The 144,179-nt window shown below is 41.2% G+C and overlaps 2 protein-coding genes across 3 annotated transcripts; one reads left to right on the forward strand and one right to left on the reverse strand.

Annotated features, from left to right (window-relative positions):
* Window positions 1-2,177: 2,177 nt before the first annotated feature.
* PANK2 (pantothenate kinase 2) lies at window positions 2,178-32,211 on the forward strand. Its single transcript, XM_033095419.1, is given in 10 exon segments — window positions 2,178-5,725; window positions 5,727-5,933; window positions 5,935-6,250; window positions 17,770-18,122; window positions 21,339-21,592; window positions 23,222-23,398; window positions 26,016-26,139; window positions 27,811-27,936; window positions 29,550-29,780; window positions 32,020-32,211. Coding segments are annotated over 9 exon segments (1,902 nt in total). The 5' UTR covers window positions 2,178-5,431; the 3' UTR covers window positions 29,601-29,780; window positions 32,020-32,211.
* Window positions 32,212-32,218: 7 nt separating this feature from the next.
* Window positions 32,219-104,318, reverse strand: RNF24 (ring finger protein 24). Of its 2 annotated transcripts, none has more exons than XM_033095420.1 (6): window positions 104,198-104,318; window positions 67,665-67,814; window positions 53,600-53,642; window positions 51,688-51,729; window positions 39,914-39,993; window positions 32,219-39,176 (listed from the first exon to the last, which is right to left on the reverse strand). In XM_033095420.1, exons 2-6 carry the CDS (start codon window positions 67,805-67,807, stop codon window positions 39,038-39,040), a joined length of 447 nt encoding a protein of 148 aa, XP_032951311.1. In that variant the 5' UTR covers window positions 67,808-67,814; window positions 104,198-104,318; the 3' UTR covers window positions 32,219-39,037. The 2 variants fall into 2 exon arrangements, with proteins under 2 accessions (XP_032951311.1, XP_032951313.1); XM_033095422.1 differs by lacking the exon at window positions 104,198-104,318 and adding an exon at window positions 103,926-104,150.
* Between the last annotated feature and the right edge of the window lie 39,861 nt (window positions 104,319-144,179).

Genomic DNA, 144,179 nt, shown 5'->3' on the forward strand with positions numbered 1-144,179 from the left:
TAATACAAACAGTACTTCATTAAAATGACAAATTTCACACTTTCGTTAATGTAGATTGGTGTTCTTTCAGTGACTATGACCCTTGATAGGAATTCTAAGAGGAGCATGATAAAGTTCTGCAGAGGCCTGCATCTGCCCAAATAGGAAGCGATTTCTCCTTTGTACATTTTAGCCTCTTTGTGCATTTCTGCCTGAAATTTGAGGACCCTTAAGAAATGGACTCTGAGCCCTTATAAGAGTGAAGTTATAATTCAGGATATTGGATAATGGGACAGGGCAGAATAAATGGCCTTCATAATGAGGGCTTGGTCTCCATCATTATTGCTTTAAGAATCTAGTTCCAAGAAACAGAAGACAATGTAAGCTAGACTGAGAAACAAAGAAGGGGGTTGGGAAACTTATGAAATGTCTTTTAATGTTACAAGAAGGACCCAAAGACGGGAATGCATTTAGCCCAGGAAAGGATGGAAAACAGGCAGCAGTGGGTGAGCTGAAAAGTACTGTTTTTCTGTTTTTCTGTGTGCATCTGTTCATTCTTGGGTCTCTCTGCAGACCAGCTTCCTCTGCTCCTTTGCCTGTGTGGGGGACGTGGCATCCCACGTTGAGGAGTGAGTCCCTATTCCAAGGTGGTGAAGTTATGAAGTACAAACATGGCTGTTGGGGCCTAATCTACAGATGGGAAGGGGGATTTCTTGGAGAAGAGGGAATGGTCGTGAGCTAGGCAGATACCAAACATTGTCTATGACAAAGATGCTAGTATTTTAAAGGATCCCAAAGTTGCTATTGCCACTGTAATCATTTATTTATTAACACATTTTGTGTGCATGTGTTACTCTGTGAAATGCACTGTGGGGGATATGAAGATGCAAACGCTTATTCTAATAGCTCTTACAACCTAGGTGAGCTTATAAAACATGTACACCAAGAATTTTAAGACAAGGACGTATGTGATAAATACCATTAAATGACATATTATAAAAGATCAAAAGGGTCATCGCTGTTGTAATCAATGAGACTTTAAGGAGGAGACGTCATTTGGGCTAAGCCATGAAAGTTGGGTTGGATTTTGATAAGCAGACATGTGGTGGGAAGAAATGTCATGTAGAGACAAAGGATGAGCCAACGCTTAGAGTTGGGTAAAAGCAAAGTCTATCTGGAGAACTGTGAGATTTTATTTTGCTAGAACATATTGTGTAAGCATATGGGAGGTAATGAGGAAAAGTGAAAAGATGCCAAATGGTGGGGCTCTTTGGATGTTATGTTATTCTGCAGGCAAAGAAGCCACCAAAAACTTTTAAGCAGAGGAGAGTATGAACAGAACAATGGTTTAGTAAGATTAACCTGGGAGCAGTGGGCTGGGAGAGTAGAGAAACTAGAGGCAGAACAAACATTTAGGAGGTGATTGAAATAAATTACTGATTATAGCTTCTTTGTCTAATATAACTTGTGACTATTGACCACTTTTAATGTGACTAATGATACATGTTGAAATGATATGTGGGATGTAAATAAAATATATTAAAATTAATTTAACCTTTTTCTTTTTAAAAAAACTTTTATTTAGTTTAAGTGTGTTTTTCCAGGATCCATCAGCTCCAAGTCAAGTAGCTGTTTCAATCTAGTTGTGGAGGGCGCAGCCCACAGTGGCCCATGCGGGGATCTAACCGGCAAGCTTGGTGCTATGAGCTCTGCGCTCTAACCAACTGAGCTAACCGGCTGCCCCGTTTCTTTTTACTTTTTAAAATTTAAATTAAACATGAGGTTTGCACTATATTTCTGTTGAACAGTGCTGGATTCAAGGAGAGGGGCAAATGAGAGGGAAGAATCAAGTTACTCAGGGCAACAGAAATGGCAGTACCATTAAGAGAACTATGGGAAATAAAACTGTTTAAGAGAAAAGAGGAGGGTGGCCGGTTAGCTTAGTTGGTTAGAGCATGGCGCTAAAAACACCAAGTGTTGCCAGTTCCAGCCCTGCATGGGCCACTGTGAGCTGTGTTTTCCTTAAAAAAGAAAAAAAGGAAAGAGGACACACTTGTTTTCAGAAAACAGACGCTTTTACAAATAGATTTATTTGGGAATGGAAATAATACTAGCTATCAAACTTTCAAAGTGGAAAGAATTAGATCTTCATTGACTTTAACAGAGATGCAAGTGTTTTTATTAATATAACCAGAGATAAATTTTTGTCTGAGGAACAAATTCTGTGAAAAAAGGGTTCCACGGTCAATCACATTTGGAAGATAGCTATATATTCCAGCCTCCTCTTGGAGATTCATCGTGCTCTTCAGCATATGAAAAGCTTTAAGAAGTTGCACTAAACTTTACTTTTTGTTTTCCAAACTTATTTGAGCATAGCATGCTTTTTTTAAACAACTATTAAAGTGCTAAACGATTAGTGGTTATCTAGTAATGGCATCCAAATCAGGGATATTTAGTTAAAGATAAGATAGGCCTTGAGTTGGAAAACTAAGAGAAATTTTCAATCCTTTCAGTACTTGAGAAGGGATGGAATTTTCCATGCCTAGGAAACTCTGGAGTTGTTCTAAACTCATTGTTATTTCATCTTGAATTTTCTTTATTATTATAAGAAAAGTTGAGCCTTATCTGTGAAAGTAGGCTAGTACTTTCATATTGCCTATGAGCTCTGATGAGGACACCAGAATGCCACATACTAGCTATATTGTGTGTGTGTGTGTGTGTTGCACACACATGAAACACATCTCTTCAGTAGTGGGCTCTGGGCCAGGGGCCAGGTATTGGAACATGTCTAGGGGATTGAGAACTTCATGCTCTTTATATCTTTTTCCTTTGGAAGACACAGTAGGCAAGGTTTCCCCAAATTCTCCACACCATTACACTGGAAAAAAGGTCTTGTGCTTGAAAGGGGCCTGATCTAAACCCTTCATTTTCCTGGCACCAGTGGAACCCAATGAAAGGAGAAAGTACTTGGTCTGTAAACCTCTGTGGCCTGGCACTCTTGCAGTCATGAGTATATTAATTTTTACTTCTCAGCTCTGGGAGTAGCTAGCGCCCATGCTGTGAGGACATGCAAGCAACCCTTTGGAGATGCCCATGTTGCAGGACCTGAGGCCTCCTGCCAACAGCCAGTACCAACGTGCCAGCCATGAGAATAAGCCATCTTGGGGAGTGGATCCTCCAGCTCATTATACTTTTCAATGATTGTAATTCGTGAAAGACCTTGAACCAGAACCACCCAGTTGTCACTCCCAATTTCTTGACCCATAAAAACTGAGATAACACAAAATATTTATTACTATTTTAAGTCACTAAGTTTTGGGGTTGTTTTTTTACCTAGCAAAAGACAACTAATATGGTAGATGTGCGTTTTGTATGGTGTTTTGTTACTGAAATGACTCTAGATTTGCAAGTCATTAATTTGGTTAGCTCCTTTAAAGCACAATGCTTACCACGACCCCAGTGCCTCTTATTCTGGTACACCAGAAAACTGGCTTCTCTCCAAGGATAAATAACTGAGAGAAGTGATAGAAAACTTAACAATGCTCTCCTTATAAAATAAACTACTATAATAACCACAGAGAAAGAAAACCTTTTAATTGCTACTTTCATTTCACTTTTTGAAAAAAAAAAATTCTAAGCTTAATCATGGATTTACTTTAGTCCAAGGCAAATCTTCCAAGTTCTTTAAAAAAAATTGTTATTTAAGTATAATACACATACATAAAAGTGCACAAATCAAGTGAACATCTGGATGCAATATTACAAAGTGAACACATCATGTAACCACCACCTAGACCAAAGAAACCAAACATCAGTAGCTTTCCACAAGCCTACTTGGTACTCTCTCATCACTACTAGTCTCCCTGTTCCCCAAGAGTAACCATCATCCTGACTTCTAACATCATTCATTAATGTTGAACTTCATAGAAATGGAGTCACATAGTATACATTCTTTTGCTCAATTAATTTGCATTTTTGATTTAGGATTATAAACATCTTCCCTGCCAGTAGAATATGCTTCACTTGTTATTTTGGATAAACGTTGATAGCCACAGATTGTCAGCAAGTTCACAAATACACTAGAGAGTGAAGATACACGTCTTTAAGAGGAGAAAAGCCTTCCAGTTATGTATTGGAATTTCACTGAATCCATGCCTTCTTTTGATTATCATCAGGCAGAGTAGCTAAATTCTCAGAAGTCCAAGTGCTGCCATTTTTTAAGCTGTGTGCCTCTGGGTAAGTTGCCTTATCATCCAAATGTTGCTGGGAGGATGAAGTGAGATGTAAATGCACTCTGTAAACTGTAAAACATGCTACACATATTTCAGGTGTTACTTTGATATTGAGTTTCGTTTTGGCAGCCTCAGATGATGATGATTCTTTGATTCTTCAGGATGATCCATGGGAGCTCACAGACTTGGATAGAAGCTTCCTCAGGTCAAGGACAACGTGTACATGTATTTTTTGGTGTTGGTGGGTGGGAGGGAGGAGGCAGAAAGGTAGGCCATGGCGGGAACTGACATTTAGGACTAGTTATAGCTGTTCTTCGTTGTAGGACCCACTGAGGTAGCTCTCTGCAAGAGCTGGAATTTCCAGGGTTAGGAAACAGGGTTTCCAGAGTTATTCCTATAGTGAGGGGGGCTAGTTTGGAGTGAGCATGGTACTTCTATTCAACAAGGAAGAAAGGAGCTCATCTTTCTTGTTCACTCTGCCAATAGTAGTCATTACAGGAAAGGTGAAGAAAATAAGGGCTATCACCCAAGAGGCATTCCAATCTCCCAGGTACTTACGAAAAAATTAGTGAGCAAAATAAACCCACATCCCTGTTAAACTTGACGGAGTGAGGGAGTGCCCTGAAGGTACAGCAGGGCGGGATCATTCTCGGATGACCTCTGGGAGAGGGGTGCTTGGAAGGGCCTTTGGTAAGTGTGTGAGGTCAGGATGTCAGGGCCAGATATGACCATGTTCTCGCCTCAAAAGAGATGGGAATAAGATGATTTGAGAAAAAAAAAACAACAAACCCCATCCACCTCCCGGCTCCAAGGTGGGCACCAAATCCTTCATGTCCTCCAGTGCACCACACAGAAAAGGGGGCCAGACTCTCCTTCAAAAAGCCAACCCTACTTCCCGGCTCACACCCCCTCCTTAATCACAGGAGGGTGGCGATGGATTTATAACCCACCTCTTTCTTCCAGTTGCCATGGAGACCAACCCCAGTCCTTTCATTCCTTCTGGTACCGGGAACATTTCTCCAACGCAGGCGGAATGGAGGGGGCTTAGCCCAAACACGCCAGTGGCAATGTTGGGGGAGGGGGTGGTAGTAAAAAAAAAGAGCGCGGGGCGGGGTGGGGGGCTTGGCGGCCTCGACCGCAGCAGCAGAACCAGGCCGAAGGACAAAGACTAAGGTCGGCCGCAGATCCAGCCCTTCCGTCTGCCAAAGACTGGCGGCCAGATGCTGCGCGGGCACCGCTGGGCGGGAGGAGAGCGCGAACCCAGAGAGGAAGGGACTGAGCAGTGGGGCGGGACTCGGGGGCGCGCGGCGGCGTCCCGGGAGAGCTCTGGGGACCTGGGGCGCCGACCTGTCCACCGGTGCGGGCGGGCGCGCAGGGGGAGGAGGAGGCGCGGGTCTCTCCACCCACGCGTCCATTGGGCAGCGCCGCCATCACCCGCCCCTCAGCCACACCACCTTCTCCTCCTCAGCCGACCTCGGATCCCTTCCCCCGCCATCCTCCACCCCGTTCTGTCCTGGGAGTGTCTCATTGGACGGAGGCGCGGTCAGTCTGCCTCGAGTCAGGGAGCCGATTGGACACAAGGATTTCAGGCCGCCCCCAGCCTGTTGGGATTGGCTTGCTGCGCGTTGGCGCAACGGAAGAGGCGGCTGGCCGAGGGTGCGCCTCTGCTCCGGCTGGACTGCCGCGGAGGAGGCAAAGAGGGGGTGCCGCGCTGGGGGCCTGGCTCGGGCGGCAGCGGTGGCTGCAGCGGATGGGAGCAGGCCGGTTCGGCGCACCTATGGAGCGCCACGGCAGCGCCGCTGCTACTTCCCCCTCGTCGACCCGTGAGTCGGCGCCCGGAGGGCTCGATGGGCGGCGGCAGGAGCCGCTGCGGCGCCGGGCGAACAGCGCGTCGGCACCCGCGGTCGGGGCCTCGGCTTCGGCCTCGGCCTCGGTCTCGGCTTCGGCGGAGGGCGTAAGGCGGGACCGACCCGGCTCCTACAGCGGCACTACCTCGGTCTCCCGCCAACGCGTGGAAAGCCTTAGGAAGAAGCGGCCGCGTAAGTGCCGGGCGGGGCGCCCTCGCGGTTAGCTCTGCCCTCTTCCGGTCCGGCCGCCGTTTTTCCCGCTCGCGGGCGCGGAGACAGTGCCTCCTCATGGTGGTTCCAGAGTGGTGCGTGGGCAGGAACCCGGCTGGAGGCCTGGGGTCCTCAAACGCGGGGGCTTCGGGGTTCGATCCCCGCCCGGCCCTCGAGTGCATTGTCCGCGCTCCCTGGTTGTCGGAGTGGAGGGCCCTCTTCAGGGACCCCAACTCCCTCTTAGCTCCTTGGGAGTTCTTTGCCAGAAAGTCACATGATTTTATCTTGGAGGAGGCTTTTTTTTGACTTGTTTCCACCGCTTCCCTTCCCCCCAAATCCTTTGAATCCCCAATGTCTCTCTTCCGTGGGTTTTCAAGAGCCGCTCTTTGAGATGTTAAATCCTGTTTATCTGGAGATTTCGAGCTTACTGGAAAATGGTTAACTGCCCCCTGAGTTGCTGCAGGCCTAAAACTGGATTCCGTGTTCTATGCACTAAGCTTTGGCTGCTTTTCTTCCCGTGAGAATTCGGGTCATTTCTCACCCAGATACCTCCTTTATTTTCTTTACATCTATTTGCTGATACTCACGATTTTAGGTTGTAGCATTCTGGGCATCAAGGCTTTTTTTCTTTTTTGAGGGAAAACGGTATTTTTCTGAATCTCGCCTTGGGAGTTGCACACGCTCTTCCTAGAGAATCGATTTCTCCGTTTTATTATTAGGATTTTTTTTTTCTGTGTTCAAATTTAGTCCAAATATTTTCTCCCCACTATAGGTCTTCATTTCAGGTCGTCTGTTTAGTAGGCATTGCTATTGTTGGAAGTATCCATTGTCCTAATATTTATATGAGCCCTACAATATAGTGACATTTTACATATGGTTGAATTTTTTTTCCTAGCTGTTGTACCCAGATTCCTGTTTCAGGAAATAAACTTGTTTTAAATGAAGATCATGAGAGTGAGAAGACGTGGCAAGATGAGTGTCTTTATTGGATAGTCTTGTACCTTAGTCCAACCACCCAGTTGCTTTGCTTTTAACTTACACGGTTTGGATGATTAAATGTAGTAGCCCTATTTTGCGATGAAAAGTTTGGGAGTTTTCAATTCTGTTGTCTTTTCCTATCCTCTTGAAAGAAATTTGGAAACCAGATTATCCACTTTCGACCTATACCATTTTTAGAGCCAATTATCTGGTTTGTATTTTATTTGAGAAACACTTGATTTTTAAGCAATACAAAACATTAGTTCATAAATCGTTTTCTACAGTATCTTTGGATATGGAGGCACGTGCCAGAGATTCATTCAGCAAATGAGAATCTAGCCAGCCATATAGCCAGCTGTTTGTGGCCATTAGCCACAGGATTCTAAATAAGTATTGTATTTTGGGTATTTGCACGGGTCAGGCACTCTAAAATTTTTCTTTTTTAATTAAATTTTTTCCCCAGGCACTATTCTGAGAGCTTTAGTAACTCATTAGCCTTCACAACTCTGAGGTAGGTGGTAGTATTTCATTTTACAGATGAGCAAACTGGGGCACATTTGCCCAGTGTTAAATAGCTAGTGAGTGGTGGAATAGAACTATAAACTCAGGAATTTTAGCTTCATAGCATCTGCTCTTAACCACTGTGCTTTGTATTTATAAATGGTTATGTTCTAGTAGCTATTTCTTCATTGTTCTAAGACCAAGCATAATCATTATCTTTTGTGTTCAAGGTTCTCTTATTTGAGGTGAACATTTCTAGCTACTTCCAAATTTTGAGCATAAAAATGACCTGGGGAGTTAAAAATGTGGATTCCCTGCCTGGGTCCAGTTCTGTCTTTTGAATCAGAATCTGGAGAGGGTTAAGAAGCTCATATCATTCAGATACAGGTACTCAAAGACCACTCTGAAACACACTGGTTTAGACTGTATTGGGGGAGTACATAAGGTGGTTTTGAAACTTCTTTTATATAAGATGAATATTCATGTAGGATTTTTTTGTTGTCTGCTGTTTGGTGTCTCTCAGATAATGAGACCCGCTAAAAAAATAAACAAGGTCTTGTTCTTCCTCCCATTTCCTCTTTCTGTACTGTGCCAGGGTGCATCTATTAGATGGAGAGGCAGCGTGTTGGCTGCTGAACCCTTCACGAATATACAGTTGACCCTGGAATGACATGGGTTTGATCTGCACGGGTCCATTTACACAAGGAATTTTTCAATAAGTACCCGCAGAAATTTTCACCCACAGATGGGGAGGGCTGCCTGCATTAGTTTGTGCCATTTTATATAGGGGACCTGAGCATCCTCTTATTTTGGTATCTATAGGGAGTCCTGGAACAAATCCCCCTTAAATAATGAGGGACAACTAAGTTTTTGGGGAGTCAGAAGTTATACAGATTTTCGATTTTGTGGTTGTCGTCGCCTCTACCCCTCCCTTGTTTAAGGGACAATTCTTCTTTAGTCTTAACTGAGAAAATTCAACAAAGACTAAATATTTCTGTATTTCTTGTTGGGAGATTGGGTATGGGGTGGAGTCACCTTTTGAGATTAGAAAACGTTGTTCCAGTGTCATTACACTATTTATCTAAAGGTAGGAAACTAGTTGTCATTTGAAACTAGAAGGAGCTATATTCAGTTTATCATAGGAATTCTTGTGGGCTCTGGTTATAGTCATGTTTTGCCTAGAGCAGTGTGATTCCCAAACCTGTCCCTATCCCAGACTTAATGCATCACTGTCATTAGGGATGAGACGAGCGAGGCATGTGTGTGACTAAGTTCTTTAAAAGTTTAGATTAGATGGAGTATGTCTCATAGGATTAAGAGAAATACCAAATAAAGATTGATTTAAAATAATAGAAACAAATATGCTAAAGATGGTAATAGAGTGCTTACTTGTTTGTGTTTAGACACTATGCCAAATATTTTATAAAAGTCTCATTTAAAAGTATCACAATTACTTTGTGAGGTGGTGTGTTTTATTCCCAGTTTCCAGATAAGGAAACGGACTCAGTGAAATTGTCCCTTTGTCCAAGCACATATAGTGAGTTAGTAATGGAGCTATGTTTTGATTCTGGGTGTCTGAGTTCAGACCCAGTGTTCTTGACTTTCTTCATCTTGGAATAGGGGAAGGTACACGTAATGTAATCCAGAGCAATGGTCTCACGTGGAATCACTCAGAAGCTTAAGAAAAGCCTTCACATCTACAAGACGGTCTAAGAACATGCATCTTTTAATTTAAGAAATTTTAATGAGGCATAATTACATACAGTAAAATGTACAGTTTTGACAAATGTATACACTCATGTAACAAGAGAACATGCATTTTAATCAAGGGTGCCAGATGTGTAGCAGATGTGTAGCAGATGTGCAGGAGGTGTCGAAACGAATCAGAATGCTCCATGGCAGTGTGGCGATGAGCAGGATCTTGCAAGGTGACTCCTTGCAACCCGTCTTGCAAACGTGTTGTAGCTGCCTAGAGCATCTTTGGGACTTACTGATTTGGGGCTCATCCCAATCGTGGAATATCCTTAATCTCCATTAGTTTAGAAAATAAAGCTTTTATTTGTAGCTTGAAAAATACTAAACTAGAAAACGGATTGTTTTTCCTTGGCTTTTGGAAGAGTATAAGTGTTGGCAGAGTGGAACTGGTGCTGGGGCCCCAGAAGAAGGGCTGCCCACTGGGAGCTTAGGGAGAAAGTTAGATTTCTGTTGCTGTATAACTCATTTTTGAGAGACAAAATGGAAGAAGATACTTTTTGACCTATTGTTTTACCAACTTTAGATGCAATCAAAGTAAACATGGCCCCTCTTTTGGGTGTATAACAAATACAAAACATTAATAAGCAGGGTCTAAAAATAGTCCAATTATGTACTGTATAAAATGGTACGGTATGTTATTTTAGGGACCTAACGTATGAATCATGCATTTAGATAATATGATTGTTCAGGGTTGGCGTCCCTGCCGTCTTTATCTAGAGGGACTGTAAGCAAGAAGAGATGTGTGCTGTTAAAAATATTTGCTTAAACATATGTTGAAAGGAGAGGGAAGGAACAAGATAATAGACTATAGGCGGTTGGAGAGCACTTTTTCAGGCAGTGGAAAGAATGGCTAGTTTAACACGTCATTTAAAAGATCAGTGATATTCCTTGGGCTTAAGTTTATAACTTAGTGAGCATTTTTTAGGTTCATAACTTGGTATCTTTATCTTCAGGCACTTTCCTTTGTCAATTTATGACTAGGAAAATGCGAGAATGACTAGGATGTGAAAACCCCTTTTTAAAATAATGGCTTAAATTTTGCTGTCTAAAAGTGAAAGCCATCGTGGGTTTTTTTAGTAGTCTTTTAGGTTTGGTGTGTTTATATTTCCCGAATGTAAAGTTTATTATTTAGCCTACTGATTTTATAACATAGTATTTTATAAGTATCTAGTCCCGGAGTTAAAACTCTTGTTACTAAGAATAATTGTTGTTGAGGTATATCTTTTTAATGTGAAGACAAGGATTGCTGCCTCCAGCATAGGGTTTGGGTTTGCAGTATTCTAACCACGTGTGGTCTGGTAAAGATACACTTCATAATGTTGGAAAATTGAGCACATTTTTATAAACCATGTATTTCCCATTGGAAAGTATTTCAGTTGGGACCTGTTATGAGACGTGCTAAAGATGGTTTTATAGAAGTAATCTGAGGGAGAGTTTAAATTCTTTATAGAAATGTGTCTGAAGTCAAGTGTGGATTGTCTAGACTGAGTACTTTGGAGGTTTTAATATCAGGAAATATGCTAAGCGCTGCAAAACAGACTAAAATATTTGTGACAGTTAATGGAAGAACTCACTCACTCTATTGGTGAGATATGAGGAATGTGATGGTATTGCAAGTGTTCCTTTTTCTTTGACTTCTCCATTCAGAAACACATAGTGTTTTGAATAGGTATTCTTTATATATATAGTATATGCGGTAGTCTCACAGTCAGTGATTGGAATCTAAGGCCCTTTGGACAGGCTGAATGTTTATAAATAACAGACTTGCATGGCCTGAGATGGTTCCCTCAGCCTCTTGGATATGTAAACAGTCTGATCAGTAGTGCAGAGAAGAAACCAGAAACCATTAAATGTCTAACAAGGATATGAACTGAATTACTTTTCCTTACATGTTCTTAATCTATTTATCTAAAGTATGTGAATTTTATTAAACTGCTTTTTAATTTTGTTTTCTTACTAAAGAATATGTATTCTGTGTTTTTAGGTTTGTGTAGTTACTTGTGAAAAGATACTTGTTAAAAGACTTAGGAAATCTTGGTTCTGAGTCCCACCCCTACCTTTCCTTGACTGTGAACTTGGGCTCTTTTGTACTTATTTCTTAACCTATAAAGTGGGGTCATTATAGTACCCACCTTGATGGCCATTGTAAACATTTAAATCAGTAAGTTATGCAATCAAGTCCTCTTATAGTGTTTGGCACTTAATAGATGATCATTTAAAACAATCGCCATATATTACTAATTTTTCAGTTTTTTAATCTAAGGAAACAGGATTAAGGCTTGATTTGCTTTAAGTATTACAAAATCTTCCATTGGTTTTAGGTATGTCCATATCTAAAGATTCCAATCCTGTTGATGTGATGTGTTTGTTGGTGGAGTGGTATGTCCATTCTTTACTATCCACAAGGGTGGCATCATCCTAAAGTTGATGGTCAAAGAATGGGACTGCTAGTAGGAAAATAGGAGTTGAATCTCCTTGCTTCAATTATATCCAGCACTGTTGCTTTTTTAAGAGTGAAGAAACTTTTTTTTCTCTTCTTATAGGTGCATGACTCATGCCAGGTTGGTTAGGCCTGTCATGGAATGGAATTTCTATTGGTGTAAAAAAATCAGTACTTCCTTGGGACTGAGGTGGAATGGCTGCTGGGGTCAAACACAGTGTTCTCTTTAGAATTGTATTGACATTGTTAGGTTAATTTGGGGAGAATAGACATTTTAATAAATAATTTTCCTTCTTGGAGCAGGGTACATCTTCCCATTGCTATGTCTTTCAACATGCCATTTTAATAGCTATCATACATATTTAGTATTAAGTTTATTTCTAAATATTTTATGGCTTTTGTTATGCATGACATTTTTTGTCATTTTCTTGTGGTTTTGCTTATTATAGGGGAAAAGCTATTGGTATTTGTATTTTTTTTGTACCCAAATACTTAAAATTTTTTTTTATTCTGTTGGTTTAATTGATTTTTCTTAACTTTTAGGAATCTTGAGATAATCATGGTTTTTTTCTAATGTACTAATGTAAGCAAGCCTCATTAATTGGAACTTCTAATGTGAAAACCATCCTTGCATTCCTGAGAAGTATCCCTTTTGGCCACAGTGTCTTACTCCTACTGCAGAGCTCTATTCTATTGTTTAATAATTTAATGTTTTTGCATTTGTGTTGTGGGATTCTTTCCTAGTTTGATATGAGATTAGAATGACTTGAGAATCATTCTAGATTTTTCTGTGCCTTAGAAGCTTTTATAGGTTTGCCTGGAAACCATTGGGGGCCTGGTGCTTTTTTGTTGTTGTTCATGTGGTAGATGTTTGACTACTTTTTCAAAATGTTCAGTGCTTTTGATTTCTGTGTTTTCTACCTCATCTTGGGCCACTTTTTGTACTCTTTTATTTTTTCTAGCTAATCCTCTGTTTAGTTTCCATTTTAAACTTATTATTTTAAAATTGTATATTGGTTTATTTCTATAATCTCTGTTACGTACTCTTTCATCTTCTTTGATCTTTTTTTAAATAAAGAAAAGCTATATCCTTTTTTTCTTGGATATACTTACCAGAAATTTATGTTTTGATAGCTTTTTCAAAGCTTGATTTTATTGATCAGCCTTACTGTGGCTTTGTTCACAACAGTGATGTTTTTCTAATTTCATTTACATCTTGCTTTTATCTTTAATGACTTCCTGCTGCTTATTTTGGGTCTATTTGGTCTGTTTTATTTTTCTAGCATTTCAAATTGTATGTGACATTCCCTTTTGTTCAGGCTTTCTTCTTTTTGAATACATCTGATAAACATTTAAGGCTAGAAGTTTCTCTTTGAGTTGTCACCTTGGGTGTATCATACTGTTTTTGATATATAGTGTTCTTATTGTCGTCCATTTTAAAATAAATTATGTTTTGATTTCCTCTTTGATGTCAGAGTTAATAATAGTGGGTTTAAAATTTTCCAGATGGATAGATTTATTTCTTTGTGTCTGTTGGATTAATTTCTAATTTTGAAGTATTGTGGAAAGTGAATGTGGTTTGTTTTTGTTCTTTGGAATTTGAGGTTTTTATAAAGCTAGTGCACTTAATTTTTGTGCATGGTTTATGGGTATTTGAAAGGAAAGTGTATTTGGTTTTTTGATACAGTTACTTTTGTGTTTAATAGATCACCTTGTTAGCTGATAGTCAAATCCTCTGTACACCTTTATTTTGTGTGTGTGTGCAAATTTGAGGCCTATGTCATTCTTACACTGATTTGTCAACTTCTTATTTTTAATATTTTTTGAAGCATGTGTTAGGATCATATCAGTTACACTTTTTTATGCATGTAACATAATTCTTTTTTGTCCACTTTTAATGCTTTTTGTTTGCTTGAATTCTGTTTAGTCTCTTAGTATTGTATTTGCTTTCTGTTAATATTTGCTTGATAACAGTGAAGTAGCATTGTCCAGGCATGTATTTTGCTTACCCAAATTCAACTATGTAAATGTGGCAAATCTGTTTAAGTAAATGGTGCCAGTGATTTCTACCCACTGATTCAGTGAATACGTATATAATTGGCAGTAAGTGTAGGGATAAGAGTTGTGTATCTTCCTTCCTTGGTAGATGACTCTTTGGAGGGGCATCTCTCATTTTGTGAGCATAATCCCTGTTAAGTGCAGTGCTGATCTTGAAACATGAGTTTGCCTTTTACAGTACCATGGTTCCTAAATGTAAGTCAGCTGCTCTGTCAGTCTTCAGTGAAGTGCTGAAGATTCTGATGTGAAAGCAGTACTTTTGACTGAAAGCTTTTTTTATCTTAAAGAATCCAACTCTTACGATGGGACTCTGTTGTGGTATTTTACCATTTATTTACCTTCAATTTACTTGAATAATCTTTTTTTAGATGTACTTTTTAACGTAACCATATACTTGAATTTCCTCTTCAATCTGGAACGAAATTTGACCTATTTGTGATTACTGATATGTTTGCATTCATTCTTGTCACTTTTAATTTTGTATTTACCATACCATGCTTTTTTCCTTCATTTTTGTATATGTGCTGCCAAAGCGAGCACCTTTCTTCTTCTTCTTCTTCTTTTTTTTTTTTTAAACTTTATTGGGGAAGGGGAACAGGACTTTATTGGGGAACAGTGTGTACTTCCAGGCCTTTTTTCCAAGTCAAGTGGTCCTTTCAATCTTAGTTGTGGAGGGTGCTGTTCAGCTTCAAGTTGTTGTCCTTTCAGTCTTAGTTGTGGAGGGCGCAGCTCAGCTCCAGGTCCAGTTGCTAGTTGCAGGGGGCACAGCCCACCATCCCTTACGGGAGTCTAACCGGCAACCTTGTGGTTGAGAGGGTGCGCTCCAACCAACTGAGCCATCTGGGAGCTCAGCGGCAGCTCAGCCCAAGGTGCCGTGTTCAATCTTAGTTGCAGGGGGTGCTGCCCACCATCCCTTGCAGGACTCGAGGAATTGAACTGGCAACCTTGTGGTTGAGAGCCCACTGGCCCATGTGGGAATCGAACCTGTGGCCTTCGGAGTTAGGAGCACAGAGCTCTAACTGCCTGAGCCACCAGGTCGGCCCTTTTTTTCTTTATTTTTGAACTGATTTTTTTTCCCCCTGACTTGTTTGAGGGTCATATGTTCATTTTCTTCTTCTGGAGTTTACCTTTGTATTTTTAATGCCTGTATTGTCACTTCTGTATTCTTGTTTAGAATTAATGAGGATCTGTATTTTCTCCCACAAGACAGACCTGTTGCTTGCTTTCACTTCCCTCTCCTTTCTCTTCCCTCTTCTACTTCCTGTGTTGAAATCATGTAAGTATTTTAGTTGCAGATTATTTATTTTTCTAAAAGTCAGCATCTATGGCTTCTTTTGCTTATTATTGTTTCTTATAGGTCGTATCTTGTATGCTTTTTAAATTGGTATTGGAGTGTATCTACTAATTATATCAAAGAAGGTTTTTACGTAGTAAATGTTGAGCCTCTTTCATGTGTGAAAATTTCTTTTGCATTGCCTCTGGAAACTTGATTTGTCTGGAGATGAGTTTCAAAATCTTTTTCCTTATAACTTTGAAGTTATTGCTCCATTGTCTTCTAGCACCTGTGTCCCTGATGAAGTCTAATTTTACCTTTATGTGATTTATTTATCCTTATAGGAATTCATTTTTTCCTTTGGAAATTTTTAGGATTTCCTGAAATTGCAATACCATGTGTCCACGTCTCCCCTTTCTCCACTAATTGATTCTGTTTAACACTTAACAGTGGATCTTTTAACTGATGATTAATGCCCTCCCTCCCCTATCTGCCCCAGAAAATTCCTAGAACTCATAAGATAGATATTAGACTCTCTGGTTCTGTAGTCTTTCTATATATCTATGTTTCCTTCATACTCAAGAGGCATTATTTTGGGAGAATTTCTTAGTTTTCTGTTTGTTTTTTTTGGTGTGTGTGTGCCTATTTTGTTGTTAAATGTATTTGCTAAGCTTTATTTTGGAAATTAATTTTTCTTATTTTTTTCTTTTGTACGAGTGTCTTTATTGAGGTATAATTTTCATACAATAAACTACATCCATTTAAAATATACAATTCCATGCATTTTGACAGATACATACTCGTATACCCATGGAGCTCCCCCCTCACCCCAACCATCAAGGTTTGTGTTACCACGGAAAGTTTTCTCTGCCCCTGTGCGGTCCTTCCTCCCTCTCTTCCCCAGCCTGTGGTCTGCAGATGCAGAAATGATTAGCTTGCATTTTCTAGAGTTTCATATAAATGGATTCCCCTGTGGAGATTCATCTATAGTAGTCTGTCCCCTTTTCTTTTGGTTTTGAAAGCTCTCCTCCCCAAACTAGGAAATTAGCATTGATATAGTTCACAGATCTTCTTTATATCTTAACCTGTTTTACATAAACTCTTTTGTGTATGTGATTTAGTTCTATGTAGTTTTATCATATGTGTAGATTCTTGCAGCCACAACTACAGCTGGTAATCATTTCTTAATTTCTCATTTTTTTAATGATAGCTTATTCATTTTTTGTGGATGAGATCTTATTTTACCTCTGAGGATATTTATGATTGTTAAGTCTCCTGTTTGTTCCTGTCTTTCTTCAGATGTTTAGCTTCTTGTTTTTGTGGTGTTGGTTTTCCTTTTGGTGATTCTAGTTTGTAAAGTGATCGTCTCTGGTTTGAGGATTGCTGTTTTCCTGTCAGTGGATGCAGTGTCTGTTTACCAGTCTGTCAGGATGCCTTGTAGAGAAGAGATGCGATACATGGCCAGAAATGGACACTCATTTCTTCTGGGTAATAGCAGCTACCTGGGTGCCGTTCTGAATCTTGGGTGCAAGTGCCTGTGCTCAGTGAAGACTTTGCCTCTGGGGCCGGAGTGGAGTTGGGGAGTGGTTCTCAGTAGAGGGAAGTGGTTGGTCTGTCCAGTTGCAACAAATGCATTTCCACAGCAGCTCACCCATGACTGCACCCCAGCTCCTGTTTCCCCGTTGCTGCTACCCCATCTATAGTCTGGATGGAGCACCCCTATGTTCCCCTCACCTTCTAAGCTGCTGTCAGTTTTTATAGCATTCCTCTTTGTGGACTGCCTTTATCAACCTAGTTCTGCTGGTAATATCACTGTTTCCCAGAAACGTTTTAGAAAATAATATATCAATCTGTATCTTTAGTCATTTCTAGGATTTAAGGTGGGAGGGGAAGTCACGTATAATCTGTTCAGTTATCTTGATCCAGTCTCCTGAAGCCAGTTTTTGGGAAGGGTTTTTTGGTAACGTAGTAACTTCGAAATGTCTGTTCCAGTGAAGTCCACTGAAAGAAACATTTTTTCTTTTTTTAGGAAATCAGGTTTTGAGAGAAATTGAACACTGAAGCTTATGTTGCGTAGGGTTGGGAATTTCCTTTACTCCTAGTTTGAGTGCTAAACCAGAGTTCTGAAAAGTCTCAGCATTTTTCTGTGAGCCAAAGGGAAGGATGAAAGTTTTCACTCTCAATCCCCCCCCCCCAGAGTTGAAGTTCCTGGGTAGTCGTTTTGTTGTTTTTTAGTGTTTCATAGTGTACTTTGGGTTGTGTGTATAAGAGGGTTGGATTGGTTCAATATTCTGATATTTTTCTTACTGATCTTTGTAATGTTTTTTAGGTGTGCTTCCAAATCAGACAGAATCATATTTCTTCTTCCCAAAACCTTTTTGTTTATATTAGTCTTTGGAAACCTCAGGGTATGAAATACATTACTAATCTAGTTAGTGTAAATTTAGTTTTCATGAAAAAGGTGTTCTGACTGACTTTTTTTTCTTTCCCGTTTAGTTTTTCCATGGTTTGGCTTGGATATTGGAGGAACCCTGGTCAAGCTGGTTTATTTTGAACCCAAAGATATCACTGCTGAAGAAGAGGAGGAAGAAGTGGAAAGTCTTAAAAGCATTCGGAAGTACCTGACGTCCAACGTGGCTTATGGGTCCACGGGTATTCGGGACGTGCACCTGGAGCTGAAGGACCTGACTCTGTGTGGACGCAAAGGCAATCTGCACTTTATACGCTTTCCCACTCATGACATGCCTGCTTTTATTCAAATGGGCAGAGATAAAAACTTCTCGAGTCTCCACACTGTCTTTTGTGCCACTGGAGGTGGAGCGTACAAATTTGAGCAGGATTTTCTCACAGTATGCATTTTTTAGCTTATATACAATTTATGGTAATCTGATTGTTAAAAGTAATACCAGTAATAAGAGGTGGATTCATTTCCATCTCTAATGGAACTTGAATTTTCTTGAGTGGAAATAAGGTTAAATGTAAATTAGTGATAGTCAGAAGTTAGCCATCTAAAGATTGTTGTCTAGTTTACTTTTAGCCCCGTTCAGATGAGTCGATGAGAATCAGAACCACTAAAGGCATGGCATTTTGTTGTTCTTCAGCATGGAAAAATAGTGAAGTTGTGATAAGTAGAGCAAGGACTCACCTATAAGTAACAATATCATTAAATCTTGAACAATGATTGAAAAATAATTAAAAAAAATAAATGTCATTTTATGTCATAAAATTGTTTCCAATCTCCTCTACTGTATAGTTTCTCTTCTCTCCTTCAGTTGTTTCTTGGCAGGCTTACTGTTTAAAAACCAAGGAACTCTGGTCAGAAGCAGTGGTTTTCAGGTCTCAGGACTAGTGGGGAGATGGTTGACAGCAGGTTCCTCTCCCCAAATGCCTCCTGATGTGTTGTGTGCTGCACACTTGTTAACAGGCATCTCTGGGTCATGTCTGGACACTAAGGGGAGTGCCAGTGGTCACTGGCTTTTCTTTTTATTCAGTGAATGCTGTGTGTAAGACCTTGAGGTTAGGTCCTTGGAAGGTGGATAGTGGGGGTAGGTGGGAGAATTGACAAGTGAATTGGACAAGACTCTGGCCTTCCGGGTGATAATAGATTTAAAATATCTTGACCATGTTTTTAATGCCACCAGTGAGAATATTATTCCAGAGATTCTGCCTTTGCCTATGTTGTTCTAAATTTCTTACCCCCATGTGTCACTGTATGATTTGTGACCGTGTCCTTTCATTGTCCTGTATCTCCTGACTTTCTCTCAAAACTGACCATAATCATAATATAGAATTGAGTTTTAAAAATGAATTAAAAAAAATTTATTAGGGAATATTGAGGAACAGTGTGTTTCTCCAGGGCCCATCAGCTCCAAGTCGTTGTACTTCAATTTAGTTGTAGAAGGAGCAGCTCAGCTCCAAGTCAAGTTGACGTTTTCAATCTTTAGTTGCAGGGGCCGCAGTCTACCATCCCATGCGGGAATTGAACCAGCAACCTTGTTGTTCAGAGCTCACGCTCTAACCAACTGAGCCATTCCACCACCCCTAAAAATGAATTTTTAAACAAGGTTTTATATTCTTTGCTTGAATTTCTCTTGATTGTTGGTTTTCAGTGTTTTCTTTTCCACCTTTGAGTAAATGGGAAGGAGCAGGAGGGAGAGAGGTTTCCCTTTCTTTATGGAAGCCTCATATGGATGCTGGACTTTAACTGATAAAGGAGAAAACCTCTCCAGATCCAGCACCCTGCCGAGATACCCTGTGGAACATACTTGAAAATCATTCAGGCTGTTACCAGAGGTTCAGCGTTGTGTGGCAAATCCCAAGGAAGGAAGGAATGCAAAGTGGATGTTAGACCTTAGGAATTGCTGTTGGGGTTTCTCATTTGTATGCAGCAGCACTATCCTTGAAAACTATGAAAATGAAATGGCCTATCAAATCCTGTTTATTAGGAGTGACTAATATTTAATAAACCACAGTGAAATAGTTTTAAAAATACTGAATTTATTGTTTCTTTTTCAATGTGAATCAGATTTCCTCACATGTTGAGTTTGCATGTTGGTGTAACACCTACATTGCATAAGTTGTGTGAGTGAAATGACCTATGTATGCATTCAGTTATCTAACTATTGTCATTTAGTTCTGGGATTCATTAGGAATAATAGCACAGCAGGGCACTAAAGGATAACATGAGTTATGGGAAGGACAAAAGGAGATACTGATTTGGCATGCAATGGCAGAAAACTACTTGGATTCCAATAGGCCACCAGTATAGAATGATTTGGCTTAGAAATGAAAATGCTGGCACTTAAGATTCAAGTGTCAGGAAGTTGGTATTTAAATTAGTCTTGGCAGGGAGGTCTCAAGGAGATGAGATAAGGACAGTGATGAACAATTCGAGGCTTGCGTTTGGTCAGAGGAATAACTTCATATTCTTAACGAGGTATGAATTAAAGATTAAGATGAAGTTACCTGTTAACTTCCATTTCCATTGTGGATCAGAACAAATTGCATGTAAATGTAATCAAATGGGAGTTGACTTAAATGGGAGAATGCTCAGGGCTGATCTTGGTTGTAAACAGAAATAGGGGCTTTAGGGGGTTGAGGCATCTTTACATGTCACAGATGTTGAGTATATATGCTTGTAAACATTCAAATGGGTTAGAAGTTCGTAGAGTAAAGTGGTGGAAGTTTTTTTTATACCATCTTTCCAGTGTCACCACTGTTAAAAAGTTTACATATCTAGTTTTTTATGCATGACTATATGACATGTACATGTGCATATTAAACATGGTTTTGAAAATAGGCAAATTAGATTGTATTTTATAAAATGTTTCTCAGCCTGCTTTTTTGACTAACAAGATGTCTTGGAGTTCTGCCCACTTTAATTCTTAATTGAATGAAGATGCTCTTCATTAATTTCTGTATAGTACTCCGTAGGTGAATAATAATTTAATCACTCCTTTATCAATTATTTACATGGAATTAAGCTGAGAAACTGTTCTAAATTCTGATTCTGCTAAAATTCCCGTCTTGCACAGGCTGTAACTTGTTTAGATAGTGGAAAACCTCACCTTCTGATTGGCCACTTGCAGCCTTTTGGCTTCAGGTTATTAATAATAAAGTGTGGCTTACCTTGGTACAGCTCTGTAGCCTGGAAGATGGTCTTTCGGAAGACAGAGGTCAGTGTTTGTGGCTCCTGCTATGTGTCGCCAGGTGCTTGCATCACTTGGATTTCTTGGAGCCTGCTTTCTCATAGGGCTGTCACCTGGGCTGCGCTCCTGCGTCATGCCTGCCAGCCGACGTCTGTTTTTCTGCTTGGGTTTTTGGCACATTTCTGCAGCAAGGTTTGTAGGTAAAGTGTATTTGGGTCTATGGGAGAAGGAGTCTTGTCTTGTCAGGCCATCCCTGTGTGTGTGGTCTCCAGATTGGTTCTGTAAAGCATGCATAAATAATACCCACCCGTGAGCACCTTTATGGTTTGTTTAATGTAGATGGATGCCTTATTAAATGAAGCTTTTATTTCTGCTTGGCATGTTAAAAAGTCTAAAAACATTTTTATTTCATTACAGATAAGTGATCTTCAGCTTTGCAAACTTGATGAACTAGATTGCTTAGTAAAAGGAATTTTATACATTGACTCAGTTGGATTCAATGGACGGTCACAGTGCTATTACTTTGAAAACCCTGCTGATTCTGAAAAATGTCAGAAGTTACCGTTTGATTTGAAAAATCCATACCCTCTGCTTCTGGTGAACATTGGCTCTGGGGTTAGCATCTTAGCAGTATATTCCAAAGATAATTACAAACGGGTCACTGGTACCAGGTAGGTCTTTTATATAAAGGTGTCTACCTACCTACCTACCTACCTACCTACCTTTTCACCTACCTGTCACCTACCTACCTACCTACCTAGCTAGCTAGTTTTGTCAAAAAGGACACTGGGGCTGCCTTGCAGCGCGCCACTCCCTCCAGCTGACCCTCGGCCGGACCCCACGCTCACGCCCAGTGGGCCTTCCTTCCCCCCGCTGCTCCTGGGGCCGTGCCAAGTGCACTGCTCACCGCTCACCTGCTCCCCGGGCAGCGGCTGCAGCGATGATGCCCGCTCCCAGCTCCCAAGTTCGGCCCGGCCCAGCGTGTCGGGTTTTATTGGTTGCACAGCGGAGGGTGGGAGCTGCACCGGTCATTATTTATTCTTGATATATAATGGATTAGTATTGACTTTTCAGGTAATGTGTATAAGTATACCTACAAGAATCTGTTAAAATTATATGAAAGTTCAAATTTTTGTGGACTTATTCAAACAATTCTTTGAAAGTTATGATTTCATGACCTACTCTTTAATCTTTGCTCAAGGTTTCATTACCATAGTTTCATATAGCTCATTAGACTCATAGAGTCCATAGTCCCTACCCTCAGATAGTGTGTGGTGTGCATATACCGTGTTTCCCCGAAAATAAGACCTAGCCGGACCATCAGCTCTAATGCGTCTTTTGGAGCAAACTAATATGAGACCCGGTATTATAGTATAGTATAGTATAGTATAGTATAGTATAGTATAGTATATTATAGTATATTATAGTATATTTATAGTATTATATTATAGACCCAGTCTTATGTAAGACCCAGTCTTATATTAAAAGAAGACCGGATCTTAATTTTTGTTCCAAAAGATGCACTAGAGCTGATGGTCCGGCTAGGTAGTATTTTCGAGGTTACTACAAAGTAACCAAAGTCAGGTAGCATCTATAACAAGAAGGCAAAATCTTTGGTTTGATGAAACTGGCCTAGATTTTATGCATGTGCACACACACACACACTACCCCTTACTCCCTGGGATGCTGTGAAATCTAGAAGTTGAGGTACCTACTGAGCAGTAGTAGGGGGTTGGGGGAGGATAGTCTGAAAAGGGAAGATTAGGTGACAGGTGAGAATGGAATGTTTTTGGAAGAAAGGAGCTGGGGGTTGGGGTAAACACGTTTTTTAACAGGTGTGAGTTAAAAGAATGAGAGGAGTAAATTTTTTGGGGGGCAACACATTTATGGAAGAGTTCTGGTGGCCTGACGAGCCAGGGTGACAAGGTGCTTGGATGGGGATGACTCGGGTCATGCACTTGGAGAGAAAGGAAGGAGATGCCCGCGGGTCATGGGTGTGGGCTGATCTGCACCTCAGGTCCTGGTGCTCAGCAGATGCCCAGATTGAACTGGGGTCATGCGTGGGGAGGTGGGCCCTGAGTTAGTTTTGCCACTTTGCTTGTTGGTGTACATGAGTGTGTATCTTCAAGGTTTCTATTAGGCACCTGGTTTTATCTTTTCACAGACTTGTTTCTTGCTGGTGGCATCTGCATGATTAGGTTGGGGCAAGAGTGGATTGATACATGAATATGGTTTTGGGTTCATAAATATTACCTTCCTATTTTCAAAACATTATAATACTATTTTGTTTTTAATTACAGTCTTGGAGGAGGAACTTTTTTTGGTCTCTGCTGTCTGCTTACTGGCTGTACCACTTTTGAAGAAGCTCTTGAAATGGCATCTCGTGGAGATAGCACCAAAGTCGATAAATTAGTGCGAGACATTTATGGAGGGGACTATGAGCGGTTTGGACTGCCAGGCTGGGCTGTGGCTTCAAGGTAAGGGGGCATGTGTTCTAAGAAATACAGGAATAAAATATTAAATATTGGGTATATCTTTTCCCTTTTAAACAGGTTTACATACTATAAAATCACCTGTTTAAGGTGTTCAATGTAGTGGTTTCTAGTGTATTTATAGAATTGTGCAGCCATCACCATAATCCAATTTCAGAATATTTTCATCATTTCAGAAAGAAACCTTGTCCTTGTATCCATTAGCTGTCACCCCCCATTCCTCCACACCCAGTCCTCGGTAAAAACTAATCTATTTTCTGTTTCTATAGATTTGCCTATTCCGGACACTTCATATAAATGGTGTCATACATATAATAATGTGGTTTTTGTGACTGGCTTATTTAGTATAATGTTTTCAAGGTTCATGTAGCATGAATCAGTACTTTGTTCCTTTTTATTGCTGAATAATATTCTGTTGTAGGCGTATGGATATGTAACATCCATTTCTCAGTTGATAAACATTTGGGTTGTTTTAGCTTTTTGGTGATTGTGAATAAAGCTGCTATGAACATTCATGTACAAGGCTTTGTGTGGATGTCCTGTTTTGTAGTTCTCTTGGATATATTCGTATACCTGGGACTAGAATTGCTGGATTATGTGGTACTGGTAACTCTAATCTTTTGAGGAACTGCCAGACAGTTTTCTAAAGTGGCTGCACTATTTTACCATCCCACCTGCAGTATATGAGGGTTTAAATTTCTTCATATCCTTACGAACACTTGTTATTGTCTGTCTTTTTGGTTTTAACTGCCTTAATCGGTGATCTCTCATTGTGGTTTTGATTTGCATTTCCCTGATTAAGAATGTTGAACATCTTTTCATGTTCATCTTGAAGCTTATTGACTATTTGTCTGTCATCTTTGGAGAAATGTCTGTTCAAGTCTTTTGCTCACTTTTTAGTTGGATTATTTATCTTACTGAGTTGTAAGAATTTTTACGTGTTTTTGAGACAAGTCCCTTATCAAATATATAATTTGCAAATACTTTCTCCCATTCTGTTGGTTGTCTTTTTACTCCCTTGATGGTATCCTTTGCAACATAGACATTTTAAATTTAATTAGATAAGATGAAGTTCATCTATTTATCTTCACTTTCATCACTTGTGCTTTTTGGTGTTACTTATAAGAAATCATTGCCTAACTTAAGATCATGAAGATTTACTTCTGTATTTTCTTTTAAGAGTTAGTTTTATAGTTTTAGCTCTTACATTTCGATCTATGATCCATTTTGAGTTAAATTTTTGTGTGGCTCAAATTCATTCTTTTGCTTATGAATATACAGTTTTCCCAGCACCATTTGTTGAATAGACTATTCTTTCCGCATTGAATTCTCTTGGCCCCTTTGTTGAAAATCAGTTGACCATAAATGTATGGTTTATTTCTGAACTCTTAATTCTGTTCCATTGATATTTATCATTATGCCAGTACCGCACTGCCTTGCTTACTACAGCTTTGTACTAAGTTTTAAAATTAGGAAGTGTGAGTCCTTCAACTTGTTCTTTTTCAAGATTGTTTGGCTAGTCTTGGTCCCTTGACTTTCTATATGAATTTTAGGATCAACTTGTCAATATCTGCAAAAAACGGCAACTGAGCTTTTGATAGGGGTTGTGTTGAATCTGTAGATCAACACAGAGGAGAATATTATGGAGAATATTGCCATCTTTCTTTTTTTTAAATTTTTATCTTTTTAGAATATTGCCATGCTAACACTATCTAGTCTTCTGATCCAAGGTGGAGTGTCTTTTCATTTATTTATACCTTTGCTTTCTTTCACCAGTGTTTTGTAGTTTTCAGTGTACATGTGTTATATTTTTGTTAAATATGTCACTAAGCATTTTATTCTCTTTGATACTCTTGTAAATGGAATTGTTTTCTTAAATTCATTTTTGGATTGTTTGGAAATAAATTTTTTTGTGTAAGTATTGGAGACATGGTTTTTAATAATAGAAAAGGCAATCATATACATGCTTGTTTACTAATTTTAGGCACTTTGTCAGTGCTGTAGGTTTCATTTTCTGTGTTGCAGCATTTGCTTATTGGTAATCACTTTTTCTGATTTGGTTTGTTTTCTGGTCACAGTTACTAATGTAGCAATTCTGTAGGTCAGGTACTTTGAAATATTGTACTTGATCTTACAGGGAAATGTGAAGCTCTTAAGTAGTTTACTGGACCCGGCTGTCTGCATTCTTGCTTTGCTAGGATAATAAAGCAGTTTACCAGATGTGAATGTGACCCTTCAGCTGAGTGGAGCAGCTGGGCAGCTGGGGGAAGTTTCTACTAGAGATGTCTTCCTGGAACTTTCCCTGGTTGCAGAAGGAGCAGTGGTGCCTTATAGTGGATCTGATGAGATTCTGATTGTATGAATATCTGGTATCAAACCTAGAGAGATTTCAGTGGAAACCACGAGAAATGCCCATTTGCTCATTCAGGGTTCTCTTTGAAGCTGCATTTCTCTTTGAGCAGATGCTTCTTTATAATGAAAAGTTTGAAGATTTGAACAACGTTGCTCTAAAAGTCATTTTTATCTTAGTAAAGTAACAGTCAAGTTCTGTTGGGCTGTGTTGCCTTTGGTTTATTAAAGGGATTTTTTTTTTCCATCACAGCTTTGGAAACATGATGAGCAAGGAGAAGCGAGAGGCTGTCAGTAAAGAGGACCTCGCCAGAGCGACTTTGATCACCATCACCAACAACATTGGCTCCATAGCGAGAATGTGTGCCCTTAATGAAGTAAGGGGACATGGGTTTCTTAAGTCGCTCTGAGTAAAATACAGAACTTCCTGAGTGGGCCCCACCTTGTGCACAACATCCATCTTCTCCGAACAGCGCCTACATGTAGTCATATGTGGTGGAGTTGGTTTCACTGGCAAAGTTAAAACTCTTCACATGTAGATTAACCTTACTTTTTTTTTCTTACGGAAAATAAACACTGCTACTATGTAGAGGTAGAGGAGGAAGTAGAGTAAGGTAGGAAAGTGGGCATTGTTCCAGATTATGGAGGCTGTTGGGTGGTGTGAGGGATAAGGATGCTGACTCTGGAGTCCATGCTCATTGTGGAGCTCTGGAATCCCTGGGAAGGAGGGACTCCAGAGGAAGTCGTTGAAGCTGGGAGAAGACTGAGCGGGCTGAAGAATGAGCACCCCGCTGCCTCTCACCGCAGCAGAGCTGTCTTTGTGCTTTCAGCTTCTTTACAGTGCTGCCTTGTAGCATTCAGGTCAAGCAGCATTGTACAGGGCTATGAAAGAACCAAGAATGGCCTTCCCTTGGGAATCCAGTGGGTGCAGCTTTAATAGCTTGTCCCTATTTATTCATTTTTGTTTAAAATTATTTTTTAAACAGATAAAATAGGCATGTGGCTTATGAAGGAAACCATAAAAGGTATAAAAGTATTGTCTCATTTTTAATTAAAAAGATACTGTATCAGATCAGCATCAAGTAATTAAAAAAATTCATTTGAACATGTTAACACTATTTTCTTTATTGCATGTTCCCTTTACTGTGCTTATGTATTTAAGATTTTAGTTTGGTGTGTGTGTGTATATATATATATATATATATATATATACACCATTATATATGTATTTTTTCATAAATATATTTTATATTTTTTTCATAATTTCAATATGTATTTTCCATAAATATTATAAATTTCATGTCTGTACATATGATTTCTTTCATAAGTCATTCACATAGAGCTGGGCATATGGTTGCTTGCCAGTGATAGCTTTGCAGTAAAGCATTTTTAAGCATGAGGCTATTCCTTGGTTGATAAGGGACTTAACTCAGGACTGAGTTTTCTCATCTAAAGAATGTGACCATGCTCATGACTCTTGATATGGTTTTGCCAAGATGCTGTCTTTGCAGAAGGGCTGCACCCGTGTGGGTCATCTTTAGTAATACACAAGTGGGTCAGTTTTACCACAACTTGACTAACACGGGGTGGAATTTCAGTTAATTGTTTTGGTAACACTTAATAGGTCTGCATTTTTATTTTTTTGGATCAGTAGTGAGGTTGAATTCTTTTCTGTGATATTTCTTGTATAATTTGCCTATTTGTCCCTTTCCTTCTTTGAATGGGTTCTTAGTATTTTATTTTTTTACTTATCTGTATAAAACTTTTAATTTAATAGTAGTTATTGTTTGTCATATTGAATACACATGTCTTTCCTAATCTGTTTTCTCCTGTGACATTTTCTGATATGCTTTGAAATGGGTCCAGAGTTGTCTGGGGATCAAATTTAAGTAGCCCTGGATCAATTAGATAAAGTGTAAATACTTTTTCTTGATCAGATGCCAACTTGCTGCTAAAAGCCATGCACATGGTCTCTGTTTGGGGTAGCTTTTATGTGAGAACAGAAATTAAAGATTAAAATTAATTGCCTTTGTTTTTGATGTGCTTAGAACATTAACCAGGTGGTATTTGTTGGAAATTTCTTGAGAATTAATACGATCGCAATGCGGCTTTTGGCATATGCTATGGATTATTGGTCCAAGGGACAGTTGAAAGCACTGTTTTCGGAACATGAGGTAAGCAGACTTATTTCCTGCGATAATGTTACCTATAAAGGTCATACAGCTCACACTGCATTGCATTTTGAAGTAGAGATGAAATGGGCAGCAGGACTTCTTAATATTTTTGTGATTGTATGATATGAGGTTTAACTTTGATTGTAATTTTTGAAAGCTGTTTCTTACACGATTTAATGCAAGGATTTTTGGTTAATTGTGAGCTTCAGCAATTAAAAAAAAAAGCCTCAGTGAACATTCAGCTGTATTTCTGATGCCTTTATTTCTAAACTGTTCATTATATTTTTCCCATTGCACGCACTTTATAAATGCACTTACTCTGGGTTCTTTTTTCATTTTTTTGATGTCAGTTTTTATGTATTTGATATAGTTCATTGTGACATTTAAGATGTGTGTTCTAAAAACAAATAGATCAGTGAAAAACATTACAGGACTAGAACCACAATATCATAAAAACTTAATTTGTAGATAGGCTAGAAATGACAACATGGAAAAGAATTACTGAATTGCTCAACCTGATATCCTATTTTGGAAAGTGCCTTTCTGTTTTTCCAGTTTGGGGAAAAAATAGAACCTGAGCTACAGAAGGGACTCTCTCTCTCCCCGTTGATTGTGGGGCGATTGAACTATTTCAAGTGTTGTTGTGATTTTTAGATACCGTTGTCATAAACATTTTTCAGAATTATATGTGTATATTTACTTTTTAACTGTTTATATGAATTGACAGAAATCAAAGTAGAAATTGCTTTTTTCTTCTAAGTAGCTTTAAGTTTTTCCTTTTAAGTTGCTTAAGTTCGTAGCTAAAATGCAAAGACACAAATTCCCTGTATCAAAAAGCTTAGTTTGTCATCTTTTTAACTTCTAACGTTATTATATTAGTAAATCGGTACTGAGTTATCATTTCTTATACCTTTTATATATATAATCTTTCATCTGTTTTATTTTGCTTTATATTAGAATAAAAAGAAATCCTGCTTAATGTTATATTTAGTATGACTTCCTGCTGAATTTCTACCTCTCTGTGAATGTTTTTTCTTAGGTAGAACATGGAGATTAATTTCTTAGGTTAACTTTTTTTTTTTATATCTTCATATCAATTATATGAACCATTTATGAAACTGTTTTTATATTTTTTTGTCATTTCTCTTGCCTGCTGACTTAATTTTCCTCTCTGGTTAGCATTTCTGGTCCGTTTGTCTCTGTTTTCCATTTCCATTCAGGCCTCTGACTCTAGTGTTGATTCCTGCACAGTTGGAACTTTGATTATTTTAGGCTCTCTGAGGCTTGAAATATAGTTGACTCTTGAACAGCATGGTTTGTTTGTCCAAGTGTATGTGTTTTGTTTTTTTTTTAGTAAATGCAGTTGGCCCTTTGTATTGCGGGTTTCACATCCATGGATTCAACCAACTGCTGATCAGAAATAGTATTTGAGTTCCCAGCAGTGGACTCAAAAACATGAATTGAAAATGCTGGGCTCAGCAAAATGGGTGCATAGGAAATGGGTGTCAGGAATTAAGGACAGTGTTGGCTATAACACAAGTAATGATATTTATGGTAATTTAAATAATTCTAAGGAAAATTGCTCTTATTTTTCGTGTACTTTTTTCCCCCAGGGTTATTTTGGAGCCGTTGGAGCACTCCTTGAGCTGTTGAAGATCCCCTGACTGTTATGTGGGGAGTGGCTTCCTGGAAACTTCCACAATGGGATCTGTGAAATTTTGTTTTTTAAGAGACTCACTTAATTTTATGATTGTGTACTACCTGAATCAGAGCAAGAAAGGACAAGTGTATTTTTCTAAGTCATCAAGATAAATCCTTAAAAATTCAGTTTAAACTAGTAACCGGTAAGGAAAGATATATATATATGAAAAGTGGACCATGTCCATGGCAGAAGGATTTATTATGTTTAAGTTGCTCTTCAGTTTAGCTTTGTTAAACCTGCCATGTATTTTTGAAATTCAGCATTACTCACTGGAGCCACATCAGGGGAGAGCTGTTGGGTGTTCAGCTGGCTGGTTTTGTGTCTTGTTGAACTTGCTAATGTGTGTTGTAATCTAATCACAATTTTGTCATCCTGGCCTTGGCTATCATCTGTGCGTTAACTCTGGTAGACATTTAGCCTTTGTGTGAATGTATTGAAAAACATGTTTTATTTCAAAGTTCTGCAGACTTAGTTGGGCAGGTTAATTCTGTTAATTCAGGTTAATTCTCTTAATTCTGATGGAAGTAAACTAGTACAAAAAGCGTAATCTGGAAGACTAAAAACCAGACAAAAAGGGCTGTTAGAATTGACATGTTTTTAGAGAACTGTGGAGAATCTGGTTATACTTTCAGGTTAGTAGAAAGCGAGGAATTGAGGTGTCCATTGATTACCTCATGGGAACAGGGAGGGGTTCGCCCTGCCTTTCTCTCCCATTCCTGGTCTGGGTCCTTGCCAGCCCCCAGGTGTCAGCTGGCTCACAAGGCCGCGTGAGGAGAGACAGGTTTCGAGATGTTGAGATTGACTCGGTATAGATTGACTTTGGACCTTTTCTTTCTGCTGTGCAGAGTAATTTTAAAAACCTTCTGCTTGAGATAGAGCAACGTTTGTGTCTTATTTTGTGTATTATTTGGTGCGTGCATCGCTGTTGAAGGCAATGAAGCATCTGTATAAAGCATCTTTTGAACTAGAAGGAAACCCCAAGCCGCTGCGGCCTCCTTGTGCCCTTAGGTTTTTCAGGCGAGAAGATTAGCCTGGGAGAGTCTTGGGAGGGAAGGTTCCTTGGGCTGGGAGGGCGCAGGTGGGCGTGGCTGGTCCCTGTGGGAGGAGGGAGGAAGGAAGAGGGAGAAGGGCTCTGGCGTCACTCCCCTCCCTGGTCGGCTGGGATCCCTCCCGCTTCCCATGTTGGCCGCGTGGGGGCAGCACAGGCACGTGCCGGTGGCCCTGTGAGACTAGGGCTGCTGCCTGCCGGGGAGGGCACGGCCGTTTACCAAGGATGGCTGCCTTTGCACGTGGTCCCTGGCACATGTGGTTATGTGTGTTGCTGGCCTGGTGCAGGCCACAGAGCTGGAGGGGTGCTTTGGGGATGGGAATTGGGGCCCCTGGGTAGAGATCAAGTCTCCCCTGCTGCCGCCCCTTGCAGCGCCCCAGGGCCTCAGCCTGAGCCACCTCAAATCCTGTCCTCTGACTGACCTCGGCCACTCGCAGGCATACTCGGTGGCCTCATCTTCCCCCTAAGGCCACCAAAGACAGTGCCACCACCCACTCACTGGTACCATAGTGCCCCAGGCCCTCCTCTGCTTTGGGCTCCCGGAAGGTAGAGAGGGGAAGGAGCTGGAGCCAGCCCACTTCCCGTGGAGTCCACGCCCGTGTCCCACTCGTCCTGATGAGGCTTTGCCAGTGCTTTAGGTGTGTCGTCTCCTGTATGCTTTGTGATCCCCGCGGTTGAACAGAGGAGTGAACCTGTGAGGTCACACAGGAAGAGCCCCCCTTCTGTCTCGCGGACCCACCACTACCAGCTGGCTCTTGAGCTGCCCTCCGGAGCTGCCTCCCTCCGTGACCTCACTTTGCACGTTGTGCTTAGCTTACACTGTCACTCCATGGGAGGGTTCTTCATAGGTCACCAGTGAGTCGTTATTAAATTTTTTTTTGTTTTGTTTTGTTTTGTTTTGTTTTTAATTGGGGAAGGGGAACAGGACTTTATTGGGGAGCAGTGTGTACTTCCAGACCTTTTTTCCAAGTCAAGTTGTTGTCCTTTCAATCCTAGTTGTGGAGGATGCCGTTCAGCTTCAAGTTGTTGTCATTTCAGTCTTAGTTGTGGGCAGGGCGCAGCTCAGCTCCAGGTCCAGTTGCCGTTTTCTAGTTGCAGGGGGCGGAGTCCACCATCCCTTGGGGGGACTCGAGGAGTTGAACTGGCAACCTTGTGGTTGAGAGCTCACTGGCCCATGTGGGAATCGAACCGGCAGCCTTCAGAATTAGGAGCATGGAGCTCTAACCGCCTGAGCCACCGGGCCGCCCTCGTTATTAAATTTAATGGACATTTCATGTCCTCATATTCCTCAGTTCTAATACAGACCTCTCTTGCTTTTCCTTCTGCCTTCCAGGGCCCTTCTGTCTCTGCCAGCTTATTCTCTGAAGACAGTTCAGTATTGCCAGCCCCCAGGCCAGTCGTGATTTCCCTAAGCAGTCATCAGCACGCACCTTGACTCTGGTTTCCCAGGTAGCGTGCCTCACCCAGCACCTGCCTCTGAGGCCCAGCCCCAAGGCCGTGACTGCCTTCCCCTCCCCCTACTTGTCTCCCCTCCCCCTACTTGTCTCTCCAAGGCCAGCCCTGCACAGAAGTCCCCTCTCCTGCATCCTCCTCACCCCCTCCAGCTTGGGAGGTGCACGTAGACTCAGCTTCCAGTCCCCATTGCCAGCACGCTGGTCTAAGCTACTGCCGTCTTATCTCAGCAGTTATCTCGTCCGTTGTGACTGCCATGTGGTGGTCCGAGGGACCCCCCCACACCCCCCACCAGAAGCAGTGGGGGTGGCTGTGGTCGTGGTCTAGGTGAGAAAGGAAGAGGGCTTAAACAAAGGTGGGAACAGTAGATGACCCAGTGGAGAGTATTGGGGTATGGGGATGGAACATGGGGAGGGAGGTTCTGTGGGCACTGAGGCTTATTGGGGAGCATTGGTTTTGGACTGTGATGGATAGCAAATAGGCAGCTGGATATTTGGGTTGGAGGTAATAGGCCTGAGAATGAGGTGCGTGTAGGTGGGGATGTAGGGACTGCAAAGGTGGGGTGAGCATAAGAAGAGGTAGGCAGAGAAGGAAAGGCTGCAAAGGAAAGGGACGAGGTCAGAGACAGGCTGGGTGGGGGTCTGCTCAAGAGACTGGGGAGAACAGCTCTCCAGCCACTCACATTAAGAGGAGAATAAGCGGTGGCCCAGATTGGGCTGCACGGTCTTGGGTGGCCTTGAGGGGAGCCGTTTCCCTCAGGCTACGGGGAAGGAGCTGACCTGCAGAGATCCTAGGGTGGGGTGGTGAGAACAAATGGCAGCTGCTGCACCATAACTTTGGACCAAGAGATGTGGTTCTCCTCCTAACTGAATAGTTATTTCTAGGTTGGCTATAGCTAGAGGGGTGGGGTGTAGGCTGGTCCTGCCGCTTCAGCCCCCTTGAGCACTAGGATCGAATTTGGGAAACTGTTCCTGTCCAGCTGCATCTGCAGAGCCGAGGCCAGGGTCGCGGTGGGGCCTTGGCCTCTGCCTTCCTCTTCCCCGTGGCCTAGTGCTTTGCTCATCACTGTGGACCTGCACCCCACACCACAGGACGGGACAGGCCAGAAGCTCCATCATCATCACCTGTTGCCGGTGACCAGCTCAGTTTGATCAGGACTAACTCACCTGGACTCTCCAACTCTTGCTACACGGCCTTAAGGGGGGTGCGGGTGACCATGAGTAGGTACACGGTTAACATGAAGTATTTTTCAAAATTTGCTTTTTATTTACATTTGTTTTAAGTCAATTACATGCATGTTTTATTTTTTAAACGAGTAATTAGCAAAAAATGCATTAAAATTTTAAAATAGCAATTAAATATACAAAAATATAGCTTACAAAAAACTGCGAATGTTTAAAAATATTCTGCTGCAGAATTCTTAGTGTACAAACACGTCTATGAAACCTGAGGCTCAGCATTTCATAAACCTTTTCTTGAGGGAGTTATATAATACCTAGTGAATGAACCCCAATGGGCTAAACTATAAGAACTAAACTACCCATATTCCTGTCAAGAGACCCAGAGACAGTTATCAGGAAGACGGGGGTCACTAGAAGGGACTTTGTAACACTGGCCCCACCTGCTTACTGGCTCTAATGGAGCTGGAAGGGGCTGGTGTGCAGCTGGCCCAAGGGGCAGATCCTCCGGGCTTATCTTGGCACAGCTGCAAGGAGCTTCATCAAAGTACAAACAAGTCCCTTGACACTGGTGGGGCCCACTTTCTAGGTACATGTCCCTGGAGCAGGCAGGGTGTTCTCTCTGACCTTTGTAACCACAGAAGTGAGCACTGGATTGGTAAGCAGAGTGCTGATGCTTGGTCTACAAGTGGAGTGAAACTGCATCTTGGAACAACTTGGGCTTTAAAACAGCTGGAAAAAGGACAGATGAACAAGCTTTTTCTTCTGTTACTCAAATGGAAGCACATTAATCTTACCTATACTAAAGAACCATGGCCCAGTATTTGCTCGTTACCTGAATTTTATCCATCGTGAATTTAGACCTGTTCATCTCCTTTACTGAAATTTGTAACAGCCAACATGAAAGACACTAACTCAGGGCCAGAGATTTATCAAGTGACAGATGGGAGTTTCACATACAATTCCTTTTCAAGTTTCAGGTCAAGGGCCCAAATTGTAATCCTGGGGAAGCCCTGGGCTGCTGCTCTGGGTGGCAGGACCCTGGGGAGGTGGGTGAGGATGGGGAGGCATGAGTCTGCCACTCAGGGCCACTTGAAGAAAGCAGCTTTAACTTTGGGCAAAAATGAACTCCAAGTATCTTTCAAAGATGGGGTGATTTCAGTCATTGAATGGAGAGTGTTGGGCTATAAGAACATTCTGTGGAAAGCATTTCTTTACGTGTGCATCGAGTGGGAGGGAAAGGAGCCCGATCCGTGAACATCTGTCCTTCATTCTGAGGCCCCCTGCTTGCTTAGTAACATCTGAGCCTTCCGCCCAGGATTGATGTCCCTGCAGTCAGTTGCTGCTGCTGCTCAAACTCCTCCCTCAAAAACATGCGCACTCACCTAAGAGAGTAAGACAGTTGTCGCCAGACATCACTGCTGGACAGGCGTCCCGTGGGACTGGCCAAGGTGGGGGGGGAGGGCAGCTTGTCTGGGCCACTGCAAAGACTGCTGGAGCTGAACAAGAGGCCCGCACTGCTGTTCTGGCTACACAGCAGAGCCTGCTGTGAGTGTCCTGTCAGATCAGGAAGAGTCTGGAAACAGGTTGTGCTGCATTATCTGGACATATGTGGAATGGTGGCGGGGGGCGACGTTAGTTTGTGTAGAAAAACAATTCCAGTGTGCTGCACTCAATAAACATGCCTTATTTAAAAGGAATGTGATTGCAAAATCATCCCCCAGTTCTGGGCTCACCTTTTACAGATAGTCTGACTTCTGGTATTGCTCTTCCCACATGAATAGGAATACTCCTTGAATACAGTTCTCTAGCATCACATGAGTTAAAAAGGAGAAACACACGTGTGTGTATTTACTTGTAGATGCATAGAGGACCTCTGCAAGGACGCACAAGGAACAAAAGTGGGTGCTCAAGGGGCGAGAAGCTGGGCTTGCTGGAGGTCAGGGATGAAAGGAAGACTGATTTGTGAACCATGTGATGGGATTACCTATTCAAAATTTAAAAGGCATGTTCAGCAGTGAACAAATAGGGGAGCACCATGGGCAAAGGCAGGTGGAGGTGACTAGAGAAGATGGAGACGGAACCAGCAGACCTGGGACAACAGAGGAGCCCCACACGACCTGTATGACGTTACCTAGCAGCAGCTCCCACGACCCCCAGGCCTGTCACCTGCCAGGCTCTGGACACGGCGAATCCTCACATGAGCCAATAAGACACCATTACAGTCCCTGGGTGGCAGATAAGGAAACAGACTGAGGCAGGTTCACTGGCAGGAAGGCACATGGCTGATGAATGGCAAAGGGGGGTTCACATCCCTCTGAGCACTTTTCTGTTCAGAGCTCTGGGGATGCTTCCCAGTGTGCATTTCATAATACCAGAAACTCTCAGAAAAGGAATCACAACGCCCATTATGAGGAGCTTAGAGCGGGATCAGGTCATGGAGATGACAGGCTTGGGAGGCTGTGGAAAGGGGCAGGGCCTGAGGTCGTTCCTCTGATGGATCCAAGGAGCTTGGCATTGGGGAAAAGGCTCTTCATTTGTCAAGATGTGAAGAACAGGCTATCTGGCAATGCTGTATCCATCAGCCCAGACTTCCCTATGGGCCACCTGGTCCCATCTGGCTATTTCTGTCTTGTCCTGCTTCCAGGGACAAGTCTAACCAAATCACACTGTGGCAAAGTGGCAGATGACAACCAAGGTTCAAGCCAGGCTGGATTTGTTCCATTTTTAAAGCCAGCTGAATTCAGTTGTGCCCCTGGCAGCAACTAGATAATGATTCAGCCACCAGGGGAATCCAGTTGGGGCTGAGTTCTGCTCCACTAACCCATGCACACAAATAACACTCCATCTTGGAGCTGCTTAAGATGCATTAAGACAAAGGAGCACAATCACCATGTCATAGCCAGTGGCCCAAGGGCAGATCAGAGTCCCCACATGTCTACAGAAGAACAAAAGGTCACTGACAACTCTTGGAGATAGAAGTGGACAGGGCAGCCTCACTGTGAGGCGTGAGCCTGAGCCAAGAGTATTACAAGATCCTTGACTCATTCTTTAAAAAAAAGTCCAGATGGAAATACAACCTTGTCTGTCACACAAAACTGATTTTAATCAGAACGAAAGGAAGACGTAAAGGAAACCCCAGCCATATGCAGTTACAGCAGTGCCCCACAGGAGTCCTGGAGGAGGACGCAGATGTGGGGGGCAAATGCATTCAGGCTGTATTGCTGAGCTGCAGAACTGCTGCCAAGTGCCACTGCCATGCTGCAGAACACCAAACCAGGAAAGGAGGTGACCACGAGCAGAGTGGGCACTCCAGCCTCCAGCCCCACCTAGTGGAAGAGCTGCATTTTAAGCAGCCCTCCACATTCACAAGTGTTGAGGTCATGTTAGTGGCACCTCATGGGGCACAGCAGATCCACTGGTGCCCAGGGGAGAGTGCACAGCTCTCTCGAGCTTTCCTCCACAGGCCGAACTATTTGGGCTCTGAGCCTCTGGTCCAGTGCACCAACCACCTCAACGTGTCTTTAGCTGTCACAGAATGAAATCAATGAATCTACCTCCCTACAAATACAGGGACTCGGTGAGACGGTCTCCTTGAGACAGACACACAGGGACACAAAAAGGCTGTAATCCTACAAAGACTGAGTCAAAGCAATTTGCAAAACAACACAAGCATTCCTCCTTTGTTGGGAAAAATTCTCTCCTATTTGAACACCAAAATGACAAGATGACATTTGTCCCAAGGCCATTCCATGGAAAATGGTGGGTGTTGGCCATCAATGAGGCTAGTCCAGAAGCAAGCCTACTTCTGACATTGGTCACTGAAAACATTTCATTGTAAACTGGGTGCTTTGCAGCATTCAACTCGATTGTGCTACAGACCGCGCGCAGAAACGGGGGTGAGGAGGAACGCACAAACAGCTCTGTCCACGTGTACCAAACGGCTGAGGCTTTCGTATAAAAACATTCCACACTTTCCTTGCCCTGTTTAAGCAGCAGTCCAGTTGGCACACCACGAATAGGTCACACATAGGAAACGGCCAATTCTGACCAACTGGATTTGTAATTTTCCAAACTGGATTCTGCCCAGCACTTTTCTCGGCTAATGGGAATTTTCCTCTTCATCTGACCCCAGCCGCCTGAGCCAAGGACAGGTTCCCTCTCCTATTCTAAGATGGTAGAGGCTGGATTCCAGAAAAAAATTCCTGGAGACATGCCACGAACGGCATAGCAATGCTTCCCCCATCCTCTCTCCATACCACGCGGACTATTTCCAGTGAGAAACGGCCCCACTCACACCTGTGCGACGGAGCAGAGGCAACGCTGTCGACAACCCCTCCCTGTAATGGAAGGAGGTGGAGAACAGGGCTGTGGAAAAGAACTTTCTTCCTGACCCAGTGCTGCTTCACACAGCTAATCTATGCAATCTTCATGAATCCTACCAGACTCGGAGTCATTTCGAAAAAAGTTGAACAGAAAGAGCCAAAGACAAGCATGCATTTCTCTCTTATAAAGACACTTTCAATTAGTTCTCACAAGTCTGAATACTGAGGCACACACCAAGGAGTGAACAGCCCTGCAGGAGCTTCCTGAAACTATTTACAATTTCAAGTGGATCCCTGGCTAAAGAATTACGTAGGGATCTTGTTTCGGATGCTTTAAATTGTTAAAAAGTCAATGACAGGCATTTTCTCTGAAGTAGAAACAGAGATGGGGCAAGAGAGAGAACACCGGGAAGGAAGGAGAGGACAGGCAAGGAGTCAGCATCTTCCTTTGTCCCGGGGCTAGGAGCACTGGCCATTCTCAGCTGCCTGAGGCTCGCAGCGGCTCCTGACTCTGGCAGTGGGCCAAGACCAGCAGCTACCCTGGAGCCACACTATGTGGGGGTGTGGGCAGCAGCCCAGGCCCCCTGGATCACACAGGGACAGCATGGGCTCAGAGCCCCACTTCCTGCTGGGGCTCCTGAGGGCTGGAGGCTTGGCTGTGACTCACTGGTGAGGTGGGGAGAGGGAGTGGGGAGCGTAGGAGGAAATGGCTTCTGACCAGGCCTTTCCAAGCACATCTAATGGTTTTAGGTTAGATGATTTGATAAGCAAGTGTTGTGAGCGGAGAAGCAGTGATGAGGGCCACTGCTGCTCTGTTGTAACCAAAGCCCTTGAGTTCCAAGATGGCTTTATCAAGGGAACGTAACGTGAAAAGCTTTGTTGGCACTGCCTCACCAACCACTGCCAACTGGTCGTGCTTCGGCTGAGGTAACTGCTGGTTTGACTTGGCTCAGGGGCTGCCGGGAGGGTCTGCTGCTGCTAAGGCATGCACAGTCTGCATAGAAGCTCGTGTCCCGGGGGGGAGGGGGGCCGGGAGGGGGGGTCAGGGGTGGCTTTAAAGACCTGCCCTCAGTTCCCATCTCTCACACTTTTGTTTCTCTTCCCTTCTGCTGGAGAAAGATTCACCTTGACAAGGGAGGCAGCGTGTAGTGGAGGCAGCAAGACTCTCATGAAGTTTCTTGAGCCAAACCCGCAGGCTCCTTCACTCCTCTTCTCTTGACATGGGGTAGTGTCAGCGTGCTTTGGTTGTCACAAGACCCAGAAGTCTGGGTCTCAGCTTAGCTGGCCCAAGAGTTCTTCATGACGCAAAGGAAGAGCAGCCAAACACAGAGACCACGTGTGCCTCCTGCCCCCACGCAGACGTGGGATCCTGCAACAGTGTGATCCTTGTGGTGAACTATACAATGTTCTCTGCCCCGGGCAGGGGCCCCTGTGGGGGTCCACGGTCCTGCTTACTGTGCAACTGGGCCAGCTGCAGAACCGGCATGTTGCACAGTGGACACACTTTCCGAACCTCCAGCCACTTAATAAGGCACCTGCAGAATGAGAGCACAGAAGGGAAGATGTCAGCCCCACGCTCAGGGCGCCCCCTGCACACACGCTTCACATGCTGAACACGCATTGCCCAGAGCCGGGTGGGGTGAATAGCCAGGTCCTGAGGCTCCATGACTCAGTGGAGACTGCACTTTACTCTCGGGGGGAACCAGAGCCTCCAGTCTTCCAAAAGGTGACAGTAAGAAGCCACAGTCAGCATGCTATACCCTCGTCATCTGCGGCTTCTTAAAGAAGGAAGTACACTGAGGAGGGTGGTGGGAAGTAGGAGAAATAAAATTTTCTGATAGAAATACAGAACACGTAAAATTGCGAGGGGGGAATATGAATGTCTGCAGGAAAGGGGAGCCACCCCCACACTACCGTTTACATTCAGACTTATTTATAGTGATTTAAAATAACTGTGGTTTTGATTAAAATAAGTTTTTAAGAATGGAAGCTCTCGTTGGAAAGTTCCAGTAAGCAGCTGTTTATAGCCTGGGCTCCAAGGAGGTGTGGGCTCATCTGGCTCTCTGCCCAAAGTCCTGCCATGGTGGTCATGTTCCACCACCGGATCCTGCCCGATGTCACGTACACACACCTGTCCCACCCTGTAGGGTGCTTTGTGCCTTACAGGCCAATCGTGAAGCCATCAAGCTTGTCTGGCACTGTACCAAGCCCATTAGTTGTTCGATGTGCCGCAAACTCAGGTCCCCTTAAATAATTCCACACCAATACTCACTTTCTGTGGAAGGCATGCTTACATGGACAAATCCCCAACTCATCTCTAGGCTTGAAGTCTTCTAGACACACTGCACAGAGCTGAAAGATAAATTCACAGATGAGGCAAAGTGTCTGCCAAGTGCTCTCCCAGGACACAAAGTCAAGTGCAGAGCCCTGAGGCCCAGCCATGGGAAGGGATTTACAATATCCCAAGTTCATTAAGTGAAAGAAACAGGTTTGAATAGGCAAGGTCTTCTGAAGAAGCGTCTCCTGTTCTTTCTGTTGCACGTCTTCAAAGATGGAGGGCAGATGGGAGAAGACAGAAAGCAGGAGGCAGCTTCCCTGACTTCAGTGCGTCAGAAGAGTCTGACTTCGGTTTATTCTCTGGACACAACGTGACTTGCCTGTGGTGCGCCAAGGGGCTGACTTTCTGCAGGGGTGCTCTGGCCGCTCAGCCGCACAGGCCCTGGCGGGGCTGCTCACGCCCCGGGGCAGGTCCTGGGGCTCTGCTTTCTCTGGTAACATGCTTTTCATAGCTCCTGGGGCCCCTCACTTTGGCCTTCCCCTTCTGTCAGTGTCATATAAAAAGTTATTCATGAGTCTCTCAACTTAAACTTATGAAAATGTACAGATGGGGCCGGGATGGCTCTCTGACAGGTGGCTAAGGCCCCGCTGCTTGGAGCGAGGCCTCCTTTACACCCAGAGGCTGGGTTCCAACCACTACCTCCTGGGCACTAATCAGTGCTCAGGGACACCAAGTATCGTCACATTACCCACTTTACAGACGAAGGAACAGAAGCTCAGAGCAATCACCACATTTCCTGAGGCCGTGTAGTTGGTGAGTGCTGGGCCTGGCTGGGGACCTAGGTGTGTTGCCCTGACAAGCTGCTGTACCACTTCTACCTGCTGCCTGAAGCTTGAACTCCTCACTGCTTGCTTCCCTGTCCATCGCCAGGGATCCTGGTTCAACCATCACCACTTCTTGCCCAGACTACTGACATGGCCTCCTTGTCACTTGTTTAATAACCTATAACATGTAACCCAGTCTTCTTAGGTTATGTGACAGGACATATGGCTCTTGTCCCCTGTGGCCAGTGCTGTGAATGTTGGTCTTCCAGCACCCTTCTCTAGGGAGCTTGCAGGGCCTTGTGTACACAGCACACAGGATCTTCACGGGAGGAGGAGAATGGATAAGTGTCCTACCCGACTTGGCATTACTGCAGGAGAGACAGCAGGAGAGCAAGGAGGAGGGCAGGACAGACCGCTGGCCTTGGTTCAGACACCCACCAGCTGTGTGGCCTCTGCCATAATGATGCCTCTCAAGCTCTGTCCCTTCATCCGTAAAGTGAAGACACCACCCACCCCGCCCCCGTCACAGGACTGTCATCCGCTCAGGTTGGGGGTGCAGAGCGGAGGAGGCAGCAAGGCAGTGTAACAGCGCCAGTTGTTTTTATTCATGCTTAAATTTCGCAATGGCAGCACTATTTTTCAAGCTCATTTTGCTTTCTGGAGAAAGGTTGAGAACAATTTGTGGGTAAAGATGAGAAACTAGCAGTTCCAGCCTTGGCGTGATCTTACAGATGGGCCTCAGCTGTCCATGTGTGAAGGGAAAAAGATGTTCCCACCTCCTGGGCTGTGTGAACAGGCTTCTGGCCTGAAACTCCCAGCTGCTGCCCTCCCAGCACAGCCTTCTCCTGAAACATAGGACTGCTGGCTCTGCCCGCTGGAGAGTCAGTGCTGATCCCACCAAAGGGCAAGAAGTTGGACAAGTCACTCATTTTTATTTGCTTATTTTTTCCAGGATCAAAAATCAGATTTGTAGCCTTTTCAAAACGGTGTTATTATTAGTGGTTATAACGTGCTATTATGTTATTTTCAAATAAATTCTAAAATGATAGTCACCTGAAAAAAAATAAGATAAATTCTGACATGTTAAGTGCTAAAGGTGACCAAAAGCCAAGGGCAATCACGAAGAGAAAAGCCTCAGATCTGACTTCTTAGAAGTTCCCTGAAGGGTCAAACTAATTTTACAACTTTACAGATCATATTTTGCAAATGAGCTTTACTTTGCAGTGTGTTGGCAACAGATTGTTTCTCCAGTCTGAGTTCCCATCCCTTTTTTAAATGGAGATATAATTCACATACCATAATATTCACCAGTTACAGTGTACAATTCAGCAGTTTTCAGTATATTCAGAGTTGTGCAACCATCGCTACCGTCTTAATTCCAGAACATTTTCATCACCTGCGCCCAAAAGCCCATACCATGAACAGTCACTCTCTATTCCACCTTCTCCAGTCCTTGGAAACCACTAATCAACTTTCTGTCTTGATGGATTTGTCTATTCAGGTCATTTCCAGAATGGAATAGAATCATAAAATGGCATCATGTAACACGTGGTCTTTTGTGTCTGTCTGCTTTCACTTAGCATGATGCCTTCAAGGTTCCCCCGTATTGTAACAGGAATCAATGCTTCAATTTTATAGCTAAATAATACCCAATATGTGGATATACCACATTTGTTTATCCATTCATCTGATGATGGACACTTGGGCTGTTTCTGCCTTTTGGTTATTGTGAATAATGTTGCTCTACACACTGGTGTACAAGTATCTGTTTGAGTGTTCAGTTCTTGTGGGTATATGTGTCTAGGAGTAGAGTTGCTACTCCAGAGTTGGTAACTCTGTTTAACTTTTTTGTGCAACTACTAAACTGTCTTCCAGCGTGGCTGGCACCATTTCAGATCTCCACAATTGTGTATGAAAGTTCCAGTTTCTCCTGCTCTTCAGCTTATTATTATTGTCTTTTTGACATAGCTATCCTTGATGGTGTGAAGTTGGCATCTCACTGTGGTTTTGATTTGCATTTCCTTAATAACTAATAATGTTGTGCTTATTGGCCATTTGTATATCTTCTTTGGAGAACCGTATATTCAAATCTTTTGCCCATATTTTAGTTGGGTTATTTTGCTTTTTATTATTGAGTAGCAAGAATTCTTTATATATTCTAGACACAAATCCCTTATCAGATAGCCAACTGATTTTGACAAAGATGCAAAAATATTTCAATGGAGAAGGACAGCTTTTTCAACAAATAGTAGTGGAGCAATTGAACATCCATAGGCATCAAAAACATATGATTCTTGCCAGCAGCCATTGTGAGCGGCCGGCATCCTGCAAGGCCTGCCATGAGCTGCTGTGAGCGGCCGGCCGACAACTGGCGACCGCCTGCCTCAGCCAGGGGAGCGCAAGGCTCATAATACCAGCATGGGCCAGGGAGCTGTGTCCTACACAACTACGCTGAGAAACAACAGCTTGAACCAGAGTGTGTGTGTGGGGGGGTGGGAGGCGGAAGAAAGAGGGGCGGGGAAGCATATGATTCCTAAAGCATAAGCAACCAAAGAAAAAAACTCATGAATTGGACTTCATCAGATTTAAAAACTTTTGTTCTACAAAAGACCGTTAAGGGTGAAAAGACTAGGGTAAAATATTTGCTTATATTTTTATTTTATAGGCTTTTTACTGAGTCGTAAGAGTTCTTTACAGATCCTGGATACTAGACTCTTATCAGATACAAGATTTGCAAATATTTTCTCCCTGTGGGTTGTCTTGATAATGTTCTTTGAGGCACAAAAGTTTTTAATTTTGATGAAGTACAATTTATTTTTTTTCTTTGGTTGCTTGTCTGTTAGGTGTCATGGCTAAGAAATTGTCTAATCCAAGCCCATAAAGATTTATATCTATGTTTACTTCTAAGAGTTTCGTAATTTTATTTTTTTATTTGTTTGTTTATGTAAAAAGTGTAAAGATGAAACTGAGACTGAAGTGAGTTCTCCAGATTGTCACAGCTAGAAGGTGGAAGAGCTGGGACTCCAATGTACATTGTTTCCACACCTTATATCTTTCCCTGTGCCACCATGTTCCACACTATTTGATGTACTCTTGGGAGGAGGCTGATTAGCTGTCATGGTGTGGCATTCTCTCTGCAGGATTCCTTTGTGTTTCCACAGAGCTCTGAGGTCAGACCACTCAGCCGCGCCTTCAGGATCTCTTTTTCAGACTCCAGCCCACCTTGGCTCAATATCTGGCAGTCTTTGGATGTTCACCAGGCTTAGGGCTCCTGGGAAAATTGGAATTGCTAAGATACCCAGAAGTGAAGCCCAGTGTGAACATGCTAACCAAGGATGTCCCACAGGCCCCAGATCCAGCTCATACCCTGGCTGCAGGTGAAGGGGCAGGGAGAGGGAGTCTCAGAAGCAGAAATTTTCTCAGAGCAGGACTGAAACAAAGCATTATCCTTTTTCATTGTGAACAGTACATGGCTGATGTGTGCATTGAGACTGTTCTCTATACTGGGAGAAGTTTTGTTTTTGTTTTTAGTTTTTATTACAGAAAATTTCTAACATATACAAAAGTAGAAAAAATAGTATAATAAACTTCTATCTATATGCCTTCATCATGCAGTTTCAATAACCATATTTGCCAGTGTTGTTTCACCTATTCCTTCCCACTTGTTTCAGCCAGAATATTTTAAAATAAATCTTGTATACCATGTTATTTCAATTTCACCCACAAATGCTTCAGAAGGCAAGTCCAACTGATGTGGACAATCTTTTTTCTGTTTGTTTCTTTTTTGCATAACCACCATTCTATTACGCACCTAATAAAAGTTACAGTAATTCCCTGATATCATCTAATAATCTATAGTAAAATTTCCCTGATCATCTAAAAAAAAACTTTTAAAACTTTTTAGTGTGCAAATTTCAAAAATACAAGTCAAGCAAATAGTATAATGAGCCTCCATATAACCATCAATCAACTTCCACAATTATTAGCCACCCAATTGTCATCTATGTCTTCCATTCCCCCACATTTTTGCTCTTCTGCTGAATTATTTTAAGCACATCTCAAACATTGTCTTTTTATCCACAAATATTTCAATACATAAATGTAAAAATAAGTACTTTTAATAAAAATAGCCACAGTGCTATTATCATACTGAAAAGGGTTCCTGAACCCAATTCCAGTGTGTAAGGTAGGGTGGGAGGCTTCCCACACCCACAATACCAAGCAATCCTCAGACATATGCAAGGTATCTAAGAATTCAACTCAATTTTGACACGAGCTGCAGCTGGCATTAGATTCCACAGGCTAAGGGTTTAGTCTCGTAGACTGCTCCCTCCCCTTGGATTTCAGATGCCAGTCACGGCCCAGGTTGTTACTGTGCTTCTGCTCAAGCAGTGGCTACAAATTGGAGGTTCCAACACCCCTCTCCCTGGGTTTGATTAATTTGCTAGAATGGCTCCTAGAACCCAGGAAAACCAATTTACTCACTCCATTACCGATTTATAACAAAGAAGTATTAAGGGATACAAATCAATGGCTGGATGGAGATACATAGGGCAAGTCATGTGGGAAGAAGCACAGAGTGTCCATGTCCTCTCTGGCCTTGACACTCTCCCAGCACCTCCATGTGATAACCAACACAGAAGCTTTCTGAACCCTCGAGTTTTATAATTTTAGTTGTTATATTTAGGTCTTTGATCCATTTTGCATGTGGTGTGAAGCAGGGCTTCAACTTCATTCTTTTGCATGTGGTTATCTAGTTATCCCAGCACCATATGTTGAACAGACTGACTATTTCCCCACGGAATTGTCTTGGCACCCTTGTTGAAAATCAACTGACCAGGGCTGGCCCAATGGCTCCGGTGGTTGGAGTGCCGTGCTGCCATGCGCTGCTGTGAGCAGCTGACTGACTGCCTCAGCCAGGGGTAGCACAAGTCTCATTATACCAGCATGGGCCAGGGAGCTGTGTCCTACACAACAAGACTGAGAAACAACAGCTTGAACTAGAGTGGCGTGGGGGGGAGGCGGAAGAAGAGGGGAAAAAATCAACTGACCATAAATGTCTGGGTTTACTTCTGAACTCTCAATTCTATCCTATTGATCTGTATGTCTATGCATCTGCCAGTCTTAATTAAGACTGTCTTGGGGCGGCCGGTTAACTCAGTTGGTTAGAGTGCAGTGCTCTTAACAAGTTGCGGGTTTGATTCCCACAAGGGCCACTGTGAGCTGCGCCCTCCACAACCAGATTGAAACAATGACTTGACTTGGAGCTGATGGGTCCTGGAAAAACACACTTAAAAAAAAAAAAAAGACTGTCTTAAATATTGTTGCTTTGTGGAAAGTAATGAAATTGGGACATGTGTAGCCTTCAACTCTGTTATTCTTTTTCAAGATTGTTTTTGACTATTCTGGGGTCCTTTGCACTTCCATGTGAATTTAGGATCTGCTCGTCAATTTCTACCAAAAAAAAAAAAAAGGCAGCTGTGATTTTGATAGAGATTGTGTTGATTCTATAAGTATTTTGGGGAATACTGCCATCTTAACAATAGTAAGTCTTCCAAACCATGAACACGGAATGTCTTTACATTTATTTAGCTCTTCTTTAATATCACTCAGTGATCTTTTGTAGTTTTCAGTGTACAAGTCTGAACTTCCTATGGAACACAGGGCAGAGCAAGGCTACAGTGTGCCTGACACATGATTTCTCACCCACTACCTGCCTGACCTGGGAAAATGACCTAAAGATGGCTCTTCCTGGTTCTTGTGCAGCTAGGATCCCAGCTGCTGCTGAGATGCAGAGGGGAGCAGGTTTTCCTTTCCTTTCTATACATACACGCAATGCCACTCTGATGGAAGGAGGGATGGATCCAAACTTGTTCAAATTTAGAAGCTATGTGGATGGCTATATCACTGTACTATGGATGTGGCCTCAGAATTCTGCTATGCACGTTCTGACTGGCACATATGGCAATAGCAGGTGGATGAGGCCTTCTCTGGTTGGGTAACAGGATAGCAAGAATGTAATGCAGGAAAAAGATCTGCAAAAATAATGGCTGAAAACTTTCCAAGCTTGGTGAAAGACAAATCTACATATTTGTGAAGTTGAGTAAAAGCCAAACACGATAAACCCAAAGAAATCCATGCCTAGACATCATAACAAATAGTTAAAAACTTAAAGACAAAGAAAACATCTTGAAAGTAGCCAGAGGAAAATAATGCATTACTGACAGAAGATCAGTTAATTTCTCATCAGAAAACCATGGAAGTCAGAAGGAAGTGGTACAAGATTTTAAAAGTGCTGAAAGAAAAGAACTGTCAACCCAGAGTTCTATACCCAACAAAAATATTCTTCAGAAATGAAGGTGAAATAAAGATATTCTCAGATGAAGGCAAACGAATAGAATTCATAGCCAGCAGATCTGCTCTAAGACAATTGCTAAAGGAAGGTGATCAGATAGAAGGAATATGACATAGGAAGGGAAATTGCACCACTGGGAATGGTAAATATCTGGATAAATATAACAGACTACTCTTCCTCTCCTAAATTCTTTAAAATATGTCTAATGGTAAAAAGTAAAAAATGTAACACTGTCTCATGGGATTTTCAATGTATATAGATGTGATATGACAGCTACTGCATAAATGGGGAAGGTAAAAGGATCTATATGGATATAAGGTTCCTACTTTCCAGTTGAAGTGCTAAAAATTGATTCTAAGTATTTATTTTGTAATCCTTAAGCAACCACTAAAAAATTATACAAAAACATAGTCAAAATCACAATAGATAAAGTGGAATACTAAAAATGTTCAAATAACTGAAAACAAGGCAGGAAAAGGGAAACAAATACATAAAAAAGAGAGGGAAAAGCAGAAGACAATAAAATGGTAGACCTAATTCCAAACATATCAATAATTGCACTGAATGTAAATGGTCTAAACACACCAATTAAGAGACAGATTGGTAGAGTGCATTAAAAAACATGACTCAACTATATGATGTCTATAAGAAAACTCATTTCAAATATAATTATATAGGTAGACTGAAAGTAATAAAAGGATGGAAAAAGACATACCATGCATACATTAATCCGAAGAAGCTAGAGTGTGGGTTAGACGGGTGGCTCAGTTGGTTAGAGCGTGAGTCTGGGCAAAGGGGCTGGTGGTTTGATTCCCACATGGGCCAGCGAGCTGCGCCCTCCGCAACAGAATGAAGTCAATGAACTGCCACTGAGCTCCTGGGTGGCCAGATGGCACAGTTGGTTGAAACAGGGGTTCTCAACCACAAGGTTGCCAGTTCAACTCCCACAAGGGATGATGGGCTGCGCCCCCTGTAACTAGCAACGGCAACGGCAACTGGACCTGGAGCTGAGCTGCGCCCTCCACAACTAAGACTGAAAGGACAACTTGACTTGGAAAAAGTCCTGGAAGTACACAGTGTTCCCCAATAAAGTCCTGCTCCCCTAAAAAAAAAAAAAAAAAAAAAAAAGATGGAAAGGACAACACCTTGACCTGGATGGAGCTGATGAGTCCTGGGAAAAACACACCACTGTCCCCCAATAAAAAGTCCTGGAAATACACACTGTTCCCCAATAAAGTCCTGTTCTCCTTCCCCAATAAAATCTTAAAAAAAAAAAAAGAAGCTAGAATAGCTATATTAGTATCAGACAAAAATTTCAAAGCAAAGAAAAGTTCCAGGGATGAAGAGGGACATTATAAAATTCAATTCACCAAGAAGACATAAAAAGCCTAAATCTGTATGCATCTAACAAAAGAGCTTCAAATAAAACAATAAATGGAAAGACATAACGTGTTTATAAATTAGAAGACTCAACGTGGTAAAGATCCCAATTTTCCCCTAACTGCTTTGTAGATTTAATGCATTACTAATCAAAATCCCAGGACTTTTTTTTTTTGTGTGTGTATATAGACAAGCTGATGCTAACATTTACATGAAGAGCAAAGGCCCTTGACTAGCTAAAACAGTATTGAAAAAGAAGAATAAAGTTGGAGAAATCATACTACTTGATTTTAAGACTTACTATAAAGCTACAGTAATCAAGACTGAAGAAACAGGCACATAAATCAGTGAATCAAAATAGAGAATCCAGAAACAGACTCACAAAAAAAGTATGGTCATTTGACTTTTGACAGAGGTGCAAAAGAAATTTAATGGAGAAAGCAACCACTTATCATAACTAGAGTGGGGACACTATCAGGAACAAATCAAAAACCAAATGCAGATGGAAAGCAGATCATAGCCTAATGCGAAGACTCGCAGGGTTCTTTTGAAAAAACCCCGATCTCACAACAACTTGGCTGTATTCTCCCATGGCAACAATTAGCTAGAACTGAGTGCTGGCAACTTCTTTGCACAGGACCTGCATGCCCCAGTGTGTCATAACTTCCACGGCACCTTTCTGTTTCTCTTGACCCCCGAGACTCCATTAGATGCCATTTATTATCCCACTTGCATGGCTAGAACTAGAAATGTTTCAGAGATCTGCTTCTCTATGCCTCTATTAAAAGATGGAGGAAAAACAGATAAACCGGGAAAACTATGGGTTTTAAGACAGGATGATTTTCATGTATTGAATATCTATATATATCACTCCTTAGCTTCATGTATTATGTGTTGCTTGACTCTTAAACTGGTAGAAAAAAATTTTAAAAATGACATAGTCACAGCTGTAGAGCAAAGTGTCTCGGAAGCTGGGGGTGGTGCTGGTGGTGATGTCTGGGCATCTGAGTCTGCAAGGTGCCAGGAAGAAGCTATGTGATTATGCAACGCTGGACTCAAGAGCCTCGCAGTGTATACTCCAGATAACAGGTAGCACTCTCCTGCACATTCTATGACTTTCTCGTTTACAGTCTCCTCTACAAGACTGCTAACTTCTTGCGAGCAGAAATTAGTATTTTATGCTTCCTTTGTGTCTCCAGGGTTTAGTATACTGTCTGACATGTTTTATATATTCAGTAATTTAAAAATTATTTTAAAATTAATGTTTACTTATTTTCCTCCTTTAAAATTAAGAGCATTGCTTATAAAACTACTACCCTTTTGACCAACGTCCCCTAATCTTTCCCTCTCCTCTCTGTGTGATCAATGTGTCCTCAAACCCAGTAAAACACTCTGGAGTATGCATATGAACCCATGAACAATGTAGTGTTTCTTTCAGTTTACATATGTGATATAAACATTGATATCACTTTGCAACTTTCTTTTCTCAAGATCCCATTAGAGATCTTCCCAGGTTGAGTGATGTACTTATCAGTAGAGGTCCTTCCTAATTTTGCCTGCTGTATAGTAGTAGCTCATAGTATAACTCATTGATCAGGTTACCTTCCTTCCCTCCCTCCCCCTCTTGGTGGATAATCTTCCAGTATATCATGTTTTATTTATTCATTACTGATGGAAATTTAGCTTATCTCGGATTTTTCATTATTATAATTATTCACTAATAATTATACTGAAATTCCATGTACTTACATAGAACTAAATTATGTATCACTGTATAATTAGGCTATAGGAATGCACAAGGATACAAAAGTTTGACAAAAAATAGTTTCATCACCAAGAAATGCAACTGGAAAGGACCAAATGAATTGTGAAAAATCCATGATGGCCTCTAGAAACAAGCTGTAGAGCAAGGTTAGGTTTTCCCAGCTATAGCTTCAAACAACAGCGGGATTAGTAGCTTGGTCAGACTCTGAAAAAAAGCAATTGGTGGGTACAGCTGGGATACTAACTCTGATATATTAATACAATGATGCAACACAATGCACGTATTCAGGATAAAGATTCTAAACTGATGGGTCAAACCAATAAGGAAGACTTCTGCTCCTGACAAACCTGGTTATTCAAAATTGCTAATGTATGTCAGAATTTAATCTTTTCATTTATGGTCATCAAAGAAACCCTAAATAGAAAAGAGATTTCCCTTTATTATTTCATATGAATTTTGGCCACGTGCCAAAGTTAACTTTTGGGAAAATTTAAAAGTCAATCAGTAATCAACGCTTGAGTTTAATCCAAGGTTAGGTCTAAAATGGTGTTTATGAATATCAACTCTTTGATAAGAAACATGCAGAAAGAGCAAAGGAGCAGTAGATGATTCCAAAGTGTTCAACAATAATATAAACAATTTTTGTTATTATTCAAAGAATTTCACAAACTATCTTTAAACAGACTGGCTATGTAGCTTCACGAACGTTAGACTATATGAAAAACAGGTATTACAATGTACAGCTTTCCAAGTCCTTGCTTTAAAACACTAATTCAAAAGCTCAGAAAGGGAGGAAGAAAAAGAGCCCTAAATTTAAAAATAAAAATTATGAACATGCACAGGCAACACAAGGAATAAAATGAGAAAGAATTCTTATAGACTATGTGTCTTAAGGTGGACAACAGGTGTACACACACGTTTGTGTATTTAAGTTACAAGGACGATAACACAGTGAGCACCTATGAACCAACCACACAGCTGCAACACTAGACAAGTCCAAGGAGTCATATGTTCGTCCCAATTTCATCCCTCTGCCTCACCTCCCCAAACTCCCAACCCCAAGAAGTAATCACTGCTTTTTTTGTGATATTGATAAGGCACTCCTGGGAACATTTTCAAGTGAAAATACTGCAAATTCATCTTGAAGAGTAAAACTAACTTGTATCTGTCTTCTCCTCATACAACATGGACAGTAAGCGGCACCCCTGCTGCCATGAAATCTTAAACTGGCACCATCCCTAGTAAAAATATGAGCTATGTTACTTTCAAAGTCTTCACACAGTTGATTTTTATGTGACCTTACCCTTAAATACTCTATTACGTGGATCAAAATAAACCGACTTTTTTTCAACTTCTGAAAATAAAGATGTTTAACCATACCACTGAATACCACTTCTATTAGAAAATAGCTCAAGAAGATTAAAATCCTTATAAGGTAACTTACCTCATGTAAATTCAGTTCTTTTACTTTCTCTTTTAATATAACCTGTAAGACAAAAAAAAGTATATTCTTAAGCCCATTTAAACCTGTAATTAAAAAAATTTTCTCATTATATTCACAAATATTTTTCTTTTGTGTATATAACTCATTTCTCCTTATAGTCAATATTGGAGAGAATTTCTTTTACAATTTGAGACAGAACGGTTTTAGCGACATTCTTTGAACTTGAGCAATGATGCAATATTCTCCTGGAAAGCAATTTAAAAATCTCTTTGACAACAGATTAAATTTTGGGAAAAGACATTAACACGTGCCCATATGGACTAAGTGCTAATATGGGGCGGGGGGAATAAATGAAGTTGATTGCCTTATGATTTAGTAAAACACAGCACTGGGTGATGGGACTGATTGATTAGTAATTTATAAAAGGTGAAAAATACCAATCTTTTAGAAGTTTATTCTACATCAGTATCCTCAGAAAACTTTCGCTGTACCCAGAGTTATAGGTTTAAAATTCATCCAGGTGCTGTCCCTAAACTGACTTTGTAGTGACTGGATATCAGTTAAAAGGAAAACCAAGGATAAAAGGGCAGATCACTATTTAAATAGAAAATTTCTGAGAATAAACTTAGCTTATTAGTTATAGTTCACCTTAAAGTGAAAAAACAAGCAAGTGAAATTTGGGGAAAGTCTCTACATTCTGAGTATCTTATATTCCTGAACCAAAAATAGTTTTGAGGGCAAAGCATATTTTCAGAAATCACAACCAGACGCTACCATTAGCTATGCAGGTATGTATTAAATCTCCAATTCAGTATTTTTTAAAGACAATTTTTACCATATGTCTTGTGACTTTATTAGTTCTATCAGTCATTCTCCCCCTTTAAATGGCCACCAAGGTCAATTTTACTTTCTAGTTAGCTTACATACACATATCTTATAGGTTGTCAACATTATGATAGAATTAAGACAACAAGATTCATTCATTTAGAAAACTAAAACGCTGCACTGTCTGGATGAATCCCACATGAGACTTATGAGGAAGAGTGTGAGGTTACCTACAATACCAGTGTGGACAGCTAAGGAACTCAGTGCGCTCAGATTTCAAAAGGACACGGACAAAGAATGGACAAAAAGATATGTAATCCTAAAATGGTGAGATGGCTCTGTAACATCGTGTCAGCAAAGTTAAAGACCCAAATAAGCTGAAGCTTGACAAAAAAAAAAAAAAGAAAAAGAAAAACAAAGAAAGCAAGCAAGCTAAGAACAACAAAAATAATTTCATGCTTAGGGCCAAAAGAAAATTTAGGCCCACTGTTTGGTATCAGCAGTAAAACGTGAGTGGATGACACATGGAAGGAAAAACAAATTTTACTTGGCCTTCAAGAAAAGCTAATTCTTTAAAGTTATTTACTTTAAAGAACTAATCAGTAAAGGAATAGTACAAAGGGGTAGGAGTTAACAGTACTGATGCAAGTATCTGGACTTCTAGTGGTGTCACATAAGCTAACATTTAAAGTACAAAAGGGGAGGAGATGATATAACAGCTGGTCATTTCTGAGGAACTGGTATGTGTTCTAATGAAGAAATTCATTTAATGGAATCTCTGAACTCCATTAGGTAACGGTAACTTGAAGGATTATAAGCTACAGCATTTCTCTTTAGCAAAATGCTGGCTAAAGTTCCCTTTTAAATTATATTATTATATCAGCTGAACTTTCTATTACTCCAAATAATGCTTAAGAAAGAAGCGTACTTAAAGTGAAGTTGATACATTTTGTACTGCAAACTGGCAAGTGAAATGCTAAAATGAACAGGAGCAAATTGAGTTCTAGCTTTAAATATGAGTGGAAACCTGAGTTCTCTTTTTTTGATAAAAACAATGATCAAAGCCAATCGGAAGTAAATTTCTCACCTGTTTGTAGGCATAAAATTCTTTGTGCGCTTGATGTCTTAGCCTAAAAGACAGAAATGAACAATGCTATATTGATATTTCCAATATAACAATTTGAAAAAAATAAAAATACCTGCTGATTTTTGGTATTAGTTTATATCATCTATGGTTTAAAATCCAGAATCTTTATCCTAGAATATACCCAAATGACACACCTGTGATCATGTTATGAGAAAATTGACCAGCAAACCATAAAATGTTATCCAAATATAAGTTCAAGTGAAATCTCATTAAAACAATATCTCAATATAACAAATACTTTAACGAAGTCTCAATACTGATAATCCACTTGTTTCAATATTTAATATATCATTTTCTTAATTTAAGAATTTAAGTATAACATACATCTAATAATGTACAAAAACTTTAATACAGTTAAATATTACACACACACACACACACACACACACACACACACTCACACACCAGTGTTAACTATCACCCAGATCAAGATTTAGAACAAAGGAGAACTGACTCTGGGTGGTGAACACACAATGTAATTTATAGATGATGTGATACAGAATTGTACACCTGAAATCTATGTAATTTTACTAACAATTATCACCCCAATAAATTTAAAAATAAATAAATAAAAAAAAATTTAGAACATTTCCAGCACCCGTAAATGACTTCTAGTCAATATCCACCCCTAACAGGTACCCACTATTCTGATTTCTATCATTGTAGATTAACTCTGCTTGTTTTTGACTTCACATAAATAGATCATTTGGTATATACTTTTTTGTGTTGGCTTCTTTCAGTCACCGATTGTGAAATTTATCCATGTTGCAGTAATTGTCTTTTTAACTGACATATAGTGTTCCACTCTATGCCTATAAAACAATTTGTCTATTCTATTACTGACAAATATTTAGATTCCTTCCAGTTTGGGGCTATTATGAATAAAGTTGCTTTACCAGTTCTTCTACATGCCTTTTAGTGGACATACAGACTCATTTCTGGTGAGTATATACCAGGAATAGAACTGCTAGTCCAAAGTGCTTGTACCAATTTCTACTCCTATGGGTAAATATGTGAGAGTTCTAGTTCCACATCTTTGCCACTGCTTGGTAGGGATAGTTTAAAATTTCTTAGCTAACCTGGTGTGTGTTCACTGGTACCTTGTTTTGGTTTTAATTTGCACTTCCCAAATGATGTTTAGAACCCTTTCATATACTTACTGTTCATTAGGTATCTCCTTTTAATGAAATGCCTGTTTGAGTCTTTTGCCCATTTTAAAAAATGGGTTGTCTACCTTTTTTGATTTGTAGGAGTTCCTTAAATATTTTAGATGCAAGTCCTCTGTTGAGTCTATATACTGCAATTATCTTCTACTCTATGGCTTGCTTTTTCATTCTCTTAATGGCATCTTCTGATGAACAGAAGCTTTTAAATTAAGGCCAATTTATCCCAATAATGTCAGTTATTCTTCTGTCCAGTTAATCTTTGCTCTTTGCCTACCCCCAGATTATTAAGATATCCTCTTGTGTGTACTGTAAAAATGTTATTTTACCTATTACATTTAGGTATATTATCTATCTAAAATTACTCTTTATGTATGATTTGAGGAAGACGTCAAGATTTTTATCCACATGCAGATTTTCATTTGACTCATTTATGAAAAAGACCCTGCTTTCCCCACTGCACGGCAGTGGCACATCTAAGTCAGACCCAAAACATGAGTTTGTTTACAGAGTTTTTATTCTGTTCCATTGGTCTATTTGCCTATACTTGTGTACTGGGTTAAACAGTGTCCTCTCAAAAATTTATTTCCAATGGGAACCTCAGAATGAAACCTTATTTGGAAATAGTCTTTGCATATTATTAAAATTAGGTCACACTGGGAGTACGGTGGGCCCTAAATCCAATATGGCTGATGTCCTTAGAAAAAGAGGAGAGGAAATACAGAGACATAGGGAAGAAGGCCAGGTGAAGAGAGAGACAGAGAGTGAAGTGATGCAGCTACAAGCCAAAGAATACCAAGGATTGCTGGTAACCACCAGGGACTAGGAAGAGGCAAGGAAGGATCTTCTCCTATAGCAGGGGTGTCAAACTTTTTTCAACGGTTTTCACCAAGGGCCATATGCGGTAAAATACACAAACAGCTGGGCCACTCACTCGAGGTGAAGTACGTATTGCCTCACATGGTCTTTAAGTAAACTAAATATATTTTTGGAATTTGCTGCGGGTCAATTAACAATGAATTGCGGATCACAGTTGGCCCGCCGGCCACAGTTTTGACACCCCTGTCCTAGAGCCTTCAGAGGGAGCATGGCCCAGCTGACACTTTGATTTTGAACTTCTAGCCTCCAGAATTGTGAGATGAAATTTCTGTTGTTTTAAGCCACCCAGTTTGTGGCACTTGGTTATAGCAACCCTAAGAAACCAATGCACCTTGTGTAAATACCATGCTAGTTTCTTTTTTAAAAACATGTATTTTGAAATAATTTTAGACTTACAAAAAAGTTGCAAAAAATAGAGTTCACATACTTTTTCCCCAGATTTTCTAATGTTTGTATCTTACACAATAGTACAATGATCAAGTATAGTAACAGATATATTGATATCAATATTGATATATTAACAAAACAGACTTTATTTGAATTTCCCCCGTTTTTTCCCTCTTCCTCACATCCTTTTCCTATTCTATGATCCAATCCAAGATCTCACCTTGCATCCAGTTACATCTCCTTAGCTTCCTCCACTCTGTGACAGTCCCTTAGTGTTCCCTGTCTTCTGTTTTCGACATATTAACCATGATCACTTGGTTATGGCAGTGTCTACTGAGTCTCTCCACTGTAGTTACTATTTTCCCCTATGTAACTAATCAACATCTTGGGGAAGAGATGTTGAAATTATGCAAATATCCTCAAGCTTTTGCCCACTGATTTTAGCACCCATCTTGCTTGCAACAATTACGGTAGTGTTCGCCTGGTGGTGGTTTTGCAGTTTCCTAATTCCTTGTACATTTATTAAATGGAATTCTTCTGTAAGGAAAAGATGTCCCTTCTCCCTCATTTATTTATATCAGTATGGACTCATGGATGTTTTAGTCAATGGGTTAGAATTCAATATAATGATTATTTATTTTGTTGCTCAAATTGATTTAGGTTTGGCCTTCAGGAGCTCTATCAAGTTGAGTCCTGTGTCTTCAACACGCCTCATCCTTCTCCATGCATTTCCTTGCTTATTGGCACTGAAAGATGTTCTAGGCTCATCTTGTATTTTCCATGCCACAGTTGTGGAATTAACCACTTCTTCCAAAGAACCTTGGTTACTTTTATTGGAGAATAATATTTAGAAACCAAGATCTGGGTGCTGGGTGAGTCACACTCTGTTTTAAGTACTGGAGCTCTGTAACAAGTTTTGGGGACTGGTAGTATAAGTCCTCAAGCTTTGTTCTTAACTGTTGTCTTGGCTATTCTTGGTCCTCTGTATTTCCATATAAATTTCATGAGCCTTTCAATTTCCACAAAAAAAAAATCTGTTGGGAATTTGACTGAAATTGTATGGAATTTATAGATTAACTGGGGAAGAACTGATATCTTTGCAAGATTGAGTTTCCAGCCTATGAATATAGTATATTCCTCTATTAGATCTTTAATTTTTCTCTACACATTTCTAGGTAGAATACTCATACATCTTTCATTAGATTTACTCCTAGGTATTTGGTAATTTTTAATCTACTATAAATGTATCTAATTTTTTTTCCATTTTCTAATTCTTTGTTGCTACTATATAGCAAAAAACAATTTTTGTAAGTTAATCCTGTGTCTAGTGACTTGCTAAGTTCATTTATTAATTTTAAATACTTTATCTGTAGAATCTTTGGGATTTTTAAGTATACACAATCATTTTGTCTACAAATAATGAGTTTAAACTCTGCCTTTACAAACTTTATATATTTTACTTTTTTGTTCTTTATTTCATTTCATTCCTTTTTTTTTTTCCTGCACTGGATGTTAAATAAAAGTGGTGGTAGTGAATGTCCCTGTCAATATGTCGCTATTAAGTATACTGTTTTCTCTACATTTTTTTTGTAGATAACCTTGATTCAAACAAAGTTCCCTTGTATCCTAGTTTGATTTTTAAAAAATCACGAATAGGCATTGGTTTTTATCAAATGCTTTTTTCCCATCACTTGTTTTTCCTTTTTACTGTTAATGTGGTATAAGCGTATTGTATTGATACCTTCATTCCTGGAATAAATCCCACTTGGTCGTAATGTACTATCGTTTTTGCACATCCTTGAATTTGATTTACTTATTTTGTTCATGAGAGAGATAAGACTATAATTTCCTTTCTTGTAATGTCCTTGTGATGCTTTGGAATCAAAATTATGCTGGTCTCACTATATGAATTAAGAAGTATTTCTTCTATTTTCTGGACGAGTCATTTAAGAGTGGCATTTTTTTCTTAAATGTTTAAAGGAATTCACTGGTAAAGTTACCTGGCTTCCAGTTTTTTTGTGGAAATGCTTTAAAAACACATTCAGTTTCTTAATTATTAATATTTTCTATTTCTTCTTGAGTCAGTTTTATTATTCTTTTAATAAAAATTTTTAATATTCCTTTATTTGTATTCACATAACATACAATTAACCACCTTAAAGTGTATAAATTCAGTGGTATTTAGTGGTCACAATGCTGTGCAACCAACTCTCTCTAGTTTCAAAACTTTTTCATCATACCCCCAAAATCCCCTAGTCTCATTAAGTAGTGACTTCCCTTTTCCCCCTCTCCCCAACCCCTGGCAACCTCTAATCTGCTTTCTGTCTCTATGGATTTGGCCATTATGGATATATTAGATAAAAGAAATCATACAATATGTGACCCTTTGTGTCTGGCTTTTCATTTAGCATAATATTTTCGAGGCTCATCCTAACTGTAGCATGTTATCAGTAACTCACTCACTCTTTTATGGCTGAATATATGCCATACTTTACTTATCCATTCATCTGTTGATGGACATTTGGGTTGTATTCACTTTTTGGCTATTATGAAATAATGCTGTTATAAACATTCCCGTTTAAGTTTCTGTACAGACGTATCTCTTTATTTGCCTTGGGTATACACCCAGGAGTGAAATTTCTGGGTCATATGGTAATTCTGTGTTTGACTTTTTGAGGAACAGATGAACTCTTCCACAGCCGCTGCACCATTTTACATTCCCACTGCAACAACGTATGTGGGTTCCTATTTCCCCACATCCTCGCCAACACTTGTAATTTTCCATATTTTTGATTACAGCATCTTAGTAGGTGTGAAGTGGTATCTCACTGTGGTTTTAATTTGCATTTCCTTAATGACCAATAATATTGAACATCTTTTTTTGAGTATCTTTTCATGTGCTTATTGGCTATTTGTTGTATATCTTCTTTGGAGAAATGGCTATTTAAGTCCTTCACCTATTTTTAATTCAGTTGTCTTTTTGTTCTTGAGTTGTAAGAATTTTAAAAATATATTCTGGATATTAAACCCTTATCAGATATATTATTTGCAAATGTTTCTCTCCTATTCTGTAGGTTATCTTTTTACTTTCTTGATAATGTTCTTTGATGTACAAATGTTAATTTTTATAAGTCCAATAGATACTTTCTTTTGTTGCTTGGGCTTTTGGTATTAAATCTAAGAATCCATTGCCAATCCAAGGTCATGGAGATTTACCGACTTTTTTCCAAGAATTTTATAGGTTTATCTCTTATATTAAGGTCACTGATCTATTTTTAAGTTAATTTTTATATAGGATATGAGGCAGGGACTAAACTTCATTCTTTCGCATGTATTATTCAGTCGTCCTGCCATTTGCTGAAGAGACTATTCTTTCACCATTGAATGGTCTTGGCACCTTTGTTGACAATCAATTGGCCGTAGATGTTTGGGTTTATTTCTGGACTCTCAATCCTATCTCATTGGTTTATATGTCTATTCTTATGTAAGTAGCACAATGTTTTGATTACTGTAGTAAATTCTGAAATTGGGAAGTGAGTCTTCCTGTTTCGTTTTTCTTTTTCAATGTGTTGGCTATTCGGAGCTCCCTGCGGTTCCAAATGAATTAAGAATCAGTTTTTCCATTTCTGCATAAAAAGCTATTGGAATTTTGATAGGGATAGCATCAAATCTGTAGATTGCTTTGAGGAGTACTGTCATCTTTATAGTAAATCTTCCAATCCATGAACACAGGATGTCTTTCTATTTATTTAGGTCTTGTTTAATTTACTTCAGCAATGTTTTGTAGTTTTTAGTGTACAATTTTTTACCTCCTTGGCTAAATTTATTCCTAGGAATTTTATTCTCTTGGATGCTATTGTAAATGCAATTGTGTTGTGTCATTTCCTTTTTAGATTGTTCCTTGCTGGTGTATAGAAACACAACTGACTTTTTTTTAAATATCGAAATATATTTTTATATTGTTTTATTGTCACATCTCTTTATTTCCCAGAGTATTTCTTCTATATCAAGCAAATTTTTCTAGGGCTTCCTTGCAATATAAAAATATTCCCTATTTGGAAGACTTCCAAGTAGGTGAACCCTAACTTCTCAATAATACAGGCAGTTTCCATGCAAGGTGCACAGAAACTCATCAGCAAGATGTGTTTCCACTGGAGATGAGTGAGGAGGGGGAAGGATGGAGACAGGATGCTGGAGAGTATGTCTGGGCGTGAGGCTAAAGGGAAAGGGAAATCCAGCAGTTGATGGAGGATTTGGGAGAGAGCAAAGGTAGCTGTGACCTGAAGAAATTTAGGGGAAGAAGAGAGATGTGTAAAAGGTGCTTTATGAAGTTTGTCATGATTTTCTACTTAAATTCATCTCCCTTCACTTTATAGTCTTAAAGTGAGTTTCATTTATAGGTTACAGTCTTTTCCAATACCACTGAAAATAAATATTTATCTATTAAGGTAAAAAAATTTTCAACCATTTACTCTCTGAAATCATCTTCATGTATTTATGTACAAGTGGTACATGGAACTGGATAGCGAAAACAGAGGCCTTAGGACGAAGCCCTGGGAAGCTGCCATCTTGAAGTCAGGTAGCAAAGAGGCAACAAAACGGGAAAAGGCAATGGAGGGAGAGAAGGAACAACAACGTGGTATCCTGAAAAATCAAGAAAAGACAATGTTTGAAGCCAAGAATGGTCATACGGCTGAGGCAGAAAGCAGAAAACTGACTCTTGGGTTTGGCAACACAAGAACATTTTTGCAGGCCTGATATAAGATGGTTGAAGAGAAACTTGGAGGTGAAAAAATGGCAACTATCTGCATAACAAAGCCTTATGAGAAGGTTTTCAGTGAAGGAGAGCAAAGAAAATATGGCTACTGGAAGGCAGCCTATGGGACAAAGAGGAACTCTATCTTAGCTACAAGGGGAGGAAACAGAAGATGGGTGCAGGTGCAGAAGGGGGCACATTTGACATTGGTAACACAACTGATTTTTGTGTGTTGATTTTGTACCCTGAAAGTTTGCTTCATTTGTTTATCAGAATTTTTGTGTGTGGATTCTATGGGATTGTCTATATAGAGCTAGTTTTACTTCTTTATTTCCATATTGGATGCCTTCTATTTCTTTTTCTTGCGTAAATGCTCTGCCTAGAGTTTCTAGTACAATGTTGAATAGCAGTGGTGAAAACTGGCATCTTTGTCTTGTTCCTGATCTTATGGGGAAAACTTTCAGTCTTTTACGGTTGAGTATGATGTCAGTTGTAGATTTTTCATGAATGCCATTTCTTGTGTCAGTTTTGAAAAACTACTTTTTTCTAGGAAAATGTCTAATTCAACTAAAATTTCAAATTTAGTGGCATAAAGTTGTTCAAATTTAGTGGCATAAAGTTGGTCTTTTAATGTGTGTGGGATTTGCAGTAATGTCCCTTTTTCATTTTTGGTATTAGTAATTTGTTTTCTCTCCTCTTTTTCCTGATCAGTCTTTCTACAGATTCATCAATTTTGTAACTATTTCTAAAGAATCAACTCTTAGTTTCAATAATTTTATTATACATTTGCTTCAATTTCATTGCCTAGCTTTTTGATTTTCTTGCAAGTACTTTCTTTTGCGCTTAATATGTTTTTTTTTTTTTAAATAGCTCCATGAAAGAATAACTTACATCACTGGTTTTCAGTCTTTCTTGTCTAATATATTATTTGAAAATATAAATTTCTCTTAGTTAGATCAAATCATCTATATCCTTAGTTTTTGTTTTTGTCTGCTTGTTTTACTGATAAAAGTGTACAGGACTTTTCATGTAAAGGAATAAAATGAACTCCATTTGAGTTCATTAAAATGAGGTTTGATTTGTACATTTATTTTGATTCTTAAATTGGATCTGACTATTTTCCCAAAGCATTGTTACTTGCAGCCACAGCATGGGTCAATTTGTGCTTATCTTTTTCTTCAATCCATGGTTCAAAATACATCCCTTCTAGGAAGTCTCACTTAAATTAACTTCACCCTTCTGGTTACTCCTTTATACTCTAAGACCTGCTAATTACCTAATATTTTAGATTGCACGATTTTATTTTGCATTTGCTATGTATTAAATACAAATGTCACTGTTTTGCTGTTCCTTCCAGGAAACATACTAATAATATATAGACTGTAACTTTTTTGGTGAAAGATAAGAATGGGGAATAACATTTTTAATTTTCTTTTTCTTAAGTAGCTTGTTATCTAATATTTTAAAAAACAGTAAAATAAGTAGTCTTCATTAAAAAATTTCATGCTCAAAATAAGAAGTTTTAGAATAACCTCAATATGTAAATCTGTCTTTTGAGAATGATTATGAAATTCTGAAATGGTTATTTTGGAATGAAGCCTGATAAATACAATTTATTATTATTATTTAGGTGATTACACATGCTTTGGGGTGAGATGTAGCTGGGTTTGGTTCCCAGCTCTAACCAACTTTTGTGTGTGGTTGTAGGAAAATTATTTAACTTCTGCAAAATAAAGATAATAAAATTACCTAGTTTGACTGCAATGCACAACACAGGGTCTGACACATAGTGTTTAATAAATATTCATTCCTAACAAAGTATCTAAGAGGGCATGATTAACAATGCTGAACAGTGCTGGAGAAAATGATAAAACCATGTAACTATGGCCACTACAAATCTGTGGTCTCCATTCTCACGCAGACCGTCCACATTGCTCTCTAATTGTACTTATTCATGTTCAGTATTCTAAACTTCCATGCAGTGTCATTTCAAATCTTTGCCACTCTCTTCAAGCTTTATCCTACCACTTTCTCCATCATCTTCTACTACTTTGCATAGAAACAGACTGTCATATATGCAGTGCTCTCACTCCCAGCGCCACATGTACTTATATACTCGTATGTACTGTTCGCAGTTACTCTCCTCTGTCTTAAGAAGGTATTTTCCTGCTGAGGACTAATAATGTTATGACTTTTAGGTGTGTCTCTTCTCACCATGATTCATTCTTTCTCACAAATCCTCCACAACTAGCTCATTCCCCTTAATATTATATTTATAAATATAACATTTATATTATAAATCTCTATCTTAAAAAAAAATCAAACACCAAAATACTTCTTTGGTTCTATAGCAAAGTGCCCCCAACCTAATCTTTTTTCAGCCATGATTCTTCAAAGAGGAGGTTATATTCCTTGTATTCATTTTCACCTGATGTTCAGGCTTTGCAGCATTATAGTCCACCTTTCATCACTCTTGTAACCTATGCTACTGAAACTTTTCCAAGATTATGGATGCAAACCTAATTGTCAAATGTACAGTTGACCCTTGAACAATGCGGGGGTTAAGGGTGTTGACCCTTGTGCAACTGGAAATCCATGTATAACTTTTGACTCCCCAAAAACTTGACTAATAGCCTACTATTGACCAGAAACCAGTAACAAACGGTTAACACACATCTTGTACACTATATATATAATATAGTGTATTCTTAAAGTAAGCTAGAGAAAGGAAAATGTTATTAAGAAAATCACAAAGGAAGAGAAAATACATTTACGGTATTTATTGAACAACAAATCTGCACCCACGCGTTTCAAACCTATGTTATTCAAGAGTCAACTGTATGGGAACTTTCCAGTTCTTCTCTTAGTGGACCTCCCTGGGAGCAGCTGACACAACTGATTTAATCCATTGAAACCCTACTTGTGGGGCACTTCTCTCAAGATTTCCTCCTATCTCCTGCTATCCCTTCCTAGTCTCTTCTATGGGGTCCTCTTAAATATTAATGTTTCCCTAGGATTGTGTTCTGAATCCATTTTATTTCACTATACACATTCTCTCTAGGGGACATTACTGGCTTCAGCTTCCACCTATATTACATGACCTTCTATTTTCAGATCAGACTTCTCATAAGCTTTAGACTTATATATATATATCCGACTGTATACTAAACATCTTGACTATTACACAGGAAACTCAGTTCCCCCATGTCTGAAACAGAATCTATCATCTTTCCACCCCAACTTGCCCATCCATTTTCTATCTCTGTGAAGGGACTGCTATACACCCAGCCACCTAAGTCAGAAGTTCAGGAAAGAGTCTAAGCCCATCTTTTTCTTGTCCTTAATGTCCAGTCACCCAATTCTGTCCATTTTCACCTCCCAAATATTTCTCATAACCATCCATAACACACTCTCTAGCTTTACAATAATTATCTTGGTTCAAGACCTTATAATATCTATTAGGTAACTCAATATTTGTCCTCTATTTTTAGTTTTTATCAAAATTATACATGCACGTATTTCAAAATCATATATAGTTCTACAGGGCTAGTAACAACGACGAAAAAAATCAGTAGTCCTCTGTCCTCTTCCCCAGAGATAACCATTTTTCCCCTTTAGTTCACTATTTAGAAAAAAAATATTTATTTTTTCAGTTGCAGTTGACATTCAATATTATTTTACATTAGTTTCAGATGTACAGCATAGTGCTTAGACAGTTATATAATTTATGCAGTGATCCCCTGATTAGTCTAGTATACCGCCGGCACTACATACATAGTTGTGACATTATTTACTATATTCTCTATGTTGTACTTTATATCCCCGTGACTACTTTGTAACTACCATTTTGTATTTCTCAATACTCCCACTTTTTCCTCCCAGCTCCCCACAGCTCACTATGTTGATATTTACTTCCACATCTCCAAATACCTTTCTTGTGTTGCTACTTCTTGATTTTTCCATTTTATGCATATCTAATAACTTCCTACTAGGGACACCATAATTTCATTTACCCAACATTTACTGGGTGCCAATACTATGTCAGGAATTGTTGTTCTGTTTTGGGTGTTTGGGATACAGTGAACAGAACAAATATCTATCTGCGGAGAGAGATGAATAACAAACATAAATTAGAATATTCTATGATTCATTATAAAACAGGATCACTCCTAGTAAGTAAGATGTCCTTCTTTTGTCCTCCAGTAGTGATCCATTCATAGCTCTATCATAGGCAACAGGTTCTATACTACAGTATTGTGTAAGACTGTGGGTGGTAGTGGGTGTCTTGTTTAGACCTCAGCGGCGTTCCTCCTATGGTTGTGATGAGTCTGGCTGTGACTGGAGGGATGTACTGCATGAGAACAGAAGACCCCCCTGGGAAGGTGCTGGAGGACTTAAGTTATGTTAAAAAAATGGGCCTGAGTAATTTTAGAGAAGCTGAATCCATGAACCATCTGATCAGTTATAAATGCCTTGTTAAACCCAAACTTAACATTTGAAGGGTTAAAAGTAACAACCTAGGATCATCAGAAAGGGAACACTCCTTAAATCACAATTAAATTTTCAAATGGTACCAGTGACTTGCGAACAGTTTAGAAATGTTTGAACATGACTGGCTTCTCTGATTTTAACAGATAATTTTATTTTAGTGTCGCAGATCCCCACTTACTTGCTTTGCTAGCTGAATAATAAAAAAGGATACAAAGAGGATAAAATGAAGTACTGTACAATGATAATGCATGAAAACAACTGCTATCAGTTTTTCTTTATCTCTTTACATATTTGCTTGACTATTAGAAGAAATACAATAAGGCAAAATGATGTTTCATAACTTCTCAAAAAACTTACCCAGAATCACCATCGGTATATTAGTATTTTTCTTAAAACAAAAAAATTAAAGCCTTAATTCTTTGACAGAGTAATAAAAACTGTATTGTGAGCTATATATTTTAGAATATTTTATATATGATAACCATTTCTTAATGAACCTTTTAAAGTATTTCATTATTTTTGTATTATTTTTGTCTTCTTTTAAAAATAATTTGGTTTCAAATATTAAATTGAAAAATTTCTGAGTTAAACCAGTATTTGTAGAGGAATTACCAAAAAAAATTTAGCAGGTCTGAAAAGAAGGAAAATATTTTAATGCTATGAAGTCTTGTTCGTGCTATGGCTTAATTAAAAAAAAAAAAGCTGAATATTTACATAACATTTATCAAACTATTATTAAAGAAATGTTAGAAAAAGGGCATTTCTGGAAATAAACAGATTTTTAAACAGTGTTTCTTGAATGATATATTAGCTAAGTATTTTATTTCTCTGAGTAAGACCTAAAAATTGTAAGCAGCCAGCGTATCTATGAGATACAAGGAGCAATTACATTTTGGAAGAACTTCAGAAAAGACTCACTGTCTATGAAGAATGTAAATTCACTTGTCAGAAAATCAGAAACTACATACTAAATTCATTAGAATTTGACCATCAGTCAGTGCCCCAAAACACTGGGCGTAACAATGAATTACTGCTGAAAGGTATCTGATGATGGTATTTATCTTACCATAATCATACACTGCACAAACACTAAAAACTGTTAGATGTATAGCTGTATAATAAAATTTAATTTTCTATTATTTCATTCCATAAAGCTCTTTGAACAATACAGTATAAAAATTTTTACAGTCTGAGTTCTGGCTTTGAAAATTAGGCCCTATTTAAATACTTAAAAAGAGAAAAAAACGCTTGCTTAAACAATGATGTCATCAACTGTGAATCTTTACTGGCCAAATCCATTACTCCTTCCAGTGAGGTGTTACCTTTCATACTTGTCGGTACACATGCCGCAGAGCTTCTGGAATACTCAGTGCTGTGTGTGGATAATCAATCACCTGAACACCTGACCAGTTATAACAAATGAGAGCTTAAAATCTTGAGAGACCACAAGAACCTGTATAAAGGCTCGGATCTTGTTTGGCATGTTGCTTTCTGATCCCTAATGACTTTGGCTAACAGTGATGCAACACCTTCCTGAAAAGCAATCTTGAAATCTCTGTGAAAGCAGATTAAATCTTGGGGACAGACAATGACATAAGGATATCTGGTCCAGATGCTAATATGCTGGAAAAATAAATAAGAACAATTTTCTCCTAGAGTAAAATACCTCATCAGCAGATAGGACTGAAGACTGTATAAAGGTGTTTTACTAATTAGTAACTCATAGAAGGTTAAAGTGTTAAACAACTTTAATTTTTACAAATTTGCTAATTATCATTATGAAGGGGTTCACAGGCCTTCCCAAGATGTGGTACTTTGGCATGTGGATTATTTTGAGCTGCAGGCAATGGAGACCCTGCAGGCCCAAGAGAAATTTTTATCTCTCCCTTAAAGAATCTAAATTGGGGGCTTTCCCAATAATAAGTTATTACCATAAATAACTTTTTATGACCTACACGGCAGGGCAAACATGTAATAACTGAACATCTGCTCTTCTTATCGTCCTCCAAATGACCTTCCTTCCCTCTGAAGCCCCAAGGCACTTTACCTCATCCTTAGCTCAAAATGCCATATATATCTCATTTTTAACTTTCTGTCTCTGAGTTCTCATGCATTTAGGGTTCCCATGTGTACATATATAATTAAATTTGGTTATTTATCTTTGGTTTATAATCTGTCTCACGTCAATTTTATTAGACCAGCAGAGAAAGAACCTAGAAGGAAAGAGAAATTTTCTTCCTCCCCTACAATACTTATAAAATTAATCTACAGGCAGAAAGTTATTATTGATTAACGTATTCTAAAGTAACATAGAATGAAAATTGATTACCTAATCAAGTAGCAACAGAAGAGTAAACTAAGGATGAAGACAAATATAGCAGTGCCAAAAACCACAATATATATGTTGAGAGGCAGATTCTGGAATCCAATATTAGGCATCCTGAAGTTGTAATGTGGGAAATCTGAGCTCATGGATGAACTGTGGGGGGAAAAGAGAATGGAAAAAAATTAGGTTATAAAGACTAAAAACCAAGATAGCATTATCTTTATACATGTACAGTAGTTCCTCCTTATCCCCAGAGGCTTCATTCCAAAACCCCCAGTGGATTCCTGAAGCCACAGAGGAGTATAGACCCCTATATACATGCTTTTTTCCTCCTATACACACATATCTTTGATAAAGTTTAATTTATAAATTAGGCACAGTAAGAAATTAACAATAACTAAAGTAAAAGAGAACAATTATAACAATATACTGTAACAGAAGTTATGTGAATGTGGTCTGTCCCTCGCTCTCCAAGTATCTTGTACTATACGTACAGCGCGCACATACTGGACAAAGGGATGATTCATTTCCAGGGCTGGACGGTGAGAGAGTTCACCATGCTACTCAAAATAGCACAAAACTGAAAACTTATGAATTGTTTATTTCTGGAATTTTCCATAAATTCTAATGCCAAGGGTAATATAAAGATATGTGGGAAAAATTAAGATACAAATTATATGTGTGTATGTGTACATATATATGCTTTTTGTCCATAATTTCTGGCTTACAGATCTTGAAACACTTGGAATTTCTTGATTGTTGAGAGGGAAAATAGTGTCTTTTGTTATGTTAATAAGGTGTTTTAGAAACCACCTGAGGATGGGGGCTGGTTGCCAATGGAGCCAACTACAAGATCTTTCAGTCCCACTCCCTGACCTCTGGGGAGGGGAGAGGGCTGGAGATTCAGCTCAATTGCCATTGGCCAGTGACTTAGTCAATCATGACTGTGTAATGAAGCCTCCATAAAAACCTAGGACAGCCAGTCGGTCCTTCTTTGGAGTTTCTGGGTTGGTGAACACATGCAGATGCTGGGAGGGTGACGTGCCTGGAGAAGGCATGGAAGCTCCTTCCCACACACCTTGCCCTATGTATCTCTTCCATCTGGCTGTTCCTGAGTTATATCCTTTTTATAATAAACCAGTGATCTAGTAAGTAAAATGTTTCTCTGAGTTCTGTGAGCCGTTCTAAAATAATCAAATTAATCAAAACCAAGGAAGGGTTGTGGGAAACTGAGTTATAGCCAGTTGGTTAGAACACCTGGACTTGTGATTGGCATTCGGAGTTGGAGGGGGTCATTGGAGCCTGCGATCCACAGCCAGAGGGTCAGAAACACAGGTAAGAGAATGGGCTTGAGGCTAGTGTCTGGTGTATGACCGTGGACAGTCTTGTAGGACTGAACCATTAACCTACGGAATCTGATGCTATCTCTGGGTAGACAGCACCAGAATTCTGCTGAATTCTTGGACACCCTGCTAGTATCTGAGAATTGTTGGTGTAGGGGCAAAACTCCCCAACCCCATTTTGGAATTGGGTCTAGCAACCCATTTTAATCCCTTAGAGATATCCTTCAATACCTTAAAATATCCCTCACCAGACAAACTGGACTTGGTAAAACAACTCTGTTTAAGAAATAAGAGCTTAAACATTCATGCTGAGAGGGCTAATAGAGAAATATGCAAAGAGATACAAAGTGGTGTGGCAGGAAAGGAGCAGGTTTGCAGTTAGCAACTCTGGATGTTGTTCCCAGGATGTCACTAGCTAGACGTCAGTACCTGACCTATCTATCCCTCGATTTTCTCATCTCATTTAAGACTTTTCTGTGTTAGTGTGTGTGTACATGCGCATACATGTGCATTTTAGCAGGGGCGGGGAGAAGGATGCCATTACATCACAGTAGTAAATAACATAAGAGAAGCCCTAATGAAGATCAAGTCTCTGGAGAGGATTCCACTAAACCCAGGGCTTCTTTCTCAGGGAGCCCCTCTGCACACACCGCCAAGCTCTGTGTCAAATGTCCTGCCAACCTGGCTTCCACACACAGGAATTGGACACCTATCCTGGCCAAAAGCAGCCAGCAATATAGGCCGGCTGGGAGTGCGCCAGTGGTAGGAGAATGTTGCCCTGAAGGGGTCCTTGCATTGGGTGGCACCACCAAGGAATTCTTGGGGAATTCTGAAGAGACATAGACACACAGAGTGTTTATTGGAGGTGGCATTGTCATCAGAAGGGACATCTGCTTCAGTGCTCTTGGGAGCTGGGTGCTGAGACTGAGTTGTCCCTTCTTGGCAGGGTGTTACAGGGGGGTGGGGGTTGGAAGAAGACATGTTAATGCAGAATATATTTTAAGAATTTCCCCCCTTTCTTTTGGTAAATGAAATTGCTTAGCTACGACTGATATGTTGGCCCAACAGTCTAAATAGATGGTGTATTATTCCAAAAATGTTAATCCCAGTCTAGTGATACATAGTTTTATAATATTTTCATTATAATATCTTTTCAGCATGAGTATTAATAAGCTTTTAAAATGAAACAATCTTTAAAAAAGAGAGCTACTATTCATCATCCTAGTAAATACGCATTCTTTGCCTTTTAGGTATTACAAATACAAAAGTTATTTAGCAATTGCTCCTTGTGGGAGAGAGGAGAAATAGAATATACAGTGAGTGCACTGTTGGATCTTACTTGGCATATCTGACTTCATCTGCATGAAAACCTTCTTCCCCCGTATGCAATTCATAGTTCCTGAAATCTCTAGTCTCACCCCATATTTCAAACCATCTAATCAGTTTATTTAAAAAAAAAAAAAAGAGAGAGAGAGACAGGAGGATGAGCATTTTATCGGGGATTTCTCACCAAGATACAAAAGGGACAGAGTACATGAGATTTAGATCCACAGAGGAGGTGTGATTTAATAATTTTCATTATATCCTGCCTTCCAGTTGCTTTGGGTTTAGTTTGCCTTTTTTTCTAGCTTCTAATATTGAAGTTTAGGTGATTGATTTGAATTCTTTATTCTTTCCTAACATAGACACTTATAGCTATAAATTTAACTCTAACCTCTGCTAACTATGTCCCATTCATTTTTTGTAATTACCAATTACCTAGTTTTTGAGTGATGGTTTAATAAAAATAATTTATTAAGGGGCGGCTGGTTGACTCAGTTAGAGTGCAATGCTCATAACACCCAGGTCACTGGTTCAATTCCCACATGAGCCAATGAGCTGCGCCCGCCACAACTAGATTGAAAACGACTTGACTTGGAGCTGATGGGTTCTAGAAAAACACACTGTTCCCCAATAAAAAAATTAAAAAGAAATAACTTGTTAAACAAATTTCTGAAGTCAAGTAGCAAATGATTATTACAAAAGTAATACCTTTGAATATAACTTTCAACAGTTTGGCTTATCACAATTTCTTAAGCACATACACCCTGCATATGCATAAAAAACAGGTAAAATTCACATAACATTAAAATTACCATTTTAAAGTGAGCAGTTCAGTGGCATTTAGTGCCTTCACAATGTTGTGCACTCACCACCTCTATCTAGGTCCAAAGAATTTAATCACTCTAAATTTAATAAAACCTGTACCATGAAGCAGTTACTTCCTATGCCTTCCCTTTCCCCAGATCTGGCAATCACCAAACTACTTTGTTTCTATGGATTTACGTATTCTAGGTATTTCATATACATGGAATCATACAATATATGACTTTTTGTATCTGTTCCTTCACTTAGCATGTTTTTGTGGCTCACATGCATGTTGTAGTATGTCAGTACTTCATTTCTTTTTATGGCTGAATAATATTCCAAACATGTATATCCCACAATTTGTTTATCCATTCATCCCTTGAACATCTGTGTACAAGGATTTGCTTGTTTTCAATTCTTTTGGGTATATTCCTAGGAGTGGATTGCTGAGTCTTATGATAATTCTATGCTGAACTATTTGAGGAATCACCAAACTGTTTCCCACAGTGGCTGTATACCATTTTACATTCCTACCAGCAATGTATGAGGATTCAAATTTCTTCATTCCTTACTAATACATGTTTATTTCTGTGCTTTTTATTTTTTAAATACCCATCCTCATGGATGTGAAGTGGTATTTCATTGTGGTTTTGATTTGCATTTCCTATGTGCTTATTTCATTTGTGTATCTTTGAAGAAATGGCTATTTAAGTACTTCACCCATTTTTAAACTGGGCTGTCTTTTTATTAAGTTGTAAGTTCTTTATGTATTCTGGATACTAAACCATTATTAAACATACGATTTACAAACATTTTCTTCCATTTTGTAGTTTATTTTTTTACTTTCTTGATAATGTCCTTTGATGCATAAAAATTTTTTAATTTTTGTGAAGTCTAATTTATCTTTTTTTCTTCTGTGGCTCATGCTTTTGGTGTTATATCTAAGACTCCATTGCCAAATCCAAGGTTATGTAGATATGTACTTCTATGTTTTTTCCTAAGAGTTCTAGCTCTTATATTTTGGTCACTGGTCCATTTTCAGTTAATTTTTGTATAGGATAAGAGGGAGATGTCCAGTTTTATTCTTTTGCATGTGAATATCTAGTTGTCCAACACTGTTTTTTAGACTATTCTTTCCTCATTGAATGGTCTTCACGTTCTTGTCGAAAATCAATTGGTCACAGATGTTTCGGATTTATATCTGGACTCTCAAATCTACTACACTGGTGTATATGTCTATTTTTATGCCAGTACCACAGTTTTGATTACTGTAGCTTTGTAATAAGTTTTGAAATTGGGAAGAGTGAAGTCTTCCAATTCTGTTTTTTTTCGTTTGCTTTTCTTTCCTAAAATTGTTTTGGCTATTTGGGGCCCTTTGCAATTACATAAGAATTTCAGGACTGGCTTTTCATTTTCTGCAAAAAGATGATTGGAATTTTGATAAGGATTGAAATGAATCTGCAGATTGCTTTGGGAAGTCATCTCATTATTTTGGTTTGCTGTGTTTTCCTCTTCATCCAGCTTAAAATGTTTTCCAGTTTTCCTTGTGTTTTCTTCCTTAATCTTTGGGCTACTCCAAAGTGTAATGTTTAATTTCCAAATATTTCTGGGTTTCCCAAATTTCCTTTTGGCAATTTCTAATTTAATTCCATCATGATAGATTTCAATTCTTTTAAATTTATTGAGACTTGTTTTATGACCCAGCATAACGTTTGGCAAACTATGTATAACCGACTTGTTTCTGTAAATAAAATTAGGTGGAACACAGTCACACCCACTTGTTAATGTGTTCTCTATGGCTGCTTTTGAGTTAAAATGGCAGAGTTGAATAGCTGTAACAGAGATCATATAGGCAACAAGCCTAAAATATTTACTATATATCCCTTTAAGAAAATTTTTACCAACCCCTCGCCTAGCAAATGGTCTACTTTGGAAGATGCTCCATATGTGCTTAAGAAGAATGTGTATTCTGCTGTCATTAAGTAGAGTGTTCAATAAGTGCCAGTTACATCAAGTTGGTTGTTAGTGTTTAACTCTTATGTATGTTTGGTGATTCCTGGTATAATTGTTCTACCCATTATTTAGAGTGAGGTATTGAAGTTTTCAACTATTATTGTTGAATTATTTATTTTCCCCTTTAATTTTGTCAGTTTTTGCTTCATGTATTTTCGGGCTCAGCTGTTAGGTTGGTATATGTTTATAATTGTTATATCTTCCTAATGAATCAACTGTTTTATTATAAAATGTCTTTGTTTCTAGTGATTTTTGTTTTGTTTTAGAGTCTATTTTGTCTGATATTGGCATAGCCACTCTACTAGCTCGTTTATGCATATTCTTTGCAAGCTATATCTTTTTCCATCATTTTGTGTCTTTGAAACTAAAGTGTATCTCTTGTAGATGTATATAGTCGGACCTTGTTTTTTGTTAATCCAGTCAGCCAATGGCTGCCTTTCAATTGGAGTAATTTATTCAATATTATTATTGCTATGCTTGGATTTATATGCCATTTTGCTATTTCTTTTCCTATGTCTCATGTCCTTTTTCTGACTTTTTTAGTATCAATTGGACATTTTTTGGTGTACCATTTTAATTTCTGTTTGGATTTTAAAACATTTTGTCTTAACATATTTTACTGAGATAATTGTAGATTCATAGGCATTTGTAAGAAATACCAATAGGAAGGGGCGTCCAGTTAGCTCAGTTGGTTAGAGCACGGTGCTTTTAACAACAAGGTTGCCGGTTCAATTCCCACATGGGCCCCTGTGAGCTGTGCCCTCCTCTACAACTAGATTGAAAACTACTTGACTTGGAGCTGATGGGTCCTTGAAAAACACACTTAAAATAAACAAAAGGTAAAGGAAAAAGAATAAGAAATAATAGGGAGATTCTTTATTTACTTTGCGAAGTTTCCCACAATGGTAACATTTTACCACATAAAATTATAACAATATATTGGTTCTATTTATACCTATAACATCACAAACGGGACAGACACTGACATACCAACCTTACTCAGATTTCCCTGCTCGTTTCTGTATGTGTGCATGTGGGTGTATCTACCATCACAGACAAGATAGTGAACCCTTCAATACCATAAAGATCCCTAGTGTTACCCTTTTATAACCATGCATACTTCTGTCCCTTTGCCCTTAGTACCTAACCTCCAGCAATGACCAATCTGCTCTCCATGTATAAAATGTTGTCAATTTAAAAATACATATATATATATATTATACACACACACACACACACACACACATAAGTGGAATCATAAAGTATGTAACTTTTTGGAGTTAGCTTTTCTCACTCAGCATAATTCCCCGGAGAGACATCCAGGTTCTTGCTTGTATCAACAGTTTGTTCCTTTTTATTGCTGGGTAGTATTCCATGGTTACTTAACCATTAATCTGCTGACGGATATCTGGCTTGTTTCCAGCTTTAGGTTATTACGAAAAAAGCTGCTATGAAATTTGGGTATAGGTTTTTGTGTGAACATGTTTTCATTCCTGAGATAAATGCCTAGGAGAGTCTTGTTGCTTCTTTAACTGTACTTTAGTTATTTTCTTAGTGGTTACCCTAGGGATTATAGTATGTTTCTTATCACAATATAGTTGCCGCTTAACATCCATCTAGGATACAGTCTGAGAAATGCATCATGTGTCCTTAGGTGATTTCATCCCTGTGCAAACATCATAGAGTGCACTTACACAAACCTACATGGTATAGCCTACTGCACACCTAGGCCACATGGGATGGCCTATTGCTCTGTAGGGGAGGAAAAAGAATTTTCCCTCTACTCTTCTGGGTTCTTATAATAAAAGACAGATTAATATGAGAAAAATAAACAAAAGTTTAATAACATGTATACCTCCTGTATACACGGGGGAGATCCAGAAAAACTGAGTAACTTGCCAAAATGGCTCAAGCCACAACCTAAAATACCATCTTCAGCTGAAGGCAAAAGATGTTGGAGGTGAGGAGAGTCAGTTATGGGAGGTTACCAAGAAAAGCAAAATAAACAAGGGTAAGGCTGTTCTGTAGATTTAAGTCTTTCTCTTCCACACTGATAAACAACTTCCTACTCCACCCCAAACTAACTACTTGGAAGTTAAAAAAATAATCTTTGAAATGACTTGGATCCACGAGGTAGTCAAAGCAAATCACAGACCATTTAGAAATTAATCACACTGGAGGGGGAAATGTCCAGCACTGAGAGAAAAATTCATAATGTTCAATATCTGTATTATCAATCTAAAAAGAATTATGAAAATAAATAAATAAAAGAATGCACCACAGAAGCTAGAAAAGAACAAATCAAACAAAATAAAACAGAAGAAGGAATTAACAAAGGTCAAATAAAAATAAAACAAAGAAAAAATCCAGAGGAGAATTGAAATCAACCAACCAACAATATATCAAGAAATGAGAAAGAGATTAAAAACTATTGATATGCTGAGATTAAAATAAGAATCTATAAGAGAATTCACTTAAACCTAGATTAAATGCATGATTTTATAGGAATATAAATAACCAAAACTTGCTCAAGGAGAAAGCCTGAAAATACGAAACTCTGTCTTCATGAAAAGGCCCCGGACGCTTGATGGTAATGGAGGTGGAACTCAATCTAATCGTCTATAGATAATTCCTCTGCTATCCAGAGGAATCAGAGGAATTGTATATCCAGAGTATAGAGGGGAAAAAAGATGGGAAGCATCTCAACTCATTTAAAGAGCTAAGCATAATCTGAAACCAAAACCAAAACTATACAGCAGAATTCACAGACTCTGAGGCCTGTGGGCTGAATCTGGCCTCGTGAATGTTTTATTTTGCCTATACAAAGTTTTTAAAAACTGAGATAACAGTTTAAATTTGGGAGCTTTAACATAAAATTTGCAATTTTCAACTTTCCATGGGAAAAAGTCAGAAGATCTGATAACTCTGGGGCTTCATTCTAGCGTGGCAGCAATTGCTTGGAGGTAAGGGGTTTTAGGGCCTCAAGATGCCATGTTGTTGCACAGTTGGGAGTATGGGGGGCGCGTTCTTACAGACTAGTGTGAGTACAACCCTGGGCCTAAGTCAGCATGCTCTCATTTTTCACAATTTCCACCAACCCCTATTACTCTCTAACTTTGAACCTTTTTGTTGTGCTTATGCTGTCATTTTTCTCAAAGAAGATAATGGCATGATTTTCTTTTTTACCCAGTGGACTTGAATGATTTAATTTCTTGCCAGGCTCTGTTGCCACTGAGTTTGTGCCTCTGCTTTACAGTTTCTATCTTTGATTTCCTCACACCAGAATAGAGAAATACTCACTTATATTCTCTCTTAATACTTAAATGGTTTTGCATCTTAAATTTAAATATTGAATTCATCTTCACTTTATGGCATGAGAAAAAAAAGACCTAAATTGTTTTCTAAATGGTCAGTCATTTGTTCCAATAGCATTTATAAAATTCTTTCTTCACTGTCTTAAAATTCTACCTTTTTCAGGGTCATATGTTTTACACATGCAAGGGACAATTTCTGGATTTTGCAGTGTGTTCCCTTTTGCTGTCTATGATGTCCAGCGCTTAGTGCTTTCTTTTAATGTAACCTTAGCACACTAACCATTCATACACAATAGGGCAACATTTTCACCATTACTCTTCCTTTTTAGTATTTTCAAGGCTATTCTTCACAATTTTTTTAGATAAACAAAAAAAAATACCTGTTGAGAAGTTGACTGAATGTATGTTAAATTTATAGCTTACTTTAGGGACAATGGATCCTTATATCCAGGCACCTGTTATGTCTTTTAATTTATTCTAGTATTATTTTATGTCTCTCAGGAGATTTGTATAGCTTTGTTAATACAGGCTTTACACTTTTCTTTAGTTTATTCCCAGTTATTACATATATTTTTGTTCCTTTTATGAATGGGATCTTTCTTCCCCTTTATATTTTCTAAGCTGGTTATTCCTGGCATAGAGAAAAGCTACTGCTTTTTGTATACAGATGGTCCCCAACTTACGATGGTTAAATTATGATGGTGCAAAAGTGATACACATTCTGGAGAAACCATGCTTTGACTTTTGAACTTTTCCCAGGCTATGGCTATGTGGTATGATACATTCTCACGATGCCGGGCAGTGGCAGTGAGCTGCAGCTTGCAGTCAGTCACGCAAAGCAGTAGCATGAACAACCAATATGCTACTGTGTTGCCAGTAGCATATTTTTTGGATAATGTATTTTGTGTTTTTACATCTCATGTCTGCAAAATGCCCATCAGTGTCTGCTGCTTCTGGTGAGAAGAAGAAGGCAGTGACTCTTGAGATGAAACTCAAGGTAACTGTCCAACTGTGGGCTAATGTAAGTGTTCTGAGCATGTCTGAAGTAGGCTAGGCTAAGCTATGAGGTTCAGTAGGTTAGGTGGATTAAACGCATTTTTGATTTATGATATTTTCAATTTACAACAGATTTATCAGTACGTAACCCCATTGTAAGTCGAGTAGCATCTGTATTTATTTTGGAGCATAACATGGAAAAAGTTTTGGGGTTAGGTACAACTAACTGCCTGCATACAAATCAATCTTAATAAAGTGTCCACAGAATACTCAGCTCTGAGCAGTGAGCACTCCAGAAAAACTAGCTGCAAAGTATACACGAAATAGGCACTGAACATAGTGACTTTTGACATGGGTTTTTCACTTATATAACATGGGTTTTTTATTACTTATATATCACCTAAAATGATCATAAAAAACACGTATCACCAAATACAACTTTTGTTTCCAACTAGCAGAACTCTAGGTCATCTTTCCGACAACAAAACAGCAAACTGGGAAGTTGTCTCACAAGATCCTGCCCAAATGGGACAGTACCTAAACTCTGTGCTTTAGAAGATGCAATTTTTATGTTTTCTAACATAACCAAAGGTGGTCTGAGGAACAAATTACAAATACTAGAAAACCAGGATACATCCCTGATTTATTCACCTAGAATAGTCACCAATTGCAAGAAGAGATTCTCTCATTCTCTCAGACCTGTGACTGAGGTTCAGCTGATGAACCACAGCGTGGCTTACTGGACTGGCTAGTACTTGGCCTGACTGCAATAACCTGAGCCTGAGAGAATTAGACAGCAGGTTCTACATATGTCTGTACTGAAAGTCAGGGGTAGATGTGAAGCCTCTGCAGCTCATCACATAGCTCTGCAGTGTCACTGATTAAACTGCAAACAAATCTATTACTAGTTGGATTTGATAAATGTGACTACTAAAGAATACAGAAATTTGCTAGAATATACATAAACTAACTCTAGAAGGATGTCCAAGAAATTGGTAACGTGAACTGCTTTTGGTGAGAGAACAAGGAACCTAGGGAGGATGGATATGTGTGTGTGCATGTGCATGTGTGTGTGTATACGTGTACACACACACACGCACACACAGAGGTTGCCAAAAAAATGTATAGACGTGGACACTTTGGTCAACGTTGCTCAAGCAGTAGTTTGCCGTAATCAGAAGTATCTGGACGCTGATCGTAACCACTTTGAGCACCTCTTCTAATTGTAGAAGTCAAATGTGACTTGTATTCATCTTTTGTTATTGGTATATATTGAGTATTATAATTTTAATACAGTTTTCCTTTCTTAAAATGCATATACATATTTTTGGCACCCTCTGTGTGTGTATGTGTGTGTATACATATAAATATCATAAATATACATATATAATATATATTTTTGTATCTTTTGAATTTAAAGTAAAAAATCAGTGATGTATTTGATTAATATTTGTCTACATCTGCACATAAAAACTGGTAGAGACAATAGTATTAAAGGATTTAAAGGGAGAAGGTGTTAGTACATCTGTCTGTACAGATTATATGTCAAGGATTAAGCATACATTTCAAGCCATATCCAGAGTACACCAATGAATGTCAAACTTAGGTCCCTTAGAAAACATCCTTATACCAGGGAATAATACTTCAAGTTTCGCATAGGAATACTTCTTAAAAATCACTTATATTCCTTTAGTTAACTCTAAATTCACCAAAGTTATACACTGATTTTAATTCTGTTTTTCCTACGTGACTTGCCTAAGGGAAAGAGTGCAAAAATTTAACCCATGCTTAAAGTTCAAATTCACCTGAAAAGTCTATTTCTTTTGACAAATCTATGCGTTGGCAGTCTTCTGAGCTTTGGTTAGCAAGATTTTCCTAGACCCTGGTTATCCCTGAGTAAAGGTAAGGTTGCATTTCTGTACACGTAGAAGCCGCGACCCGGGAATGCAGTTCCTCGGGTGCAAATTCTGCACGGAAAAGTTCTGTGCCTGAATACCTAAGACGCCACTCCTGGATGATTCCACCACTTCACTTTCTTCCAAGTGCTCCAGTCTCACCACTTGTAGTTCAGAAGTTTCGTCTGCATTTCCAGTCTTTTATAATCTTCTCTGGTATTTGGCTATTGGAAATTCTTCTAAGATATCAGAGTTCAAAATCTTTTATCTTCAAAAGGTAGACAGCTAGGCAAGATAATTTGGCTGGTATGCTTTAACTATTTCCCTAAATGCATCTTCTCTCTATTATCTGAGTGCAAAGTCTGAGGCTGTTCTTATCTTTTATTCTCCAAAAGGACAGTTTTTTCTTCTTTTAAGTTTTATGAAACTGATAAGTAGGTATGTAGGTATACTGTCTTTAAGTGTCAAATCTGGAAAGTAAGTACTCCACAAACTCTCAATCTGTAGGCAAAGGTTTCTTTTTCTCTATAATAACTTCAATTTTTCCTTTTCTGAGGCCTCCTATTTGCACCTCCTCTTGTGTAGAGGGGAATTGCATGGGCAAAAAAACTAGGTCTACAGGATCTGTTATAACCTATTTGTCTATTTTATCTGTACTTTTAATCTGGATCTTTCCATTTAGCCTCAATTTTACTAACCACCCCATTAATTTGATGCCATTTTTTCCTTAAGGGATGCTGTAAATTTCTTTATACTTTTTATCACAGTGCTTTAGGTTTTTTTTTTTTTTTACATTCTATCAGTTCCTTTTAATAGTCTTTGTGTCTTTTATCCTTATCGGACCTATTATTGACAGTTTGGGTTTTTTCCCCCATTTCTTCTATTCCCACTGCCTTTTCTGGGTTGTGCACAGCTTTTCTCTTTGTTGGTGTTACTAAAGTTCTAAAATCAAGTCTGAGGTGCTATCTTTGTTTATCATAATTGAAGTTTGTCTTCTTAAACATTTTTTATTTCAGATGTTTGTTATTTTGGCGGGTCTGTATTTACTATGCCAAATTCCCAGTAATTATTCTGTGTTGGATCCACAAAGACCGTTTCTCTGTTTCTTTGTAATGATAAAGTCTCTATTTTCAGTTTCAGTCCTTCCATCAGATCTTTATGAGACCTTGGTGGTGAGAAATTCAAATTTCATGTCTCATATTCCCCTCTGACCTCTATCCCAGACACAACCATACATGCATTATAATTTCACAAATAGTCTGCTTATTAGCATTTAATTATTGATTTGTATTTAATTTACAGTCTTGTGAGTAACTAAGGATGGAACTCTTAAGAGTATGGGTTGTAGGAAAAAGAGCACAGAGTAATGCTGAGATAGAAGGATGAAAGGAAAGACAAGTTGTAAGGGAGGAAAATACTCTCAGGATGAATGTCACATCATAATTACACAAAGGCAGTGAAAAGAAGTAAGAAATAACAAGCAGTTCTCATCATCAACATGAAATTAAACCCTAGCTGTAATACAGTATCTACTTAATTTTAGGAAACAAACTGACTCCCCCTCCCTCAAATCCATGTTTTTTTTCTCACAACAAAGGAAATAAAAACGCAATAGGAAAGCAATGCCTATGTCACTCAAAACCATACTCTAATTACATGCAGGTGTTTAATTGTCAACATCTCTCAAGTTTGATGAATGGGCCAGTGAGCCTTTCTTTAGAGCCAGATCTTATTTTACATGAATGGCTCATCATCTCCTGATTCTTGTACAGGAGGGCATAATAGACACCTGCAGAGCACCAAACAAATGTCATTCTTAAAAATTTGGTAAGTGCTTCCAGTTGCTGAAGGAAACAGTACTTATTGTTGGTGTAATGTTAATCTACTGATTTACTGGGATTACTATAAACCTGAATCATAAAAAGAAAAAATCTTCAGTATGAAATTTTTTGGGAAAAAAAATTGTTTTTAAATGTCCAGAGAATTTTATATATACATATATATATATATATATATATATATATGTATATATATATTTATATATATTTAACTTTTATTTATTTTAAGTGTGTTTTTCTAGGTCCCATCAGCTCCAAGTCAAGTAGTTGTTTCGACCTAGTTGTGGAGGGCACAGCTTACAGTGGCCCATGCGGGGATCTAACCGACAACCGCTTTGTTAAGAGCACCGCGCTCTAACCAACTGAGCTAACTGGCCGCCCCATGAAAATGTTTTGATAGGTATGTTATTTGAGAACTTGTTATACCTTTTCTGTTCCTTCAAATAAACCAAACCTGGTTGTAAAAAAGGATTTAAATTATCATTATTTGCAGGTGATAGTAAAATAAAAAAGAATACCACTAAAAGAACAAAAAATACTTGTTAATATAATAAATATACACAATTTACCTTAAGAAAAGATGAATGATACAAAAGATGAGTTTTCTTAGTTGTGAAAACTCAGTAATATTAATATAAAGATGTCAATTTTCCTTAAATCTATAAATCTAATGCAGACAGAATAAAAAAGATGCTGACAGAATTTTGCTTTTTCTGGAGGTAGGACGATGGCTATTAAAGAAGCTAATTTTAGTTCAATAGGGAAAATGAAAATGAGATAATAGAAATTTTCCGAAAAAGAAAAACTGTGTTACTACCACATGAACTGAAAAGATAGATAACAGGACAGAAGAGATGTGGTAGTTAGTCATAGCTGCTGTTTGCCAAATATTTTCAGCTTTCCATCTTCTGTGCACATGTATGACCAGATTTCCTGGCCCCCTAATAGTAGGTGGAGCTTTGTGACAAATACTCGTCAGTGAGTTGTAAAAGGAATTGATGTCGGTCATTTCCAGGTTGAACATTTGATTTATGGTGTGAGACTCTTGCAGGGCCCTTTCCCTTAGCCAGGGCAACCGGCAATGTTCAAGATGATTGCCCTGTTAGCCTAAGTTTTTGATTATTGCCCTGTTAGCCTAAGTGAAGAAACATGAAGCAGAGCTCCCAGCCAACCCTTGATGGACATGTACCAAAAAGAAAGAAATTTTTGCTGTCATAAGCCACTAAGATTTTGAGGTTGTTTCTTACTGTGTAATAACCTATCTTATCCTAGTGGATACAAGAAAGTTGAAGAGCCCAAATCCATATGGGAATCTAATTGGTCATAAGGTTGATATTACCCATTAGTAGAAGAAAGCACTCTTACACATTACTGTCAATTAGTAAAACTGTCGGCCTCCATGAGGGCAACTTAGCAAAATTACACAGACTTACCACTGACCCAGCAAGTCCACATGTAGGAATTTATCTTTCAAATGTGCTTGCATGTGTACTCAAAGACAAATATGTATCAGGGTCTTCTTTGCAGCCTTACTTATAATAGCAAAAGTTTGGAACAACCTAAATAATGTAACTGGTGAAATCATATATATCGCCATAAACTAATATTTTGCAGTTGTTAAAAAAAAGTTATAGATCCATATATGTGCTGACTTGGCACAGTTCCCATGATAACATTGCTAAATAAACAAAACAAAACCAAGGTACAGAACAATATATGTGGCACGTTACCAAATGTAAAAGGAATTAAGAGAGACGCTAGCTTTGCATATGCCTAAGAAGTTTCTGTAAGGATACATCAGAACTGGTACCGGTGATTGCCTCAACAGGGCTGGGCGGACACTAACTTTTCACTGAATACTTGTGTATAATACCTTTGGTATTTTATAGCATGTGCACTATTACTCATTCAAGAGAATAAAATAAAAACTTAATTGTAAATGGAAATAGAAAAAAGTTCCCTGTGGTGTTTGTAAGGATTTTTCAAATTTGGTTCTTATATAAAAGATTTAGTTGAAAACCCTGGCCTTTTCTGGGTAGACTTGGTGAGGAAAATTTTCCACAAGCATTAATAGATATTTCATAAATATCCTATAGCTGTCTTAAATCAACATTTACTTAGATAAGGTAATAAATGATGATTTGATTTTAATTCCCCCTTTACAGTTATATATAGTTTCTTTTCTGCGTTGTCTAATATCTATAGAAAAACGTTAAAAATGTTAATGGACATTCTTGTCTTATTCCTAATCTAAGGAGATTGCTGCTTCGTCCGTAAATAGGATGTATGTAGCTTGACACACATTCTCTCTCTCTCTCTCTCTCTCTCTCTCTCTCTCTCTCTCTCTCTCTCTCTGTCTCTCTAAGGAAGTTTCCATCTATTCCTAATAAACGACTTTTTACTGAATTGGAAAATGCATTCCATGAGGATAACAAAGATTTTACTCATTCATTTTACCAACTCAGTAACAATTAGTCTTTTTCATAGTTCTCTTTGTTCAAAGCTAAACACTTGAGGACTACTGATGAGCAGCTCTGACTTTACTAGAAGACCTTCTATTTCTTTGATCTCTTTTGGTCTTGGCTTTAGATTGGGATTTTGGAAAAAGAACCTGACTGATCTATGTGTGGATGTTTTGGTGAAGCAGCTACATCAATAGACAGCAGACACAGCAACAAAAATAATTAAGATCTAGTTGAAGCTGCCCTTCACCAGGCACTGAAAACAGAGCATTTAACCATCTGAAATATGGACTTAGAATCAACTTTATATCTCGCAGGGATAAAATTAAATAAATGAAATTTCACCACAATTGGTAGCACAACTTAAATATTTTGACTGGGGTTCCTGTTTTCAATTAGTTATAGAATACTTTACTCTTGGGAACAAAATACAAGCTATAAGTCTCACATAATTGGTAGATTGAACATATGTCTTTCTAGGGTGTCTTCTGAAAATAACTCCATGGATTCCATTGAAGGCTTTGGCTTTAAATTTCAGAAAAACTAATCAATATAGGGCTTTCATATTTGAAATTCTAAATCCAAAGTAAAAGGGCTAGACACTGGCTTAAATAAGTAAAACTGTGCATGTAATATCTCTGTATTAAATCGACTATAATGTTCAGCTTACTGCTTTCATACTGGTTCAAGTTCACAGTGCTAATGATAAAAGATTCAAAACATCATAAATATAATTATAAATATATCACCTATGGATTTTGATTGCATTCAATGCAGCAATACAATTAATCTAGGAAAAATCACCTCGGGAGATCCAGCCTAACATAACGTACGTATTTGTATAATTTCCGAAATTGGGTAATCTTTTTTTTTTCCTTCAAACAATTCTTTAGAATATTAATCAAAATGAACATTCTGAGTTTTAGAGTTTATGACTAACATTCACATATGGAAATTCCATTTAATCCTTATAATCACCATGGGGTGGGTATTATACCCCTCCATATTCAAATGAAGAAATTGAGACTCAGAAATTTGGTCAAGTTGGCTGCTCAAACTTAAACTACCAGTGAAGGGTAGAAGAGGGACTGAAACCCACGACTGAATCCAAATGTCCTGCTCTTCCCATGAGATCCTGCTGCCTTCCATGGACCTAACGAAGCTGACACCAGACTGGCGGTGTTTGAATGATGCACAAGTGAAACAATTTCTGTCACTGCTTGCTGTGGGCAGTGAGTGTGCTGATGCATCCTGGGTCATCTTCTTTGCCCTAGAGAGCCTCAAGAAAGGCCAATACCATGATTTCCAAACAATCTGGAACAGTGTGTATGTGTGTGTGTGTGTGTGTGTGTGTGTGTGTGTTTAAAGTTTTAATTTTGAAATAATTTTAAATTTACAGAAAAGTTGTATGAGTTCCCATATACCTTTCACCTAACTTCCTTTAATGTTAAAATCTTACACAACCATAGTACAATAACAGGAAATCAACATTGGTACAATACTATTAACTAAACTGTAGACTTCATTTAAATTTCATCAGTTTTTCTACTAGTGTTCTTTTTCTTTTCTAGGATCCAATTCAAGATCCCACATCATATTTAGTTATGGCTCTTTGTCTTCTCCAATTTGTAACACAGAACTGTGTCTTTTAAATTAAAATTAATAAAGGTTTATTTTATTCTTAAAATGCCATGGCATCTCTGGAAACAGCTTTCAATACTGAAAATCCACCCTGGGAATTCCTGGGTATATGTGATAACCAAGAAAACATCCTGAAATAAAGAGCCAGAGTGGCCCTAAAGACAGAAGAAAGAGCTGCTCTTTAAACAAAGGGAAGAAAGAGTTCGCTATGATAATCTAGATAGGTCAATTGTATTTAAAATACCTTTCCATAGAAAATAAATCAACAATCAGATATTACTCCCTGGAAAAGCACACCGTACCAGACAGAAATCAGTATGACTCCGTTTAATGGAGCAGCCATGAAAGATTAATTTGCTTTTAAATTAAAGGACTTGAATTTGTTCAGTCTATACAGACTGGGTAACTTGATAACTAAACTCAAGTATAACAAAGGGTTATTAGAAAGTACTGAATTTCCTCTACATATAGACCTCTTTTTCTAAATTTTAGCAAAAAAGTCGCTGAGCTGTCAGTGATTCTAGTTCAAACCCTAGACCCTTGGGAAAGTGTCAAGTCTAGACCCTGTTCAACTTATTTTATGAGAAGTGGTAAGAGGGTCCTTTATAAACCTCAGCAGGTTACCTCCCATTCTTGAGGGTTCTAGGTTGAGCATATTAATTGTAAGACGTTACTGGGGAATTCTCAATTAACAGAAAAGGTACTGTTTTTTCAAATTCCTACAGGAGCTTAGAATCCCTGAAGAGGAAAGATTAGAAGGCATAAACTGTACACACTGAAACTGAAACAAGGAAGTTTAGTAAATCACGAGTACTTCTAGAGTGGTAAAATGAGAACAAGCTAACAAATGAAAAAATACAGCTGTGAAAATGAGAGAAAACAATGTCTCTGTGGCTTAGAAATTCATCATCCAGGAAATGAGGGAAGTCAGAGGGCTCCGCGGAGATGATGCCATAGCAGAGGCATTAACTGCAGACTTGAGCTCATCAGCCACTCCCGCCAGTAAGGCTGTAGGCAGTCTCAGTTTCCTCAAGTGTAAAACGAGGATAGTAACATCTGTCTGTGGGGGCTGTGCCTGGCAGATAGAAGGACTCGTCATCATCAGGGTCTTTTGGTTCTTTGGTGCGAGGCTGGCATTTAGGTTAGTGTCTGAATTTTCCTGAGTCAGGGATAATTTGAGCCTGGGACACATCTCCCTGGGCCGCTCTGGTTCAGATCCAAATCTCTGAGCCTGGGCCATAAGTGACTCCTTGCTTAAGTGACTCAGAGAAGGGACTTTTGAAAAACAGGCATTAGTTTAGCTACATTTGTTCAACAACAATTTCCAGATGGCTAATCTGTGTAAATCAAAAGCTTATCAGATTTTTGGATCTTATTTTATTGTAGCAGAATTCTATAGTCATAAAACAGTATCTAAGATACTCACAACTAACTCAGCAAACCTCAAATAGCTATGAATCCAGCAAAGTGTGCAGGCTGCCCGGTAGTTTAACACTGGTTAAAATCAACTTGTTTCTAAATATCAGAGTCCTAGGCATGGCCTCAAAGTCTTTCCTTTGTTTACTGGGACTACTTGGTTCTTTTACGAAAGATACGGGAAGAGTTCATCCTTAAGAAGATTTTAGGCAGACAATGGAACAGCTGAGACAATGGCTCAGATGAAATGTTATTTCAATTTAAAATTCTGGTGGGTGAGTCTGATTCTGCCGATTTTCAAAAATTCTGAAAAGGTCACAACATTCCAGAACAGTGAATAATTTTCCTCTCAATGGGTTTTTGAGTCAAGGCTTGCCATATCATTAGCCCTGGAAGCTCTTTCCTATATAAAAACGTTTTTCAAGACCACTACTAATCTTCATCATGCAAAGCACTATTATTTTATTTTATAGATAGATATGTTAAAGACTATACAAGTTTGTGATTTTTTTTCCTCCCTCAAGATCAGAAATCGAACATGGGTTGTTTAGGTCAGATGAAGCCTTACAAGGTGTATGTTCCCAGTATGGTCACTGTACATCTAGGATTGTGTCTATTCTCTGCTTGATCACTTTCCCCAGGAGCTACTGAGCTCAGTGGAAACAATTCACACTAACTAAACACACAAGAGGCTGGCTCTCATAAATCATAATATCAACTCATGAATTCAAACTAAGAACTATATCTAGCAGTTCTCTCTTGGAAGATCCCATGCATTAACCCCATTACAGAAAAGAGAATGACATATTCTTAAAAGAGATGTTTCCATTATGTTGTAAGCTCTTCTCTTCTAAAAGGACATTTCCATTTAGAGAACCAGTATCAGCTCCTATAAACACAGAATCTTCTTTCTTTAGTGGAAGAGATAAAAAGGCAAATACTCCTTCATTTTCCCTTTTTATCATTAGCCAGATTGTAGCAGGGACTCTCCACACCCCAATGTCTTTTCTCCATTTCTTCCCCTGAATTAGAATTTTTTGCGGGGCACATGTCTGTACTTTCCAGCTTTCTTGAAGCTGTGAATGGCCACACGTCTCAGTTATAGCCAATGTGAGAGGTGCACATGGAAGTGTCCAGGAATCATGCTTGACAGAGCACTGAAGGTGCCTTCTACTTTCTGCTTCATCCCTTTCTGCACCCTGCTCCCTGTAATATGTATACAACCATCTTGCCCAATAAGGATACGGTTCTCACCTTGCTCAATAATACTCTCCAAAAGGAGGGTAAAGTGCAAAGAGGGAAAAGGAGATAATTGGTAAAAGGTCTGTGATGCCAGGAAGCTCCATACCAAACCTGGGCCATCTTTCATGTAATAAATTTTAATCTTGTTTTAAACTACTTGTTGTTTTGGGTTTTCTGTCACTAACACCTGAACCCATTTGTCAAATATACTGATGTTCTAGGTGAATACTATTTTAAATTATTTTGTATTAACAGACCATTTGGAATATCAGACCATGGATCCTAACTCTAGTTCAGAAAAATATGATTTTTGCTAAGACTATACATACCATTAGCCTTCTGTCATGACACATTAGATAACTAATTAGAACACAGGAAATCCACCATTACAGTGCAATCGTCTCGATGTGATGCAGGAAGTAGTCTGGGACCATCAGTAATACATTTACCAATTATCTTCACAGAACCATAGAGTTAAAGATGATCAGCACTAATTAAATACGAGTCCAAGTGCCCCACTTTACAGAGGAAGAGCCTGAGGCACAGAGAATCTGAGTTTTTCAAAGTCAAAGGCTGCCTTTTAAAAAACAAAACTACAGGGGCAGATGGGTGGCTCAGTTGGTTAGAGCACACGCTCTGGGCAACGGGACTGTTGTTTCGATTCCCACATGGGCGAGCGAGCTGTGCCCTTCACAACTAGAATGAAGTCAATCAGCTGCCGCTCAGCTCCCGGGTGGCCTGATGGCTCAGTTGGTCGGAGCGTGGGCTCTCAACCACAAGGTTGCCAGTTCAACTCCTCAACTCCGGCAAGGGATGGTGGGCTGCACCCCCTGCAACTAAGATTGAACACGGCACCTTGAGCTGAGCTGCCGCTGAGCTCCCGGATGGCTCAGTTGGTTGGAGCACATCCTCTCAACCCCAAGGTTGCTGGTTAGACTCCCATAAGTGATGGTGGGCTGCGCCCCCTGCAAGTAGCAATGGCAACTGGACCTGGAGCTGAGCTGCACCCTCCACAACTAAGACTGAAAGGACAACAACTTGACTTGGAAAAAAGTCCTGGAAGTACACACTGTTCCCCAATAAAGTCCTGTTCCCCTTCCCCAATAAAATCTTAAAAAAAAAAATAAAATAAAAAAAAATAAAAATAAAACTATAGCCACAAATAAGGAATATGCTCTGAGGATTGTACTTACATGTATCCTGTTTCCAACAACTCATTTGTACTAATACATAATCACTATTTATCTCCAAATAAAATACCTAGCATTTAGCTCATCAGGCTCACATAAAAATAAAAAATGCAGCATGTAACTATAGGTATCATACAATATATCTGAGTTATGCAGAACACTCAGCAGGAAAATTAGCTACAAGAGGAAACTAGCAAATAAAAATGACAGTGGGGCAACAGTTTTAGTTACAATAGTCCAGTAGAGTTACACTATCCATACTGAAAGATGTACCAACAATCATGACATTATTCATGTATACAATGACATGAATCTTTTCCACATTCTATACCGGAACACCATTCTTTGGTTTGCAGCTACAGTAACTGTTTATAGGGTTTTTCTCATCTTTGTGACTAACAACCAGTCATGGGACACCAGCCAACTTTCTTTATTTTAAAAAAGTCATTTCATTTCTTCTTTCTATAGGATAGGTCAGTGTGCCTCTAAGAATCTTAATATGACAAAAAGGGAACATAGATAGACCTTGAAAATATGCTAGGTAAAAGAAGCCAACCACAAAGGACTACATATTGTATGATTTCATTACATGAAAGGCCTAGAATAGGCAAATCTACAGAGACAGAGTAAGTTAGTGATTGCTTAGGGCAGGGAAGCGGGGAGGATTGGGGAGTGATGGCTAGGGCAGTAGGATTTCTTTTTGGGATAACGATTTAAAAAGTTCAAAAATTGATTGTGTTAAAGTATGCACAACTCTGTGAATATACCAAAAGCCAGTGCATTGTACACTTTAAATGAGTGGACTATATGGGATATAAACTATATCTCAATAAAGCTGTTTAAAAAAACGGGAGGGAGAGAACAGACTTAAGACAACCATCAAAAATGATATATCTACAATCTCCTAAAAAGGTAAAAAAGTTTGTAGTGTAGTTAAGTAGTCACAACGTTTTATATTGTTTGACCAGCCGCAGCTCAGCAGCCGGGCTACGCTGGCCGTGTAACTAGTCTCATAGTTATGAAAAGCAGCGAACTGAGATGGAGCAGAGATTATTTTGTGTGCACTCTTTCATTGTCCCATCCCTTGCCTAACAACAACACGTTATTAAAGGAGATGAACTACACTCACACTAACTCTGAAGTTGTTCAACTATAATACATTCAGTAACTCTGAAGCATTCCATTATAATTACCCCTATTTGAGGCTAAGAGGCAGGGACTCATCAAGGCCTCAGCGTTAACAGATAGTAGGGCCAGAACTTAAGTCAAATTCCACATGCTTTTCCCTACATCACCCGACTTCTTTTTTGCCTTTATCAAAATAAACTTGTAACTTATGGTGCAAAAATATATGCTTAAGTTTTTCTGAGTTGGAAGTTAGTCTGAATAAAATCTAAATGTGGGCTCCACTGATTTTATTATATTTGTGGTTAGTTATCTTAGCTTGAAGAAAGTCCTGAAATTCTTCATGAGGAGCCAGTTTTCTTCAGCTTTACAGGTACTTTTAAGTCAGATCATGTGTAAAATGTGAGAAGAATACTAAAATTAAAACCTCAAATCTAATAAATTCAGAAGTAAACTGTACCTTAACTTCATTCAATGTGGTGGTTTTAACTTTTCATTAAACTTCATTAAATAAGAAACAAGTTTCTTACCACAGGATGTGGAATTTCTATAAATTCAGACTGAACAATACCTGGCACTTAAAAGATACTCAATAAATATGTATTGACATGAATAAAGACAGTACATCCAAGCAGCATACTAGATGAAATAATTGAAATATCCCTAAAAAGACAAAAATCACCCTTGTTTCTGGCAGAGGAAAAAAAAGGAGAACGTACAAGCTTTGTGGCCTCCAAAGAGCAGAGCTTCAACCCCACCAATCCCTGTGCTCCAGCCCACACAGCAAGGAAACAAGAAAACAGGACAAGGGCTACACCATGGGACCCAAGGCCAGGGGCTATTGGCTACACTAACTGAGGGTGAGGCAGCAACACAGCTGAAACACAATTCCTAGAGGGCTCTTTCTATCTTCTGTCGAATAATGAAAGCAACCCTACTACTCAGCACCTAGCATAATGACTTGTACGTAGTAGGTGTTTTACATGCATCTGTTCAATTCAACAGGTAGGAAAATGTAATTTGCAGCACTAAAACCATTGTAGAGTACTGATGAGGAATAATCAACTTTTATGTGTAGCTCAAGGAACTAAAAATAAGTATACTGATCTTATCTCTGGTCTTTTGAGGCATTCCTTTATAATGGCATTCTTTATCTTTCAGAAAAGACCCAGGGTATTATTATTTTTAAATAAACAGCATAATTGTACCAAGGGTTTGCCCTAAGGAGAAACCACACTAGCACATACTTTTAATGGCCTTCTCAAATAATATGATTAGAGGCTGTCTAGGGATGGCCACTAAGAACAGTGACCTGTTTAATTTTCATTTCATATCAAGTTTACTTTCCCCAGAATAAACACATTCAGAAGATAAATTAAAAAAAGACTGGCTCAACGTTAAGATTGAGGACAAATAAGGCTTTATTTAGCATAATTTTATTCCATAAATGAAGTTAAACAAGAGGTATTATGAGAAACTATGATCATGGGACTCTCCTATAAAGTACAATTTAAATAAAAAGAATGATATTCAACGGAGAAGTCTCCCTACCTTTAAAGATATTTAAGCATTAATTCTATAGCATATAATCTTGATTTCTTTTGTCTATACACAATTTCATGAAAACAGTGACAATATTTATTTTGGGGACACACACACAAACACCCCAGTGTATTTAGAATGAATGGATCAGCCATTCAGGGCTGGGCCAAATTAACTGGAAATCTCACAATTTTTTAATACTAATCTAGTACTCTTTCCTCTCCACTGCTGAATTCTAGCCTACAAAAGGCTTTCAGATATCTCCACCTTTAACTTTCAGAGCAATTGGCATACACATCTCAATTGTAAAAAGAAAAGCACTCATTCACCTTTTGCTGCAGTACTTAGAATTTTACTGTACTACTCATTAAAACAAAAGGTAAATTCAATTCCTTTTATTTTGATTCAAACTCATTATCTTTTATCAAGAACACAGCAGTATCAACTTACTTGGCAGTCTTTCATACAAAATGTATTTCAGGGTAACCCCTAGTTGATGAGGTAAAGGTTTTCTTTACAGAATTCCTGCTCATAAGAAGAGAAGAGATGACAGAATAAGAAAATCACCATTTTGCCACAATGGATGCAATAAATGATACTAACACAACCATCAGTGGAGTCTTTGAGCCTCTCAAGAAGTAGGGTAGCCAGACACACCAGGTGTGTCTCTATAAGCACCTCCTACGCATTCTTGCCAAAAAACTTAAATCTGGTTTTATTCAAGCCTCTAGAGCTAACTTCCATTTTTAGGAAATACAGGGAACATAGCAACAAAGTTGACACCGTGATGAAGCAAACAGACAAATCGCAAATGTGAGACGTTCCACAGGACTACTGACCCGATTGCTGTAACTAGTTCATGACACACACAAAAACGTGGGGAGAGAGGAAGAGGGGAGAAAATGCCCTAGATCAAAATAGACATGAGAGACAATCCCACTGTGAACAGACCATATCTAAAAAAGATATTCTTGAGACAATTGGGCAAGTCTGAATAGGGTCTAGCTATTAGATGATACCAAGGAGTGTTAATTTTATTAGGTGTGAAATGGCATTTTGGTTCTATAAGAGAACATCTTTATATTTTAGAGATGCATATAGAAGTATGTCAGGGTATATGTACATAAATGCCTAGGATTTTCTTTAAAACACCTCAGCAAAGAAGGTGAAAGAAAAAAGGATAAATGAAATACATGGAAAAATCTTGATAAATGTTGAATCTGAGTGATGGGCATATGGGAGTGTGTTGTACTATCTCTTTATTTTTGAGTGTATTTACAATTTTTTATAATAATAGAAAGAATCTCACTAGAAGAGAAAGTACAGGTAAAACCTATTAAGCAATATTAATCACAGGTAGAAAATAAACAGATCGATGAAAAAATTAACATGGCAGTTGATTATTTAGAAATTGAGTGAGGTATATGGAAAACATAAATTGTTCTCCTTGTATCATATGGTCAGTACTATAGACTGACGGTTTGTGTTGCCCCCAAATTCATATACTGAAACCTAAATCTCAGTGTGATATCTGGAGGTGATGAGGTCGTAAGGGTGGAGCCCCCATGAATGGGATTAGTGCCCTTATAAAAGAGGCTCCAGATAGATTCCCCATCCCTTCTACCATGTGAGGACACAGCAAAAAGTGCAGTCTATGTACCAGGAAGTGGGCCCTCACCAGACATGGAATCTGACAGGGCCTTGACCTTTGACGTCCCAGACTCCAGAACTGTGAGAAAGTTTTGTTGTTGATAAGACACCCAGGCTATGGTATTTTGTTATAGCAGCCGAATTGGACTAAAACGGTAAGACAGCTATATAAATATACTGTTTTACTCCTAATGTATATTCCACTGAAAACCCACCGTACAGAACAGGCAGTTTTACAGAACATATTTTAAAAAACTTTTAGAAATGTAGCTGCCCACTTTCTCCCTTCAGAACTGTGTCATGATTGTATATAATTCTGGAGTTCTAAATGAATGGTGGTAGAGAACTGAAATAGAGAATATTAAAATACAGAAAACAGAGGTCACAGCTGCATTTTTAACTGAATGCTGGTGTGTGAGTGTGTGAGTGTGTGTGTGTGTGTGTGTGTGTGTGTGTGTGTGGTCATTTGATCAGTTTTCTAAGAACCCAGGATCTACTTCACATCCCTCCTGAAAGAGTATTTTAACGTTTAGTATGTAACATTTATAATGTATTCCACAGATAGTGCTGACGAAAGATCTTTGGAACTCCATTTTCTAATTATCTTCCAAGTAGTTCGAAGTAAACCAAACAGAAAATCAATAATCTTCCAGAAAATCAATAATCAGGAAGTAAACAGAAAATCAATAATCTTCAAAGCATAAAACATTTTATTTTTGGGCAGACGGATGGCTCACTTGTTTAGAGCGTGAGCTCTGAACAACAGGGTTGCCAGTTCGATTCCCACATGGGCCAGCGAGCTGCGCCCTCCACAACTAAACTGAAGACAACGAGCTGCTGCTGAGCCTCCGGAGGGGTGGCCGGATGGCTCAGCTGATTAGAGCGCAAGCTCTCAGCAACAAGGTTGCTGGTTCAATTCCCATATGGGATGGTGGGCTGCACCCCCTGCAACTAGAAAGGGCAACGGGATCTGGAGTTGAGCTGTGCCCTCCACAACTAAGATAGAAAGGACAACAACTTGACTTGGCAACAAGGCCTGGAAGCACACACTGTTGCCCAATAAAGTCCTGTTCCCCTTCCCCAATAAAATCTTTAAAAAAAAAAAGAAAAAAAATATTAAAAAAAATTTTATTTTTAATAGAGCAGTGTTTCTTAACCTTTTTTTAGGGTTATGGACCCGTCTGAAAATTTTGCTATAGAAAAGAAAAATCTACATATTTTAAAGGATTTTATCATAGTTCTGAAGGCCCCTGTTGGAAACCTCTGTAATACAGTGTTTTCATAGATAAGCAATCTAAAGAAAGTACAAATTCATCAACTCAACACCACAAGCCTCCCATGAATTGGCTAGGACTTTTCAACCCCATTCGCCACTATTTCTCTAAGTACCACACTTTAGTCAAACGTATTAGCTGTGGTTCCCTGAAGATGGCCCCCTATCTTTGCAACTACCACTATCGGCATATTCTAGGCGACCCCAACCATCTGATAAAAGTCTGTCTATCCCTCATGATCTTTCACAAGCAATGCAACCTCCACGAAACCTTCCTTGATCCCAAAACCTCCCTCTGAACTTCAGTCTTAGGTCCTTCTATACTTCAATACTTTTCTCTAGTTTGTATCATGGTCTATCAAATACGTGTCTAATCTGGGATTCTGTGTGATACAGCAGTCAAAATGAAAGTATCACCAAGGAAGTTCTTACCATGTGTAGTGGGTTGAATGGTAGCTCCCCAAAAGATATGTCCATGTCTTAACCCCAGGAACCTGTGAATGTGACCTTATTTAGAAAAAGAGTCTTTGCAGAAGTAATTAAGTTAAGGATCTGGAGATGAAATCATTTTGGGTTATCCAGACCCAAATCCCTAAAAGACAGTGTCTTTATTAAAGAGAGAAAGAGCAGAGGGCCATGTGAAGACATGAGCAGAGATTGGAGTAATGTAGCCAAAAGCTAAAGAATGTGTGGAGCCACCAAAAGCTGGAAGAAGCCAAAAAGGATTCTCTCCTAGCGTCTTTCAAGGGAGTGCAGCAGCGCAGCTGGCACTCTGATTTCAGATTTCTGGCCTCCAGAACTGTGAGAGAATACATTTCTGTTGTTTCAGGTCATCAATTTAGTGGTAATTCGTATGGCAACCTCAGGAAACTATACAGCTCCTTTGTCCCATTCTAATACCGGTGAGTCATTTTTATTTACTGCAATAGTTTTATAATGATTAATTACTTCCAGAGCATCAGAATGTAGATGCTCGCTTAATTTCTCCTTATTCTCCACTATTTTTTGCAACAGTCTCTGAATTTTCCTTATCATAGTCTTCAAAAGTGCCAGTGCAGGATAGTGGAGAGCCATATTCTTGTGAAAGGTGGCAAAATCACCTGTGCTATGTGGTGGGTTGGAGGATGAAGACTTGGGTTCTAAACCTGACCTTGTGGAACCCGAACAAGTTACTTCTTTAGCCTCCTGTTTTAAAGCTACTGGCATAAAAGGTTTTTAGTATAGGTTAGCTAAGGTGAAAGATGATTTTCTGGGTACACACACTGTTGCTACTGGCTACTGATAAACTGTTCTATGATTTTTAGAAAATATCTTTCTCACTACCACAAAAATTCCTTCTGCCCTATTTTCAGGGACAATAAGTTTAAGCAAAAATTTTTATTTAATTATAGCTAAGCATGAGATTTCCAACATATTTCTGAAGAAGTTTTGCAATTCTTTTGCGCTAAAGGAATAGAATGAAAGCCTCCACCTTTGACATCCATCCCTTCCCACCCATTTCCCATAAACTACATTAGCTCATTTTTGGTATTTCATCATCTGCCAAACTTTTTCTTTCAGTCTAAGATGAAGAGCCTATTTGGATACAATACCTAGATTCTATCTCAAGTTTACAACACTGAGCATAATTTTTCATGCTCAGAGTTGGGAGAGAACAATAAAGAGATACACGTAGTTCATAACTTTGTGGTTTGCTTAGATGAAATTAATAAACATAGGTAATGGATGATAGAGCACCATTCAATCTCCACATTCGAAAAAAAAGTTTTTTTAAAGGCAACATACAGCATACTGATAACTGTGAAGTTATTAATTCTAAGAATTCAATAAACATTGTCATCAAATGAAATGAATGCTCATTATACCTGCAGTTCTTTTGTTCTCAGTTCAATTATTAAGACATTAAGTCTGCTAAAGGAAGAACTGTATCTGACACAAACACGTTTAGTTAGGAAAACATAAATAACTGACAAAATGAGACAGAAGCCCATGGTTTATATAGGAGCAAACTTTGTAATCAGAGGAAAATTTTTACTGATCCAAATGACCAGAACTTTAGAAGAGAATGAAAAGAACAGGCAAACCTCATTTTAAGAAAAGTCAATAAATGAAAGCAGGAACTTTGAAAGCAGGTAAACTGAAAGTTATTTACAATATAAAAACATCCACTATAGACAGTTTAGCAGTAAGCAACTCTAATATACCTAAAAGCATTGAATCCATAAACATTCAAGTTGCACGACACTTTTCCAGAGCAAGTTCACAACTCAATGTGAGGTCCACTTGGAACACTATCTCAAAAGTGGCTTCCTTTCCTTGCCACTCAGGCTGCTCCAACTCCCTAGAGCCCGGTGGAGTTGCAGAGCAACTCTCTGTTGTCAGATGGTTCTTAGGGCAGATGGAGGGCCCAAGCTGGTTTTCCCAGGAATGGCCAACCAAAGTAAGGCCACTGGCCAGCTACTCCTGGTCCAGCTGGCATGCAACAGTGTCTGGTTCCTATCTCCAGAGCAGGCGAGGCTCAGCCAGCTGGCTTTCAATGCACTGCACTAGTTGGAATGCTCACAATTCCTTTCAAACCATCTGGCATTCCTTTTGAACCCTAAATTTACTCAACTCTACACTCTGATGTCTGAAATGCTCAGATAATTGGAGGAGTCCCCACTGCCTACCTTGATAAGAAAAGAGACAGAGTAACTGCTAAGTTAATTACTTCAAGAAACATTTCTAAAATTCAAAACTGCTCTCAATTGTAGCTTGTGTATTATCAACTTTAAAAATCTAAACTATTCCCATGATTATTAAGCAAACTTTCAAAATAAAAATCCAGACAAATAATAAGGGAATAGACTACAACAATTTAACATGCAGAAAAGTTGTAAGAATCCCTTAAGGCTAGCAGGACATAACTCTCCTTACTCTGAACTTCACCTGAGCCTGTCTTTATCCCTCATGTGGCCCTCAGAGTGGACTTTGTATTGCTACATATATTTATCTTCCCAGCTAGCTAGTAACAGTGAAAACAACAGTGTCTTATAGCTATTTGAAAAAAAAAAAATCTGTTGATGATGTATTGGCTGTTTTAAAAGTTCCATTTCCAGAAATAAGAAAACTTAATGTGGAATAACATGAAAAAGCAACCTCACTCCTGGGCAAGCCAAATAAACAAAGACCAGGACTTGGCTTGAAATAAAAATATTTTATCAAGTGAGTAAAATGATTTATCAAATGACCAAATTGCTAGCAAGTGCTATAGGGTGCTCATGTATCAACTGTAGATCATTTTACCAATCTATCACGTGGGGGTAACCTGGGGAATAGAGAGGCAAGGAATCAGAAAAAACAAAACTAAAAATAGCCTAGTCACATTTACAGCCAATATATGAGAGATGTAAGTACTCTGAACAAAATAGTACAATGACCAAGTCAGACCAAATGTTAGAAACTGAAGAAAGCTACGCAAATAATAATTATAATTATTCTTCATTACATTTACCCCCAGGCCAAGTACTGAGTTTAGCTTTTTACATGTTATCTCATTTGACCCACAAAGCAAACATATGAGGTGGGTACTATTCTTCTTCTTCTTTTTTTAATCTGTATATTCTCTCTCTTTTTTTTTTCTTTCCTTTTTTTAACAGGACTTTATTGGGGAACAGTGTGTACTTCCAGGACTTTTTTCCAAGTCAAGTTGTTGTCCTTTCAGTCTTAGTTGTGGAGGGCGCAGCTCAGTTCCAGGTCCAGTTGCTGTTGCCAGTTGCAGGGGGCGCAGCCCACCATCCCCTGCGGGAGACAACAGGCAACCTTGTGGTTGAGAGGACACGCTCCAACCAACTGAGCCATCCGGGAGCTCAGCGGCAGCTCAGCTCAAGGTGCCGTGTGCAACCTTAGTTGCAAGGGGTGCTGCCCACCATCCCTTGCGGGACCCGAGGAACCGAACTGGCAACCCTGTGGTTGAGAGCCCACTGGCCTATGTGGGAATCGAACCAGCAGCCTTCGGCGTTAGGAGCACAGAGCTCCAACCACCTGAGCCACTGGGCCTGACCCGAGGCGGGTACTATTCTTATTTCCATCTTGCAGATGAGGACACAGAGAGGTTAGGAAACCTGCCGAGGTCACATGGCAAAGAGTGAAAGAGCTAGAATTCAACTCCAAGCAGTCTGACTCCAGAATCCAGGTGCAAGATTGCCAATGTTAAATTATACTTATGAAAGAACGACATGTAATGTAATGCAGGGATAAATTTAATGATTAATGTTGTCTTCATATTTTTTTTCAACTCTAAGTGTAGCAAAAAGTGGTGATAATTAAAAAAAAAAACGAAAATTGGTTTTGTTAGAAATTTTTAAAAAGAGCTATTAATTCTACCAGGTTTAAAATGTCAGTTGTGCCCGTTTTGGGCCATATGCTGAGAAGGTACTGTGTCAGTTGCTGTCCTCATAGTGGTAACAAGACAGATGAGGTCCTCGTCTTCCTGAAGCTGACCTTCCAGTGGGGGTAAGAGACAGAAAAATCAGTCAACAACAAAATTAGTATTACATAGGAGGTAGGGAGGAAATGTAGACTTCTCTTTTGAGACATTTAACCATGAAAGTAAACAGAAGGGATGGATGGGAAGTCAGGGAAAAGTTGTTTGTTGTAATTTTTTATTCTGTTTTCAAAGAGGGGCAATATCAGAGAATGCATGTATGTTGGCATGAATGGTGCTCTGGAGAGCTGCTGATGCAGGACAGAGGGCACAAATGCAGGAGTCCAGTCTTGAGTAAGCATGAGGAGGAAGGAATACGGTGGGAGGGGAATTGGCCTCTGATAGGAAGATAACAAAACACGGGTCCTAGGGAAAGTAGATTTCTCGATTTGGTGAGGCGAAAATGAGGGGGATATCTGTCTGATAACTTCTAAACCCTCAACGAAGTATGAGGCCTGCTTATCAGTATGGGGAGGGGTGGGCTGCTCATGAGTTTAAAGAGTGGGGAGAAGTTTATTAAATAGGTATATGTAAAAATATCTTATTAGGAATCTGGCAGCTTTCCTGGGCAGTGAGTGCTGAGACCCCACTCAGATTTTTGGTCACAACTCTGAAGGTCTCCAGTAATATTCAGCCACTCATATGCATTCATGGAAAAGCTAGATGAGGGATAAAGCAGCTGTAAGTAGGAAAAAAATCATGGGTAAATAATTATTTTTAAAAATATGTATCTATGAGATAAAAACAAGGTCACTGAGAATGTCCAATCAAGCTGTGGTCTATATAGCTCCATTTGTCTCCATCTTCTCATCACAGACATTCTTGCAAATAATATATTTGTCCTACTTAGTCATGACATATTTAATCACAAAGCTTAAAGATTGTTTCTTTTTGGTCACGAATGGTTCTGTCACTTCCTACACTAGATTTAAAAGAATGCACCTGCTAGCCTTCATGTTGATTCCAGAGGTGACTGTGTTTCACTGCTTGAAGAAACTTTCTCTGGTGCTGATATTTCCAGTGATCGTTCCATTTTAAAGTAAAAAATGAAAAATTACCACTACCACCTTCCCGTCCGCTCCCCTCCTTCCCCCCCACCCCCCGCCCCCAGAAGGTGCATGCTCTTGATCATTCAGCTGTACTCCTAAACCATGGCTCAAGACCAAACATTCTGGGGAGCACTCATGTCTGCACAGGTTCAAGGAGAGGACACAAAGACCCCACCTCTTGATGGAGGCATGTCAACATTATAAAGAATAGCATATTGGGTGGGATGCAGTGAGTGTGTGTGTGTGTGTGTGTGTGTGTGTGTGTGTGTACATATATACCATATAGTCATTTTGGAAAATATTATCTGTCCCATGAACAAAAGGAAAGAAAAATATGTTTCAAGGAGCATCCTGAAATATCAGGAGCATAAGGGATAAAGCGATCCTAAAATCTTCCAAAGTGGGAGGAAAAAGGAAATGGGGATTAGAATGGCATTGTATTTCTCAAGAGCAATACTGAAAGCTAATGGAATAATGCCTTCAAAAGAGGGACACAAATTTTTAATCTAGAATTCAATGTCCAGCTAAACCACCATTCAAGTGTGAGAGTAAAACGAAGACATTTCCAAAAATGCAACTTCTGAATTTAGGACAGAACTTCAGAGTTTGTAGGAAGCTTTCTCAGGAAGCTACTAAAAAATGAGGGAGACACAGAATCCAGGAAATAAAGGATTCAACACAGGAAGAAGGCAAGGGAATTCCCAATATGATGTCAAAGGGAAGTCTTAGATGACAGCTAGGAAAACAGAAATGAAACAGAGATTACCTGAAAATATTGAGAGATTATTAGTTCTGCCATAGAATTTGAGGAGGAATTAGTGACTGGTACCAAGAAAACTAAGCAAATGAAAAACAAACAAAAGAGGCAATTATTTAATTTAGGAGAAATAAAAGTTGTATAAGAAAGAAAATGTAATAGTATCCTACATGGCTATTGTGAGAATAACAGGTACAATTTACAATGTTACAGTCACATAATTACTGAATACTGACTTAACTGAGAACTACCAATAAAGTACAGGCATGAGTGAGGGATGGAGGATAACTGTGTGGGACAACTAAGTCCTCAACTTCCCAAACAGAAGTCCACAGATAATATCCAAAGGTGAAAAATCAAGAAATAGCAGTTTAAACATTAAAATGAAATAAAGATAAAGGTAAATACTAGAAGGAACTGCTGAGAGTTGAAAGTGGTTGAACCATATGAAATAGCTGATTTTTGACTACTGCCCAATAAAAAAAAGGCTATTTCATACAGTCGAAGCTAATCCATTATAATAATTTTACTTTGTTGCTGATTTTAGAATATACTGCCATTTGAAACAGAAAACAACTGTTGACAGAAAATGCTCAATAGAAAAAAATTCTGCTTTTTATTATCAGACATTGTTGAGGGGATACTGTATCCCAGTTTGGGGTAATTAAGTATCACCATACATGCTATTAACATCACTAACATAACAGTATTAGTATTTCTAATGAATATAAAGAATATATTTACTACTAAAACAGCATTTAACATAATTTAGTCTATTTTGATGATACAGAAATTACTTTAGAATTTTTTCTTCAATCATCATACTACATACAGGTAATGCTAAGCTATGGGTTGGTAAAGATTTTGGTTAACAGAATGCTGAATAACAAGGCCAGGATTTTTCTGGGTTCCTTTGTTGATTCAAACAATAGCAAAGTCACTCTTGCAAAATTAAAGTTCCACAATATTGCAACATTATGCAAGCTTATTTCAGTGATAATTCCGGTTATATTACTCTGTTTATCTAAGACTTCCCCTTTGGTTTGTCTCAAGGGGACACTTAAAAAAAATCAGATGCAGGCAGTTTATAAAATTATTGTGGTTGCTTCAATATTAGTGACACTAGTTAAGGAAGTTAATGAAGCCCTTGTTTTTAAAGTTAACTTATTTTGAGTTATATTCATTGATATTAAACATGTATTTAAATTCTACATCATAAAACCAAAACTTCTCCAAATTGAAAAGTCAACTTTTACTAATTTTAACTTTTAAAATAAAAGAATTTGACCATGATAATATAAGGTAAGAATTTTACCAAAACTAATGGATCTCGATACAATCAACGGAAAGTTTCCCCTTCAAATTAAAAGCAAATGTTTTTAACAGAGGGAATATATATAAATAATGCTGTGGAAGACTGCTTAGTTTAGATTTAATTTTGCACTGAAAACTACCAGGAATTAAAATACATGTGATTAAAAAACAATCTTTAAGAGAACTTTAAAACTGAACGAATTTAATTATTCATATCATCCACTAAGCTCCTCCTAATTTTTTACCATCACTATTTTGAATCAAAATCATAATAAAAATATATTTGGGAGGTCTGTTTTTTATAATCCAACTTCAGCTAATTTCCCATCACTCTGCAAAATTATAAGGGTAAAAAAGAAACTGAAAATGCAATCAACTATCTTCTAAAACATAAAATATGGTTTAAAAAGAGAAAAAGGTCCAAATGAAACAGGAAGGAATAGCTGGTGCTATCACAATTGCTTGTTTTTAATTGGTCCACATCAACTGTAACTCTTCACAACTTTTCCAAGACAACAAAGTTAGGCAGTCAGTCCTACTGACCAAGCCAGAGTCTGTGGGAACCTGCAGAGCTTTCTCTCTCTCTCTGGGGATGAGGACAGTGATAAAAGGTGTTCTGTTTTCCAGTAGTCCTGTAAGAGGAGCCATTGAGCTGGGATGCACAACCAGACAACAGAACACAGGAAAATTCAGATCAAAGCAAGGGCATACATGCCAGGGTAATATGAAATAAAAACCCTGTGCCAAAGCATTAAGAAAAAAAAAAAAGCAAGGAAGTGGACAGAACCTGCTGGACCACCTTCTTATTAACAGGGAGGCAGGAAGAAACAAAATCTGCCTGTACTGAGGAGCTGAGAAAACAGTGTCCTAGATATATTGGAGTATTTCTATAGACGTGTATATGAGTATAGAGACATACTACCAATGAACTAAACCCAGAAAGCAGTGCCCTACATGTACTGGACTATTCCCAGGTACATATATACAAGTATACTACCGTTAAATAAATCCAAAAGCAAAGTGTTCTAGCTATACAGATACATGAGAATATAGACATACATTTCCAATGAACAAAACCCACTGGTTTTACTGTAAGAAACAACAACGACAACAAAAAAACTGTTTGAAAGAACATCAAAGGTAGAATTGGGTGAAGGTCTGGTAAGTAACGTCATTTTCCCTCAGATCCCTTTTAATGATCTCCGAATGATTTCATAGGACGGACACACACACACACCAGGTCTCCGGAAACAAAGGAGGGTCCTTAATTCTATGGCCTGTGGAAGCACGCGCGCCCCCCACCCACAGACTGGAGGCCACCACCTGACTTTCATTAATGAGTAAGCCGACGGCAGAGATCGCACCCCAGACCACATCCATACACACAGTGACAAACGGGCACGAGACAAATGCCACAAAGAAAGGGGAGGAGCAGATGGGGACCAGGAAAACACTGCCACGCCGCGGCCCCCGAGGCGCGTTCCCATCGCCAACACCGAGGCAGCCGTCCTCGCCATCCTCGTTCTCGCCTTCCAGCACCTCCCGGCCGCCTCCCACGCCCGGGGACCCAACGCCCCGCATCAGCAAGTGGGGCGTGCGGGGCGTCGCGAACCTTCCCTCTGTGACCTCCCGGTGACAGCCCGCGCAGCCCTTTGTGCGGGACTCACCCTCCAGCCCGCGGCTGACCCTCCTCTGCGTCCCTCCTGGCCCAGGGCCGCCGTCCCACTCCTCCCCGCCCCCCGCCGGAGCGCCCCGAGTGTGTGTGTGGGAGGCTGGCGCGGGCCCGCGGTCTCCTCAGCATCCCGAACCCGGACCTGCCCTGTCATCTAAGCCCTAGCCCAGGGGCGACGGCCTCGGCGCCCGGGCTCTAGCGGGGTCACTTACCCGGGAGCGCCGGGGGCGGCGGCGGCGGGCGTGCGGGACCGTCAGCGCCGGGCGGCGGGCTGCAGGCGGCGAGCGTCCGTCGGGACCGAGCTCCGCTGAGGTGGCGGCGGCGGACTGCGCGCGGCGGCCCCCGGCGAGGGGCGGGCCCGGAGGGGGAGGGGCGGGCGCCGCGCCTCTCATTCATGCAGCGGGGGCGGGGTGAGGGACCCGGATGCCCGGGCAGCCCCGCCCACCTCGCTGAGGGCGCAGCTTCAGAGTCTACAGTACGCAGGCGCGGTTGCTCCCGGGCCCAGCCTAGTCCCGCCCCACCCGCTGGGGAAGTCCCACGGCCGGAGCTGTTGAGGATGGACCCACTCACTCAATCTGTTTAATACTTTTCCTGCCGCGGAGAGACCCACTGCCTCAATATGTTTCGTATTTTTGCACGTCCTATAAGCATTTTTAAAAGTGAAACCTTCGAACGCCACCTCCTTCCTAGCATCCAGCCTGCAGCCCCTGGGGGCACAGGAGTGCCCACTTGTTTGATGGAGAGAGGGTGCACACTGCCCGCTTCTTCCACCTGTCTCTCCTGCAGCAGGTCCTCTCAGCTGAGTGCTGGCACCTCTGTTATGAATGAGACCCAGAATCTGCCCAGGTAGTGGAGAGAAGTGTGAAGCAAAGAATGCATTCCTTTGTTTATTTGCATTGACCTTGTCCCTTCAGCCCACAGATCCCATTCCACAGGGCAGGCTAGAAACTGATCTCGGTTTTAGGGGGCTCAACCCTTACTGTAATTCCAAGGCCTAGGATCTGTTTAATGCATCTCCAAGGATCTGGGGAGTTCTCTTTAGCAGGCAGTGTGTTCTGCAGAGACACCCTCCTGTTCCCAGACCCTTGGCTTTGCCAGTCTTGGGCCACAGTAATCTTTGGTGATGCCTCAGCCTGCTGCAGGCCTCAGCCACCCCTCTGAGGCTCCTCAGCTGAGTGTGTGGGCACTACAGCTTAGGACTTACAAAATGATTGCCCCCCTTTCCCTCAGTCTACATGTCCCCCTCTGAGGTTTTCCTTTCTTCTCCTACCTTCCAGGCCCCCTCACATAAACCATAAACAGCTCAGTGGCTTAATGTTGGGAAGCAAAAATCATCATGGAAAGTGCCTGCGGGCAAGTTCCTTCTGCTTTGGCAAGCCATAAACCTCCAATGCAAGGGGGAAGTAAAGACTAACATCAGTGTACATCTTAAGAAGTTACCCAATAGTCACAGTCCCCCAAGTGAGATATAGGCATGTGCTAGGTAGAGTGTGGCAAAAGGAAGGGTGTGGGAGACCCATTCTTCCTCTAAAGTTGCCTGTCAACACCTATGCCCCTGCTAATCAGGGGTCCTTTGCCCTTCTCTCCTTTTCCTCCTAGCTCTCATTCAAGGCAGGAGGGCCTTCTCAACTCCGATTTGCTCATACCACTCACTCTGTCTAAATCAGGCCTCCTATTCTCTCTTCAGGGCTACTGCTGACGTCTCAATCCATGCTCGTGCAAATCAACTTTCATGATATATACACCTGCCCACATTTTTGTCATTGTCTCTTTTCCTGCCCCACTTGGCACTTTGACCCTGATTTTCCAGCCATTTCCAGAGCAGTACCATGGTGTTTCACGCTTAATGCCAATGTTCTTGCTGTTCTCTTGACTACGAAAGCAACACTTATCTAGGAACACTCAAAAGTCACTTTTTAATGATGTCTTCCTTCCTGTCCCCACCTTGTTGACAGTCTTTCTTTTGGAATCCTCACCTGTGCCCTGTACCCACTTTCCTTTCAGCACCAGGCATACTTAGGGTTCCTACTTGTTTGCATATTTTTCTTCCCCACCAGAAGGTAAGCATCTTCAACTGTAGGAACAATGCTTCCTCGAGACCTGGTGCACAGTAAGCGTGCAATGGTTTTTGGGGAGGAGATGTTCCCTGGTGGGTCAGGGAGGATCCAAAGAGGAGAGAAAGGCTGAGCTCCCTTTTCTTTCTCCTCCCTTCTGGTGGCTTCTTTCCGCTGAGCTGTGTTTGGGAACTCATTTGGTTTGTTTACAAAGCATAGCTAGAAATTCGCTGTAGGGTAGAGAGTGGAGTGGCTCCAGCTTCATGTCCTTTGTTCGAGTGAAAATCAGGACAGAGAGAAAAAAGAGAGAGGGAGAGAGAGAATGCAAGGATGTAAAGAGTAGGGCTGTGCTCAACTGCTATTTTCAGGGAGACCCATTTTATGAAAATTTTGTTGAGTCATCAGCCAGCCCAACTGCCTTTTGGGGTCAGGGAGAAAGTCTCCCCTTGGGACTGGACAGGTAGAACCTGGCCTCAAAGTTTCCACAACATAAATGACAGGATCCTGCCCTTCTGTCCCTAGTAGTGGATTGTTCCTTATCCCCATTGGGGGAGAATTCAAAGTTTCTGGTCTCCTGGTATTTCCAGGAGATTCACCTGCTGGTTCATGATCCTATCTGTCTAGTGATACAAAAGGTTCTACTCCCTGCCTTTCCACTCCCAACTACCTCCCTTCTCTAGATAAAATGCATATGGGGGTGGGATGTGGGTATATTACGGAAGGTCTGGGCAGTTTAGGTGGGTACCCCAAACACAGGCATCCAGGACTTGAAGTAGTAGCTTTCCCAGCTAATATGTTCCCTTGTTCCATGTGATGGAGGGACGGGTAGGAAAGGCTTCACTGTTTAGGACTTCAGAGGATGTCCCTCTTTCTCTCTATCTCCCCTGCCCCCTGTCCTCTCCCATCTTCTTTCTATGTTATACTTACTTCAAAGCATTTTCATTATCCTCAAACCATGCCTCAGAAAACGCTGCCCCTACCCACGTAGTCAGAAGTCCTTCAAGACTCCTCTATCTTCTGGAAAAGAGATAATATCTAATTTTAAATCAAATGTCTGTGACTAATTTTGGAATAGCAGCTTTCTGGATGGTAACTGTAGTGGGGGCAGAGGCTGGTTTTAGTCGTCTTGGATCTGGTGCTAAATACAAGTTGTTTTGAATGACTGCCTGACCGATAAAGGTAAAAATCAGTCTTTCAGACAGAAGCTAGAAATCAGAGTGTCCACAGCCCAACTCGTCGGCCTGTCTTCCCCACCTGGTGGGGCCTATCTATCTGCTGAATGGTGAGCACGATCCCAGTAAAACATCCCTTGCAGTGCCAGTCATTTGACAGCTTAATTATCTAGTGCTCTGAAGAATTCCTTCAAGGGCTGACCATTCAATGCTTTGACCCCGTGGACTGGGTCAGCACAAGAGTCCTGCATTTCTGTAAGAGCTTGAGGTGTGGTCTTATTTCCCTGAGCCCCTTCATCCAAGATTTTCAAAGAGCCTCCTGCTGGACCTCCTCCTGCTAGAACCCTCCTAATAGTCCTCCCCTCCCCAGAGCACATGTGCACCTCTAGCTGGGGTGTGACCCTGCCCATGGAGGGATGGAATTGCTTCTCAGTGCCGGATGTATGTTCATGACTATGAAACAGTATACATTTGGGGGAGGAAGTATAGGTTCCCATGTGCAGAGCAGCTTTGGGTCGAGCTGTGTTTCCTGTCTGAGGGCATCTAGGCATTGTTTTCCCGGCCACCAACAGTTCACGTTGCCTTTCTGGCACACACAGGCCCAATGACCCAAATAGAACTCAGAGATCCTGAAAATATAAATGCTCAGGATTCTGTGTCGGAAACTTCTAGCTGAGACTAGCCGCAGACAGAGGAAGTGGAGGCACAATTTCCCAGGGGTGATGCAGCCTGCTCTTATTTGCTTTTGGATTGGAGGACTCCTATCTTAGTGTGCATTCTCCCAAGAGCAGACCCAGAGATAAGGGCTGGGATGCAGGTAATTTACCTGGGAGGTGATGTCAGGAAATAGGAGTAAATAAATGGGAAAGCAAGGTACGGAAGGGAGAGAAGCCAATACTGAGATGTGTTGATGGGCCAGTTACTTGCCATGGGAAACTGGGTTTCCATCCTGCTGGAGTGGAGTTCCCTCAAAATTTCTCCCTGAGAAACTTTGTGGGAACACCCTCACACTGACCTCCCAGATGAAGAGGAAGGAGGCTGGAATATTTATCCACTGACTTCCCATTGCTTATACTGGTAGATGACCATTGGGGAACTTTCAAGTTACATCCGTGTGGCAAAGTGTGCTGCTTAGCTCAACTCTTCCTGCTGTTGGGCACACAGCCTCTACCACCACCATCACCACAATTCCTGCTTCTCCTAAGTTCTCCCACCCAATTGTGCCACTACCTTTTCTCTTTTCTGGGTTTTCAGGTCTGAGCCTAAAAGAGGAAGTGAAGTAGAATGATATCTTTGCCCACAACCCCTTCTAGGAAAAAGGAACTATAGTGGTTTATTTCTTCCCTTTTCAACCTATCCAGTCTACCCAAATAGCTCTTAGCCGCTGTCACCTCATCCCAAAGCAAGGGACAGAAGAGAGGGAGAGGGCAAGAAAGCAGGCAGGCTTTCTGGAATGACTTCTAGCCTCGCAGCGTCACAGAAGCAAAGCCAGAAAGGATGAATGCTCTCATTAGAAAGATGAGACTGTATCTTTTGCTTCTCACACCTCTGCAGCACATTCCCTAGGCAGGCTTTCCTGGTTAATCTTGGCTTTCCACCCTTTCAATCTATTTGATCATAATCTGAACTCAGCCCTTTATGCCTTCAGAGGTGGATGAAGGCTGTGAGTGGGGGAAGAAACTTGAACTCTGTAGAGGAGAGTATCCTTCACTGGAAGACAGCTTCCATCGCAGGCCTCTGGCTTCCTTACCTGGAGTTCTCACTGGTCTGTCATCAAAGGAACTCACAGGAGGGGAATGCTGGGGGGAAATGTCTTCCTGATACAAGCAGAGGGTTCTCTCTCACACCAGGTTGTGATGTGAATTAAACTCACACATCTACTTTTGCTCCCTCCTGAAACCCACTAAAACTACTATAAAGGGATTTTTTTTTTTAATGACACAAACTCCTGAGGACAGAGAGAACAGAAGAGACAATAGCAAAAAGAATTTTGAAAACTGGAAAACAGAAGGATGAATGGTAATTGACTTAGCAGCCTCAAGAAAGTTGAAACCCAGAGAAAGCTAAGAACAGACCTACTTTTATAGCAAAATACTAAAAATTAAAAAAAAAAAAAAAAAGCAATTGGCAGTCTTAGACATCTCTGGAATGGAGCAAGCCAAAATCAGGAGAACTGGGTGAAAGGTGATTGGGAAACATTTAAAGTCCTAGCTCCTCTCTCATACCCTCCATGCTGCAGAGCCCCTCTCCCACCAGGTAGAGGACTGGAGCTTTAGTCTGGAGAGGGTAAAAGAGAGGGTCTCTGGGCTGGAGACACCAGGCACAGCTGAGGACAAAGGTTTGGTGCAAAGAATAGGGGCATTAGTGAATATTTGTTCACTGTAGGCTGAGATCACTGAGGCTTTCTTTTTTCCTCACTTCCTCAATCACTAGCAGCCGCACTCCACCCCTCTTCTCTGGAACTCTGACTAGTTCAAAAGGAAAGAACTAAGGATACTAACATTGGAATTCCCAATAAATGACTACCCATGTCTCCCTGCAGTGAATCTCTGAGTTGACAAGTCTGACTCCCACACCCAGAGATTTCAATAAGCTTTTTAGGCTTTTCCTCTTAATCAAGAACAGACAGCCAAAGGTGATATCTTAGGTTCCCTATAAAGAAAGGCTGAGATGGGGATTCAGGTGCACATGATTGACTGAGAGTGGGCTCCCACCCCCAAATCTTATCCATGTCTCATCTTCTCCAGAAGCAGCAGTGGAAGGAGCTGAGCAAGGCTGTGGTTGCAGTTGGAGTCTAGCCTGATCCCTGGAGTGAGAACTGCATCACAGAATTGATCTCACCTTGAAGCAAGAGAGCTTTTTTGTGCTCACATATTTATCACTGGCCAGGGAGGAGGCCATAACTTTCCAGGCAAGGCATCTCCTGGCTGAGGTCAATTCTCTAGAGGAAGGGACAACTCTGATTCATTAAAAATCAACACAGCAGCTGTGGGTAGGGGCAGGACACCAATAACATCCGCTAAAGTTTACCAGATACCAGAGTAAAACTGCTAACATGGAAGACAGAGAATAATAATAAAAACAAATAAAAATAAACATGCAAACTAACAATAAAAATAAACAACAAAAAAAGCAACTTAGAAAAAAACAAAACTTATTCTCAAGGAGAAGAGATGATATTACACCCATAAAACAAGAATAAGATGATATTTTAGAAGACAGGAAACAAAAATAAACTTTTAAAATATAAAAAACAAAACAAACAAGATAGTAGAAATGAAAATCTCAATAGATGGTTTGGAAAATAAAGTCTGGGTTATCTCCCGAAAAATAGATCCAAAAGACAAAACAATGAAAAAATAGGAAAGAAAAGAGGAATATAGGAGGAATAGTGTAGACGTTTTAACATCTGAATAACAGGCATTCCAGAAAGAGAGGGAAGGAAATCATTCATGAGATAATCAAAAAGAAAATTTCTCAAACTGAAAAAACAAATTTCCATGTTGAAAGGGCCCATAGTATGCCTAGTTTAATGGGTAAAAATAGGCCCAACCAAGGCATGTATTTGTGAAATTTCAGAACCCTGGGAACAAAGGGAAGGTTCCACAACCTTGAATAAAGAAAAAAAAGTTATATACCAAGTCTCAAGAATCAGGGCTTCAGACTTCTCTTTACTGGAACTGTTCCAGCAACAATAGAAGGTAGAATACTAAAGTAATGTCTTCAAAATTTTAAAGGAAAATTGTTTCTAATCTAGAATTCGATACCCAGCCACACTATCAATCAAGAGACAAGTAGAATAAAGACTATTTCGGATATGCACAATCTCCTGCTTCTTTTTCTAGGAAGTAACTGAAGGATGTACTTTACCAAACCAAGGGAGTAAACCAAAGAGAAAGACAGGATATGGGAAGCAGAGGATCCAACACAGGCAGAGGTATGAGAATTTCCACGAGGCTGATATAGGGTGAACCTAGGAGGACTGGAGTGGAGAGAATCAAGACACAGATATATTAAGGACTGTCATCACCAAGATGACCATGGCCATTGTGCCATCTTTAAAATCAATTTTTCTTACAGGCACAGACATTTTATGTAAATTGACTAAATGACAGAGACCCCACTTATTATTGGAAAGAAAACTAGACTAATACTGTTGAGGTTTGGCATCCAGTCCTGGCTTTGTCTTGAAGTAGCTGTGGAACCTGGGAAAGTCTCTTTTCCTCCCTGGACCTCAGGATAATCCTCTGTAAATGTCAAGTGTAGACTAAATGTCAAGTGTAGACTTGAGAAATTTTAGAACCCTGGGAACAAGGGGAAGATTCATGGGAATTTTGTGTCTTTAAAGCTATCTATCTGTGCCTCTGTGAAATTTATTCTTCATGGCATTCAGTTCCATGGGTTTTGAAAATTATAGAGTCATGTAACCACCTCCACAATCATACTACAGAACAGTCCCATAACCCTAAAACTATGCTCTCATGCTACTCCTTTGTAGTCAACCACCTAACCCCTGGCAACCATTGATTTATTCTTTATCTTATTGTTTTACCTTTTCTAGAATGTCATATAAACGTAATCATACACTATGAAGCCTTTCGAGTCTGGCTTCTTTCATTTAACACAATGCACTTGGTTTGACACACTGATCAGCAATTACCACTGATCTTGTTTTCAGTTATCCCCCAAAGCAGATTGAGACAAGAATTCAATGCCAGTAATTGATGTGGGAGATAATCCCAGGAAGCACCAGTTAGGGGAATGAAGAAGTGAGACAGAGAAGGGAAGGAAGCCAGTACAATTTCTATTGTGAACTTTTCTGTGTTGATGTTACCTTGATGTCAGCCAGTTGTCACCCAAGTTTCTGGGAGGCCTTCAGAAATCCAAAGCATTGGTAGATAGTGTTTTGTATGAATCATCACTGTTCGTCTCAGCATCTACAAGATGTGCTCTTTTGACCTTGTGTCTGGTGGTCTGTTCACAAGAGTCCTTGCTGGCCCAATTCTTATCCTTGACTGCATGACTCCTTGGCAGCTGGGTGTCTCTCAGCCAACTCCTGTGCTCCTCTTCATTGACAGGGTATTGTGAGTTTCTGTGATGGGTCAAAGGGGCATGTTGGATTATCCAGGACTTGCCAGATTTTCTGGGCTATTCACAGATGTACTCGACTCATTCTATTACTTACACACTTTTCTAGCTCTTGGGAACCCTGACAGGGCTGGCTCAATCTCCCATGTTCACACTGCAACCCTGAGCCCTACCGAGGGTTCTCTCTGCACTTGGAGCTCCCACATCGTTATGGGATTCATTGAGGAAAGAAGGCATGTAGAGCTCCTTTTCTCAGCCATCTACCTTCATGTAGCTCTCTTCACCACCCAGTTTGCGGATTTATTCTAGTGTAGGTGTGGGTGAGTGCTTGCTCTCAAATCAAATGTATTCTTTCAAACATGTTATATTGTCTCAGATACATTCCTCTAGGTTTCTTTCTAGTGGACTTTCCTTAAAATTTTCCTTTTAATTTTGAAATAATTGTAAATTCACATGAAGTTATAAGTAATAATACAGAAAGATTTTTGTATCCTTCACCCAATTTCCCCCATGAAAATATCTTGAATAACTATAACACAGTATCAGAGCCATGATATTGACATTGATACAACATACCACTCTTACTCAGTTTTCTACAGTTTTACAGGCACATGTCTGTGTATTTAGGTTTATGTAGTTTATCACATATGTAGATTCATGGAATCACCACTATAGTTGAGATACAGAGCAGTTTGATCACCACAAGGATCCCTTGTGCTGCCTTTTTATAGTCACACCCACATACCTCCCACCCATCCCCGCCATGCTGTTCCTAATTCCTGGCAACTAATAGATTCTCCATCTATATAATTTGTCATTTCAATAATATTATATAAAGGAAATAATACAGTATGAAACCTTTGGGGATTCACTTTATTTACACAGAATAACTCCCTGGAGAGTCAGCCAAGTTGTTGCATGTATCAATAATTTGTTCCTTTTTGTTGACGAGTAGTATTTCACGGTATGGATGTACCACAGTTTATTTAACAAGTCACCCATTGAAGGACATCTGGATTGTTTCCACTTTTTACTATTACGCATAGTAAAAACAATACAATAATGATGGACATTTGTGTACAGGTTTTTGTGTGAATATAATTTCTCTGGGGTAAATGTTCAGGAGTGCAATTGCTGAGTCTTATGGAAGTTGCATGTTTAGTTTTATGAGAAACTGCCAAATTGTTTTCCAGAGTAGCTATATGATTTTACATTTATATTAGCAATGTCTGAGTGATCCAGAGTCTTTGAATTCTCGTCAGCATTTGATGTTGTCACAACTTTTAATTTTAGCCTTTCTGGTAGGTGTGTAGTGATATTTCATTGTAGTTTTACTTTGAATTTCCCTGATAGCTAATGATACTGAACTTTTTTTCATGTACTTATTTGGCCTCTGTATATCCTCTTTGGTGAAATGTTTGGTGAGATCTGTTGTCCATTTTCTAATTGAATTATTTTTGTTTTTTTAACCATTGCGTTTTGAGAATCCCTTATATACATTCTCAATACTAATCTTTTGTTGCATATGTGGTTTGAAAATATTTTTTCCCAGTTTGTGGCATTTCTTTTTATCCTCTTAAATGGTTTTTCAAAGAGCAAGTTTTTGATGTTGATAAAGTCCAATATATCAAAACTTTTTTATGGATTGCGTTTTTGGTGTCAAGTTTAAGAACTCTTTATCTGGCCTTAGATCCTGAAGATTTTCTCTTAAAATTTTTCTAAAATGTTATATTTTACATTTAAGTCCATGACTCGTTGTGAGTTAATTTTTCTATCAGTTGTGATATTTAGGTTGAAGATTTTTTTGTTTTTGTTTTGCCTTTGGGTGTCCAATTGTTCTAGTACCTTTTGTTGAAAAGGCTATCCTTTCTCCATTAAATTGCTTTTGTACCTTTTTAAAAAATCAGTTGGGCATATTTGTGTGGGTCTATTTCTGGGTTCTCTGTTCTGTTCCATTGATGTATGTGTCTATTCCTTTGGCAATACTATAAAGTCTTGATTACTATTATAGCTATGTAACTCTCTAAATTGGGTAGACTGAGTCTCTTACTTTATTATTCTTCTTTTACATATTTGTTTTATCTGTTTAGAAACTGGGCCTTTCCATATAAATTTTATTTTATTTTATCCCCGCTTTATTGAGATATAATTGACATACAATATTATGTAAGTGTAAGGTGTAAAACATAGTAATTTTGTATATGTATGTATTGCAAAATGATTATTACAAGAAGGTTAGTTAACACATTCATCACCTCACATAGTTACAATTTTTTGTATGTGAGAACTTTTAAAATCTACTCTCTTAGCAACTTCCAAATATACAATATGGTATTGTTAACTATAGTCATCATATTGTGCATTACATCCCCAGAACTTATTCATCATTAAGCTTTCTTTCTTTATACAGTTTTTTTTTTTTTTTTTTTTGGGGTCTGGTTTTGGTATCAGAGTAACATTGACCTCATAACATGAGCTGGAAATGTCCCCACTTCTATTTTCTGGAAGAAACTGTGTAAAATTTGGTGTTAATTCTTCTTTAAATGTTTGTTAGAATTCCCATCAGAACTTGGAGGTTTCTTTTGCAGGAGGTTTTAAATTACAGATTTAATATCTTTAATGGTTATAGGATTATTCAGATTATCTATTTCATCTTGGTTGAAATTTGGTAGTTTGGTAAGTTGAAATTGGTCCATTTCTCTTACACTGTCAAATATACGAGCATAAAGCTTTTCATAGTATTCTTTTAATGGCTTTAGGAATGAAGTAATATCCTGTTCCATTCCTGACGTTGGTTGTATTTGTCTTCTCCCTTCTTATCTTCAGTCTTGCTAAAAGTTTATAAACTTTATTAAATTTTTCAAATAACTAGCTCTTGTTTCAGTGATTGTTCTCTTGTTTTCAATTTAATTGATTTTTGTTCTTTATTATTTCATTTCTTCAGCTTGATTTAGGTTTGTCTTGCTGTGCTTTTTTTTTCTAATTTCTTAAAGTAGGAGTTTAGATTATTGATTTGAGGCTTTTTCTCTTCCTTAATATAAACATTTAGTGCTTTAAAATTTCCTTTCAGCACTGCTGTTTTTGCATCCCACAAATTTTGATATGCTGTATTTTCATTTTAATTTAGTCCAATGTATTTTAGAAATTTCCCTTGAGAATCCTTTGACACATGGATTATTTAGGTGTGTGTTTAGATTCTAAATTTTAGAGATTTTCATTTTGTTTTTCCATTATGGATTTCTAGTTTGATCTCATTTCATCAGAGAACATACTTTGTGTGTATGATTTCAATTATTTTAAATTAGTTGAGGTTTGTTTTATGGCCCAGGATATGGTTTGTCTTGGTGAATATTCTATGAGTTCTTGAAAGGAATGTGTGTTCTGCTATTGGTGGGTGCAATATTTTTTATATGCCAATTACATCCTGTTGGTTGATGGTGTTGTTGTGTTCTGTATCCTTGTTGATTCTCTAAGAGTTTTATCATTTGCTGTGAATGGGAAGTCTCTACTTGTAATTGTGGATTTGTGTATTTCTCATTTCAATTCTGTAAGTTTTGGCACCATATATTTTGAGGCTCTTTTTGGCATGTACACATTTAGGATCCTTGTACTTTCCTGGTGGGTGGATCCTTTGATTCTTACATAATGTTACTCTTTGTCTCTAGCAGGAAAAAATATTATCCCCATTTACAGATGAGGAAACTGAGGTGCAAAAGAATTTAAAACTTAAAAATGAGGGAAAAAGAAAATAACCACTAGGCAAACCCTATCGTAATAAGTAGCAAGATCCACTGATGGTTGTAAAATCAGTAGGTGAAATTTTGACAAGAAACAAAATCTCAAAGTATCTCCCTAGGATATTTATTAATTATAAAGGAACAATATAAAAGTGGAGAAACTTAGCAGATACCACTTTAACCAAGGAACCAAGGTTAAGATCACTACTAATAACCATATTGACATTATGTACCCCCTGACACGATGTACTGAGAAGGCCACAATATGGCTTCTCGCCTCAATCTAATCATGATAAAACCCAGACAAACCCAAATTGAGAGAGTCTATAGAATCGAACTGTCTGGATTAGAACCCAGAACTTATACCCTTTCTACTGTAGTCAGGAGAGGTATGGAGGCCACAGATATGGGGGTGCTTCCTTTCTGAGGGGGGAAACACAGTGCTGAATGGACAGGCACCCATTTCACTGCTTGGGCTTCTCTATTTCAGTGTGCTTTGTGGCTAGAATCCACATCTCTTTGCCTGAGGGCTTTCTCCAAAGCATGAAAGTGGTTCTGTTTGTGCTGGCCAGAGACCAGAACAATCTCCCACCACCCCCATGCAGCCCTCAACCAATGACTAATGGGACTAGGTGTATAAACACTCCAGCTCCCTTTCCCTTGGGGGCGGGGTGGGGTGGGGACAACACTGGGGCATGTTCTACATTGGCTCCCAGAGTTCCTCTGTGGAATTGAGCGCTACTCACCTACGTTGGTAAATTGTTGATAATGCATGTTTATTGACTGACTTCCCTTCCCTGTCTCACTTCTCCACACCCCTACCAGTGTTAGCTGGCATCTCCTCTCAGTTAAACTACTTGCATCTAATATCTTGTCTCAAAGTCTGCTTCTGGGGAAACCTAAACTAAGGCAACTGCTGAAGGGCACCATTACCCTTCAATCACAGACGGATTACAACCAGCGAAGGTATTATACACGGGCAGCACCAAACAGAGCTGCCATGAACAGCTACTCATGGCAGCTGTGCACTGCACAACTACTGGAGTTGTACAAATCAATGTCTATATTATTTTCCTATTGCTGCTGTAATAAGTGGGCTACAAACCACACCACACGAATTTGTTATCTTACAGTTCTGGAGGTCAGAAGTCCAACGTGGGTTTCACTGTGCTAAAATCAAGGGGTTGGTTCTCTGTTCCTTCTGGAGGCTGCTTCTAGGAGAAATCTGCTTCCTTGCCATTTTCAACTTCACAAGGCCTCTTGCATTCCTTGGTTGGTGGCCCCTTCCTCCATCTTCAAAGTCAGCAGTGTAACACCTTCACATTTCTCTCTCTCTTTCCCCTGTTTCTATCATCGCATCTCCTGCTCTGATTCTCCTGCCTCCCTCTTTCCTTTATAAGGTCCGTTGTGATTATATTGGACCAACATGGATGATCCAGGACAATCTTCCCATCTCAAGATCTTTAATCACGTTACAAAGTACCTTATGCTATATAAGGTAACATATTCACAGGTTCTGGGAATTAGGATGTGGACATCTTGCGGGGTGGGAGGGCGGCAGGAGGGGCTACCTACTATAGTGCCCATGGTTAAGGGTCTAGAATAAAGGGACTATGAGTTGGCAACATTTGCCCAGAGGACGCCGGCACTGTGAGGGAAGGGGACGGTGGCAAAAGGGGCTAGGACATAGAATGGCAAAATACACAGAGGAAGACGTACTGTTTTAGTGTGTGTGTATGTGTGTGTGTATGTGTGTGTGTGTGTGTGTGTGTCTGGGGGAAGGGCGGTGGAGGAAGTGAGATGAGGGTAACAATGACAGGGCCCAGGAAGGAAGAAGAGGAATAGACAGGAGGAGACAGGTAGGGTGTGTTCACTACTGAAGAAGTGCCCCTGTCGGAGGTGGGGCTGCAGAGAGTCAGGGAGAGGGTGGAGACCATGCATTTTACAGAGAGAAGTTTTAAAGGCTGCCAAGAATGTGCACACGAGGTAAAAACAGAGGAAGGGAGTGTGGTCGGGAGCTCAAGGCCAACCAGAGGGTGGGTGGAGCCTTCTCATTGTGTCCTGGATTGCAGGGACAGAGGAGGAGGCAGGGCTCTGAGACCAGGGAGGGGAAAAAGAAAAACTAGTTTTGTTATGGGAAATAGGGCTGTGGTTTCATATTTGGAAGCTCCTGTGTGTGATGAGCGTTAAGCGTAGGGTTTGGTAACAGATTGGGGAAGAATGATACATTTGCAACTTCTATAAAGCCTTGTGTACCCTGTTAAAACTCTGCTGTGTATATCAAATAAGATTCATCCATGAATTCATGTAATAAATACGGGGCTGCTGCCAGGCACTGGGCAAAGTTCTCTGCACTGGAGGTGAAAACAGTGGGCAAACTAGGTGAGTGAACGAGCTTAGGGAGTCAGGTGTGATAGAAAGAGAACGACAGGGGTATGAAAGAGCGAGTGGGTAAGTGTATGAGGCAGAAAAGGCTTTTCTTGGCAGGGGATAATGTAGGATTTTTCAGTATCCTTGTCATCTGCTGAGGGAGGCTTGCCTACCTCTCACCCTCCAGCCTAGCTGGTCAGGGGAGTTGCCTTGAGCATGTATTTCTCACTCTCCTCCTTCTTGGATCCCTTCTCTCTTTTCTTCTTTCCTCCTCTTCCTTTCCCCCTATCCTTCCCTGTAAAACCTCTCTCCACGTCTTCCTTTGTCCCGGGGCTTGGGAGGACCAGCACTGGGGGAGACAGTGACTGTGGCTTCCTTCTCTTGTGTCCATTGTTTCCGTCTATCCTTTGGACCGTTCCATGTCATCAGGACTGACAAATGCATTCCTGTGCCCCGCCCCTGGTCTGACAAATGCATTCCTGTGCCCCTCCCCTGGTCTCTACAGAAAAGTTAGTACCTTAGACAGGGGGCAATGGTGACCCCGACAGGAAAACACACCCTTAGAGAGAGCACAGCCCTGCTGACAGCTTGATTTCCGATTTCTAGCTTCTTTAACTGAGGTGTACAGGGAAGGAAGGAAGAAGTAAAGGAGACAGAGGTCAGACAGAATCAGAGAAAACCAAGGAACATTTACCTAGAAAGCTGGAGGAGAAAAGGGGGGATAGACACCTGCCTTGTGGACTGATCCGCAGTGGCCATTGTCTCACTCTGGACCCAGCCTTGCTACCTGTGTCTGGCATTCCAGGACAGAGAGACAGACTCCTATTTCATTTGGTGGGTTTTGTCTCAGCCCCAGCTTTTGCGTAGTAGGAGCCGAAAGACCCCGTCCCCTCCTGTCCATTGGTCCATCTCTTTATTTAGCCACCTCCTTCTCTTGCTCCTCTCAACTGTCCCCTCCTGTCTCCTCTCCAGCCTCCCTCCTCCTTGAGTCCCCATTGCAAGGAGAACCTGGTAGAGGCTCAGATGGCAAGGCGGCCTAGAGCAGAGGAGGCTTTCTAGGACGGGAAGTAGGGCAGCGCAGGATGGAGATCCTCTTTGTTGTTCCCAGTTTTGGCGGAAAAGCTCCCCTGAGCCATCAGGAAGGGCAGGCAGCCAAAGGCCTGGGGAGAAGGTAGATTAATTTCCTTATAAATTATGTGGTTATGAGGGCGGGAGTTTCACATGTGGCTTTTTGCATAATCAGATTGTCAGGTAGTTAGCCCATTAGAGGGCTCATAAAGTCTCCAGCTGCTCTGACACAGCATGAGACTTTGAGAGGTGACTCAATAGGGATGGAACTCTCAGGAGGAACATGTCTATGTGGTGTCAGGTGGAGATGCTCTTTGGGGTCCAAGTGTCACAAAAACCTGGGTTTTAGTATTATTCTGAGTTCAAGTCTTGCCCCTTCCCCCTCACAGGTGTGTGACCTTGGGGAAGTAACTAACCCTCCCTGAGCCTCTGTTTCCACATTAGGGCAATGGTGATGGTTTCAAGGTGGAAGACCGGTTTGCGGAAGTGCAGCTGCCTGCTCTGACAGATCCCTGAGAAGGTCAGTAGATGGGTGTGGCCACCAGTTTCCAGAATCTAATCCTTGGATTTCCCTCAGAAATTTAGTGGTTGGCACTTAGGCAAACTGCTGGTCAGTATCTAGTATCCCCGTATCCATCTCCTAGGACTGTCACTGCTGGACACGATCTAGTAGCCCTGTATCCAACTCCTAGGACTATCATGACAAAATTCCACAAGCTGGGTGGTTTAAAACAACAGAAATTTATTCAACAGTTCTAAAGCTAGAAGTCTGAAATCAAGGTCTCAGCAGGACCATGTTCTCTCTCAGGGTGTGTCTTTCTTTGGGAATGACCACTGCCCTCTGTCTAAGGTGTTCACTTTTCTGTAGAGGCCAAGGGCAGGGCATCATAATGCATTTGTCAGTCCTGATGACGATGGAATGGTTAGCAGCCCTCATTGCCAGAAGAAAGGAAGGAATATTATGGAGCCTAAGCTAACGAGAGAGGATATTCAGAGATCCTCATGTTACCGAAGAGCAGGCCCTTCTCGGGGCAGTGCCTGGGCTTGGTTCCTACATCGGGGGTCGAACCCGGCGGTGTCCGGGCTTGGTTGGCTCTCACACCTGGGATCGAACCCAGCGGAGTTTGGGCTAGATTCCCACACTGGGGGTCGAACCTGGGTCTGGGAGAGGAAAGCTAGGAATCCTAGCCGCTACGTTGCTGGGAGTGGGCTCTCCTCAGTGTGATGTCCAGGAACTTGGTGAATGGAGCAAAGAATTGAATGAGACACAGAGGTAAACTGGTGAAAGAGAAGTTTATTAGAAGAGATAGTACACTCCAAAGACTTTGGAGTGGGCTGAGCACAAAGCACTGGCTCAAAAGGCTCAAAAGGCTCAAGGGCTCAAGGGCTCATTATTAGAAGAAAAAGTTAACTCCAAAGGATTTGAAGCAGCCCCCGAGCAAAAGCAAGGCTCAAAAAGGCTCTGACTGGCCAGGACTTGGAGTTTTTATTTCCTTCTCTTCTAGAATGGGATACTCCTCTCTAATTGTGGAGCTGCTTGATTGATATCTGTGATTGATAATGGCTAATGGTTATGGTAAACGAGGGCAAGTTTGGGCAGAGAGGGGAGGTCTTTTGGGCGGTCATTTCCCGTAGACTATGTTGGACGTGCAGGAATGTTACCTGATGTATCCAGGCGCCTTGGACACCCAATTCCTGTCTCTAATTTCCTGCTTATGTCCCCCTTGACAGACGTGATTCCCTTAAGTCTCTATGGGAAGTTGAGGGACAGGAGATCTCTTCTGTATCTGCTTCCTTCTGAATGTGCTTGTTGTTCCTGAGTATTGGGGATTCACGGGACTCTCGCCCTATCTGATCTTAGATGAGGGGAAGGGGGTCTCGAGATCCGCCTGGAAGACCGTGTTGGTTTCTTTGGTTGGGAAGTACTGGAAATCTTGTTGAAGTATCACTTGGATCCCCATGGCCCCAAAATGAGGAAAAATAGATTTTAGTTAAGAGAATTAAAAGTATTGGCCCAAGAAGCAGGACTCAAAGCCATTGACACAGGGTGAATGCGTGATGAAAAATTGTTCAGCTTCATGGAGCCTGGCCTTTCTTCTGGTTTAACCGGTCATTCAGTTATTGTTCACCTGGCAGGTAGGCCTGGAAAGAGTGCTGTGCTACAATGACCATAGTCAACAGACATTAATCACAAGCTTTAGGGTAATTACCTAAAGCAGGGGGTAGGAGATTTCTATGATTCAGGTTAAAAACAGTCTATTATTTATGATTAAGAAACTGATTTGAAAAATGATTATAACCAGGGACTACAGAGCCAAAACACTAGGGAAAAGAAAACTTAGAGTTTCTAGAGCGAGAAGCCCTTTCGTTTGGCCCGTATCCCCTTCTGTCCTTTTGAGATGGCCCTGGGTCCACAGAATCCTGGTGAGATCACCAGGTGTGGGTAGGAACAGTGAACTCTGGCAAGAACTCCTTTTGGATCTCTTTCTCCCTGTTCTGGGACTCACCCCTCCACCCATATCTCTACCACCTTAGGCTAGAGAGGTGTGAGGTGGGAAGAAGTTGGAGGCAGGGCTGGTGGGAGATGCCAGGGGAATAGTGGGCTTGCCTGAAGGGGTTGCTTGGGGAGCTGACTCAGTGGCTGCCAGGCAGGATCTGTCTTAAAATCCCAAGAATTCAGGAGTGTCACAAAATTCCTACAAACATGATTGGGTGGTGCATAGGGCCCTGCCCTTGGGACAATGCTCTTGAGCCCTGGGCAGCCCACCTCCTGTTCTCTTTTCTATCTGTATTTGTCTTTTTTCTCCAGAGACAGATGGGGTGGGGTAGGGAGAAAGAGGAGGGAAGGGGGAGGGTGGGGAGGAAGAGAGAGAGAGAGAGAGAGAGAGAGAGAGAGAGAGAGAGAGAGAGAGATTTTAAGGAATTGACTCTCACAATTACAGAGGCTGATAGTCCGAAATCTGCAGAGCAAGCCACCAGGCTGGAGACTCAAGGAAGAACTGATGTTACAGTTCAAGCCCAAAGGCCATTTGCTTGCAGAATTTTTCTCTTGCTCAGGCTCTTTCTCTAGTTAGGCCCACTCTGGGGACAGAGCCCCAGAGAGCAGTTTCTAGGCTCTCGGCTTCACGTGGAAAGGTGCTGGCTCGGGTAGTAGATGGTCATCAGCTGTAACTAGTTGGCCTTCAGGTGTAACCAGTTAGCCATTAGCCACTAATATAACTGCTATGGCTACACTAGGGGGTTGTTGATTGGCAGAGAAGTGGGCGGCAGATTGCGGCTAGCAAGTGGGGTTAACAAGCGTGGATGGCCGATTGCGGATCGTGTGGCTCCTGCTTCCTGTGTCTCCAACCCAACCACCAGCGAGAGTATAGTGGTATGAACCCCCTATCCATGGCTAGTGGAACTGGAGGATGTTTGCTTCCTGTGTCTTGCTCAGCCGCCAGTGAGACTGGGGTGTAGGAAAACCCCTCGTTGGGGTACTGGCGGATGTTTGCTTTTGTGTCTCGACCAGCCGCCACTGAGAATATAGAGGTAGAAACTCCCCTACATATGGCTCCATTGGTGCTCCTTTTTGGCCTTGCCATACTCTGTCCACCCGCCGAGAGCAGGAGTGGGACCAGAGACCCTGCATTACACCCACCCACATTATGGAGGGCAATCTTCTTTTCTCAAAGTCCACTGATTCGACTATTACTTTCATCCAAAAACGCCCTCACACCCCCTGTTTCAATCAGTTATTGTCCACTCCTGGACAATATGTCCAGAATAATGTTTGACTAAATATCTGGACACACATGACTCAGCCAAGTTGACACACAAAATTGACCTCCTTACTTAAATGACTTTAACGAGCAATAAGAATGGTAGCTTCCTGTCACTGAGGACTTACCTTGCGTTGGTGACCTTGTGCTTACTTCCCAACACACCTGTGTGGTGTTATGCTCGTTTCACAGAGGAATCAACTGAATCTCGCCCAGTGTGATAGCAGATATTAGGGCCCTAACTGGATCTCTTTTCCCAGCCAATGACCCCACCCCAGGGGCTGCCAATGTGGTGACGAAAGGCTTGCATCTGAGAACTTCTCTGGAGGATTGCCTTCTCTGGCTGATGTCCTTCTGGGAACTTACACCCCCTCCCCATTCCCACCAGCTATTTTCCAGGAGTGGACAATAACTGATTGACACAGGGAGACAAGAGTCTGGCCTACTTACCTCAAGGGGGAACAACTCTGGACAATTCACCTCTCCCTGCCCCGCCCCAGACATCTGTGTGGAACCAGGCTGAGGTTAGACTCTGCTGAGACCCCATCTTTGCTGAGCATCTTCCCCTGCCTTCTCCTGCTTTCCTCCTTCCCTTCTCCTGAGATTATATCCTTAGTAAGTCATGTGACCACAAATCCCCATCTCTGACTCTAGAGAATGGGATCTAAGATACCTGTGAGTGAGGGAGTTAACGCCAGGTCTAATCTGACTTCAACATCAGCCTGTTGACCCTCTGTGTTGTCTATAGCTTGGTGGCTATGTCACTTTCTCCCTCGCTTGCTCACCCCTTTCTGCTGTCTCATTCCACAAAACCCAGCACCAGCATCTAGCTGCCCAGTTAGGTATCTCCGCAGGGGCAGGGAGGGGCAAGTTGAAATATATGCTTATGAGTGGAGAGACTGGGTCTGTGAGTCTCATCCTCCAGGCTTGTCAGGGCAGGGAATCTAGGTTTTCAGAAGCAGGAGGCAGCAGAAATATACTCGAAGTCCTGAGCTGCTCCTAGGGAGACAGTGTGAGCCAAACCCAGGCGGGCAAGCCGCCTGGTCAGCAGGCTCCAGGCCGATGTTGTGGTCTGACGCCCCGATTCGCAGCCCCCAGCCTGTGAGAGTGCTGAATCACCACCCTGGGAATGCCTCTGCTGGATTTTTCCATAACTTGGAGGTTTGGAAGTGCCCCAGTCACGCCTGCTCCAGTTAGGCTTTCCCACGCAGCCTCCAGCCCTTGCTGAGAGACAGCTGCTCAAGGACAGCAAATAAGTGAAAACTATCATTCCCAGGTGGGGAATGAGCAAATCTGGACCAGAGAGGGTGGAGCTGAATGAAGCCTGTCAGAGGAATGGCAGGGGGTGGCCGGGGTGGGGAAAGAGCACATACTGGGCCCAACGAGCCTTCTATTCCACCTGGCTGGAGAAGACAGTGAAGTATGGGGATACCAGTAAGCAGAAGTCTTCTCTTAACCGAAAGAGGAGTGTTGGACTCTTGAAGACCTTTACTACTGCCTTCTCTATGGAAAGATATAGTGTAGGGACTTTGGTGTCAGTAGACTTAATTAAAAACCTCTGTTCTAGCCTTATAAATTCTGTGATTCTGGAAAAGTCACTTAATATTAAAGAGCCTGTCATGCAGGGACTCACAGTCATGCCGGGTGTCATGCGGGGTCTCAGCTCCTGCTCCCCACATAAGAATGCAGGATATGGTGCGGCCAAAAAGGAACACCCACGGAGCCATAGATAGGGGAGTCATACCACTATATTCTCGCTGGCGGCTGGGTTGCAGACACAGGAAGCAGGAGCCACACGATCTGCAACCTGCCGTCCGCTTTTCTGCCAACCAACCAACCCCCCATGCTAACTGCAATCCGCTCTTGCTAGCTCAGCCACCATCTTCTTGCTAGCCCTCATTTTCTGCTAGCGTAGCCACAGCAGTTATATTAGTGGCCAATGGCTCACTGGTTACAGCTGACGGCCAACTAGCCACAGCTGATGACCATCTACTACCTGAGCCAGCACCTTTCTAGGTGAGGCCGAGAGCCTGGAAACTGCTCTCTGGGGCTCTGTCCCCACAGAGCCTCAGCTTCCTCATCCAGAAAATGGGTAGCTATGCTTAGTGCACAGGCTTGCTGACTGGGATGGGACAAGTCAGATGAAGGCGGTAGCTCAGCAAGAGGCAACGAGAGCCATGGTGGATTAGGAATACTAAAGAAAAATTCAGCCAAGATCCCCACAAAGTAGCTAATTTACTTCTAGAGCCAGGATGTTACACATAAAGCTACTTCTCACCCATTCCAGTGCTCAAGGCAGAAATCACTAATTATAGTTGCATACTCCAACCCTGGCTAGAGCCTCCAGGTGTACTGTATTGATTGATTAGAGGTGGCACGCTAGGTGTAACCTATATGTCATCCCTGTCCTCAGGTCAAGATGGTGTGGGGACAGAGCCAGGAGTGCAGTTTCCAGGCTCTTGCCCTCATGTGGAAAGGTGCTCACTCAGGTAATAAATGGCCATCACCTGTGATTGGATGGCCATCAGCGGTGGCTAGTTGGCCGTGAGCTGTAACCAGTGAGCCATTGGCCACTAATATAACTGCCGTGGCTACGCTAGCAGGAAAATGGGGGCTAGCAAGGGCGGAGTGTGGATTGCGGAACGTGTGGCGCCTGTTTCTTGTGTCTCCAACCCAGCCGCCCGCGAGACTATAGTGATATGACTCCCCTACCTATGGCTCCGTGGGTGTTCCTTTTTGTCCTCACCATGTCCTGCGTTCTTATGTGGGGAGCGGGACTAGAGACCCCGCCGGCCGCCTCTCACGACAAATGGCGTAGGGAGCAGGGTCTCCCGTACGACAGATGGTCTTGACAGTCATCATGGAGGAGTCCCTGAGAGTGTGAAAGGGATGCAAAGGAGAGAAAATTTGCCTCTAGCCTGACTACTTAGGGATGGAGATGGTTTCTGATTGAGCAAACTGAAGGTTCTGTCATTTTCCGGCAGCTTGAGCTACTGAGCAGAGGTCAGGCTTGGTGTGGCCCTTCCAGATGACCACTTGACATGGTTGGCCTCACCAAAGGTGAACTCTTAGGCTGTCTTCCCACAGGAGCAGACCCTGAGACAAGGATTAGAGTGCAAAAGCTTCTTTGTGAAGTCGTCCCAAGACCTCTAGTAGGGGATTCAGGAAGTGAGACGGGGAAGAGAGGGCAGCTGATGCAAGGTGCACATCAGTTACTGTGGGTGATTGGACCTTAACTGGGCTGAAGAAGTCTGGGAAACAGTGCAGAGCACACGTCGGAGGTATGTCGTCGGAGGGGCAAGGGAGCTGGGATATTTATACACTAACTCCCATCAGTCATTAGTTGAGGGCTTCTGCGGTAGGATGCTAACTCCCTGGTTAGAGAGAAACAGACTGAGGTCAAGGGCCAGAGAAAGCTCTCAGGCAAAAAGTCACAAGTACTGGCAGCTGGCAGTGGTAAAAGCCCAAAGCACTATGTTATTCATGTGGTCCCCAAACGGAGCCTTTTCACTGAAAATCAGGGCAGCCTAACCTTTCCCAGTGTGGAGCTCTCTTTCCAACCCCAGCAGCTTCCCCCTGCCCTACTCCGCCCTGTGTAGTCCCTGTTCCAGGCTGAATGATCAGAACACTCATGATTAAGATAGTAAACATTTGTTTCATACTTGCTGTATGCCAGGTTCACTGGTAATTGTTTTAAAAAAGCATGATCTCATTTAATTTTCACAACCCTGTGAAACAGGTGCTATTATTACATCTGAAGTTCAGAGAGGTTAAGTAGCTTGCCTAAGGTCACAGAAACAGTGTAACGGACTGAATGTGTCCCTCCAAAATTCATATGTTGAAATCCTAACTCCCTAGGCAATGGTATTAGGAGATGGGGTCTTTGGGAGGTAATTAGGTCATTAGGTAGAACCCTCATGAATGGGATTAGTGACTTTACAAGAAAAGACACAAGAGAGGTTGATGGCCTCCTGTCTCTGCTCTCTGCCATGTGAAGATACAACGAGAAGCTGGCCATCTTCAAACCAAAAGGGAGTCTCTCACCAGATGCTAGATCTGCTGGCACCTTGACCTTGGACTTCCCAGCCTCCAGAACTGTGAGAAATAATTGAATGTTGTTTAAACCACCCAGTCTTTGGTAATTTGTTATAGCAGCCTGAACTACAACAGGTCCTATCTAGGCATGCCTGCTGTCACTGCCCTCTCTCACAACCATGACAGACATTGCTGATTTAGCACCAGACTTTCAGTCAAGGACTCACAACCCCTCTCAAGAGAGTGAGTGCTCTGCTTAGTCCCTATAACGTAAAAGGTGTAATTTCAGAATAATCTCTGATAAGCACTTAGCATAAGACCTGGCACACAGTAAGTGCTCAATAAATGGAAGCTGTTAGTATTAATACTGTTACCACTTAGAGATGAAACCCACTGGCTGAACCTACCCTGACTCTAAGAGAGACAAGTTTTGGCAGATTTGTTTCTTTGCAGCAACTATAAAGAGTGGGAGTAGAGGGAAAGAGCTGGGAAAACTACAAGTTGGGATAATTTGGTTTTGGAGTCTGTGTCCTACCAGGAGGGAGGCCTGGGTGATACGAGTCAGGAGGATTGGTGGGAGCTTGGTGCCCAGGAAAAGCTAGCTAGGGAGGAGAGGGGGTGAGCAGTGCTAAAATTGTCCCCTGTTCCTCGCCTGCTGTGGTGGGGTCCTTGTCACCAGAAAGGGCATCTCTAGCCTCCTATTCCTTCCCCTCACTTGGCCTTCCTCTTGCCTCAGCTTTGCTTCTAGAACTCACTCAGAATCAGAGATGAGGACTGACCTTCAGAGCTCTCAGCAGCTTGTCCCCACGTTTCTCCTTGGTCTAGACTCCAGTGAGGGAGGAGCCCTTGGGAGAAAAGGGCCAGAGCCTGTCCTCAAAGCAACCAGTGAGTGCTTGAGGGATTTTCTTGAAAATCTGGATTTTGGCAGATTCTATCCTGGGATTGCCCTTGTCCTATGTAGCAGAGTGATTTCAAAAGTGGCCCTAATTCTCCCTGTCTTCCTGAATCTACACCATTTATGATGTGATCTCATAGTTCCTCCCATTGAGAGGTGGAGTCTGTTTCCTGACCCCTTGAATCTGAGTCTGGACTTGTGACTTGTTTGGACCCATAGAAGGTTATAGAAGGTATTGAGCCCTTTCTAAGCCCTTTCTCAGCGTGTTTCTGCGTGTTCTCTTGAATGTTGCCATGACCATGTGAACAAGTTCAGACTAGTCTACTGGAGGACAAGGGACCACACGGAGCAGAGACAAGCTCCCTAGCTGAGACCATCATATAGCACCCACTAACTGGTGCCCGAACATGTCAGAGAGTCCAGCCACGATGAGCAAGGACACCTGCTCTACCCATGGCTGACCATAGACTCATGAGTAATGGTAGGTGCTTCTTCTCTGAAGCCACTGAGTTTTGAAAGGATCTGTTACACTGCTCTAGCTAACTAATACACCCAAATCCCAGGGGTCAATCCTCCTTTCCTGGCCTCAGCTGGACACTCAGTCTGGCCCAACGCACAATAGCAGTCTCCAGCCTGAACGAGGCTTCCACAGAAGCTCCCCTGTGGCCACAGCCAGCTCTTGCTTTGGCTTGCTCCCTGTCAGTGGGACCGCCCTGGCACTCCCATCCTTTTCCTGTGTTCCTCTCAGGAGGCTAATCTCTCTCTCTGTGTCTCTCTGTCTCATCTGTGGTGTACATGTGAGCTCTAAGTCATATTCTACATCTTGGGGTCAGTTTCATCTTCTTGCTGAGGACTCCCTAAGGCCCAGACTGTACTTTGTCCCTAGAAGATGTTCCCTACACTGGGACCTGGTCCCACATTCCTTGAAAGCTTCTCCTTCCTAGCGCTCAGCCTAGGTTGTGACGATCCAGCTCTGTGGGTTTAGGTCAATCTCATGAACTTCCCTGCCCTGTTCCTAAGTCTAGCAAGACTGGTGCACCTCAGCCCCCACAGACAGAGCTGAAACTAGACTCCATGGCTGGGCTGGCTTGCCCTGCAGCTGCCCTCAGCAGCTCCCCTGCCCCCAGGGGCTCTTCCTGCCTCACGGCTTTCCCTTGTGAACTGGGCTGGTAGTCATGGGACAAGCTCCCTCTGGCTGTCTGATCACCGGTGTGGTGAGTCTTCATGAACCAGAGTGACTTAGGACACTGCCCACATTTCTCTGACACTCAGCCCTGGGCTCTCTCCACATGGAGATTTACCAGCCAGGGTGTTTGGTTTCAACCATGGAAATTGCTCTGAGTGGACTAAACAGAAGAGGGACTTATTGGAAGATTACAGGGTGACTTATGGGATTGATCAGGAGGACCGACCACAGGAGGAATGTGGCTGGACCGCTGCTGCTGGCACCACTGTCTCTGACTGTGGCTGTGTTCTCGATGATCTCTGCTTTCTGTGGCCTCACCCCAGACTCAGCTCTGGGAAATATTCCTGAGAGGGTGAGCTTGGTTCTGGTTCTGGTTCTTTGTTCCCCTCCTGGTCAATCCCACCCCCTCCTCAGTGGAAATGACTGTTCTGATTTTAGCTTTGTTCTGCCTATTCTTGAACTTCCCATAAAAAAAATCATACAGTTTGTGCTCTTTTGCATAAGATTTTTTTTGCTTAGCCTAATGCCTTTGAGATTCATCCAGGTTGCTGTGTGTGTTAGTAGTTTGCTCTTTTTTCTTGCTAAATATTATTCCATTGTGGAGATAGGCCATAATTTACTTATGAATATTTCTTCTTGTTGATAGACATTTGGGTTGTCTCTAGTTTTAGTTCTTATAAATGAAACTATGAACATTCATGAACAAATCCTTCTGTGGTCAAGCAACATTTTCTCCCAGAGTTTTGATTTGCTGTCTTGCCACACTGGAAAACTTCCCCGCCAAGTTAACCACAGACCTCAGCTAGAAAGACCGATGAGTTGAGTTTCCCCCATGAAGTCACAATTCATATCCAAGACGGAACTTCTCATCTGTGTCCCCAAACCCTTTCCTTCTGTGGTCTTCCCACCTCACTGTTCTGGATGAGTTGCTCAGGCTAGAAACCTTGACTCCTGTTTTTTCTCCCATGCTTCAACCAAGCCATCAGCAATCCCATCATACATGCCTTCAAAACACCTGACTACTTATCTCCTCCACTGCGACCAGCCGGTCTGAACCACCATCACCTGTCACCTGGATCTCTGCAGTATCCTCTCCTCTGCTTCTACCCTAGTTTCTCTCCTGCACCCTCAAACCTGCTTCTGGGCAACCCGCACAACAGCTAGAGTGACCCTTCTGAGGCTAAGGGAGACCATGTTCTCTCATTGTTTGAAATCCTTCCATGGCTCCCACCCCACTCTAAGTAAAAGCCATAGTCTTTACCATATCTGCAAAACCTGATGTGATCTTCCCCTGCTACTTCTATCATCCCCCTTCCCTTTCTTCTCTTTGGTCACACTGACCTTGTTCCTTTAATATGCCAAAGATGTTCCTGCTTCTGGACTTTTGCACTGGCTGTTCCCTCTGAATAGAAAACTCTTCCCCTAGAGATCCATGTGGCTCTCTCCTTTACTTTTCTTCAGGCCTATTGACTTTACCAGCACTTACTGTCATCTAACACAGTCTATTTACTGGTTGACATTCTTCTTGTCTGTCTGTCTGTCTCCCCCATCAGCATGTCAGCTGCATGAGGGCAGGGATTTTGTTAGTTTGCACTTGGGTCCTCACTGCCAGAACAGCACTGGCCATGTCATAAGCATGAAAGAGGCGACACAGAGGGCCTAGAGCACACCTGAAAGGGAGAAACAATTCTGGTGTCTTCCACTTTGAGCTCACTATTTAGGTGTTGGATTCTTGAAGAGACTCCTAAAAGCATCCTTAGGGCTCTTTCTGCCCCTTCAGAGATTTAGCTCCCTTTGGCCCAAGCTCCCAACCTCACAGCCTATGTGAGTCCAGCGCAGGCTTGGGGATTGGAAGAGACTTTGGGAAATGATAAGATGAAGCTGGGCCTGGGAGGGGAGGTGGTGTTTGGGTAGACAGAGGACAGAAGGACAGCATAGGCTGGTGTGGGCTCACGTAGGTGACATACAATGGGCTCTTATCCCCCATTGGTCAAGGGAAGTCCCACAGACTCTAAGTTCCCCACATTTCTGGGCTGCTCATGCATGCAGGCCAGGCAGACTCTCTTGGGGGTCCCGCCCAGCTATAATGGAGAAGCTCCAGGTCTTGTCGAAGCCTTCCCAGAACAAGTCAGCTTAGCACGGTTTGGAGGAAGAGGTTTGACCCAAAGGTTTTTGAGGTGGTGTCAAAAGACTGTCCAACACACTCATCTTTACGATGAGGAGGGAGGTTTTCACTCTATAGGCTTGCTGCAAAGATGGGGCTGAAGGATACCTAGATAATGAAGGACCTGGGATTGTGGTTCTGAGGGAAGGGAAAGGGCTATGGCAGTCCTGGCCCTCCTACCCCATAGTATGGGGCTAAGGGATGGCCGAGGCCTGGAGTAAACCAAAAAGGGGCTCTGACATATTGGTTCAATGGGGCTGGGCAGAAAGGCCCAAGCAAGACAGTGGGGAAGGCAATGAGTTCTAGAAGACACGTCGGAAGGGGCCTGGAAGGATTCTCTAGACCTGGAGTGAAGGGGAAGGGGTTCCTAATAGGTGCCCAAAGTCTTGCTCCTGTGAGGGGAAGGAAACTGATGAGGCCACCAAGATGGAGCCGAAAAGGTGCAGTGGAATCCTGATTGCACTTTGCTCAGCGTGATGTCAGGTGCCTTGCAGGTCCTGCGTGATAACAGCCATGTTCTTTTATACCATTACTGTTTATCCACTGCCAGTCTAGCTTTGATCCCTCTCAGGGATATACATCAATTTGATAGCAGCCCCTTTTATGGATATCATAGGCTAGACAAATGGTTCTTAATATAGGGTCCTGTGGATACAATTGAGGGGGTCCATGAAACACAGCTGGAAAAAATTACATCTATAATTTGCTCTAAATAAAAATCAAACATTTCCCTCAATTATGCACATGGAAACAAATTACACAGCTGAGTCTTTGTTCCCAATAGAAGCCACAAATATTTCCATATCACATTACAGTTATAAATATTTTGAAAAATCACTTATACTTCAAAATTATAGTAGTTATTAGGCCCCGTCCCCACTAAACCTTGTTATGTAGTGTATTAAGGAAGAAGCACATATTATATTACACTTTAAAAAATATTGGGATAGAGTCCTAAAAGTAGTGATATCTAAATCAAAGAAAATAGATATTATAATGTAATAGCTATTGCCATACTCTTGTATGAGTTTTGACAGTTTTGGATGTAGTTATGTAGATATTTCTACACTGGTTAAGTGAAAGTAATCTTAATGAGATTGAAATACTGATACCCTGCAAGCTGTTCCATCTGGTGACAAGATGACAAGTACGTTTCATGTCAAGAACTTAATGACAATGACTCCACACACTGAGTAAAAAAAGAATAATATAAGTGTATGTCTCTTTATTGGTTCAAAATAAAAAAAATATTTTCTGTTAACATATTTGATAATAGTATTTTAATATAATTGGTTTCCTTGCAATCTGATGTATTTTATTTTTTGCATTTAAAAATGTTATTCTTAGAAGGAGTCTATAGGGTTCACAGACAAAAAATTCAAGAATCCCTGCCCTAGAGTAGGAGTGGCCAATATTGACCTAGATGTCTGGCCTATACCAACGGCAGACATTACTAATTAATCACAGGAGTCTTTCCAGCAGATACCAGATGCTATTTAGGCATCTTTTACTGATTGACATGTGTAGACATATAAGGTCAACCTTATTTGCCCTTCCTGTTTGATAATGAACTATATGAACCAATGCAGAATAAAGCAAGGCAGGATAAAGATATGATTATGTGCGTTTTTGCCAAGCACAACAAATTAGAGCAAAGTTTGAGACTCAAAGTGCCAAATGCATTAGAACAACAAGAAACACAATCATGGAAGACTCTAGAGTGAGGCATTGAAGGAAGGACATAATTTTGAGATATAAAGAAAGGGGGGTAAATGGTATTGGGGTGGGGAGACGGAGGGGTAGGAGGGAAGACTATATGAGGTTCAAGGATGGAAAGAGTAAGAAATATCAGGGGACACTCTGGAGACCAGTATTTGGAGAAATTGTGGTAAATGAAGCTGAAGTAGCAACTTCTAGGAAGACTCTGAATACCTGTGATGGGGAGGGAATTTGGTCTGGAAAGTCCCTGAGAGCGAGCAGAGGACAAAGCATATATCAGTTTGCTTTTGCTGTGTGAAAAAAACACTCTAGAAGTTAGTTACTTAAATCCACATTTATTTATCATTTCTCACTAATCTATGGGCTGCCTTGGTGATTCTTCTGGTCTGGACTAGCTTAGCTGATTATGGTGGTTCCTGCATGCATCTTTGGTCAGCTGATGGGTTGGCTGGGGGCTGGGGGCTGGTTGATTCTGGATGACCTTATCGTGTGGTTGGCATTTGGCTGGTTATTGGCTGGGCCAATGGGGGTGCCTGGGCCATATAGTTTCTCATCTTCCGGAAGGCTAGCCTGGGCTTGTTCACATGGTGGCTGGATAGATTTCCAAGAGAAGCGGAAATGCAAATGACCTCTTGAAACCTAAGCTCAGAATTGGCACTTTGTTACTTCTACTGTATTCTATTGGCCAAAACAATTCACCATGCCAGCCCAGAATCAAGGGGTGGGAAAATAGGCTGCCTGTTGATGGAAAGAGATACAAAGGCATATTGCAGAGGGTATGAATACAGGAAGAGGAATAATTGTGGCCACGTGTGCAATTAATCTACCACAGCGGGTTTGAGAGCAGTTGGTAGAATATGAAATAGTGAGAGTAGAGCTCCTAGGACAGGGGGACTTGTTGGGAAGAATCACAGTAGCAATTGGGAAAAGAGGCATAGGATGTTTGCCCAGACTCTAAGATGGATAGACCTGGTTTGGGGGACACTAGAGGGAATGGGGAGGAATCAAGTCTCTGAATTTAGAGCCTGACTGAGCCAGGCAAGGGACATATCCATTCACAGTGTCAGGATGTCGGCAGGTGGCTGCTGGAGAAAGACTTGTCTGATTTGGAGCCATGCACTGGAAGGGCTCTGAGGCCTTGGGAGGTGGTGGCAGCTTTGAGCCCTGAAGCCTCTGCTATCTGTAGGCTGGGAGGTCTTGTTAAGCCCTTTAATGTTTCCCAGAGTCCGGTGTTCTGCTCAGTAGAACAGGGGTGGGAATTCTAACCTTGCAGGACTGTTAGATGACAAACTGAGACACAGTACGTGGAAACGTTTTGTAAACTCTTTTGGGCTAAACACTTATTAGTGATTTTATGGCATTTTAAATTAAAATTTTTTTTTAATTTAAAGGACCTTAACCTTTAAAGGGATGGTGGCTAGGAAGACCTAGGAGGGAGGGTGAGGGGGGAAGAAGAGGACTTGGGGTTCTTTTTGGGAGGAAGGGCTGCTGTTAAGAAGTTGGAAGAGTAGCAGGGTTCAGAAAGGTGATAGAGGGCTCAGCCTGTACTGAGCCCCTCCAGCTTGGGGTTGGGGAAGAGCTCAGGAGAGCCCCAATGTGGGGCATTCACTCGTGGCTGTTCCGTGCTCCTTCAGACGGGCTCAGAATTGGGAGTGGGAATGGGGGGAACATGGTGGGAGAGGTTAGTCTCCCTGCTTATTCCTCCAACTGCAAACTCCTGGGTGGTCTGGAACAAAGTCAGCACAGCTCCCCCCTCCTCTCTCTCTCCTCCTCCCCACTGCTCTGAACAGTCCAGCGGCGTCACTGCTTCCAGATGTGGCCTCCAGATGTGTCCTGGAGCAGTTCCAGGTGGATCAAGGATGCAGAGGCAGCAGCCAAGCTCCTGGCATTTCCTCCTCCCTCCTCCAGTGGGGCCTGCCTGATGCTCTCCCTCCCCTGCCTTCCTTCCACCAGTAGGTCAGCGTACCAGGTACCCAGAGGCACTGGTGGATGGATAAATAAATACCAGTTATGAATAAACCTGAGCCAGACAGATACATCTTTATTCATGTTGGAAAGAGCTTATAACTGGGGCAGTGGAGAACTCACAAATGTTTACGTTCTCAACAGTCCCAGAGACTCCAAGAGGAGGAAGTGAGCTGTCTCCTTGTCTGGGGACCCGCCAGGGCACTGGGCTCCTGGCCAGGCAGGGCCTAGGAGGCGTTGCCGAAAACCTCCCCCATAATGGGAACAGACTGGGTCCTGGTGTCTCACTGGTATGGAGTCCCAATTAGGGGGGAAAGTCAGCTGTTTTATCAGTAGCAGACGGTGGAAACCAGGTGGTGCTGCTAGGAGCAATTTCTCTGGTTGCCTGGACCAGAGAGCAGCAAAGTACACCATGTGCTCACATTCCCTAGGACCTTGTTAAAATGCAGATTCTGACTCAGTCCATCTGGGGGTGGGGCCTGGGATCCTGCGTTTCTAACTAGCTCTCAGGTGATTCCTATGCTAGGCTCTAGGAAGGCTCTAGACTGGACATCCGTACTTTTTGACACTTCTCTATTTTTTTCTCTTTTGTTTTGTTTTGATTCAAAAAGTACCAAAGGATAGACAGTGAAAAATCTCCTATTTTTGTTTCCAGCAACCCACTGATGCCTTCCCACAGCCAACCAGTGTTGTTGGTTTTATGTATATCCTTCTAGAGACATTTTATGAATATACAAGCAAGTATATATATTCTCTTCTTTGTCCCTGTCCTGTTTTGGGTATTACCTGATATGTTTTGTTTTGCATTTTGCTTTTTTCCCCCCCACTTAACAACATACCTTGGCGATGGCTCCACTTCCTTCTTTCTCTTTTAAAGTCACACAGTTTCATTATGTACCATGACTCACTGAGCAAATCCCTTGTTGAGGGACACTTAATTGTGTCCAATCTCTTGCTCTTGAGGACAGTGGCGCAATGAGTACCTTAGTATCTTATCACTTCCTGCAGGTGTGAGTCTATCTGAAAGATAAAAGCCTGCAAGTGGAAATGCAGCGTCAAAGGCTACATGCATTTGTAATTTTGATGAATATTGTCACATTGACCTCCCCACAGAGGTTGTGCAAACAATGTGAGAGGGCCTATTTTTCTTATCCTCCCAATGCCACGTGTTAACAAATTCCTGATATTGGCCAATTTGAGATGTAAAAAAAAAATGGGAACTGCTCTTTTTAAAACTCCTTCTTTAGCTTCCGTGGTTCTTTTCAACTATTTCTTTGGCAGTCATTCATCTTCTCTGGTGCTGGGGACCCAGGAGAAAACAACACATGACTAATCCCTGCTCTTTCCCATAGTAAGGAAGACAAACAATTAATCAGTCAATAATTCCTGATGAGCATGAAGAGTGCTATGATAAGGACAGTGCTTCCCAAACTTCAATGTGCTCAGGGGTCAACCTGAGGATTTCGGTAACAGGCAGATTCTGATTTCGTGGGCCTGGGGTAGGGTCTGAGATTCTGCAGTTCTAACAATCTCCCAAGTGAAGCTGGGCTGCTGGTCTATACTTTGACTAGCAGGGGCCTACCGAGAACAGAGGTTGGCAAAGTTTTTCTGTAAAGGACCAGATGGTAAAATTTTTTGGCTTTGTGGGACACATAGTTCCTATTGCAGCTATTCAACTCTGCCTTTGAAAGCAGCCATGGACAATAGGTAAATGAATGGGCGTGGCTGTATTCCAGTAAAACTTGTTTACAAACTAAGCAGTGGGCTGGATTTGGCCGGCAGGCCATGGTTTGCTGACCCCTGGCCTAGAATACCATCGACGTCCAATAATCGCCTGTTGAAGTGACTGAACGAAGGGTGCTGTGCGAGTGAGCAGTAGCTGGTGCTGAGCTCACTGAGGGATCTGCAGTGCCAGGGCAGAGTTCTACCAGGGACAGAAACCAGGGCTTAGACAGAGATAATTAAATGCCGGGAATTGGCCACACAGGTAATAGAAGAGCTGAGAAGTCAACCAGGGGCTGCTAGATTAATAATAGTACAGAGCTGTTACCACCCAGGAGAAGAAGAGAAGGGAGGAGGTGGCGTTACTGGGGCTCAGGTCACCCAGGGGAAGCTGGAACCATGGATAAGACACAGCCGTGGTCAGAGACCCTGGGAAGAAATAGCCTGGAATCTTGCTTCTTCTTGCCTTTCTATGTGTATCTCCCACCCATTGGCCAAACTCATCTGTGATTCAACCTGTTCAGAATCCTGCAGGGGCCAAGCCCATCATACAGAGCTGAGCAGAGGAAGATTAAGACTGGGTCTGAAGCCAACGGGCCAAGACCCAGCCAAAGGGATATTTAGAATGAGACCTGAAGTGTATGTAGGTGGTTGACCAGGCATACGAGGGAAGAAGGGGTGTTTCAGGCAGAAAGCAGGTATGTAGGGGTGGGTGTGGAGGATGAGGCCAGCAGGAAGGCCACTCCCTTAAGCACGATGAGATTTATGCTTTAGAGCAGGAATTGGGAAACATAGACATTTTTTTGTCACATAGTTGTCTTCGACATGCAAAAATGTAAAAACTGTTCTTAGCTCACAGAACTCACAAAAATAGGCCATGAGCACCCTTTGGCCCATAGTAGTTTGCCGGCCTATTTTAGAAAGATCCACTTTTAGAAAGATGTATTGGAATGGACAAGAGGCTGAGAGAGGAGACAGAAAGGCGGGAAAGAAAGCTGCCAAAGACGCCTGGCAGGAGATGGCAGGAGCTCAAATGGGGATTGTCATGGTGGAGAGAGGGCTGAGCTCGAGACGTACAGTGAACAGGATATGACTGTAGAATGGAATGGCTGGTCTGAACAGAAGGTCAGGCTGGGTCTCGAGGGATATGCAAACTGACACTGAATATTCCCCTGATTAGCCTGGAACCTCTGTTTCACTTGCTCCGGGGAGCCAGAGGATGCTGTCATTCTGTCAGAGGTGCACTTTTTTATCCCCACGCCCTTTAGGTAGACTGGAGGAGGAGCAGGTTCCACTCCCTCTTAGTAAGCCAGGAGTTGAGGCGCCTAGCTGTTGGTGACTCACTGGTTGCTCATTGTAGAACACGGGTACCCATCATCTCTTGTCCTCAGTTTTCAGACGGTGGCTGCCATTCCAGAACAATAGAGGAAGTTCCACCAACATTCACCACCTCCCTGTGGCCTCTGGGTCCAGAGCAGAGATGAGGGCTGAGAAGCCCCTCGCCCAGCCCTGTGCTTAGACACTGGCTGGTAGCTCTGTCATCATTTCAATCACAGGCTAGCTGTGGCACAGACAGGGCTGGGAGGGTGTCTTAGTTTGGGTTCCCCAGAAGCAGAGACAGGGATTCCAGTGCACGTAGTTTCTTGCACTGAGAGGAAAGTGAAATGGGAGGGAAGCAGCCCACACAGATGCATTATGGAGCCAGTTACCACAGTGGGCAACTGGAACTGAGTCCTGGGGAATCTCGACTTCAGAGTAAAGCACATGTTCCAGAGCTATCGTGTGAGTTACAGATGGAGTTCTTCTCCAAGGGATGTTGATTCCCTGGCACTTGCAGCCTGCTACGCGACCTTCGGCTGCTCAGGAAAGAAAGCTCTCAGGTGCAGACATGCAAACTTGCAGGAGGAAGGCAGCTGGAACTTCCTGAAATGGTGAGGTTTCAAAGAGATGGGCAGGGTGTAAAACAGGTGTAAAACACGCTGTAGATGGTTATCATCTCCATTCAACAGATGAGGAAACTGAGAAGCAAAGTGACAGACTCAAATCCCATAGTAGTGTTGTGACAAATGTGGGCTGGAGCTCAGAGCTTGTGGATCCAGTGTCTTCCACTATTTTTTAATCAGACTGTGCCGTCATGGGTCTTCTGGGCAGATAGGCCCTGCCCTCCATGTTTCATGGGTTGACTCCAGTTGCCCCACTTGCTTGCCTGCTGCATTCTTTTCCCTGAATACTCCCCACTTCTTGGGTTTACCCAAAGCCCAGAGCCATATCTGGGGGAAAGGAGAGCCTGCAGGACATACACAAGTGGTGAGGCTTGGCTTCCTTACCAAGTGTCTACATGGGGCTTGCAGAGCCTGGGGAGGAGGGTAAGCAGGAGACAGTGGGATCAGGAGTTGAGAGGTGGCCACCTGGTCAAGCAGTGGGGGCGGGGTATGCTGAGCAGAGGCAGAGACAGTGTGGGGCAGATCAGTGTGGAGGGCACTCAAGGGGACTGTGACATGGGCTGGGCAGCTCTGAGCCTCCTGCCTCTTGTCCTGGTTACTTGGGACCTGGGACCCTTTGTGTAGCTGGGAGCAGATGGCCCAAGCCTCTGCACTGATGGCTGTGTGTGTTTAGAATTGAGCATGAGCCAACCACTCATTCATTCATTCATTTTGGGAGCACTTATGGGGTCCCAGTATACCCCAGTCATTGTGTCAACTACCTTGGGGGAACATCGGGATGAATCAGGCTATTGGCTGCTCTCAAACCCCTTGTGTCTTTAGGAGGAATAAGACAGCTGTCTTCCACCTGAACTCTCCATTGAGTCCTGAGTTGGATGGTGGAAGACAGCACAGCCTTCAGGGAGCCCCTAGTCTGAGGGGGGAGGCATACTCCTAAATCCTGGTGTGGAGTCCCTCTCTGCTCAGGGAAGCCTAGAAATCGTTTTATTCCTGAAGTCTTTGATGCCCAACAGGCAGTGGGGGGGACTGGAAGCTCCACTTGACTGGCCCTGCAGAACCCCCATGAAATCCCACCCCATACCTAAACCTAGTCCGCGATAGCTCATTAGCAAAGATGGCTGTAACATTTCCCTCCCTGTGCCCTTGCCCTTTGCAATGTGGCTTTGCATCTCCTCCAATCAGGAGTCTATCCCTTATCCCCTCAGATAAACAGAGCCAACAGGAATATATATGTATATGTGGATATATACAGAAAGAATTTATCTATCTATCTATCTATCTATCTATCTATCTATCTCCATCCATCTATCATCTATAGACAGATTTTGAGGAATTGGCTTATACTACTGTGGAGACTTGGTGAGTCCAAAAATCTAGTGGGGGAGGTTGGCAGGCTAGAGACTCAGGGAAGAATTGCAGTTCAAGTTTAAAGGCAGTCTGTTTGCAGAATTCCTTCTTGCGTGGGTTATGTTTGTGAGGGAGGAAGGTCAGTATTTGTTAAGGTCTTCAACTGATTGGATGAGACTCACCCTCATTATGGAGGGCAATCTGCTTCACTCAAAGTCCACTGATTTAAGTTTTAATCTCATTCAAAAAACACCTTCACAGAAACATCCAGAATAATGGTAAACTAAATATCTGGGCACTGTGGCCCAGCTAAGTTGACACAAAAATTAACCATCGTAGCTGACCTGTCACTTGCTTTGGGTCATAAAATGTGGTGAGAGTGGTGGTACGTGAGTCCTAAGCCTAGGCCTCAAGGAGCCTTGCTCAGTTCCACTCACTTTCTTAGAATTTTTCCCAGCCACCATGTGAACTATCTTGGACTAGTCATTGGAGGATGAGACAATGTGCAACAGAGATGATTCATGCCAGCAGATGCCAGTTCCCACCCATCCTGGCAGCTGACAGCATATGTACAAGGGAGCCCAGCTGAGATTAAATGCCCAGCAGAGCCCAGCCAAAATTGCTGACCTACAAAACTGTGAGTTAAATAAATAGTTCTTGTTTTAGGCCACTAAGTTTTGGAGTGGTTTGTTATACAGCAAAAACTGACTGATACACAGTCCATCTTCTGTAGTGTCCCCCAGGTATCCTAGCAGCCTGCCTTAGCTGATGGAGATGACACAGGTAAACAGAGGGCCTATTTCAAGTTATAATAAGGCCCTGTGGGTGTCTGTATTCATAGACACTCTTCCACCCTGATATTTAAATATAGCTCTGCCCAAGCACACTGTGGCCTGGCAGGCTCCCACAGTACTGTGTCAGAGCAGAGGAGGGGCTGACAGCTGGCAGCCAGGAAGGCCACATGCTGGGGGTTGAGGGAGGCCAAGGGCTGGGTCCTGGAGACCACCTCTGCGGGCCTGGGGGAGTTTCAGGGATGCACTGTAGGATGGAGAACAGGAAAAAGACTTGGGAGACAGCAAACTTGGGTCAAGTTTTGCTTCTGTTGCTCATAAAGTTTGTGTCCTGGGGCAAGTGGCCTCACCATTCAGAGAGACTCAGTTTTTCCAAGGGCAGAGTTAAGTTTTGTGGGGTGTGGAACTGGTACAGCTTGGAAGCTCTCTTTAAGCAGAAGAATACAAAACTATGATTACAAAATTGCAGGACTTTGAAAGGGGCCCAGGCAAGTGAGCTTAAGCTTCATTAGCATTGTAGTAAATAGCTTCTGGCTCCCTTGCCAGTAAAATAGGAAAGTTAAAAATAGCAATTGAACAGGATTTTGTTGCAGGTCAAATGAATACACTGTACATCCTAGTGGGTGGGATCTAGCAGGAAGGCAGCTTTGCATGGAGTGATTTGCACAAGGGCTTGTATGGAGGCTGGTGGGTAGGCTCCTGGGTAAGATTCGGGGCGGGATATGGAGGAGTGGAGTGGAGAAGGATGGTGTGGTATCTGTACTCCCACTTGGCCCACAGACTGCCCCTGAGGCTAGAAGAGAGAGGGGCTACAGGCAGATACAGGAGCTGATTTCATGAGGATCTTTGTGAGGTTCTGAGGCCTAAGTAAGATTCTGACATGAAGTTGGGAGAAGTGTATGTTTTCTTCCCTAGAGTAAGGGGCTAAAATAGGAATTTTTGAGCAAGTAATTTATTGATTGTGTGCTTTCAGAGAAGCATTAAAAGGAGGGAGGGAAGCTGGACAGGGCAGGGGAAGATACTTAGCAAGGATAGGGACTCAGCTGGGTCCCAAAAGGAGCTCTGAGGTGTAAGTGGATCAGAGAGTTGTCCCCCCTTGAGGTAAGCAGGACAGGCTTTTGTCCCCTGTGCCAATCAGTTGTTGGGAGTGGGGGATATAACTTCCCAGGCACCCATCAGCCAACGGCAATTCTCAGGAGAAAGGGACAGCCTTCACAGCAGCTGGTAGACGGGTGCACTGGCCGGGAAAGGTGATCTGAACAGCACACTGACAGAATCTATTACAAAGGTCCTCCCCTCATTTCGGCATGACACTTAGACCTAGTATGGTATGGGGTTGGCAACCTGGGGAGGGCAGGGGCATGAATGGATGGAATTTTGGAGGGACCGTGGTGCTGTTCTTCAAGGCACTTGGGGAGGGGTGGTGGTGAGGTGCTGCCCCCAAGTGGCTTCTACGGATTTGGCTTTCTAGGAGGGGTTCCGGTGCTAAGTTCATGTGACTTTCAGAAATAACCCCGGGCACGTTGAGGGGCTTTGGAGCATCCGTCGTCTGCAGGTGGGGGTAAAAGCCCATGAAATGTGTGTTTTTCCTATTCATGCAATCTCATTTGTGTCCATGAGCTGGTGAGGACTGGAAGAACACTAGCCACATAGGGGAAAGGCTTTTGTCAACTCTAAAGTGTAGGATGATTTCCAAGGCCACGTAAGTGATCAGTTGGGTGGAAGTTCCCCATCCTGTGGAAGGACCCCTATCCTGGGGTCACCCCTATCCTGGCAGTGGCCCATTGGTTGGTTCATAAAGAAGGGGGAACTAGTCAGGAGGGTACGGCAGTTTGGTGCAACTGGGGTCCAGCACCTTGCCATTGCCATGAGCAAAGGCAATGTTATTTATCTTTGGTGAGCTGGGTCTTAGAAAAAAACAACCACCACTGGCATATGGTGTATGTAGGAGTGTAAAATAGGATGAAAACCATGTTGGAAAACTGTTTGGCAGCTTCTTATGAAGTTAAACATGCACTCATGATGTGACCTAGCAATTCCATGCCTAGGTATTTACCCTAGAGGAAGAAAAACATTGTATTAGTTATCTACTGCTGTGTAATACCTTATGCCCAAACTTAGCAGCTTAAAAGAACAATAAATGTGTATTATCTTCTCAGTTTCTGGGGGGTCAGGAATCCAGGAGCCGCTTAGCTGGGTGGCTCTAGCTGGAGGTGTTTCATAAAGTTGCAGTCAATATGGCGACTGGCCAACAAGATATCTTGATGGAGGTGGTAAGATTCATTCCCAAGATGCTCACTCACCTGGAGAGTTAGTCCTGACTAATGAGAGGCCTCAGTTCTATATTTGGACCTCCCTGTAGGGCTGCTTGAGTGTCCTTATGACATGGCAGCTAGCTTCCCCAGAACAAGTGACCCCAGAAAGCGAGGCGGAAGCTAGGATGATTTTTATGACCAGCCTTGGAAGACACACATCGACATTTCTATAATCTACTGACTACTTGGCCAGCTCTATCCATTGTGGGAGGGACTACACGAGGTCATGAATACTAGGAGGGGAGGATCATTGGGAGCCATCTTGGAGGCTGGTGACCACAGCTGTGTCTCCTCTGTTCTGCGCAGAGCCACACACACACATACACTCGCAGATTCTAGTGTGAGTCCTGAGTATCTGCGTAGGGGTTTTGAGTCCAGTGTCGCTGCAACAGTGGCAGTGGCCTCAGAAGACTGCAGTGCTCAGCAAGAGGCTGTATGGAGGAGAGACGGCCTGGCCGGAGGGTATGGGTTCTTGAACAAACATAACTTTGTCCCCGGAGTCAGCCCTGGTATGCAGTGTGACTTGGTGCAGGTTAATTAGACACACGGGAGGACCCGAAGGGGTCACCTGGTCTCCATTTTTATATGCCCTGAAACAAAGGCCCAGGACCCTCAAGCCAGCCTCTCAGCTGTTGTGTCAGGTCCAAGCAAAGAGTGAATGTAAAAGCACTTTGATGAAAAGGCATCTTCTGAACTTGAGGGTTTGTGTTTTCCTTATCCTGGAGTCTCCCTAGCAGGGAAGGGTGAGTGTGAGGGGTCTTCTCTGTGTCATAAAGCCAGGGTAATGTCTGTTCCCAAATCATGGTCCCATAAGACCTCTCCTGCCTTCCAGGTTAGGGAGCAGAACTCACCTTTCACTGGT

Source organism: Rhinolophus ferrumequinum, chromosome 23 (assembly GCF_004115265.2).
Source record: "Rhinolophus ferrumequinum isolate MPI-CBG mRhiFer1 chromosome 23, mRhiFer1_v1.p, whole genome shotgun sequence".
In the NCBI taxonomy this organism is placed as follows: Eukaryota; Metazoa; Chordata; class Mammalia; order Chiroptera; family Rhinolophidae; genus Rhinolophus; species Rhinolophus ferrumequinum.

What these genes read in the sequence shown, in the direction of transcription:
- RNF24 (XM_033095420.1), bottom strand. Translation starts at nt 67,807, where the DNA reads ATGAGCTCAGATTTCCCACATTACAACTTCAGGATGCCTAATATTGGA. An exon ending in TTCTGTTGCTACTTGATTAG is followed by an intron (nt 53,643 to 67,664) that starts GTAATCAATTTT and finishes TCTGTCTTTTAG; the next exon opens with GCTAAGACATCAAGCGCACA. An exon ending in AAGAACTGAATTTACATGAG is followed by an intron (nt 39,994 to 51,687) that starts GTAAGTTACCTT and finishes TTTATCTTTCAG; the next exon opens with CTCTGTGCAGTGTGTCTAGA.